The sequence below is a fragment of the Eublepharis macularius genome, chromosome 5, assembly GCF_028583425.1.
Source record: "Eublepharis macularius isolate TG4126 chromosome 5, MPM_Emac_v1.0, whole genome shotgun sequence".
Lineage (NCBI taxonomy): Eukaryota > Metazoa > Chordata > Lepidosauria > Squamata > Eublepharidae > Eublepharis > Eublepharis macularius.
Genome location: NC_072794.1, coordinates 106,204,272 through 106,348,450, shown reverse-complemented (window position 1 = coordinate 106,348,450; position 144,179 = coordinate 106,204,272). Strand labels below are relative to the sequence as shown.

The 144,179-nt window shown below is 42.9% G+C and overlaps 4 protein-coding genes across 6 annotated transcripts; 3 read left to right on the top strand and 1 right to left on the bottom strand.

Moving 5' to 3' along the window:
- Nucleotides 1-33,472: 33,472 nt before the first annotated feature.
- On the top strand, nt 33,473-45,042 carry TSPO2 (translocator protein 2). Its single transcript, XM_054980624.1, has 4 exons — nt 33,473-33,662; nt 36,736-36,950; nt 37,977-38,115; nt 41,166-45,042. Exons 2-4 carry the CDS (start codon nt 36,778-36,780, stop codon nt 41,343-41,345), a joined length of 492 nt encoding a protein of 163 aa, XP_054836599.1. The 5' UTR covers nt 33,473-33,662; nt 36,736-36,777; the 3' UTR covers nt 41,346-45,042.
- An 18,700-nt stretch (nt 45,043-63,742) lies between these two features.
- On the top strand, nt 63,743-88,711 carry APOBEC2 (apolipoprotein B mRNA editing enzyme catalytic subunit 2). The gene is made up of 3 exons (XM_054980620.1): nt 63,743-64,112; nt 85,533-86,080; nt 88,158-88,711. Exons 1-2 carry the CDS (start codon nt 63,985-63,987, stop codon nt 86,071-86,073), a joined length of 669 nt encoding a protein of 222 aa, XP_054836595.1. The 5' UTR covers nt 63,743-63,984; the 3' UTR covers nt 86,074-86,080; nt 88,158-88,711.
- Nucleotides 88,712-94,072: 5,361 nt separating this feature from the next.
- Nucleotides 94,073-103,035, bottom strand: OARD1 (O-acyl-ADP-ribose deacylase 1). Its single transcript, XM_054981856.1, has 7 exons — nt 102,875-103,035; nt 102,382-102,455; nt 100,787-100,931; nt 98,912-98,970; nt 96,911-97,023; nt 94,491-94,594; nt 94,073-94,376 (listed from the first exon to the last, which is right to left on the bottom strand). The coding sequence occupies exons 2-6, from the start codon at nt 102,412-102,414 to the stop codon at nt 94,492-94,494; spliced, it is 453 nt and encodes a 150-aa protein (XP_054837831.1). The 5' UTR covers nt 102,415-102,455; nt 102,875-103,035; the 3' UTR covers nt 94,073-94,376; nt 94,491.
- A 259-nt stretch (nt 103,036-103,294) lies between these two features.
- NFYA (nuclear transcription factor Y subunit alpha) lies at nt 103,295-141,309 on the top strand. 3 transcript variants are annotated; one of them, XM_054980997.1, is made up of 10 exons: nt 103,295-103,388; nt 114,950-115,070; nt 116,185-116,268; nt 118,928-119,074; nt 125,756-125,887; nt 126,789-126,894; nt 131,483-131,649; nt 132,079-132,252; nt 135,872-135,973; nt 138,205-141,309. In XM_054980997.1, the coding sequence occupies exons 2-10, from the start codon at nt 114,996-114,998 to the stop codon at nt 138,256-138,258; spliced, it is 1,041 nt and encodes a 346-aa protein (XP_054836972.1). In that variant the 5' UTR covers nt 103,295-103,388; nt 114,950-114,995; the 3' UTR covers nt 138,259-141,309. The 3 variants fall into 3 exon arrangements, with proteins under 3 accessions (XP_054836972.1, XP_054836974.1, XP_054836973.1); XM_054980999.1 differs by lacking the exon at nt 116,185-116,268 and having other exon boundaries at nt 131,501-131,649; XM_054980998.1 differs by lacking the exon at nt 116,185-116,268.
- The last annotated feature ends 2,870 nt before the right edge of the window (nt 141,310-144,179 follow it).

The following is a 144,179-nucleotide window of genomic DNA, read 5'->3' as shown; positions in this document are numbered from 1 at the left end:
GGAAATGTTCTTGATATTGACTGTACTAATCTCACACTCTGTAATCCACCTAGAGTTTCAGTGAGAAAGGTGGACTATAAATGACATAAACAAACAAACAAATCTGCTTCCGGTTGCTTATCTAATAGAAGGTAGAGTTGGGTGTCATCAGCATACTGGTGGCATCCAACCCTAACCCTAACAACATCCACTAGAAGGCATATATATATATATATATATATATATATATATATATATATATATATATATATTAAAAAGCACTGGGGACAGGATCAGTCCTTGCAGGACCCCACAGTGTAGTTCTTCATCCCCAATTACCACCCTCATTGAGCATCCTTGGAGGAAAGAGGCAAACCATTGTAAGGTAGCTCTTACCCCAGTGAGGCTGGGTGATCATCCAGGACCAAATGGTCAACTGTGTCAAATGCTGCTAACAGATCTAACAAAATCAGCAGCGCACAACTGCCCTTATCTAGCTGAAGCCAGATGTCATCATCAACCAGAGCTATTAAAGCAGTCTCGGTTCTAAAGTCTGGCCTGAAGCCAGACTGGAATGGATCGAGTTCGTTGTTGGGGATTTTAATTGTGCATTGTTTTCATTATCATTGTATCCCTCGAGCCCTGTTTCAAAGAAGGAAAGAATTTTGCAGCACTGCATGAAACCAGCATGAAACCACACGATGGATGTGCTGGTATGACACCAAGCACAAAGTTATATGCCAATTGTTCCTGATAATACAAGATACTCCCACACCTCACAGTTATGCAGGAACTTGCTCCACTCCAGGACCTCTCATAAATACGTTGTGCACCAAGAACCTGGAAAGGAATGGGCTATTGCATTGCTATTTCACATACAGATGTGAAGATCATCATGAATCTCCATTTGTGTATAAAAGGCACATGGCAGGCATATGCAGCTCCTGATCTGGATCAAGGCCACGCAGCGAGGGAAAGGGGAATTTGACCATTCAGCCTTCCTTCCTGAAAGTTCAATGTGATTTATATTAACTAATGCATGTTTGGGGCCTACCTTGGGAGTGAAAACATAGGACAGTCTGCTGTTAAAAGCAGCAGGCAACATTTAAACAGCCGTGGCTACTATGAAGAACACTCCCACATTCTTCCTCACCCTCCAGCTTTGGCCCCCACAATCCTCCTCCTTCCCTCTTCCAGATCCAACAAGGGCAATTTGTAGGTGGAAACAGCTCCTCTCTGCACACAGATGACCTTATACAGTGAATTCTTGATGAGCACAAAGATGATTCTTATGTGCAGCAGCATCTATCTGCATAGGAGGGTGTGAGGACCTCCACACGGTCAGTACTGACAGTGCCAGTCAGACTTGGGAGAGGCGGGGGACTAGGATTCTGGATGACCCACTCCCCAGTCACGTGGGCAGCGCAGTAAACTGACAGTATCTGCCATCCGTTGGGTGCTGCATGGTGTGGGGAGATTTAGCTGTGGATTAGGGCCAAAGTCTCAACCTGCTTGCTTTGTAACTAGCATCCCTCAGCCAAGAACAACTCGGCATATGAAGCTGATTTAGGCTGAGTTTGCATCCATGCACCTCCCTTAAAATAACTAACATTCTATTTCTTAACATATTATTCTCTGCTGTCCTCAGGCCTTGTGTTTTATAAGTTTTACCTTTACAGTATATGTGCTTACTGACCTATTTTTGTACTTTCTATGAAAAACATTCACATAACTACACATAAAAATATCAAGATGTCCTAGTCAGAAATGGATAAACATATGCCAGTTTAAAAGCTCTCTTTCCACATTCACACAAACATAACTTTTTATTTTTAACATTGTTGGGTATCTCCATTCTTAATTAACTGTTGACATATTACATTCCAGCTGTTGTAATCTTATATGTGCCATTTCTCTGTTTCAGTGGGGACCAACAAGAATGAAATAGGATCTAGCTGAATTTCATATCCTATTATTTTATTCACTTGTGATAAACTACTCCACCGTCCCTTGTTTGTTTAGAGTTTGCCTGCCATAAATGAATGAAAGATGCTTGCTTGAGAATGGCATTTCCAATATGCCTTTGTATAATTCCTATAAACTGTGTTAAATTTAATAGACACTGAATTACACTGTTCAGCTCAATAACAATTTTCCCTTACATTATGAAACTTGTTAATATTTCAGACCTATTCATTATAATATTTTCAAAGTCTGTTTCATTTCTTATTTCACCAACTGGATAGTATGTATTCAAGCCATAATGGTTTGACATCTGCCATCTGGTTACTATTTACCATTGAACATTCATATTTGTATCATAATGTCTTTTCCATTGTTCAAAATTGCTTATGTTCTTTGTAGATTAACCTCCATCTCATTAACTGTAAAAGGTATTGGTAGGGGGAGGGAGAGGAACTCAAAATGAATCCCTTATTGCCAAAATATTTTAAAGCAAAAATGTGTTCTTTTTTCCCTCTAGATGAGCTGCTTTTCTTACCTACTGTAATGAACTTGGCTCATTTCCTATAAAATCTCAACATTTTGAAATACATACTGAACTACTTATAACAGAAACTTAAAGTAGGTATTCCCAGACTTTCTATCATCATTAAACATAATATTCTTAGTTCTATGTTCCCTTTTATTCTAATAAATTATGGGCATAGCTTTACCAACAACAAAGTGGTTTTTCCTTTAATCTTATTGTGATAGATTGAGACAATTATTAAACAGTGGCAAAAATCAATACCATAACCATGGCAGTACTTTCAAAAGAAAGTTTGTTCCATTTTTGCAATTAAATTTTTAACTTTCATTGCAATGATTCAAAATGAAATTTAATCTTTTCATGTTTTGATAATATCCTAACATAAGAGACCTTTCGTTCTATTTATATGGACACAATTGCTTAATTATGTTTTCAATTGGCACTGAAACTCCTAAATTTATTATATCTGTTTTGTTTTTCTTCAGATAATATCTTGGTAAAGAACCAATTTAAAATCTAAAAGATTAAAACCTAGCTCTGAGGAACCTGGGAAGCAGTGATTCCCCAGAAATGGTATGAGCCTGGGCAACATCAACTGGATGGTATTAGCAGAGTTGCATCATTTCTAGGGGGGGAAGTGGTGATATAGGAGCTTTGCGTGGCTGGTGAGAGAGAGAAAGAATAATAAACTTACATTCAGAGCCTTATTTAAGATTTAGAATAGAAATGAGAATTCTTTATTGTAGGAACTCCATACTCAATAGGAAAGAAGACAGACAGATCTCTATCTATTTATCCAATCTAAGGATGGCACTGGATAGCACGACAAGTAAGTACTAGATCCATGGTACAAGATGGTGAGCAGAGAAGGAGATTGTGACAAAGAGAGGAAGATGAGGTGTCACAAGGAGGAAGTCCTGAGAATAGCAATCCACACATCAAAGGATAGTGACTGGGGAAGTAAAGAGTAAAGTAAACAGATTCCTGACCTCTCTGTAATTCTAACTTTCTGGTTTGTCCCCCTCTGAAACCCGAGTGATGGACAGCATAAGTCTTCTTTTTCTAACAGATGACTGAACACACACACCAAGCTATGACAGATTGAAGGAAGTATTGAGAGATATTACATGTATTAATGGACTTCTAAGCACGTGGTATCTATTTTATTTTTACATTTTGATATTCAGTATCAGTACATACAACTCTGTTAGCTGCCCTGTAGTAGAAGAGCAAGATTTGGACTCAGTAGCACCTTAGAGACCAACTAGATGGTTTCTAAGGTGCTGCTGGACCCAAATCTTGTTTTATGAAGTACATGTATTTTACATGTTTGACTATAGCACAATCATTATGCAGTTCACATTTTCTACAGAGTGAATTTTACTTCTTGTTTTTCTCACATGTGATGTGTGAGAGAGAGGAAGACAGTGAATATGAACAATCATCCATAAAATCAAAGGGGACTTTTTAAGAGAGCTCAGAATACTTTCTGAATGGATTAAGGCCCATTAATGGTTGGTGGTCTGTTTTATATTGCAAAATATGACTTTCTGGTCTCTGGCTCACAGTTTTCAGCCCAGCTCTGTATATAAGCAATATGCATGTATGCAATTTATTTTCACTTGTAAATATGGTGCTCTGAGGAGTGTCACAAGAACTGAGGCAGGGGCAGAAAACAAAAAGGTCACCCAAATCAGAGTTCATGAGGGAAGTTCTTGTGGCCACCACAGGACTTTCAATCAGACACATGTTGGAAATGTTGCTGACTTATGAATTTAATTCCCAGCCATGGGCAGGCCCTATTCAGATCAAGGCTACAACATACAGAGAAAAGGTGCTTAATTCCCCCCGCCACGCCATTTTCCTGACCTGAAGTGACCCCAGGAGCGCTGTTGAGGAAACTGAAGTCAATGGTGCAGTGCCTGCTTAAAGTAGTTGACAACTAATTCAACCATCTCAGAAACATAGATGCACCAACAAAACCAGACATCTCTGCTGCCAAACAGACAAGCATAAGGACAGTACAGATTCTACTTGCCAAAGCAAATGACAAATGATTGCTGCTACAAAACTCATCCCAAGGAGGTTTCAAATTTGAGTAAAACCAGGATGCCCTAAATCAACAAGCCAAACCTCTAAGCAGGTATTTCACACAGTTTTTAATAGTTTGTTTTTAGTACTGACAAATTATGTTGTTGTTTTTATGGTATTGTTTTTACTTGAAAGCCACCTTAAGCAGTTCTCTGGAGAGGCAGCCTACAAACTCCCTAAAACAAACAAACAGTTACAAAAGGTTGTTATTAAAGGTCAGGCCAGACCATTTTTTCCCCTGGTCAGTTAGTAACCCCATGCTTCATAAAGATTCAAATCCCTTTGCTTCAAAGAAATGGACAGGGGTAGGGGGGTATTTATGTAACAATGATATTAACACCATTGTAACATCATCAACAGATATCAAAGTTCCTTTCAACTGGATGTCAGGTGGATATATTCTAGCCTAGCGCACTCCTTTCACACTAACTTTCTAGGTACAGGGAGGTTTTTTTAAACAGAGGAACATTGTCGTGCAAATCTCTACCTGCAGTCTGAACTGGGCCCAAACACAGGTTTACCCATTCACTGAGAGCTAAACTATATGAGACGCCCGGCATGTGTCAGGTTCCTGCAAGTTTACCTGTAATCGGGCCCCACCCCTGAGCTCCCGGAGGAAAACCCAAGCGGAGTGGATTTTTGCAAGAGCTCGGGAGCAGGGCCCAACTGCACTTCCCAGGTAAACTTATGGGAACACGACACGTCAGGCGTCTCATGCAGTTTAGCTCTGAGAACTAGAACTCAGTTGTCTGTATATCATCTTACCAGATAGCAAGGAAACTTTTCCCCATGCAGCAGGTTCAAATACGCAAATGGTAAAAAGGTCATCAGTTTTAAACACCCATACACTCATGATAGTGTACGTTTCTTAAGAACTACAAGAAAAAAATATTGCTAATGAAATACTAAATCAGCAAATCTGGTCTTCGCCCTTTACATCAATTTCGTATAGAGTAGTAATGTTTTTAAATGATATGGCTGGCTTGTACAAAACTTTTGCTGCAACAGACATTGGAACAGGCATCCAGATGCTTATTCATGGATTAATGCACTCATTTTCATTTGCCACTTCAGTGTGACAGCTGCATGAAGAAAGTTGACAGCACTTACAGGAAGCTTATTGGAATTACACCAGCTGGGCATATGCTCTTTAAAACAAATCACTTTCACAAAATAATTTTCTTCAGCACCATCACAATGCAATAAAACAACACTAATTCTGTGCTATGACAATAGCATTAAGTCCCATCCAGATGCATAGGCCCTATTTTGACCCATAAAAATTAGCTATCTATAGGCATCTCAAATAGCCCAGCTTAGTCCAGGCATACCAGGACTTGGAGGGGAGACCACCAAGGAAGACTCTAGAAATGCAGAGGAAGGCAATGGCAAACCACCTCTGCTCGTCTCATGCCTGGCTGGAATGCCCTGTGTTTGGGGTTGCGATGAGTTGGTTGAAACTCAACAGTACATTATTCCATTAGCAAAGTGAATGAGTCTTTAATACCTAGCACATTGCAGGTGAACCCCTAGTGAAATGTGTCTAACTTTTAGTTGCATTTAACATGCATCTGAAATGTTATTATTTCTTCAAGTCTCTTATACTAATGTATTGTCGAAGGCTTTCACGGCTGGAGAACGATGGTTGTTGTGGGTTTTCCGGGCTGTATTGCCGTGGTCTTGGCATTGTAGTTCCTGACGTTTCGCCAGCAGCTGTGGCTGGCATCTTCAGAGGTGTAGCACCAAAAGACAGAGATCTTTTGACACTGAGAGATCTCTGTCTTTTGGTGCTACACCTCTGAAGATGCCAGCCACAGCTGCTGGCGAAACATCAGGAACTACAATGCCAAGACCATGGCAATACAGCCCGGAAAACCCGCAACAACCATCTCTTATACTAACTTTGGTTGAAAGGTGCCCCCCACGTGCATATGGTTAACAAGTTTGCGGCAAAAAACATCAGTAATTAAAACTGTAAAGGCAGCTTTTCAGATGCATCAGCAGCCAGAGTTTTATACATAAAGCCTGTTTCAAATATATGTGCCAGGAGGGTGAGCAAGGCTGTCCTGAACTATACCTACGAGGTAGAGATGCCAACTCCAGGATGAGAAATTCCTGGAGATTGTGGGATCCTTGTGAGAGCAGGGTTTGGGGAGGGACCTCAGTGGAGTATAATGTTGCAGAGTCAACCGTCCAAAGCACCTATTTTCTCCTGGGAAACTGTTGCCTAGAGATGAAGTTGTAATTCTGAGAAATAGCCAGCCAACACCTGGAGGTTGGCAATCCGTATGATCATAGGCCTTATTTCTTAAGAATCAGCATCTGGAGAGTAAATCCCATGGCAACGCTTCTCCCAGTAGGCAAGAGAGATGGATGGAGAAAGAGGCCCTGGGCGGCGAGAGAGACGCTTGTAGTGCTAGGATTTTCAAAAGTGAAGTGACTCAGGAGGACAGGGTAAAAGACGGAATGAGACGGAACAGGCAGGAACGGGCACTAAAGAAATGCCAGTGCCACAAAAAAGAGGGGGATGTGTTAGAGACACTCCAGAAAAATATTTCAGCCGCGACCCCCGGGGGCCCCTGGCCTGCCGGAGGCGGGGCGGGGGGCGTCGGGGGGAGCGGCGCAGCCGCGACCCCCGGGGGCCTAGCTGTCTTTGTCTCTGTCTCTGTCTCTGTCTCTGTCTTGGGATGGGGATGGGGAATTTTATTTTTGGCAACCTCTTCTACATGCAAAACTTTTTTGGTACAAAGTTGTAATGTTATAAAATGGTAAAAATTTCATAAAATTGTAATTTTACTAACAATCCAACTCAAATAAGTTTATAGATAATTCAAACAGTCTTGCTTCTATAATCATATTCGGCATAAATATTAAACATAACTTTTAAACATTAAGTAAAAAGTATTAAATACTCGGTAGAGATGGGTTGAAGGTTTTATCTTAAATCCTGAGCAGCTTGAAACCTTCAAGTGAGAACTGAAAACACGTTTCTCTGTTTTAGAGAAACTGCTTTTCAGTACAAAATAAACAGGATGTATGTTTTTGTTGCACTCTCTCAACCAGGAGACAGACTCCTCCTAAGAGTTTAATGGCTTCTTTCATTAACAAACGCTAGTCGTTTTCATTACGTGAGGTATCAAAATATAAATGTTTATTTAAATAAAACATAGAAAAATAGAACAGATGAACACAACAAGAATTAAGTTCCCTAACATTTCTTAATGAAATCTAACTCAGTCAGATTAACGATGAAATGCATTCAAGTTACCGTAGCACATATTACAAGGGTAAGTTTCCTGCCTAGATCTTCATGAGATTTCTTTTGGCCAAAACCCTGATCTGCTATTTGGATTACCATTTTTATATATTATCTTATGCAGAAATCTAAGATCTTTTCATATGATAACAAAGATAAATATCAAACCAATCGTAATTTAATTCTTTTTTACTATTTCCAATCATGTGACATTCTACCTAGCCAAAAGTACCACTATGCCCAGCTGCAAGATAAGAGATATGGATAGTAAAAATGACAAGAAAAGTTACATGACCAGATCATCCTTGGTCTCTGCTAACAATTACAGAACATGTATCTGATACTGTTCACTATTTTTAATTGGCTGTCAAAGATAAAGCACCAGTTATACACCATACTAGGAAAAGAACTACAGTGATGTTCATACAGCGTTATTTAGAATGCATATGTTTCACGAAGTATGTGTTCTAAACCATAATCAGCAGTCTACTGGTTTGAATCCCACTACTGACATGAGCTCAGTAGGTGGCCTTGGGTCAGCCACTCCTCTCAGCCCCAGCTCCATTGTGGGGATAAGAATAACACTAACTTGTTTACTGCTCTGGGTGAGGCACTAATATGTGTAGAAGAGCGGTGTATAAGCACAGTTATTATTGTCATTTATATTTCCATGACACCATCCCTTGACCTGTGAAATTAAGTATTTTGATAAATATGAAAGTGATACAAAATATAAATGCATTGCATAATGTGTGAGTGTACATATACAAACTTTAAAAATTGTATTGGATAATACCGCAAAGCATGATTACTGAGAAAGCTGCTTTCACTGCTTTCAGTGTGGAGAGCTGCTTGTAGATCAAAACAACCTGACGAGCTGTCTTCATGCAGAGTACACTTGATTCTCTTGGCTTTCAATTCTGCTTTTGTTCAGCATGGGTAAATCAATGTGTCAGCAGTCAACATTTGTATCACTCCTCTCTGAATGACCTTTTAAATTTTACTGCCTATCGTGTCAAAGCAATTAAAATTAACAATACAGTTACTAAGCTGCTAAGATCAATTAATGGCTCTTAGGCTTTATCTATTGATCTAGTGACATCTTCAAAACCCACTGGTAACAGACTATACATACTTCTCTTCTATCCACAATATATACACAAGGATTGATTACATATTCTTATCTTCTAAATTACGTATTTAAATGACATATTCTTATCTCCTAAATTAATTAGTCAAACTCTTACATCAAGGATTGGTGACAAGTTGTGGACAGACTATGCTTGGACAGAATGTACACTGAGAATAAATGACATCAAACAAATTGGAAACTAAATAAATCACTTTTATTTAACAAATAAATTTCTTCTGAAGTCTCTTTAGAAATTAAACAATAGAAACAAACTATGTGGCATTCCTCAAATCCACGTGTAGGATGCTATGGAAGTGGTACTTAGAGGGAAATTAATCTCCGTTGCCTCCTGTCATGAAGAGCAAAAAGAAAACATTAGAAATGAAATGATATCTAGAATAAGAAAACTAGAAGATGAACACAAAAAAGGCCACCCAATCTATAAACTTGCTTGCATGAAAATTAGAGGAAAAAACCTCCTCACATTCTATACAAGCTATTAAAGGCACCCAGGAAAAACTCAAACTAATTCTGTAAAATTAGCCGATGTATTTGCTGAATACTACCAAACCATTTGTACATCAGACAATCCTGACACTAATCATATTTTAAATTATTTATCATCACAGGAAATTTGGAAAAAAAACCTCACAAGAACATAAACAATATCTGGACCAACCAGTCACAACAGAAGATGTTACACTCACTATCAAATCCTTGAAAAAAATAACAAAGCTTCAGACAGGGATGGATTCCCTGCCAAATTTTTACAAAAAAATACATTCACCTACTTTCAACTCCACTAACTGCCACATGCAACTCTGTTATGTTAGGAGGTAGCATCCCTCTATCTTGGTCAGAGGCTGAAATAGTAGTTACTCCAAAAAAGGACAACCATATTACAAATACTAAATCTTCTCAACCAATACCCTTACTGAATCAAGACCAAAAGATCTTTACAAGCATATTTGCCAAAACATTGTCTAAATTTAAATAACCAACTACATTCACCTTGACCAGACAATACACGTAACACTTTAACTATAATTAATTTCTGTGAAGCATACAAAACCCCTGCATTACTTCTGGCCTTTGATATAGAGAAGGCATTTGATTAAGTGGAAATACCATATCTAAAACTTTTACTTCAAAAAATGGGTTTTGGCGACCAATTCTAAAATGCCATTAATGCTCTTTATCTTTCTCCAAAAGCTACAGTTAGGACTAACAATGTACATTCAATAGATATCCATATAGCAAGGGGAACAAGACAAGGCTGTCCCCTTTCCCCATTTCTGTTTGCCATAACTATAGACAGGGCCAATGCTACCATTAGACCAACTAGGCAGCCGCCTTGGGCACAGACCTCAAGAGGGGCATAGTTTTAAACAGATTACTTTCTTGAAAAAAATGCAACTGAGAAAACCTATTGAGCACCCCCTAAATGGTCCTGTCCACAGACATCAAGCAGCTCAAAAGCTCACCGTAACTTTTTTATTTATTTATTTATTTATTTGATGTATACCCTGCCCTCCTCACAGATGGGCTAAGGGTGGCTAACAACATTAAAAAATACATTAAAATCACAGAAACATAAAATCAATCATATTTTTTAAAAAATAATTAAAATAGTCCAGGAGCAGGCTATTTAAACAAACATTGGGAGTCCGTATACAGGCATGGCAGATGGCTGAGGGCAGCTCCGGAAGAAATGGTGGTCTTAGATGGAAGAAGAAGGACACTCGCTGGCACTCAGCCAAAGGCCCAGCAGAACATCTCCGTTTTACAAGCCCTGCAAAACTGTAACAGGTCCCACAGGGCCCAGATCTCCAGCGGGAGAGCATTCCACCAGGCCAGGGCCAGGGCAGAAAAAGCCCTCGCCCTGGTTGAGGCCAGATGGACGTCCTTTGGGCCAGGGACCACCAGGAGTTGCTTGTCTGCAGAGCGCAACACCCTGCAGGGGATGTAATGGAAGAGGCGGTCCCGCAGGTATGGAGGTCCCAGTCCATGAAGGGCTTTAGATACCAAGGTTAACACCTTGAACCAGATCTGGAACTCCACTGGAAGCCAGTGCAGCTGGCACAGCACATGATGAATGTGCGCTTGTATGGGCGTTCCGGTAAGGATGCGTGCCGCTGCATTCTGGATCAGCTGTAACTTCCGGGTCAGACCCAAGGGCAGTCCAGGATAGAGTGAGTTGCAGTAGTCTAGCCTGGAGGTGACCGTTGCATGGATTACTGTGGCCAGGTCCTGTGGTGAAAGATAGGGCGCCAGTTGCCTGCCCTGTCGAAGATGAAAAAAGGCAGACCTGGCAACAGTCATGACCTGGGCCTCCATTGAAAGTGAAGCATCCAAGGTCACACCCAGACTCCTCACCATCAGGGAAGGTTTCAATTGTACCCCATCAACAGCTGGGAGCCGGTTCCCAGCTCGATTGCCCCATGATCCAGACACAGAACCTCTGTCTTCAGGGGATTCAATTTCAGGCGACTCTGATGTAACCATACCATCACAGCCTCAAGACCCTTGACCAAGGAATCCAAAGCAAGATCGGACTGGCCATCTGTAATGATTCCAAGTAAATGTGTGCATGTATCTTTAAATGCTTGATGGGATAGGTGAAGAGTGGGGGGTGAAGGAGATGGATGAGTGAGTGATATGTGTCAGGCTATGGCATTCCAGACTTGATAGTCTGTTTCACTCCCTTCTGCAAGAAGACGAGGTCTTTTGATTTCAAAAGGTTTATTGTGAAAGACAGCATTCAAGCCCAGATGTGCATATTCCAGGATTAGAGATCCTGGCCGAGCAAAGCGTTGCTAGGAATGAATCATAGAGCAAAGGTTGTTACATTTCACACTCCCGGAGCCCAGCCTCCCCCCCGAGTTCATACAGCAAAACTTCTCAGAGGTGCGCTGAGCTGGCCAAGGTCGAAACAGCAGATAAGACAGGATCCTTTCCCATGGAATCGGCTCCTTGCAGGTGTTGCCTGGAGGGAAAGAAGTCTAAACACTACACGATTAAATATGGCGTTACTTAGGTTAAAACAGTTTCTGACAATATGATTGGTTGAGGACTGAGAGGGTGGGTGGAGTGAATGCAGTTTGAGACTGAGAGTAGAGAGAAATTTTTTAGTCAGAAGAAAGCAGGCTAGCTGTGTGCTGCCTGAATATGCTGAAGTGTTTATGAGAGAAATATAACCTGTGTGGAACCTGAACTGAGCATGTTTGTTAAAGGACACTCAGTCAGGGAAAGAGAGGCCAGCTGTGTGAATGAGAGTAAATGAAGTCACTTTCAGAACCGAGAACTACGTTTATGAAACCGATACGCTTCTCGAATAAATAAAAGTTTATTTTTGTTTTGCTATATCCCAGTGTAGCTGTCATTGCTATATCCCATTCCTATCTTCAGGGCCACATAGAACCACGAAGGAGCCTGACGCTTAGGAACGTTACCAAAGGGAAAATTTAAATAAAATGTCTTGGAATAAAATATTCCGGGTGGCAGCAGACTACCCAGAGGGTTAAGGGATAGATTAAAAGAAAAATCTACCCTAAAGAAAGTAAAGGTCATAACACCATCCATCAGCAGATAGAGCTGAGTGTCATCCGCATACCAGTGACAACCTAGCCCAAAGCTGCGGGCTAACGGGGCAAGGGGGCACATATAGATGTTAAATAGCATCGGGGAAAGAATCGCCCCCTGAGGGATGCCACATACCAAAGAATGGTAAGCAGACATCTGTTCCCTGAGTGCCACCCTCTGTCCTAGATTGTGAAGGAAGGAGTTCAGCCATTGCAGGGCTGTTCCACGAATCCCCACATCGGCAAGGCAATGGGTCAGAAGATTATGACTGACCATGTCAAATGCTGCTGTAAGATCTAAAAGTATCAGCAGTGCCGACCCACTCCGGTCCAGGTGTCGCCGCAGATCATCTGTGAGGGCAACCAGAGCCGTCTCTGTACCATGGCCAGGCCTGAAGCTGGACTGGAATGGATCCAGGATAGAGGCATCACCCAGGTATACCTGCAGCTGTTCTGCTACCGCCCTCTCAATTACTCAAAGTTATCTCAGAAGTCTCAGTCAACTTGAGAGGAACAATCCTTAGTGAAACTACTCCTTTTTAGCTCTCCAGAGAGCCAGCTAAAAAGAAGAAAGCAAACAAATTAAGTAACTGCAGACAAAAGTATCTCCTTTTCAAGTACAACACAATTCTCTTTCTCATTGTCTCACAGCAAACATGAGAAGGGGGTGGGAGTAGAAGACACTCTGTTGTGCCAGCCAGGAAAAAGGTGGGGAAATAGCTTCCAATGCTAGAAAAAGAAACTTTTCAGCAACTTGAGGAAGCCAAGCAAGAAGTGAGAAGGAAAACAAAAGGGAAAAGGTGGGAAACTGCCTCCAGAGCTAAGAAAAAAACCCACTTCTTAGAGCAAACTGTATCCCAGCAACACCAAGAGAAGAGGCAGAGTGGAAAACACTAAAATCTTCACAGCTATTCTGCTGTGTCTGGAAAGAAATGGGCAGAAAGTCAGCTTCATGGCTGCAATAAAAGGGAGGAAAGTAGGGAAATTCTGCTGTAGCAATGCGCATAGCATACTTGCTGCAGAGGAACAAGTGCAGGGAAAAATACCTCTGCACTAGAACCTACAACTATATAGCCGAGCTTTTAAGGTTTCCTCAAAATCTGAAAATCCTTTAAAGAGTTATGATGACCTCGTCCAGTCCTTAAGGCCACTTTTGGTAGGTGCTCGAGAGGGAAAACTGGTCAAGACCAATTTGTCATCTAAACCTTGGTTTGATCAAAGCTGTATTTGTGCTAAAAATGCTTTAATCTATGCCTATAAGCTAGCACTGAGAGCTGATGAAAAGACCAGACAAGATGCATATCGTTCTCTTTCATTTTTAAAAAAGAAGTATAAATCACTGGTTGCCCGCTGTAAGAAAGAACATACCAGAAAACTGTGGGCCAATATAACTGAAGCAGCTACGAGCAAAAACTCAGTGGTGTTCTGGAAACTAGTGTCAAACCGCGCCTCCACCGCCGCCTCCCCCTTGGCTTCCGCTATCCCCCCAGATAAATGGACTTCTTTTTTCCAAAAAATGTATGATGATCCTATTCAACCCCCTCCTGCCCTAACAATAGAAAATCTGGCCAAATGCCCCCCAGTTCATGCCGAAGAGGTAAAAGCTTATATTAGCCAGTTAAAGAATGCAAAAGCCCCTGGGCTTGATGGAATATCTCCAGAATTACTAAAAACAAATAAGGACTGGTGGGAAACTTTCCTAGCCTCCCTATTTACTTATATTGATGAAACCGGCTACATCCCCAATGACTGGGGAATGGCTATAGTAGTCCCCTTCCATAAGAAGGGAAAGAAGGAGGATCCATCCAATTATAGACCAATCAGCTTACTAAGCATTGTAAGCAAGTTGTCTACAAAACATCTGCTGAAGAAATTTTTAGACTGGCTAGAACAGGAGGATATAATTGCTGATGAGCAAGCTGGGTTTAGAGCTGGCAGGTCAACAATAGATCACTGCCTAGTAATCCAACACCTTGTAGAGAAATACGCTACAGGAGACCAAGCATCACTTTACCGGGCATTTGTTGATTTAAAAGCAGCTTTGGACACAGTCTCTAGAAATAGACTTTGGAGGAAACGGCAGGCCTCCTCTATTGACAGGCGACTGCTGTCCCTTTTGGGGGCCATGCACAAGCAAACTGCCCTGAGTAAGGTGCAGCCGAATTGGGCATTTGACTGACCCCATTCAAACTTACAGGCAGGTGTGCCTTCTAGCCCCCTTTCTGTTTATCTTCTACATCAACAATTTGGTAAACCTTTTGAATGACCCTGGATTGCACCCTCCCAAATTAGCAAATAGGCACATTCACGTACTGCTCTATGCAGATGATGCTGTATTACTTTCTAGGACCCCCATAGGGCTGAAACGAGCCCTAAAAAAATTCTCCCAATTCTGTGATACTGAACACCTTCTAACTAATTACCAAAAAACTAAGATCCTGGCTTTCAGTAAAAATCCAAAGATCAGACGATGGGAGCTTCAGGGGCACCAGTTAGAACAACTTACCAGCGTCAAATATTTGGGTGTAGTTTTGCAAGCCTCAGGTACCAAAACAACACATAGCAGCTTCATTGCTGATGTGGGAGAAAAAACAGCACACGGTATACTGAAATTCTATCGATCACAAGGGGAGCAGTATGTACCGGCTGCACTCAGTTTGTTTAAAGCCAAACCATTGGCCCAATTAGTATACGGATCATTCTTGGGGCTGCCATCCTCCTCTTTCTCTCAACTTGAGAGAGTGCACTCCAAATTCCTTAGAGCTCTATTACAAGTGCCCAAATGCATGCCTAACTCATGGGTTAGACTGGAAACAGGAATGTTAAGGGTAGAGGCCAGAATCACCATCCTTTCAATTTTCAAATGGCTGTCAGGACGTGTCATGGGCTGGGCCAGCCCAAGCAGGGTGGTTCAAGTCCAAACCTTAAGGCCAAAGTCAAAGGGGAGTTTCAAGAGCAAAAGCCAAGTCAAACCGGTGGTCAGAGCACGAGATAAAGCCAGGAGTGAGTCCAGAGTCCAAAAGCAAGGTCAGGCACAGTCCAAGGTCAGTCACCGATAGCGTCAGGTCCAAAAGCAGGCACGGGCAAGGTTCACAAAACACGGAGTGGTTGCAGGCAGTAGACACGTTGCTTCCACGCCCGGCAGTTCCTCCAGACTGGCTCTTATAGCCAGGTGTGGTTTTCAGCCAGCTGCTGGGGCTCCATCCTGACACTACTCATCGTCACTCTCCAGCAGCTGGCGTTGGCTCAAGAGGCGAGCACTGCGCCGTCTCTCCTGCAGTTCCAGTCTCTGGCGCTGCCTGAGGCGTTCCTTGGCCGTGGGTGAACCTGGGGGGGTGGAGGCTCTTGGCTGCGCTGCACCTGTAGAAGTCCCTGGCTGAGCTTCCCCTGTGGTGTAGGAGCTAGAGGGTGCTGGTGTCTCAGCTGCTGGCTGCAAGCTCTGATCAGCCAGCAGCTGTTGCTCCTGATTGCTGGCTTCTGCTGAATCAGGGCTAGGGCTGGCTACACAGGGCTCCTCTTCTCCTGAGGAGTCCTGGCTGGCTACACAAGGCTCCTCTCCTCCAGAGGAGACCTCACTCTCAGACCGGGCCATGACAGGACGTCTAAACCTGCAAGGTCTGCTCCCTCTGTTATTCCAAGACAATCTAATTGGCAAAAGGCGACTCTTGAAATCCCTGGGAAAATTGGGTCTTTCCCCTCAAAGTTTGCTAGTCATGGGGTTAGACTGAGCAAAATCACTCATTAAGCAGAGAGTGACAGACATTGAAAGACAAACATTTTCTTAGAGCACCAGGTTTTATTTCTTCAGATACTACTAAATATATTGCCGCTCCTGCAGCCTATTTTTACTTTCTTGAATCCAGTAACTCCAGAAGGGCATTTGCTTTAGCTAGAAGTTCAACTCTACCCTCTGCCGTTCTGGAAGGAAAGTTTAAAGCTGTCCATTACTCTCTTAGGCTTTGCTCCTATCCCCTAAGAGAAATTGACTCAATGGAGCACATCTTCTTCAACTGCCCAAGTCATAGTAAAATTAGAGCGGAAACCATCAGTCCATTAGTAGAAAGATTCCCTGGAAGTTCAAATAAAATCAAACTTGATTATCTTTTGTCTGATCGGAATCACCAGACACCATGTCAAGTAGCAAGATTCTGTGCCCAGGTCTACAAGCAACGTAAATCACATAAGGCAGCTTAAACAACTAATTTATGATGATCTTATTTTTTTACTCTTATATTTATCCATCGTTCTTCCCCGGTATCCAGTCTCAACTGCTTTTAAACTGATTTGCAAATGGTTTTATATGTACTGGTCGCAGACTGTAATAATAAACTTGACTTGACTACCTCTGCACTAAGAACAGCAGAAATACCTGAACCTACTTCATGGGGTGAATTATCCTAGCTACCACCAGAAGAAGCTGAGAAATGGAGAAAAGCGGAGGGTGTGGTGTCGGTGTTGAAGAGAATGATAGCACTTTGAAAGAGCTCCGTCTCTCCCATGCCTGAAATTTAAAATTTATGTTGAAAAGGTAAAGTAAAAATATTTACCCTTCCAACGTAAAGATACGCTAAGAGATCCGAAAGGCAGATTCATATTTATTAAAGGCACTATAGAAAACCAAACTTACACATTTGGCTCAATTTATGCCCCAAACCAAGACAGCCTAATGAAATCCTAAAACAAAGTTCATTAGAATACACATGTATCACTTAGTATAATTTGCTCTAAACCATATTTTCATGACAAACCCACAGAAACAGCAGCAACATAATCTAAGAGTATAATGGAGAGCAACAAATAGAAACAGAAGGATTAAAAGTATCCTGCTCACTAGGTTGGAGGCAAGTTCTGACGACAACAGGGCCAACAACAAAGATTCTCAGGTCAAACTCCATGGTCAAGTAACAGATTCCAAAATCAAAGACTGTGACCCACCAAGGCTCAGGCAGCCAGAACCAAAGAGCTCACCAACAGCCAAGTCCAGAATACCACAATTGTGACTAGCTAATCCCATGCTAGCTGCGGCCTTATAAAGGGAGTTTCTCCTACAGGTGAGGCTGGGTTCATTAAGCTTCTTTCTCCAAGCTGGCTCATCTCTGCTACTCAGGAGGAGTAGATCAGATCCTGTACTGGCTCTCCTGACATTTCCTCAGCAGGGGGAAGGCCGTGGGCTGCCAGGCATGCGCTCCTGTGCTTGGTCCATGCCTCTGCCCTTACCCTCAGCCTTCGCTGCTCCTGAGGTTCTTTGGGAGACAGTGGCAGTTCTGGCAGCAGGCAGGTCCATGCTAAGGCCGCCTGGCTAGATGACACTGTGGTTGTCAACCCTCCTTATAAAGGGAGAAAGGCCTGTTGGCTCTGTTGTCGTCAGAACTTGCCTCCAACCTAGTGAGCAGGATACTTTTAATCCTTCTGTTTCTATTTGTTGCTCTCCATTATACTCTTAGATTATGTTGCTGCTGTTTCTGTGGGTTTGTCATGAAAATATGGTTTAGAGCAAATTATACTAAGTGATACATGTGTATTCTAATGAACTTTGTTTTAGAATTTCATTAGGCTGTCTTGGTTTGGGGCATAAATTGAGCCAAATGTGTAAGTTTGGTTTTCTATAGTGCCTTTAATAAATATGAATCTGCCTTTCGGATCTCTTAGCGTATCTTTACGTTGGAAGGGTAAATATTTTTACTTTACCTTTTCAACATAAATTTTAAATTTCAGGCATGGGAGAGACGGAGCTCTTTCAAAGTGCTATCATTCTCTTCAACACCGACACCACACCCTCCGCTTTTCTCCATTTCTCAGCTTCTTCTGGTGGTAGCTAGGATAATTCACCCCATGAAGTAGGTTCAGGTATTTCTGCTGTTCTTAGTGCAGAGGTAGTCAAGTCAAGTTTATTATTACAGTCTGCGACCAGTACATATAAAACCATTTGCAAATCAGTTTAAAAGCAGTTGAGACTGGATACCGGGGAAGAACGATGGATAAATATAAGAGTAAAAAAATAAGATCATCATAAATTAGTTGTTTAAGCTGCCTTATGTGATTTACGTTGCTTGTAGACCTGGGCACAGAATCTTGCTACTTGACATGGTGTCTGGTGATTCCGATCAGACAAAAGATAATCAAGTTTGATTTTATTTGAACTTCCAGGGAATCTTTCTACTAATGGACTGATGGTTTCCGCTCTAATTTTACTATGACTTGGGCAGTTGAAGAAGATGTGCTCCATTGAGTCAATTTCTCTTAGGGGATAGGAGCAAAGCCTAAGAGAGTAATGGACAGCTTTAAACTTTCCTTCCAGAACGGCAGAGGGTAGAGTTGAACTTCTAGCTAAAGCAAATGCCCTTCTGGAGTTACTGGATTCAAGAAAGTAAAAATAGGCTGCAGGAGCGGCAATATATTTAGTAGTATCTGAAGAAATAAAACCTGGTGCTCTAAGAAAATGTTTGTCTTTCAATGTCTGTCACTCTCTGCTTAATGAGTGATTTTGCTCAGTCTAACCCCATGACTAGCAAACTTTGAGGGGAAAGACCCAATTTTCCCAGGGATTTCAAGAGTCGCCTTTTGCCAATTAGATTGTCTTGGAATAACAGAGGGAGCAGACCTTGCAGGTTTAGACGTCCTGTCATGGCCCGGTCTGAGAGTGAGGTCTCCTCTGGAGGAGAGGAGCCTTGTGTAGCCAGCCAGGACTCCTCAGGAGAAGAGGAGCCCTGTGTAGCCAGCCCTAGCCCTGATTCAGCAGAAGCCAGCAATCAGGAGCAACAGCTGCTGGCTGATCAGAGCTTGCAGCCAGCAGCTGAGACACCAGCACCCTCTAGCTCCTACACCACAGGGGAAGCTCAGCCAGGGACTTCTACAGGTGCAGCGCAGCCAAGAGCCTCCACCCCCCCAGGTTCACCCACGGCCAAGGAACGCCTCAGGCAGCGCCAGAGACTGGAACTGCAGGAGAGACGGCGCAGTGCTCGCCTCTTGAGCCAACGCCAGCTGCTGGAGAGTGACGATGAGTAGTGTCAGGATGGAGCCCCAGCAGCTGGCTGAAAACCACACCTGGCTATAAGAGCCAGTCTGGAGGAACTGCCGGGCGTGGAAGCAACGTGTCTACTGCCTGCAACCACTCCGTGTTTTGTGAACCTTGCCCGTGCCTGCTTTTGGACCTGACGCTATCGGTGACTGACCTTGGACTGTGCCTGACCTTGCTTTTGGACTCTGGACTCACTCCTGGCTTTATCTCGTGCTCTGACCACCGGTTTGACTTGGCTTTTGCTCTTGAAACTCCCCTTTGACTTTGGCCTTAAGGTTTGGACTTGAACCACCCTGCTTGGGCTGGCCCAGCCCATGACACGTCCTGACAGCCATTTGAAAATTGAAAGGATGGTGATTCTGGCCTCTACCCTTAACATTCCTGTTTCCAGTCTAACCCATGAGTTAGGCATGCATTTGGGCACTTGTAATAGAGCTCTAAGGAATTTGGAGTGCACTCTCTCAAGTTGAGAGAAAGAGGAGGATGGCAGCCCCAAGAATGATCCGTATACTAATTGGGCCAATGGTTTGGCTTTAAACAAACTGAGTGCAGCCGGTACATACTGCTCCCCTTGTGATCGATAGAATTTCAGTATACCGTGTGCTGTTTTTTCTCCCACATCAGCAATGAAGCTGCTATGTGTTGTTTTGGTACCTGAGGCTTGCAAAACTACACCCAAATATTTGACGCTGGTAAGTTGTTCTAACTGGTGCCCCTGAAGCTCCCATCGTCTGATCTTTGGATTTTTACTGAAAGCCAGGATCTTAGTTTTTTGGTAATTAGTTAGAAGGTGTTCAGTATCACAGAATTGGGAGAATTTTTTTAGGGCTCGTTTCAGCCCTATGGGGGTCCTAGAAAGTAATACAGCATCATCTGCATAGAGCAGTACGTGAATGTGCCTATTTGCTAATTTGGGAGGGTGCAATCCAGGGTCATTCAAAAGGTTTACCAAATTGTTGATGCAGAAGATAAACAGAAAGGGGGCTAGAAGGCACACCTGCCTGTAAGTTTGAATGGGGTCAGTCAAATGCCCAATTCGGCTGCACCTTACTCAGGGCAGTTTGCTTGTGCATGGCCCCCAAAAGGGACAGCAGTCGCCTGCCAATAGAGGAGGCCTGCCGTTTCCTCCAAAGTCTATTTCTAGAGACTGTGTCCAAAGCTGCTTTTAAATCAACAAATGCCCGGTAAAGTGATGCTTGGTCTCCTGTAGCGTATTTCTCTACAAGGTGTTGGATTACTAGGCAGTGATCTATTGTTGACCTGCCAGCTCTAAACCCAGCTTGCTCATCAGCAATTATATCCTCCTGTTCTAGCCAGTCTAAAAATTTCTTCAGCAGATGTTTTGTAGACAACTTGCTTACAATGCTTAGTAAGCTGATTGGTCTATAATTGGATGGATCCTCCTTCTTTCCCTTCTTATGGAAGGGGACTACTATAGCCATTCCCCAGTCATTGGGGATGTAGCCGGTTTCATCAATATAAGTAAATAGGGAGGCTAGGAAAGTTTCCCACCAGTCCTTATTTGTTTTTAGTAATTCTGGAGATATTCCATCAAGCCCAGGGGCTTTTGCATTCTTTAACTGGCTAATATAAGCTTTTACCTCTTCGGCATGAACTGGGGGGCATTTGGCCAGATTTTCTATTGTTAGGGCAGGAGGGGGTTGAATAGGATCATCATACATTTTTTGGAAAAAAGAAGTCCATTTATCTGGGGGGATAGCGGAAGCCAAGGGGGAGGCGGCGGTGGAGGCGCGGTTTGACACTAGTTTCCAGAACACCACTGAGTTTTTGCTCGTAGCTGCTTCAGTTATATTGGCCCACAGTTTTCTGGTATGTTCTTTCTTACAGCGGGCAACCAGTGATTTATACTTCTTTTTTAAAAATGAAAGAGAACGATATGCATCTTGTCTGGTCTTTTCATCAGCTCTCAGTGCTAGCTTATAGGCATAGATTAAAGCATTTTTAGCACAAATACAGCTTTGATCAAACCAAGGTTTAGATGACAAATTGGTCTTGACCAGTTTTCCCTCTCGAGCACCTACCAAAAGTGGCCTTAAGGACTGGACGAGGTCATCATAACTCTTTAAAGGATTTTCAGATTTTGAGGAAACCTTAAAAGCTCGGCTATATAGTTGTAGGTTCTAGTGCAGAGGTATTTTTCCCTGCACTTGTTCCTCTGCAGCAAGTATGCTATGCGCATTGCTACAGCAGAATTTCCCTACTTTCCTCCCTTTTATTGCAGCCATGAAGCTGACTTTCTGCCCATTTCTTTCCAGACACAGCAGAATAGCTGTGAAGATTTTAGTGTTTTCCACTCTGCCTCTTCTCTTGGTGTTGCTGGGATACAGTTTGCTCTAAGAAGTGGGTTTTTTTCTTAGCTCTGGAGGCAGTTTCCCACCTTTTCCCTTTTGTTTTCCTTCTCACTTCTTGCTTGGCTTCCTCAAGTTGCTGAAAAGTTTCTTTTTCTAGCATTGGAAGCTATTTCCCCACCTTTTTCCTGGCTGGCACAACAGAGTGTCTTCTACTCCCACCCCCTTCTCATGTTTGCTGTGAGACAATGAGAAAGAGAATTGTGTTGTACTTGAAAAGGAGATACTTTTGTCTGCAGTTACTTAATTTGTTTGCTTTCTTCTTTTTAGCTGGCTCTCTGGAGAGCTAAAAAGGAGTAGTTTCACTAAGGATTGTTCCTCTCAAGTTGACTGAGACTTCTGAGATAACTTTGAGTAATTGAGAGGGCGGGTAGCAGAACAGCTGCAGGTATACCTGGGTGATGCCTCTATCCTGGATCCATTCCAGTCCAGCTTCAGGCCTGGCCATGGTACAGAGACGGCTCTGGTTGCCCTCACAGATGATCTGCGGCGACACCTGGACCGGAGTGGGTCGGCACTGCTGATACTTTTAGATCTTACAGCAGCATTTGACATGGTCAGTCATAATCTTCTGACCCATTGCCTTGCCGATGTGGGGATTCGTGGAACAGCCCTGCAATGGCTGAACTCCTTCCTTCACAATCTAGGACAGAGGGTGGCACTCAGGGAACAGATGTCTGCTTACCATTCTTTGGTATGTGGCATCCCTCAGGGGGCGATTCTTTCCCCGATGCTATTTAACATCTATATGTGCCCCCTTGCCCCGTTAGCCCGCAGCTTTGGGCTAGGTTGTCACTGGTATGCGGATGACACTCAGCTCTATCTGCTGATGGATGGTGTTATGACCTTTACTTTCTTTAGGGTAGATTTTTCTTTTAATCTATCCCTTAACCCTCTGGGTAGTCTGCTGCCACCCGGAATATTTTATTCCAAGACATTTTATTTAAATTTTCCCTTTGGTAACGTTCCTAAGCGTCAGGCTCCTTCGTGGTTCTATGTGGCCCTGAAGATAGGAATGGGATATAGCAATGACAGCTACACTGGGATATAGCAAAACAAAAATAAACTTTTATTTATTCGAGAAGCGTATCGGTTTCATAAACGTAGTTCTCGGTTCTGAAAGTGACTTCATTTACTCTCATTCACACAGCTGGCCTCTCTTTCCCTGACTGAGTGTCCTTTCACAAACATGCTCAGTTCAGGTTCCACACAGGTTATATTTCTCTCATAAACACTTCAGCATATTCAGGCAGCACACAGCTAGCCTGCTTTCTTCTGACTAAAAAATTTCTCTCTACTCTCAGTCTCAAACTGCATTCACTCCACCCACCCTCTCAGTCCTCAACCAATCATATTGTCAGAAACTGTTTTAACCTAAGTAACGCCATATTTAATCGTGTAGTGTTTAGACTTCTTTCCCTCCAGGCAACACCTGCAAGGAGCCGATTCCATGGGAAAGGATCCTGTCTTATCTGCTGTTTCGACCTTGGCCAGCTCAGCGCACCTCTGAGAAGTTTTGCTGTATGAACTCGGGGGGGAGGCTGGGCTCCGGGAGTGTGAAATGTAACAACCTTTGCTCTATGATTCATTCCTAGCAACGCTTTGCTCGGCCAGGATCTCTAATCCTGGAATATGCACATCTGGGCTTGAATGCTGTCTTTCACAATAAACCTTTTGAAATCAAAAGACCTCGTCTTCTTGCAGAAGGGAGTGAAACAGACTATCAAGTCTGGAATGCCATAGCCTGACACATATCACTCACTCATCCATCTCCTTCACCCCCCACTCTTCACCTATCCCATCAAGCATTTAAAGATACATGCACACATTTACTTGGAATCATTACAGATGGCCAGTCCGATCTTGCTTTGGATTCCTTGGTCAAGGGTCTTGAGGCTGTGACGGTATGGTTACATCAGAGTCGCCTGAAATTGAATCCCCTGAAGACAGAGGTTCTGTGTCTGGATCATGGGGCAATCGAGCTGGGAACCGGCTCCCAGCTGTTGATGGGGTACAATTGAAACCTTCCCTGATGGTGAGGAGTCTGGGTGTGACCTTGGATGCTTCACTTTCAATGGAGGCCCAGGTCATGACTGTTGCCAGGTCTGCCTTTTTTCATCTTCGACAGGGCAGGCAACTGGCGCCCTATCTTTCACCACAGGACCTGGCCACAGTAATCCATGCAACGGTCACCTCCAGGCTAGACTACTGCAACTCACTCTATCCTGGACTGCCCTTGGGTCTGACCCGGAAGTTACAGCTGATCCAGAATGCAGCGGCACGCATCCTTACCGGAACGCCCATACAAGCGCACATTCATCATGTGCTGTGCCAGCTGCACTGGCTTCCAGTGGAGTTCCAGATCTGGTTCAAGGTGTTAACCTTGGTATCTAAAGCCCTTCATGGACTGGGACCTCCATACCTGCGGGACCGCCTCTTCCATTACGTCCCCTGCAGGGTGTTGCGCTCTGCAGACAAGCAACTCCTGGTGGTCCCTGGCCCAAAGGACGTCCATCTGGCCTCAACCAGGGCGAGGGCTTTTTCTGCCCTGGCCCTGGCCTGGTGGAATGCTCTCCTGCTGGAGATCTGGGCCCTGTGGGACCTGTTACAGTTTTGCAGGGCTTGTAAAACGGAGATGTTCTGCTGGGCCTTTGGCTGAGTGCCAGCGAGTGTCCTTCTTCTTCCATCTAAGACCACCATTTCTTCCGGAGCTGCCCTCAGCCATCTGCCATGCCTGTATACGGACTCCCAATGTTTGTTTAAATAGCCTGCTCCTGGACTATTTTAATTATTTTTTAAAAAATATGATTGATTTTATGTTTCTGTGATTTTAATGTATTTTTTAATGTTGTTAGCCACCCTTAGCCCATCTGTGAGGAGGGCAGGGTATACATCAAATAAATAAATAAATAAATAAATAAAAAAGTTACGGTGAGCTTTTGAGCTGCTTGATGTCTGTGGACAGGACCATTTAGGGGGTGCTCAATAGGTTTTCTCAGTTGCATTTTTTTCAAGAAAGTAATCTGTTTAAAACTATGCCCCTCTTGAGGTCTGTGCCCAAGGCGGCTGCCTAGTTGGTCTAATGGTAGCATTGGCCCTGTCTATAGTTATGGCAAACAGAAATGGGGAAAGGGGACAGCCTTGTCTTGTTCCCCTTGCTATATGGATATCTATTGAATGTACATTGTTAGTCCTAACTGTAGCTTTTGGAGAAAGATAAAGAGCATTAATGGCATTTTAGAATTGGTCGCCAAAACCCATTTTTTGAAGTAAAAGTTTTAGATATGGTATTTCCACTTACCATATCAAATGCCTTCTCTATATCAAAGGCCAGAAGTAATGCAGGGGTTTTGTATGCTTCACAGAAATTAATTATAGTTAAAGTGTTACGTGTATTGTCTGGTCAAGGTGAATGTAGTTGGTTATTTAAATTTAGACAATGTTTTGGCAAATATGCTTGTAAAGATCTTTTGGTCTTGATTCAGTAAGGGTATTGGTTGAGAAGATTTAGTATTTGTAATATGGTTGTCCTTTTTTGGAGTAACTACTATTTCAGCCTCTGACCAAGATAGAGGGATGCTACCTCCTAACATAACAGAGTTGCATGTGGCAGTTAGTGGAGTTGAAAGTAGGTGAATGTATTTTTTTGTAAAAATTTGGCAGGGAATCCATCCCTGTCTGAAGCTTTGTTATTTTTTTCAAGGATTTGATAGTGAGTGTAACATCTTCTGTTGTGACTGGTTGGTCCAGATATTGTTTATGTTCTTGTGAGGTTTTTTTTCCAAATTTCCTGTGATGATAAATAATTTAAAATATGATTAGTGTCAGGATTGTCTGATGTACAAATGGTTTGGTAGTATTCAGCAAATACATCGGCTAATTTTACAGAATTAGTTTGAGTTTTTCCTGGGTGCCTTTAATAGCTTGTATAGAATGTGAGGAGGTTTTTCCTCTAATTTTCATGCAAGCAAGTTTATAGATTGGGTGGCCTTTTTTGTGTTCATCTTCTAGTTTTCTTATTCTAGATATCATTTCATTTCTAATGTTTTCTTTTTGCTCTTCATGACAGGAGGCAACGGAGATTAATTTCCCTCTAAGTACCACTTCCATAGCATCCTACACGTGGATTTGAGGAATGCCACATAGTTTGTTTCTATTGTTTAATTTCTAAAGAGACTTCAGAAGAAATTTATTTGTTAAATAAAAGTGATTTATTTAGTTTCCAATTTGTTTGATGTCATTTATTCTCAGTGTACATTCTGTCCAAGCATAGTCTGTCCACAACTTGTCACCAATCCTTGATGTAAGAGTTTGACTAATTAATTTAGGAGATAAGAATATGTCATTTAAATACGTAATTTAGAAGATAAGAATATGTAATCAATCCTTGTGTATATATTGTGGATAGAAGAGAAGTATGTATAGTCTGTTACCAGTGGGTTTTGAAGATGTCACTAGATCAATAGATAAAGCCTAAGAGCCATTAATTGATCTTAGCAGCTTAGTAACTGTATTGTTAATTTTAATTGCTTTGACACGATAGGCAGTAAAATTTAAAAGGTCATTCAGAGAGGAGTGATACAAATGTTGACTGCTGACACATTGATTTACCCATGCTGAACAAAAGCAGAATTGAAAGCCAAGAGAATCAAGTGTACTCTGCATGAAGACAGCTCGTCAGGTTGTTTTGATCTACAAGCAGCTCTCCACACTGAAAGCAGTGAAAGCAGCTTTCTCAGTAATCATGCTTTGCGGTATTATCCAATACAATTTTTAAAGTTTGTATATGTACACTCACACATTATGCAATGCATTTATATTTTGTATCACTTTCATATTTATCAAAATACTTAATTTCACAGGTCAAGGGATGGTGTCATGGAAATATAAATGACAATAATAACTGTGCTTATACACCGCTCTTCTACACATATTAGTGCCTCACCCAGAGCAGTAAACAAGTTAGTGTTATTCTTATCCCCACAATGGAGCTGGGGCTGAGAGGAGTGGCTGACCCAAGGCCACCTACTGAGCTCATGTCAGTAGTGGGATTCAAACCAGTAGACTGCTGATTATGGTTTAGAACACATACTTCGTGAAACATATGCATTCTAAATAACGCTGTATGAACATCACTGTAGTTCTTTTCCTAGTATGGTGTATAACTGGTGCTTTATCTTTGACAGCCAATTAAAAATAGTGAACAGTATCAGATACATGTTCTGTAATTGTTAGCAGAGACCAAGGATGATCTGGTCATGTAACTTTTCTTGTCATTTTTACTATCCATATCTCTTATCTTGCAGCTGGGCATAGTGGTACTTTTGGCTAGGTAGAATGTCACATGATTGGAAATAGTAAAAAAGAATTAAATTACGATTGGTTTGATATTTATCTTTGTTATCATATGAAAAGATCTTAGATTTCTGCATAAGATAATATATAAAAATGGTAATCCAAATAGCAGATCAGGGTTTTGGCCAAAAGAAATCTCATGAAGATCTAGGCAGGAAACTTACCCTTGTAATATGTGCTACGGTAACTTGAATGCATTTCATCGTTAATCTGACTGAGTTAGATTTCATTAAGAAATGTTAGGGAACTTAATTCTTGTTGTGTTCATCTGTTCTATTTTTCTATGTTTTATTTAAATAAACATTTATATTTTGATACCTCACGTAATGAAAACGACTAGCGTTTGTTAATGAAAGAAGCCATTAAACTCTTAGGAGGAGTCTGTCTCCTGGTTGAGAGAGTGCAACAAAAACATACATCCTGTTTATTTTGTACTGAAAAGCAGTTTCTCTAAAACAGAGAAACGTGTTTTCAGTTCTCACTTGAAGGTTTCAAGCTGCTCAGGATTTAAGATAAAACCTTCAACCCATCTCTACCGAGTATTTAATACTTTTTACTTAATGTTTAAAAGTTATGTTTAATATTTATGCCGAATATGATTATAGAAGCAAGACTGTTTGAATTATCTATAAACTTATTTGAGTTGGATTGTTAGTAAAATTACAATTTTATGAAATTTTTACCATTTTATAACATTACAACTTTGTACCAAAAAAGTTTTGCATGTAGAAGAGGTTGCCAAAAATAAAATTCCCCATCCCCATCCCAAGACAGAGACAGAGACAGAGACAGAGACAGAGACAAAGACAGCTAGGCCCCCGGGGGTCGCGGCTGCGCCGCTCCCCCCGACGCCCCCCGCCCCGCCTCCGGCAGGCCAGGGGCCCCCGGGGGTCGCGGCTGAAATATTTTTCTGGAGTGTCTCTAACACATCCCCCTCTTTTTTGTGGCACTGGCATTTCTTTAGTGCCCGTTCCTGCCTGTTCCGTCTCATTCCGTCTTTTACCCTGTCCTCCTGAGTCACTTCACTTTTGAAAATCCTAGCACTACAAGCGTCTCTCTCGCCGCCCAGGGCCTCTTTCTCCATCCATCTCTCTTGCCTACTGGGAGAAGCATTGCCATGGGATTTACTCTCCAGATGCTGATTCTTAAGAAATAAGGCCTATGATCATACGGATTGCCAACCTCCAGGTGTTGGCTGGCTATTTCTCAGAATTACAACTTCATCTCTAGGCAACAGTTTCCCAGGAGAAAATAGGTGCTTTGGACGGTTGACTCTGCAACATTATACTCCACTGAGGTCCCTCCCCAAACCCTGCTCTCACAAGGATCCCACAATCTCCAGGAATTTCTCATCCTGGAGTTGGCATCTCTACCTCGTAGGTATAGTTCAGGACAGCCTTGCTCACCCTCCTGGCACATATATTTGAAACAGGCTTTATGTATAAAACTCTGGCTGCTGATGCATCTGAAAAGCTGCCTTTACAGTTTTAATTACTGATGTTTTTTGCCGCAAACTTGTTAACCATATGCACGTGGGGGGCACCTTTCAACCAAAGTTAGTATAAGAGATGGTTGTTGCGGGTTTTCCGGGCTGTATTGCCATGGTCTTGGCATTGTAGTTCCTGATGTTTCGCCAGCAGCTGTGGCTGGCATCTTCAGAGGTGTAGCACCAAAAGACAGAGATCTCTCAGTGTCAAAAGATCTCTGTCTTTTGGTGCTACACCTCTGAAGATGCCAGCCACAGCTGCTGGCGAAACGTCAGGAACTACAATGCCAAGACCACGGCAATACAGCCCGGAAAACCCACAACAACCATCGTTCTCCAGCCGTGAAAGCCTTCGACAATACATTAGTATAAGAGACTTGAAGAAATAATAACATTTCAGATGCATGTTAAATGCAACTAAAAGTTAGACACATTTCACTAGGGGTTCACCTGCAATGTGCTAGGTATTAAAGACTCATTCACTTTGCTAATGGAATAATGTACTGTTGAGTTTCAACCAACTCATCGCAACCCCAAACACAGGGCATTCCAGCCAGGCATGAGACGAGCAGAGGATGGTGTGTTTTAGGAAGGAAAGGAACCTCGGTGGCATATAATGTCATAGAGTCCTCCCTCCAAAGCAGCTATTCCAGGGGAGTTGATCTCTCTTATCTGGAGATCAGCTGTAATTCCAGGAGAACTCCAGGCTCTATCTGGAGGTTGCATCCTTACCCAGTCTCCTTCTCTTCAAATCAGCTCTGCTGTTCCCTCTTGTATGCTTGAACCGTCTCTCCAAGCACCTGCTGACACTTTAGTCAAAACCCTCTTCAGATACCAATACTTCATGCAGCTTTCCAACCAAGCTGTCATGAATTTTTGCATCACTGATTTTGTTCACATTAATCCACTGTTCACTGTACAAACACACACACCCTTTGCATCATTTTTACACTCACCTTCATTTTGACCCTCTAACTGAATTGGTCTATGGGAAGCAATCCTTAAAGTGGATTCCTTTTTTTGGTTTATTATATATATTAATCGGACATCTCTTAATTTTTTTTCAAATAAATAAACAAATAAATAACTGAAAAAATAGGACATATTTTTTGATTGTTACTTGGAGCATCCAGCCAGGTAACTCCTCTTCGCCTGAGGCTAAGTCCCAGGCTACCAACAGATAATTGTTGGGGTGGAGGGAGGTGAAAAACATGGTCTGGGTGTGCTTTCAGTCCCGAGTCTGCAGAAAACTGCAGTCTGTTTTGTGCTGTTCCGTGAGCATATTGGCATAGAAAGGGTTAATTGAAGGGTGCCAGTCCAGAGTTTTCATTTCTAAAATATTGTTCTGGAGTGTCTCTAACACATCCCACTGTTTTTTGTAGCACTGGCCCTTCTTTAGTGCCCGTTCCAGGCTGTTTTGTGCTGTTCCGGGAGCTTTTTGGCATGGAACGGGTTAATAAAAGTGGGGCAGTCCAGAGTTTTCATTTCTGAAATATTGTTCTGGAGTGTCTCTAACACATCCCACTGTTTTTTGTGGCACTGGCATTTCTTTAGTGCCCGTTCTGGGCTGTTTTGTGCTGTTCCGGGAGCTTTTTGGCATGGAACGGGTTAATAAAAGCGGGGCAGTCCAGAGTTTTCATTTCTGAAATATTGTTCTGGAGTGTCTCTAACACACCCCACTGTTTTTTGTGGCACTGGCATTTCTTTAGTGCCCGTTCTGGGCTGTTTTGTGCTGTTCCGGGAGCTTTTTGGCATGGAACGGGTTAATAAAAGCGGGGCAGTCCAGAGTTTTCATTTCTGAAATATTGTTCTGGAGTGTCTCTAACACACCCCACTGTTTTTTGTGGCACTGGCATTTCTTTAGTGCCCGTTCCGGGCTGTTTTGTGCTGTTCCGGGAGCTTTTTGGCATGGAATGGGTTAATAAAAGCAGGGCAGTCCAGAGTTTTCATTTCTAAAATATTGTTCTGGAGTGTCTCTAACACATCCCACTGTTTTTTGTGGCACTGGCCTTTCTTTAGTGCCCGTTCCGGGCTGTTTTGTGCTGTTCCGCGAGCTTTTTGGCATGGAACGGGTTAATAAAAGTGGGGCAGTCCAGAGTTTTCATTTCTAAAATATTGTTCTGGAGTGTGTCTAACACATCCCACTGTTTTTTGTGGCACTGGCCTTTCTTTAGTGCCCGTTCCGGGCTGTTTTGTGCTGTTCCGGGAGCTTTTTGGCATGGAACGGGTTAATAAAAGTGGGGCAGTCCAGAGTTTTCATTTCTAAAATATTGTTCTGGAGTGTCTCTAACACATCCCACTGTTTTTTGTGGCACTGGCCTTTCTTTAGTGCCCGTTCCGGGCTGTTTTGTGCTGTTCCGGGAGCTTTTTGGCATGGAACGGGTTAATAAAAGCGGGGCAGTCCAGAGTTTTCATTTCTGAAATATTGTTCTGGAGTGTCTCTAACACACCCCACTGTTTTTTGTGGCACTGGCATTTCTTTAGTGCCCGTTCCGGGCTGTTTTGTGCTGTTCCGGGAGCTTTTTGGCATGGAATGGGTTAATAAAAGCAGGGCAGTCCAGAGTTTTCATTTCTAAAATATTGTTCTGGAGTGTCTCTAACACATCCCACTGTTTTTTGTGGCACTGGCCTTTCTTTAGTGCCCGTTCCGGGCTGTTTTGTGCTGTTCCGCGAGCTTTTTGGCATGGAACGGGTTAATAAAAGTGGGGCAGTCCAGAGTTTTCATTTCTAAAATATTGTTCTGGAGTGTGTCTAACACATCCCACTGTTTTTTGTGGCACTGGCCTTTCTTTAGTGCCCGTTCCGGGCTGTTTTGTGCTGTTCCGGGAGCTTTTTGGCATGGAACGGGTTAATAAAAGCGGGGCAGTCCAGAGTTTTCATTTCTGAAATATTGTTCTGGAGTGTCTCTAACACACCCCACTGTTTTTTGTGGCACTGGCATTTCTTTAGTGCCCGTTCCGGGCTGTTTTGTGCTGTTCCGGGAGCTTTTTGGCATGGAATGGGTTAATAAAAGCAGGGCAGTCCAGAGTTTTCATTTCTAAAATATTGTTCTGGAGTGTCTCTAACACATCCCACTGTTTTTTGTGGCACTGGCCTTTCTTTAGTGCCCGTTCCGGGCTGTTTTGTGCTGTTCCGGGAGCTTTTTGGCATGGAACGGGTTAATAAAAGTGGGGCAGTCCAGAGTTTTCATTTCTAAAATATTGTTCTGGAGTGTGTCTAACACATCCCACTGTTTTTTGTGGCACTGGCCTTTCTTTAGTGCCCGTTCCGGGCTGTTTTGTGCTGTTCCGGGAGCTTTTTGGCATGGAACGGGTTAATAAAAGTGGGGCAGTCCAGAGTTTTCATTTCTAAAATATTGTTCTGGAGTGTCTCTAACACATCCCACTGTTTTTTGTGGCACTGGCCTTTCTTTAGTGCCCGTTCCGGGCTGTTTTGTGCTGTTCCGGGAGCTTTTTGGCATGGAACGGGTTAATAAAAGCGGGGCAGTCCAGAGTTTTCATTTCTGAAATATTGTTCTGGAGTGTCTCTAACACACCCCACTGTTTTTTGTGGCACTGGCATTTCTTTAGTGCCCGTTCCGGGCTGTTTTGTGCTGTTCCGGGAGCTTTTTGGCATGGAATGGGTTAATAAAAGCAGGGCAGTCCAGAGTTTTCATTTCTAAAATATTGTTCTGGAGTGTCTCTAACACATCCCACTGTTTTTTGTGGCACTGGCCTTTCTTTAGTGCCCGTTCCGGGCTGTTTTGTGCTGTTCCGCGAGCTTTTTGGCATGGAACGGGTTAATAAAAGTGGGGCAGTCCAGAGTTTTCATTTCTAAAATATTGTTCTGGAGTGTGTCTAACACATCCCACTGTTTTTTGTGGCACTGGCCTTTCTTTAGTGCCCGTTCCGGGCTGTTTTGTGCTGTTCCGGGAGCTTTTTGGCATGGAACGGGTTAATAAAAGTGGGGCAGTCCAGAGTTTTCATTTCTAAAATATTGTTCTGGAGTGTCTCTAACACATCCCACTGTTTTTTGTGGCACTGGCCTTTCTTTAGTGCCCGTTCCGGGCTGTTTTGTGCTGTTCCGGGAGCTTTTTGGCATGGAACGGGTTAATAAAAGCGGGGCAGTCCAGAGTTTTCATTTCTAAAATATTGTTCTAGAGTGTCTCTAACACATCCCACTTTTTTTTGTGGCACTGGCCTTTCTTTAGTGCCCGTTCCGGGCTGTTTTGTGCTGTTCCGGGAGCTTTTTGGCATGGAACGGGTTAATAAAAGCGGGGCAGTCCAGAGTTTTCATTTCTAAAATATTGTTCTGGAGTGTCTCTAACACACCCCACTGTTTTTTGTGGCACTGGCATTTCTTTAGTGCCCGTTCCAGGCTGTTTTGTGCTGTTCCAGGAGCTTTTTGGCATGGAACTGGTTAATAAAAGCAGGGCAATCCAGAGTTTTCATTTCTAAAATATTGTTCTGGAGTGTCTCTAACACATCCCACTGTTTTTTGTGGCACTGGCATTTCTTTAGCGCCCGTTCTCCCTGTTCCGTCTCGTTCCGGCTTTTACCCTGTCCCTGACTCAGGAACTAGCCTCGCGTCAAGTTGTACAACACTGTAAAATGGGCTGGCGCTACCACCCCATACGGAACTGTGGAGGAAACAAACGGCTTCCCCCTCTGCAGGCTTACAGCGCCAGGAGGAAGGGTGGGGCCGGGAAGCGCCTGACTGAACGAATCAAATCGGCCTTTGCCCGTCCTCTGCGAACTGCCACACAAACAGAGGCGATATGACCGAGGCGCACAGGAGGACTCCGCCCCTGCATGAGCGCAGCAACTCGGTTGGCGATTTATGCAGAAACAGCAGAAGGGGCCTGGAAATCCATTTGCTCGCTTGCTGGGTTTGCCTGTAAAGCGGGGGAGTTCAGCCTGCAGAAGGTAAGAAAACCCAGCGCGGCCAGCCCGCCCGCCCACCCGCCCGCGTTCCAGAGCAAGATGTTCGGACATTCGACGGGCTTCCACCAACAATACCTGCTTTGGAAAAAAAAAAATAAAAGCATTTATTTATGCAGAGCCCCAGCCATCGCAGCTCACTTCGCTTTACGGAGAAGGAGAAAATTAACACTGTCCGGAGTTTCGAGAGCTATAAAGTAACATCGACCCACCCCTTACTGTGTGCACAGTTCCCCTTTCTTCTTGACAGGATCTCTGTGCCTTTAAATAGCTGTAAGATGGGCAAAAAGTCAACAGGGTTGCAGTCTTCCTAGGGTGATAGCTTCAGCTGTACCGAAAATTCCTTATTTCTCCCCTTTCCAGGTGTTTTGGATTAAAAACTGTACAGGCTACAGTGTGTGTGAAAAACACTTTTCTAATTTCCGTAACAATGAACAATGCCAGCATTTGCCATTGGAGAAGCAATCTACCTTGTTTCTATACTGAATTCTGATAGGGATCTTGTGGTGGATCTGTACATCTTTGTCCACAGTCCTCAGGGTGCATTTCCATTGAGCTGATAGTGTCTTAACTCCAAGTTTCCTTTCATCCCATTTGAGAAATTAAAAAGGCCTCTATGCCAAATTCTCCAGTAGAGTAACTATATACAATATTATTGTATTATAAAGTCCATTCATTGTTACTGCTTAATTTCTCAAAAGATATATGAATCGTCTTCATTCAAAAGAGCCTAAAATATTTATCCCAACACAGGCTGAGTATTTCCAAATAAATTACTTACTATAGAAACACAAATGCAAGTGACCTCATGTTGAAGAGGCCAAGCAACTAAATGGATCTCAGTTCAGCGTTTTATGACACATATAACTCTACTTTCCATGCTGCTTATTACAGTAACGGGGGGGCTGCTGAGAAGCATTCATATGGCATCAATTCAGACAAACCCAGGATTTAATTAAACAAACTACAGCTAGTGTGATTGTCTGAATGTAGGGAACTGCACTAATTATAGTTATTTAGGGTCCATCAAGCCAAGCTTTCAAGTTGAGCTGTTTACTGCAGTGAGTCTTAACCATGATTTCCCAGGGTGTATGAACCTTGGCCGAATCCTGGTTTGTTCCTTGGCCATGCCCTCCTAGACTACAGAGTGACAGCAATGAAACAAGCATTTGTCAGGACAAACCAGGATTGTCTGTGAAATGCGTCCTGCTTTCACCAATTAACCATACTTAAAATAAACCATGGTTTCATACGATTTCTGAACTGAGCCACAGTCAGAGTCTACAGGGCAATACTACTGCAACTAATAAAGAGCCTGAGTATGAAAGCTGACATTGCACCCAAAGGGTGAAATACTAAACACAAAGGTTCCATAATCAAGAAAGACTGCTGCTATAAACTTCAGTTAGGAAAATTTAAATCTTATTGTGTTGATAACTACAGTTCTGGAAATACAACTGCTGATCCACCATTATGTCCCCCAAGGAAAATTCTAAATGATTGAATTTCATATTGTACTGACTGGGGATTATAACTGGCACATCATGTAAAACATTAAAATGGTTGTAGTGTCAAGAATTATATATAACATTTAGTTTACCCCATAAAGACGAATTTTTAATATCTGCTGTCACAATCTCCACTGTACCTAAATATTTTACCTGTAATTTGTTAATTTGAAATGTCCACTGACTGAAATGTACTCACTGGCATATCCTCAAGTAAATTACCTGTTTTCTTCCAATTTAGAAGCTTCATGAAAGAGAAAATTAACAACACAAAGTTAATACATTGGCTGTAGATGCAGCTTTGTTCTGATAACATTAACAAAAAATCCACATGTAATGGTTGTTTACTGTTAAATCATCGGTTATTGTGGAAAGTGCACGGTCAAGTATGATTATAGAGAAGTAGTTACTCGAGAGATTGCAGTATTGATTTCTCCTCCCTGCTGCTATAAAATATAATGCCATTTATATTGGAACAACTTTGTTGAGACCACAAGACAGGTAAATGCTGAAGCTCACAGCCCTCCTTTTCCATCACAGGAGGTCAAAAGGCATTACCTAAATTATTTAAGATCTGCTTTGTCATGAAATACGTTGGAAGCAGGAAAACTCCTTATAAGGGAGAAAGGAAAATATCCTGCAAGATCTCATAGGCTGCAATTCACAATCAAATTAATCTGTAGGTTTGGATTCAAGGGAGATTAAACTGGTTTCAATCAAGTTCAGCTCTGTAATGTTTTTTCATGTAAATATTTTTGTGTGTTTTATTTCAGCTAATTAATGTGTGGTTTTGAATGGGGCTGGTTGAGTGAATGAATCATGCTGTGATTGGTTGGTAGCTGTATTTGAGGGGACAGAGTGAACTGCTGTTTAGTCAGAGTTGTGGGAGAGTTCAGTGTATTGTTCTAGTGTTGATGAGAGCTGCTGTGGGGAAAGATGGAGTGAAGTGTTGTAATCTGAGGGAAGGCTGTGTTCTTTTCTTTATGGATATTTCTAGCCTTAGTGGCAACTGGAAGGATTGTGACTGAGATTGTTTAGAAACATTTTAAGATCTGTACCTATCTTGAAATCATTACATGTATGAACTACTCTGAAACCATTATGCATATGTACTTGTAAATAAACTCTGTTTCTGTGTAAGTAAAATGTGTGTTTTATCTAAAATAAAATCCTCTTTTACCCCATGCACTGACCATTCTGTCAATCTTCCAAATATAACACAAGTTTTCCAATACTGCAGGTCAAACTGAGAAAGTACTTAAGACAGGTGGCAGCAAAAACCTAAGGGAACACTAAAGGGAGCAAAATGCCACAGGCTCTGTTTAAACTGGGTCTAGTTGTTAAGAAACAAAAGGAACAGGAATCCTGTTCCATTCTAGGTTACAATTAAAGTAAAGGTACAAAATCTGCTTCAGAATTACACATCGTCTGATTACACTGTTGGTTACCCAGTTCTTTAATATTTGGTGTAAACTGTAAAATGAAACGTCTTATGCAAGTAAATACCTTTCAATATGGAAATAACTGTGTTTATTTTTTCCGTTTCAAAGGCACAGGAGTGATCCAGATTTGATTGAATTGTCTGGTTAAGGATGTGGGCTCATGCGCTTGGCTTCACAGCCTTGCCACATCTTGGTGGATTCATTGGTTGGTTCTTTACTCGAAAGGAAGTGCCCATTTGGTATGAAAGTCTGAAGAAACCATCATGGCGGCCACCTAATAAAATATTCCCAGTTGCTTGGACTACACTGTACACGAGCATGGGGTAAGGCTTCCTGGAATCTCCCGTCTTTATCTAAGCCTGGAATCCAACTCACTTTATGGCTTGTTTCATCCAGATGTTAATTTTGCTTAGGGATGCCACTCAGTTTCTTCAAAAACATAGCTGAATAATTATTTTAGGTATAATAAATTAATCAAATTTGCATATATTTGCATGGGGATCAAATAATAGTCCAGAAGAAAAAGTGTTCTCTATTCAGATGATGCATGCTCATGTAACTGATGCCACCATCTCAGAAGAGGCATTCCCCTCCTGTGTGATAGATGAGGAATGCCTCATCTTAGATGATCCTTGCCACGTACGTGGTATGTTGAAAATTTAGGTGGAACTGTCTGGGATCTACTGTTGGTTTAACCTAGATCAGCCGCCTTAATTTGTCTAGACTCCAGGTCTACGGTCCCTGAGCTGCCCTAACAATAGGGAAAGAAAGCTGGTCACAGCTGTTGAGGGTGGTGATAAAGTGACCTTGTCTTCCTGCCTCTTGCTTTCTTCTGTCAGTGGATTAGGAAAAAACCTCTATTGTAATGCTGAGATGACGTTTGTCTTTTTTTTTTTTTAGTTGTGAGGTCTGCGTAGGCACAGACCTCCCTTCTCTTTGTTAAAAAAAATTATAAACTTTTCATATTGTTCTGCAAACCTAAGGATTCTGCTGGATTTGCAGAAAAATTCTTCCTGTCTGAACATGGCTCCATTGTGCTGATGTTTTCATCTGAACTCTGTGGCCATTGTTCAGAATTGCATATATGATATTTATGCTACCTTTCAAACACTTTGGATTTGCTGGTTTCAAGATGTTCTATGTTCCTCTTATGATTTAGTTGATATTGTTAGAACTGATTTGAATTTTATATTTTTAAAGTTTATCTTGGTTATTGCGGTGGTACTAATTTTTGTGTAAGCTACCTTAAAAGCAAGTATTATACCTTAAGATCTAAATGCCTATATTAATAAAGGCAGGTGTTGTGACATCTAAAAGCAAAATACTTATTGTAGTTCCCCTTTCTGCAGCTATGCTTCATACTTGGTGTGGAGGGACCTTGATGGCTTCAACAGCAAAGCAGTTGTCCCACTGGGCCTTTATGGAGCTCAGCTTGCCCTGAACTGGGCATGGACTCCTGTATTCTTTGGTGCTCATAACCTAAGACTGGTAATGGTCCCTTTCAATTTATAGTACTCTTATTTTGCCTGTATCTCAGTTCCTTTGCGGGGGGACACTAGGTAGGTTGTCTAGGAATCTGTGGGGCCATGACTGGGCTGTGGAATGTGCAGTCTTCTGGAAATTTTTAAGCCTGTTAACTTCAGTAGATTTAGAAGGTTATGACTCTGTTTGGGATTGTGTTGCCAGAATATGCTGAGTTTCCTCCAAAAAGTTAAAAACCAGGAAGGGATTTCTAATTGTTAAGGACCGGAACTTCTTCATTCACCACTCTTCCCTCTGCTTTCAGCCCTTGTTTCTATGTGTTTATTGCTGAAGGACATATAGAGGCCAAAATTGTTTCACAGAACAAAGCAGGCAAATTACATGCATTTATGTGCTTACTATAGTCCAATGATGATATTCAAGTTTTGTGGCTGCAGAATATGAGTCTTTGAAGAAAAGTATTCCAGAACCACAGACAGTAGGAACAACCAGAGTTAGGAGCTGTTCAGCCAAACTGTGGCAAAGGCTTGCATTGTTGGTCTATGCTTTGCAGCTGGTTCCCACTAATGATATCAGTTACCACCAGTTGCGTTCCCTGGATTTTGGGTTTAACTGGCTGCCTTAAGAAGGATGAGAATTAGCAGTCTAATATGTTGGGTGTTGTACTTTTTCAGTTAGGAATGGTGTTTGAGATAATGAGCTTTGAATGCCACACCTTCACGTAATCAGTAAGCAAATTCCAGCATTTCAGTGTGAGCTCATCATTCATTTATGGCTTATTAAACTGGAAAATGCCAAAAAACTAATAGGAGAATTGGGGAAAAGTTTATTAGATTTATGTTGTTAGTGCTGCATCTAGGAGAAGGAGCTCTCAGAGTGCTCAATGGCTGAAGTTTAAGGCTCTCTAGAGAACTATGGAAGGATCCTAAATTCTCTAACACATGAGTGGTCAGTACACATGGAAACCACATTGTAATTCGGTTGACATGCTTATACAGGATTCAGAAATTATAGCTTTTCTACGTGTGTTGCATTTTGCAACTACAGACTAACATGGCTAAGTCCTCTGAATCTAAAGCTATTGTGTAATCCATCTTGGCTGCTCTACTTGAGATTCTGAGGTCCAGCTATAGCTTTGAATAAGGTCTGCCTCTTATATTAAATTTTCATGGCATAGGAACATTGCTGGAAGCCACCTTTCTGTCAGAAAACAGCACATGGGAAAAACTAATACACTAACAGTGCCATCCTAAGCAGTCTTATGTCCTTCTAAGTCTATTGAAGTCCATTAGGAGGGTGTAACTCTCCTAGGATGGCACTGTGAGATTTCCTTCATGAATCTGCTAAGAAGGGGCATATATGCATTAAAAAAAACAACCACTTGTGCCATAGGAATTTTTCTTACTTGCAGTAGTAATTTTTGTTTGTCAGAGAGGAAAGTTGCTATTAAAGTTTAAAAGTGGTCTGTGTCTGAAAGTTCAACTGGATGCCACAAAAATAGCAAGCAGAGTTTTGACAGTGTGTGCAGTTTTCTCCTGTTGTCCTTTCCTTAGATATGACCACTAGAAGAGCTAAAAGGAACTACTTGGCAATATTTGTTCAGGGAAATTGTGGTTCGTGTGATGATCATTCAGGGTCTAAGGATTCACATGATTTTTCTACATATCTTTAGTGTAAAGTTGGGAGCAAGAATTGTCTAGGTTGAGGTGAATTCTGGGATTCAGGTAGTACTAAAGTTCAAGGGTACTGGGAGATCTCTGTGTAGATCATGAAATGCTAAATCTGGATCAGGAGTTTTGCCTCTCAATAGGAATCCTGTACTCCTGGGGAGAATACCTCCAGAGGCCTCTGAATACTAGTGTTAGGAGGACAGATGGGGGGAGGCCTTGTGCCCTTTTTGTTAGCCCTCCAGGCTGGCAGCTGTGTGAGACAGGATACTGGACTAGATGGACCACTGGTCTGATTCAGCAGGACACTTCTTAAGTTCACCCCATGTACTGAGCCAGCTTCCACCTCTGCCACTAAGATTAGCAACATCACTAAGTTCGTATGCTGTACAAGATCACTGTGCAAAATACACCAAGTGGGGAAGGAGAGGGAAATGAGGCAGCCAACTTTGTGTGCCTAACAACCACTTAAGCATTCCCCAAGAGCCAGCATGGTATAGTACTTAAAATGTCAGACTAGGGTCTAGGAGAGCTTGCTGGGTGAGTGTGGGTCAATTGCACATTCTCAGCCTAACCTACCTTGCAGGGATGTTGTGAGAGTACAGTGGAAGAGGAGTGAATGATGTAAGCTGCTTTGGATCCCCATTGGCGAGAAAGATGGGAGTACCAATGAAGTTATTATTATTTTTATTTATTTATTCCAAATTTCTATTCTGCCCTCCCCGCAAGCAGGCTCAGGGCAGATAACATATTAAAATACAAAATACAATAAAAACAACATATTAAAACACAATAAAAATCCATACACATTTAAAACAGGATGGTGGACAGCCTTCACAGGGTGGGTTAAGATTTTATACACCCCTCTTTTTTTTTTTCCTTCAGGCCGGCGGAGGCCCAGCCTCAGCCATATGCCTGGCGGAACAACTCTGTCTTGCAGGCCCGGCAGAAGGATAGTAGGTCCTGCCGGGCCCCGATTTCAGCAGACAGAGCATTCCACCAGGTGGGAGCCAGGACCAAAAAGGCCCTGGCTGTAGTCGAGGCTAGGCGGGCCTCCTTGGGGCCAGGGACCACCAACAGCTGTTTGTCCCCTGATCGGAGTGTCCTCCGGGGGAATATATGGGGAGAGACGGTCCCGTAGATATGCTGGTCCCAGTCCGCACAGGGCCTTATAGGTCAATACCAGAACCTTAATTAAGTATATAGTGCAAACTGTAACCTGGAAGGTTTAAGAAGTATGTAGAAGGGATTAGGGAGGTCCTGAACAGATCTGTTGTTATTGCTCTTGCAATACACACTTCTGCTGCAGCAGCTAAAATGATGGGAGCATGCTTTGAGCATTCCTTCCAGTGTATAAATTCTTTATCCCTTTCTATTTCTCTCCTTCAGGCTCTGCTGGATATTGTGGGTCTCTATGGGTTAGTGCTGGGCACCATGTATTCCTGGTATCCTGTTAACAAGATCGCAACCATGCTGATGTTGCCTTACCTTGCCTGGCTGACCTTGGCTTCCTGTCTCACTTACTGCATATGGAGAGACAATCCAGAAAAGGGAAAGAAGAACAAATAAGAAATCATTTGGCAAAAGGGAAGTCATTTGGAGCTGTTTGATCCTGAGAGCTAGTGTTACAGAAGGGAGTCTGCTATACCTTTTTAATCTGAAAAATTCCAACTCCTCACATGAAATCTTAGTGGTTTGTTGTGTGGGTGAATTCACATTTAGACTCAAAGTATATGAGACAACAGAGTTCTGTGATGGGAACTCCCAATATATCTTTTGGTCCTAAAAGATAGTTGTCAGATGGTATGAAGAGGGCTACAGCATTGGGAAAAAGGGCATTTAAAATATAGGCACTTTTTCTGTAGTTGTGGTTAAAGGTTACCCAGAGTAACCATACACATCCACAATATTGGAGTCTTTATCCATTTTGGGCCCCACAACTGGTTTTAGGACCAAAAGACACATCAGAAGTTCTAAAGATGGAACTTAATGTCACAACTAGTTTGAGCTTAAAACTTGACCTTGCTGTCATCTCTCATATTTTAAAAAATTACATCAGTGAAATCTTGGGGATTATTGTGGAATTCCTCTCTGATAACAGCATATGTGAAAAATATCCATGTACTATATTAATGAGATGGTTTTTTTCACATTACTCCATCTCTTCCTTTTCTTCCCTGCTGTCATAATTTAGATTGCAAATCCCGTGAAAGAAGGACCTGTGTCTTTTGCTTATTTCATTTGAAAGACCAGGTATGTTGGTGCTGTATAAATAAATAGTAAAAACAGCTTAGTTCCAAAATAGTTGTGCAAATTGAAGGGCACTTCCAATTATACAAGATGAGCTAATTTTGTCAGTTCCCCTTTTCTTCTATCTAGTTCCTCATGCCAACTTTCATGTTACTTCACCTACAAGTCTTGGCTGAGGGGCATGGGGTTGGAGATACTTACTCTATGAGCTGATTTGCCAGTTTTTTATGTCTATGCTTATAAACGATGGATGTGATGGGCATATGTTTGTCAGTACATTGTGTAAGCAGTTGGCCTGGCCTCCACCATCTTTAATAGCCATTTAACATGGCTCCCTGTGATATAAAGGCCCCTGGATTTAAAATGGCAGTTTAGATTGCAGCCAGGGGAGTTTCAGCTAACATTGCTGACGGAGACCCCGGGAGACCCAGGCATGAATGGAATGCCACATGTAAATGCGGAGAGACTCATGGTGATTAGTTTTACAGTCTCCCCAGCCCCTAAGGAATCCAGAGCAACAAAGGTCTCGCAGAGTCATCCCACTTAACGCATTCCTCTCCCTCCTTCCGTGATGAGATCTCCTGTCCATGATTGAGGAGAAAATCAACTAGCATTCATAAGTATTTATATAATTCATTCCTGGGAAGGTACATTCCCCACCTAAATTCATCAAGTTAGCACTGGTGGACTTCATTAACAAACTGCCCCTTTGTGCAGTACCAGAACAAATTTTGCATTCTCTTTCTCATGCCCCGGCAGCTACCAATAAAAGTAATCAAAACTTTTGTTACTCCCAGGAACTGACCGTTGGAGCCTTTGTTCTAACAGCTAGGTGGGCTATCCCAACTCAGGGCACATTTTACCCTATAAAATAGGGACCCTGGCCCCATTTAAAGTGTGCACACTTACTGGATCTTAAGTGCTGCTCCCTTGAGGTTGCTCCAAGCCTCTTGCTCTCCTGGCTGAGAATGCTGGCATTTGAAGCTGCCCTCTTCCCCTGTGGACTGGGCTACTCTTCAGGATAGGTAGATATACTTTTCCCTCCCTCACTCTATTCCAACTTATTACTAGCTTCCTAGAACTCTGTGTGCATGCAACCATTTTATTAATTACTCCTGTGTGTGCGTGTGTTTTTCTTCAATAAAAGTTTGCTCTTTGAATTTAAAGCACTAGCCTCGTCTGCTATCTGGGAAGGGACTCCGTAGAAATTGGTGGAAAAGATCCCATAGTTACCGCCTCTTGCATAGCTGTCTTCCTTGCTGCTAATTTCCTCCACAATTCTCTTATTTGCAAGGAGACCAATTCAGGTAACAATTGATCACGCACAGCTGTATACTTTGAGGAGCTGGGATTTACTTGATCTATTTGAGAAGTGGACACTCAGTAACAAAGATGGATTTGCCATGCACATCTCAATACTATGCATGAAAAGGCTGAGATTTCTGGAATTATTTCCCATTAACTGGAGATTTTTCTCTTTATTTCTATAAGGTACATGAGTAGTTTTTTATTGTACTGTTCATCTATTATTTGATTGTGGTCAAATATTCCAAGTAGTCAACAATGCTTTTAAGTGGTAGCCTATTTTTCTTACTTCATAGAATCATAAAGGACCTTATAGACCATCTAGTCCAACCCCCTGCCCAATGCAGTAACAGCCTAAAGCATCCCCAACAGGTATTCAACCAGCTGCTCTTGAAGGCTGCCAATGCCTTTCCATGCTCACTGTTACCCTGAACAAACATGGGTCTATGGGGAAGCTATTTGGCCTTCTGCAATGGGCCTAAAAATTCCTTCCCTGGACTGTTTCTGTTTGAGGCAATATCTGGAGAGGGGACAGCACCCAAAGTTCCTTCTGACCACGTGCTTTGTTCTAATACAGGAGTGGCAGCCGCATGCACAGAAAGAGAAAACATACAAATCACTTATGATTTGGCTGGAGTTGCCACCCTGAAAACTCTGTCTCTAGAAAGCTACCCTTAAATTCAATCTTATACTCTATAAGTGGTTCATCAGAATATGAAGGTAGCTTCCAACCAGTTCTGGATGATGGCACAGCCCAGTAGTTAAAAGAATGAGCTATAAGGCAGGAATTTCCTGGTTTTAATCTTGCCTCTGCCATGAATCAATAGGTGATCTTAATCCTTCCCCCATGAAATGGGAATAATAGTCATCTACATTATAGGGATGCGCTAAGAATTACAGGATATGTGCTATATAAATACTGCTGTGCTATACAAGTAGCATTTTTTTTTCTGGATGGATTGTGTTTCCCCTTAAAGATCAGATTTGTAGCTTCAGGGGGATTCTGGATCCCACTCTTGAAATGGATACTCAGCATCCATTCCATTAAGCATTTTTCTCCAACTTCGACTGGTGCCTCAGCTGTGTTCCTTTGTGGAAACAGATCAACTGACTTTTGTTATCCATGCTTTAGTCTCTTAGTACAGTGCAGTGATATGGGGGTAACTTTGAGAGTTCAGCTGAGCTAGAATAAGGCAACAAGATTGATCAGTGATGTACAAGACAATGATCATATCATTCCAATATTGTAAGATTTTTCTTGGTCTTCATTTTTTCTGGGCATAATTAAAGATGCTGGGACCAGGATATCTAAAGGAATGTCTTCTCGCATACAAACTTACTTAAGAACTAAGATCTGCCTCTGAGGCCCGTCTCCAAATACTGCCCAGCTTCAGAGGCTTTCTTCTTCAGCAGCTTTAGAACTCTACATAGAGATTTGCATTGTGCCATTATTACTGTTTTTTAGGTGCCTGTCTACTGTCTATCCAGTTCATGCAGATTTTTAATAGCGAGTAAAAACTTGTAATTTTGTAAAGTAATAACATTGCTTCTGCTATTTTTTTGTATTCAGTATTTTTATTTGTTGAAAGATTTTATTTTTAGTGTTTTTAACAGTCTTACTTTGAATGTTTTGTTAGTCCTTTTAAGATTTAACATGACCTTGTTTTGAATGAAGTTGATTTTTTTAATGTAATAAAATCATTTAAAGGGACAGGTTTTGGCTGGTATATTCAAAATGGACAATATTATTTTGGACCCTCTAATCTGTAGGTACTGTGGTTTGTGTATTATTAGAACGAAGATTTTCTGAAATAAACCAGAAGGATTGCACTGTGTGGTTAAGGTTCTAGACTCCCCTAAGGAAACAAACAGTATGATTCAAAAGCCTGTGCCAGGCACCTAGTTGACCTTGAGGGGTAAATTTTGAAATGGAAATAGCTTTGTTAAAACTGCAATCAGGAAAAACTAATTGCAGTTCTGTGGATACTTCTTATCTCTGGTCCTTTATAACTTCTTCCCCCTGCCACTACACAACAAACAGAAGGATGGAATTATAACTGGCAGTCTCTGTTCAGCAATGATGTGCTAGGAGAAGGCTTTGCAGGATCCAAAAAAAGACATTCCCTGCTGGAGGATTTAGCATTAGATGTGGGGGGGGGGAGTCAATAACTGATGGTGAAGAGTAAGAATAGAAGCATCAAAAGGGAGTGGAGAGGCTGGGAAGAGAGGGCAGCATACAGCACCTCATATTGGAGCCCCAAAGGTCACATAATAACCTTTTCCCTTTTGTATATGTAGCATTAATAAGGCAGCAAGGAGGACTAGCAGCAATCTGGCTGCAGTGGAATAATTCTTGGCTTCTTTTCCCAACAAAAGGGAGGTGGAGCATTCCATCTTTATGATTGGTATGGCAGGCAACTGTAGCCCTTCCTTTAAGGGAGCTGAACAGAGTCCAAATTAGGAGTGCCAACAATGGGGGGAAATGCCCTGCCCCTTTAACAGAGGCTTAATTGGATGCTATTTATATCCATGCCATCAAATGTTTCAGCTGCCCATTTTCACACATTAAGCCTCTATTAAAGGGGCAGGACTTTTTTCCTCCAAGCTCTTGGCAATCCTAGTACGAAGTTGCAGCAACTTTTCAACCATTCCAACTGCAAGCATATCTACTATTATCTACCTCTTGACCCTTAAGCTCACACCTCAAGAGTTCACACTGTAGGCTCATTGGTGGTGGTGGTGGTGGGGAGATAGGAACGCAGCAGGCAGTGGACTTGCCAGTAATTGGCCTCTTAAAAGCAGCAGGCAGTTGCATGCAACAACCTATTCTATGAAATGTGTTTTGCATCTTGTCTTTCCCCATCTGACGAAGAGAAATGTGGCTGTGGCTCTCGAAACTTATGCTACAATAAAGTTGCTTAGTCTTAAAGGTGCTACTGGACTCTTTACTATTTTGCTACTACAGACTAACATGGCTAACTCCTCTGGATCTTTTCCCATTGTAAATCAACATAAGACCAGCGGCATTTATGCATAAGTAGCCCCCCAAACCAATAGTGGTTGTTTGAAAGCTGCAGGTTCTCCCTAGCAGACATCTGTCCTAAGAAAGGCATAATTTTCCATACACTGTGCCTCTGGGACTCACAGCAACAGAAATTCCTGCTATGGAAATGCCTGAGATAAGTCCATCCAGCCATGCATTCCACTTACAGCAACAACCAACCAGGAGCCTCTGGGAAACTCTTAAGCAGGGCTCATCAAAGAAAGCCATCTCCTGTAAGCTGTTCACAGTGTCTTAATTATCAGAGCAATACCACCTCTCCACACAGAATTTCTTTTCTGTCATGACTAATAATGAATCAGCAGAAGATTACACTACTCATGGCAACATCTCATTTTAAAAGATTATTTTATTCAGTTATGAGAAAGTTGTGGGTTCTTCAGCCCTTGGCGTTGATTTCTTTTTATAACGAAACAGAAATGCTACTTCATTCCCATTACCTGTTATCCTGGTGCAAGCCATGACTTAACTTTCCTTCAGGATTAGGTTTGCTTTTACAATCTGTGCTTGCTCTTGTAAATTCAATGTACACTGTGAGGAATCTAAGATGGAACAATCTTGCAATATTTGCTCTTTATGTAGTCAAATTGCTTATTAAAGGGGGAAGATGCTTGGACACTTTAGTGCCCTAGACACCTCAATAACTGGCCTATCAACCTGAACTGTCTGTAGGCTTTGCCAAAACTGTATTGCCCTACAGAACAATTATCACCCAAATACTTTTGAATGTGCCAACATTCCTGTGTGTGACTGAATATACAGTTCATACGTACTACTCTCTGTAGCATGCATCAGATGCATGGAACACATGTATTTCACTTGAGGAAGGGGGAAGTAATATAAGAAATGGAGGATAATGTTACATTGAGACTGCCATTTAAAAGATCAACATACACTTCATATCATCTGGCTTTCCTGGTTGCAAAATGCAAAACTAGATTTTAGAGACTTACAGCTCCATCTAGCGATCAACAAATAGTACTTTCTGATTAAAAGTAATCTAAAAAAATGGCATGTTAAGGTTGAAGTTTTGCAAGAATTTATAAAACAAGCTGAATGAACAAAGTTAGCACTCAAGTAATTTCTAGTAGATAAGTGTTCTGCTTGTTAATGAGAGGGACTAGATAATGACCACACACCCAGAACTCAGACTTATATGAAATAAAACAGTATTTGCTATTAAACTAATGTGCGTTAGGTGGAAGTTTAACATCCTGTTTGTTCTGTTGTTGGGGAGTCCAAATGACGGCATGATTCCAAAACCTTTACATTCCACTAACCCAACCAGCCATTGCTTGCCTGTTTCCCCTGCCTCAGGGAGATGGTATACTAAGTATTCATTTAATCCTCAGCTTGGCTTTATTCAAAAGATTACATCCATTTGCTAGTTACCAAGCTACTACTACATGTAAACAGAGACTTTTAAGTATCAGTTTCTTCTCCCCCTCCATAATATTTCAGAAGCCCCTGTGATTTTTACTCCTGACTCAAGTTACCTGAAAAGCTGGCCCATATACTGAGCAATCTCACAGACTCTGTCTCAAAGTTAAAGAGCCTTCATGCCTCCTGAGTGCTTTTTAATTCTCTGTTTGGATTCCAGTAGGGTCTCTGCTTACTTCCAAAATTAGTGGAAGAATTGTTTTTGAATCAGGGATGAGCATACTTGCTAAGATTAAAACAGCAAATGCATGTCTAGATCTATATCCAATCCCAATCCACTTGAGCACATACCTACATGTTGCACACAGTAGAAGCAATATGGTTGTCAAATACATTGTTTTATGTATGCAAATTAAAAATTAATATTTGAAACAGCCCTTTGATATACAAAAACTTAACTGGACTTCCTTTGTCCATTATACAAACAAGTCTAGAATATGGTATATCTTTTTCTACAGCAAAACTGGCTGAGAAAGGGAGCGTGATAACTGCCAGAGTTAAACAATCTGATATTTCTCATTCTTCAAAGTCACAGATCCAAAGGGCTCAACTCAAATTATCCAGAGATCAAGTGCTGATAATTGTTATGTAGATACAGTTTACAGTTATGTAGATACAGTTATGTAGATTCAGCCCAGGAACTACTAAGGATTGCATCTGTAAACAAAGGAGAAACTTGTTTTAAAAATATGTCCCTTTCTTCTCCAATTGTGTTGCTTTGGGCAGTTCACAATATGAGTAAGAAATATAAAAAAGAATACAAACAGTAAAACAACAGTTTGGTGTAGTGGTTAAGAGCGCGGGACTCTAATCTGAAGAGCTGGGTTGGGCTAGTCACGGCTCTCTGGAGCTCTCTTATCCCCACCCACCTCACAGGGTGTTTTGTTGTGGGGATAATAATGGCATAGTTTGTAAATCGCTCTGAGTGGGCATTAAGTTGTCCTAAAGGGCGGCATATAAATCGAATGTTATTGTTATTATTATTATTATTATTATTATTATTATTATTATTATTATTATTAGTAGTAGTAGTAGTAGTAGTAGTAGTAGTAGTAGTAGTTGTAGTAGTAAGAACTTTTCCCAAGGAGGTAAAAGGACACAGATCCAGTACTGCCACACTTGTATGTAATAATACAATAATTAATAACGATCCTCTTAGTACTGGAGAAGCTCTTCTAGACAGCAAACAGGTTGTTTATGATTTTCAAGCCATCCAGTTGTTTCAAGTGTATACACAGGGATAGCTTACAATAGATTAGCACATTTGTCTGCCTTTTCAGAATCTTAACAAGGATGCCAATTAAGTGACTCTGATGAATTAAGTCTGCAACAAGAGGAAAAGGTACTAGCACCCCTCTCTTTATAGCTTCTCTGTATTACTGCATTATTGGGTTATGGCTCTATATTATAGAATAAATCTGTACAGAAGTATGAGATGATCTTGTGGAAAAACTCCCAGGGCCTGGGGGTGAAGGAGATTAGTTGGTGGGCAGAGGAAAGGAAGACTTGTCCTACACATCGCTACTAAATAGGTTTGTTTATTGTTTGTTTGCCTTGCAGTAGTTACAACTAAAGAGAGGAGGAAGCACAGGACTCACTACCAGACAACGTATCCAGGGATATGTTTTGTTTTGATAACCAGCTGTCCTTTAGAATAAGAAAAGCACATCCCATCTCTGCTGCAGGCAGACAGTGTCTTATTTCACCATTGCTGCTAGCCAACTAAACATTTCCGAGCCTGCTACTGCAAGTCTCTGTTCCCTGTAAATTTCTTTACATTACAGCCTGAGAATATCCTGCAGACGTATATTCTCTGTTCACCGGGCTATAAACACATATGGTGATTAAAAATGGATTTTCAAAACATGTTAGACAATTCTCAAAAATGGATTCTCAAAGTATGTTAGACAATAAAGTAACAGAAATTGTACGTAGTCAGCTATCAAGACTGCATATACAAACATTTCTAAATGACAAAATTACAAAACTGGAGGACCAAAGAAACATTAATCATTAATTTCAAATACAACTATGCCTATCCAGAGCATTCATCATGTCTGACAATATAATCCAGCCTTATAGCATATTTTTCAGCTCCAATGAAAAGTATGTTCATTGACCTATTTCAAACTCAATTCTTCCTCATGGAGATTCTACTTCATATAAAAGGAGACTGAATATATAAACCTGAGGCTCCACTGGAGTTCAATTTTAAAAAATTACACATTCAAATTTGTTGTTTGTAAGGTATAGCAAACTGTACTGTCTTAATACAAAATCTATTCCTTAACAACAACACATTTCACAGGCAAGCTGAAAATACCAACTCAAGGTATATTGTGGTCAGTAGGAAGAGAACCTACTATACTGTTAGGGACGCTTAATGACAGGTATTAAGTCTCCTCAGGTAAAGAAAAATCTTTATGAGGAACAATCCAGTTTAAAATAAATTGATAGACTGGACTTTGATTGGAACAGGAAAAGCCATCACATAAAAATTGACTGTTTCTTCATTAAATGACTAAGGTTCTAGATAAACATGCTTGTTTCCTTGTTCTTTTGTCATATAAAAGACAACACATTGTGTTTTAATCAGCACATGGTGTTTCGATTTTACTGTATGTAATCTCTGTATGTATGTATGTATGTATATGTAGACTAGAAGTGGACATGAACAGCAATACGAACGAAAAAAACACACAAACAGCCCGATCGGCTGTTCGCGAACAAGCCATTCGTGAGGTGCCATTGTAAATGAACAAGTGGTCATCGCAAGCCTCGTTCGTTGCGTTTGTCCGCTGTTCGTGAAGCCAGACAGTCAGGCGCCTTAAATCAATTCCCTTGGCAACGGAGGCAGGGACTGCCTGAAATCTGTCTGCACTCCTTCTGTTGTCCTGAAAAACCCAATCTAAAACCAGCTTAGCTTGATGGGCAGGTCTTCCTTCCAAGTGTGGAGCTCCAAATTGGTTACATGGGAGCAGAGACCTGGGGGGAGGGAGGGGGGAGGGGGTGTTCTGTAGCCATGGGAATTCCAATCTCATCCCTGCAAACCCTGTTAGGCAGTTCTGACTGCCAACCACAAACCTCCTGCTTTGCTCTATGGGACCTCTGGTTATAAAAGGAAGCATGCTCCAAGCTCTAGCTTTCAGTTTCAGCAAGCAGTGGAGTGGGAGAGAGCTGTTGCTAGCATTTTAGGAGAGGGACAGGGAGAGTGCATTGGAGCTTGATTTTTTGTATGTGTGGTGGGATAGGGACCTATCTCCTCTGGTTCCAGGGCTGCTGCCTGGCTCTGGGGCCAAGCTCAGTGGGCAACTCGGCTGAGGGCTCACACTGATTACTATCAGTGCCTGATCTAGTCAGGTTTCTGTGCTGGGCTAAGGCTCTAGCCCCTCCCTCTGGTTCCAGGACTGCTGCCAGGCCCTGGGGCCAAGCTCAGTGGGCACCTCGGTTGAGGGCTCACAGTGTGCTGTCCTTCTCATTCCTCCTTAATTCTTGTTTGCTGGCACAATGAGGCTTTCGGCGGGGGCCAAGGGTGGTCATGGAGGGAAGTGCAAAGATTGTCCCGGTTGCCACGCAGGAAGCAGTACTGGGCAGGGCTTGGGGGCAGCAGAAACTCCTGCTCCCCAAGATTCAGTTGTGGGGACTGTGGAGGAGGCCAAAGAGGTCTTGCCACTGGGGGAAGAGGATCTCTTTAAATTTTTTGAGGAGGACCACCAGGGGTCCGTGGAGGAATGGTAGGGGTTCAATGAAATATCCATCCCGTCCCCATCCCAAACTCTTAGTACTGTCCCTGCCTGCAGTCCACTCCTCATTCCGGCTTCCAGAGCCAGCTCTGCACCATGGCCTGTAACCCTTCATCCTCCTTCCCCTGGAACAGTTAGTGGGCCATGTTTCAAGCTCTTCATATGGAGGCACTTTCGGGCCCTTCCGAATGACCCCCATGTCTGTGGTCTCCGTCCTCGCCCAATGAAACATCTGGTGGGGGGAGAAAGAGGGCTACCAGCTCTTCTGACCAGGGATCAGTGGGAGGGTCACTGGAATCCACCCCAAGCAAAAAGCCTTGCCCCGAGACTGCTGGTGGTGGGAGTGGAATGGTCAGGTAGGCCACCCTTGAGGAGATTGTTCCCTCAGGGTCAGGGACAGTGCCGCTGAAAAGGGTGAGGTCGAGGGCTCAGGAGGCGGGCATTCATGTCATGGCAGAGACGATTGCCCTACAAGGATTCCCCCTATCCATCGTAGAGGGCGTAGGCTTCCGCAGGCTGCTTCAGCATTTCGCCCCATGGTTCTCCATGCTGTCATGGCGCACCATTGGCCGTCGAGTCTTGCCTACCCTCTACCAGTCTGTGCGAGACATGGTGCTCAGGGAGCTGTCGGCTGCCAAAGGCCGTACCGTACACTTCATGGCAGACCTCTGGAGCAGCTGCCATCACGACTACCTTGGCATCACCACCCACTGGTGGCAACCAGAGAACCTCCACCACCCTAGGCTAAGAACTGGCACCTGAAAACAGGTGCCATGCTTGACACTGAGTTACAGGATAGTTCTTCTCCAGGCCCAGGGGATGGATGATGTTCATACTGGGAAGAACATCGCCACCACGATAAAGGCGGCTCTGAGGGAGTGGATAGCCAGGGGGGAAGGGTTTGTTCGTGGCTTCATGGTGACGGACATGGGAAGCAACATGTTGGCAGCCCTGAAAGAGGCATCCCTCCCAGGCATGGTGTGCATGGTGCACAAGCTGCACCTGGTCATGAGGGATGTTCTCGGGCTAGGGAGCAAGCTGAGGGACACCTGGGATGAGGGAACTCATGGATGCACAACCTGCTGGACAGCTGCCGGTGCACCGTTTCCCACTTCTCCCACAGCATCGACTCTTCCCACGAGCTGCTCCAAAGGCAGGGGGAGGGGAGACCCTGAGCACAACCTCTATCAGGACCCGCCCACCCGCTGGAACTCCACCTACGACGTGATAAGTTGTCTGGTGGAACAGAAGGGCCCATTGCAGGACATCCTGTCATCGCTGGACGTTCAGAGGAAGGGAGAGGAGCTCAGCCTCCATGGAATGGAGAGTCCTTGAAAAGATGTCCCGGTTGTTGAAACCCTTTAAGGAGGCCACCGAGCTCTTGTGCTCATATGAGGCCAGCCTGGGTCAAGTCATCCCCCTCATCCATGGACTCGACCAGTTCCTGGCCAAGGAGCTTGAGCAAGAGCTGCTCCCCAGGGTCAGGGACTTTGTGAGGAGGATGCAGGCAGGCAGGCATGGCCGAGCGCTTGCATCCTCTGTGCCACAAGGTGCCGTACCAAATGGCCTCCCTCTGTGACCTCCGTATCAAGGGCAATATTGCCATGTGGGGAGGCGGGATGCAGCGCTGGAAAAAGGAGCTCCACAGAGCAGTGCTCCATTTCCAGGCAGAGAACGCAGGACGTAGGGAACCGGGCAGGGGCGAGGGGCAGGCAGAGGAGGAGGGAGGAGAAGGGGGAAGAGAGCCACGCCAGGAGAGACCCACCGAAACGGGACCACTTGATCTCTGGTCCTCGTCTGTGGGCTGTGTGGTTGGCCGCAGCACAGTGGGCGCGTCTCTCGCAGTGGACGACTCGGTGGGGGCCATGATGCGAGAGTACCTTGTGGAGCCCCCCGAGCCCCCCCCCCGTCTAACCCGTTGGAGTATTGGGCGAGTATATCTGCCGTATGGCTGGACCTGTCCATCGTGGCAACCAACATCCTGTCCTGCCCTCCCTCCAGTGTGCAGAGCGAGCAGGTGTTATCCCACCTAGGAGACCTCCTCCATCCCCACTGCGCACGTCTGCACCTGGACCTGGTGGACATGTTGATCTTCATTAAGGTCAACCTCAACCTGCTTGAATATCCTCCATGGACCTTGACCTGCCTGGGCTCTGAGCCACCCAGTCTACTGTGGTTTTAGGCAAAGCTCCTCTGCAGCGGCCTCAAGATCTCTGGCCTGCTGACTGGCTCTGGGGCAAAGCAACTTAATGCTATTACCTGTCCTGTAGCTTCTCAGGTCAGGTATCTGGGAGTGGTGGTGTCGTGCTCTAGCCCCCCTCAGTTCCCAGGACTGCTTCCAAGGTTGGGGGCCAAGCTCAGTGGCCATCTCTGCTGAAGGCCCACATTGAATATTGTCTGTGCCTGATCTGGTCAGGTATCTGGGAGTGGTGGTGTCGTGCTCTAGCCTCTGTAAGTTCCCGGGGCTGCTCCATGGTCTGGAGCCAAACTCAGTGGGTTTCTCGGCTGACGGTTCATAAATGTTTGGGTTTTCCCAGTCCCGCTCCACAATGCGGCTGGTAACCCTTTGTCCTCCTCTTCCTGACAAGTTCCCAATCCCTCTTTCAACCTCTCCCTCTGTGGAACCACTATGACCCTTTCCAATGACTTGTCCTGCCCATCCCGTCCTCTCCCAGACAAGTTCCCGGTCCCTCTTTCAACCTCGCCCTCTCTGGATGGAAGCACAATGACCCTTCCCAATGACTTGTCCTGCCCATCCCGCGCAAAGTAAAGCACTTACACTGCATCTGTGGGATAAGTACACAAGACTTAACAATGGAATCAAACTGGTCAAGCATACTTTTTTCAATCAAGGATAGATACCTAAAATGACTCAAGTATAGCAAATGATATGGACATCAGAGAATGGCCCCTTGGATACTCACCGTGAAGGGTCCTTCTCCTCTGAGGATAGGAGGACATCTTGGGTGATTCCCACCGTCCAATTGGGGAGGCAGGAAGTTAACAATCTTGCTTCCTCTTCCTCTAGTAGGTGGGATCACCCTCTGATCTCCAGTTCGGGTGAATCCCCTCAGCAGTATCATTCACTCCCTCACTGAAGAAACATACTAAACTAGAAGATAGAACTTGAAACAGGTAAGTAACATTCAACGTGTAAGGAAAAACTCGTAGAAAACAGCATAAGGCAGTTACGAGAAACACTCATACACAGGAAAGAACAGTACGCTTCCCACTGTAGGCAGTCAGACTTGTGGGAGCAATACAATACAAATAGAAACAGAAAAACATGGGCTGTCAGCGTGGGACGAAGAGCAATGGGAGGGCAAGATGTCCTCCTGTCCTCAGAGGAGAAGGACCCTTCACGGTGAGTATCCAAGGGGCCGTTCTCCCTCTGAGGCGGAGGACATCTTGGGTGCTCCCAAAGCAGTGCGTCAGGCATCGGGGGGGAATGCCTCTTCGTCTGTTAGCACATGTTGAAGCACTCTCCGCCCAAACGCTGTGTCAGCCGATGCGCTAGAATGTAAGCGATAGTGACGGATGAAGGAAGAGAGAGAGGACCACGTGGCGGCCTTGCATATCTCCTCCACTGACGCGTTCTTTCTCAGAGCCGCGTTGGTAGCCGCACTTCTGGTGGAATGTGCTGTAATGCATCCAGGCCAAGGGTCCTGTAGGCTTCCTTTATGCACGACTTGATACTGTAGGCTATGGCCGCAGGAGACATGCGCTGTCCCTTCTTGGGACGGGAGACATTAATGAATAGAGAATCTGACCATCTGAATTCCTCCGTCCGGACTAGATAGGCCTTGAGTGCTCTTCGCACATCCAAAGTGTGCCATTCCCGTTCCTTTGGGTGCCCGGGATTAGGTGCAAAGGATGGCAGGCTGATCTCCTGCGAGCGATGGAAGACGGAATACGCTTTAGGCAGAAAAGTTGGATCCATGCGTAATACCACCTTGTCTTTATGAAAGATGCACAGATCAGGGCGAGTAGACAGGGCGCCGAGCTCCGAGATCCTGCGCGCTGACGTAATTGCTACCAGGAAGATTGTCTTGAGCTTCAGCCATCTAATAGGAATGTCTCTGAGAGGCTCGAAGGGAGCCTTAGTCAAGGCCGAAAGGACCACATTAAACCTCCATGTGGGAAAACGATGAACCGTCGGGGGCTGTAGTAGCGTAGCTCCTCTGAGGAATCTGTGAATTAACGGGTGAGAGGATAGGGAAGTGCCCTTCTCGTCCATCCAGATCGAGCCAATAGCCGCAACCTGTCTCTTTAGCGTTGCCGAGCTCAAGCCTCTATCTAGACCTTCTTGAAGGAACCCTAGTACAGATTGTAAGGACAATTCTGCTCCTTGTTTCTTCTTCCGTTGGCACCATCTGTGGAACGCCTTCCACGTACAGTTGTAGATCCGCTTGGTAGAGTCCTTTCTAGACGCCATCAGGGTGTCCACTACCTGAAGAGGAAGGTCTAGGCCTAGGAAGTGGCTCCGTTCAGCTTCCATCCGGTTAGGGCCCACCACTCTGGTCGAGGATGCCAGATCGGGCCTTGCTGTAGTAGATCCAGCAGGATTGGCAGACGTAATGGAGGGGCGACTGACAATTGTTGAAGAGTGGAGAACCACGGTCTTCTCGGCCACCAGGGTGCTACCACAATGACTCTGGCACCCAGGTCCATGATTCTCCGAAGCAGTTGCTGAAGTACTGGTAGAGGGGGAAAAGCGTACAGGAGAGCCTCCGGCCAGGGAGCTGTGAGGGCATCTGTGTCCTCCGCCAGGGGATGGAAATATCTGGAGAAGAATCTCTGAACACGTCTGTTCATTGGAGTCGCGAACAGGTCCACCTCTGGACGGCCAAAACTCTCTATTAGGGTCTCGAAGACTTCCTTCTTGATGGACCACTCCCCTGGGTGCAGTGTTTCCCTGCTCAACCAGTCTGCATGAACATTCTGTACACCTCTGATATGTTCCGCTTGAATGGATGCCAGGTGACGTTCCGCCCAAGTCATGATCTTGATGGTTTCTTTCTGAAGACGTGACGATCTGGTTCCCCCTTGCTTGTTCAGATACGTCTTGGTCGCCACGTTGTCTGTCCGCACCAGAACGTGGGACTGGGCAATCCGGTCCTTGAAGTAGACTAGTGCCAGGTAGACAGCGCGCATCTCCAGGACATTGATCGGAATGTCTTTCTCCGATGGTGACCATATCCCTTGCGCGGGTCTGCCCTCCAGAGATGCCCCCCAGCCCTTGAGGCTGGCGTCCGTAAATAACTGAATGTGTTGGTGGGATAGGAAGCTCTTGCCCTGGGCCAAGTTGACATCTCGGGTCCACCATCTCAGGCCCAGTCGGATCTCCAATGGAACGTGAACCCTGCAGTTCCTTTTCTGGGTGATTTGCCACTGAAAGGGGCGGAGGAAGATCTGTAATGGCTTGGCATGGAACTTTCCCCAGTAAATTGCTTCTGAGTTGGCCACTAGAAGTCCCATCAGCTTGGATAGCTCCATCAACGGAGATGCTCTCTGCTTGATCACCTGTTGTGTCAGCTGTTTGGTCTTCAATCTCTTGGCTTTGGGTAGGAAGAAGCTCCCTTTGATGGTGTCTATGGTCAAGCCCAGGGGCTCCAACCGCTGCGATGGAATCAGGGAGCACTTCTGGCGGTTTATCATGAACCCATGGCTCTCGAGGAAGCGCAGGGCAAATCCCAGGTCCTTGATAGCGTCCTGCCTGGAGGCGGACCTCAGCAGGATATCGTCAAGGTATGGATGTACATGAATACCCCTCTCTCGCAACTTGACTATGGGAACCACCAGGAGTTTTGTGAACACTCGGGGTGCCGTGGCCAGACCAAAGGGAAGCGCTCTGAACTGGAAGTGTTCTCCCTGGAAGTAAAACCTGAGGAACTTCCGATGAGAAGAAGATATTGGCACGTGGAGATAAGCCTCCGTCAAGTCTATAGAAGTCAGAAATTCTCCCTCTCGCAGTGCCTCCGCAATTGATCTGAGAGTCTCCATCCTGAAGTGGCGCAGGAGAATATGCCTGTTGATGTACTTGAGATCGAGAATGGCCCGCCAATCTCCGTTCCGTTTGGGCACGGTGAAGAATATTGAATATACACCGTGACCTCTCTCTGGTGGTGGTACTGGCTCGATGGCCCGTATATCTAGGAGGTGCTGCACGGCTTGTAGTGTTATGGTGTTCTTGTGCGGGTCCTTCTTCGAGGGTGAGGGAACGAAGCGCTCCGGAGGAATGGAGGCGAATTCTATGGAGTAGCCATTGGAAACGATCTCTAAGGCCCAGGCATCCGCCTCTGAGTCCACCCAGGCCTGTCGAAAGAGGAGCAGCCTGCCCCCCACTGAGGTCCCTTGATAGTCAGGGCTTCTGCCCCTTATCCTCCGACTCGTGCCTGTTTCCACGAGAGCCTTGGGGACGGCTGAATTTGGAAGCGAAGTTGGAGCACCTGCCCTGGTTCCTGGGTGGGTTCCAAGGCCGTTTGTAATCTTGTCTGCTTCTAGGTAGAGTGTGTTGAGAGCGGAAAGGTTGATTGCTGTAAGGTCTCTTTGGGGCAAATTTTAGAGACTTCGGGAGTGCCTTCTTCTTGTCCCTAGTCTCCACTAAGATCTTGTCCAGCTGATACCCAAACAACTTGTTCCCCTGAAAGGGATAGGAGGCGACTATCAGCTTAGCCTGGACGTCGGCCTGCCACGCTCTCAGCCATAGTAGGCGTCTGGCCACAGTCGTTGATGCCATAGCTCTGGAAGACAGAGAAAGGGTGTCCAGTGTAGCAATTGCCACAAAGGTGCACGCCTTGAGATTTCTATCTGCTCCGTCCCGCAGGCGTTTATCGTTGTCAGGAAGAAGTTGAATCAGTCTCCTGACCCACACCACCGAGGCTCTGGAGACCATGGAAGCAACAGCTGAGGCTTTGATAGCTGTTGCCGTGGCCTCGTGGGCCCTCTTCAGGACCGCTTCACCCTTTTTGTCAAGACCATCTCGAATGGTGCTATGGCCATCCTCAGATAGGAGTCCCTGGGATTGAAGTGCCGCCACCGGAGCGTCGATGATGGGTACCTGTAGGAACTCATCTACAAAGGTAGGCAACACATACAATTTTTTTATAAGGCTAGGCATTTGCTTTGGCGTCGCAGGCATAGCCCATTCTGCTCGAAGTAGACGCTCAAAGTAGTCTGGGAAAGGGAATACTTTGGCTTGGATATCTGATCTGGGAAAGAATTCCCTATTTCCCTTAGGTCTGGACTTACTACTAGACACCTTAGAGGCCTCTTCCCCCTCCTCTTCCCCTTCGGCTGTCCCATTCAGGTCAAGGGCAGACAGGGTTTTGGTTAGCAAGTAATTATAGTCTTCAAACAGGAAAAGCCTGTTAGACTGCTGGGAAAGGTTGGAGTCAGACTCACGTTCTTCTTCGGACAGGAATGCTCCCTCCTCCGATACGTCGCTCACCGTGCCCTCCTCATCCAGCCATGGAGAGGTGTTAGTGACTGTCTGACCAAGAGACTGCTTTCTGGCCGCCTTGGTGGGCCATGAAGCTCTCTGTGATGCAGGATCGTGGTAAGCAGGCTGTATTGGGGTGGCTGCTGGGGAATAAGAGCCCGAAGCCTGCCCCTGGCTAATTGACCATATCTCTTCCCTGAGGGCCGCCCTGACGGCTGCCCGGATCTGAGAAGAAAGGGTCTCCGCATCCCCACTTACTTGGGCTCCTGGAGTGCCTTCTGAGTGACTCTGGGAGTTAGAAGCGATGTTTTGCTCAAATTCTCCCGCCGGGAGGTTGGCAACCACGGAGATGCGTTTTGGCGGGAAATCGCGTCTGGCCGTTTTTCCCGCCGAATCCGAGCCGCGATTTCTGCTGCCGCCTCCAGACGACCTGGCTCTTCTTGCTGCCCCCTCTGACGTCTTGCTCGGCAGACGGGGGCGCTTGTTGGAAGGCTGTTCTTCTCCTCTGGAAGGGCCTTCTCCCGGGGACCGATCGAGCCTCCGTGGCGCGTCTGGTCCGTCAGAGCCTTCTCCCGTCGCTGGAAGAACAGCTCCGGCGTTGCAGTTCTCCGTTCTGTCCATAAAGGACTCTTCGGAGTCGGATGACTCCCTGCAGGCCATTTCTTACCCTTGAGGAGACTAGGGCTCCTCGCAGAAAGGACAGGGAGTAGGGTAGAAGTTCAAGGTAAGAGAGAAATGAGGAAGGGAACAAGAAAGGAAAGGTTAAGGGAAGAATAGAGTCGAAAGGAAAAAATCTTGGTAGACAGGGTAGCTAAGCTAACCTAAGCACTACTGCTCTCCCCTGAGGCAGGAAAAGAACTAGAGATCAGAGGGTGATCCCACCTACTAGAGGAAGAGGAAGCAAGATTGTTAACTTCCTGCCTCCCCGATTGGACGGTGGGAATCACCCAAGATGTCCTCTGCCTCAGAGGGAGAACAACAACAGTTACTTGAATTGGTCTTCTTGCGAGTAATAGAGAGTGGGGAAATTAGCAGCAAGGAAGACAGCTATGCAAGAGGTGGTAACTACGGGGTCTTTTCCACCAATTTTTACGGAGTCCCTTCCCAGATAGCAGACAAGACTGGTGCTTTAAGTTCAAAGAGCAATATTTTACTAAAGAAGAAACACACACACACACACACACACACACACACACACAGAGGATTAAATAATAAAACAGAAGCTAGCCAGAAGGTGAATTAGTGAGGGAGAGGAAGTATATCTACCTATCCTGAAGAGTAGTCTAAGTCCACGAGGAAGAGAGTAGCTTCAAATGTCCCGTGTTCTCAGCCAGTAGAGCAAGAGGCTTAGGTCAACCTCAAGAGAACAGTGCTTCGGATCCAAAAAGTGTGCTCAATTTGAATGGAGCAAGGGCACTATTCTTATAGGGTGGAAGAATCCTCCCAGCCGTCGGAACAAAGACGCCAACGATCAGTTCCTAGGAATAACAAAGGTTTGATTACCTTGATTACTTGCTGTCGGGGTGTGTAAAGGAGAATGCAGTCTCTCCTGGAACTGCACAAAAGGGGAAGTTCGCTAATGGAGTCCACCAGAGTTAAGTTGATGAATTTAGCTGTGGAATGGATCATTCCCAGGAATGAATTATAAGAGCTTATGAATGCTAATTGATTTCTCCTCAATCATGGGTTGGGGATCTGGAAGGAATGTGCAAAGTGGGAAGACACTACGAGACCTTTGTTGCTCTGGGTTCCATTCAGAGCTGAGAACTGTAAACTAATCACCGCTGGCTGCTCTGCATTTACATGTGGCATTCCATTCATGCCTGGGTCTCCTGGTTGGGACTCAGCTACTGCTAGTTGGAATTTTCCTGTTTGCAAGCCAAACTGCTTTTAATCCAGGGGCCTTATGATTTTATATCACAGGTAAAGGTAGTCCCCTGTGCAAGCACTGAGTCATTACTGACCCATGGGGGTACATTGCATCACAACATTTTCTTGGCAGACTTTTTACGGGGTGGTTTGCCATTGCCTTCCCCAGTCATCTACACTTTACCCCCAGGAAACTGGGTACTCATTTTACCGACCTTAGAAGGATGGAAGGCTGAGTCAACCTTGAGCCGGCTACCTGAACCCAGCTTCCGCCGGGATCAAACTCAGGTCGTGAGCAGAGATTGGACTGCAGTACTGCAGGTTACCACTCTGTGCCACGGGGCTCCATATATCACAGGTAGCTATATTAAATAGCTATTAAAGGTGGCGGAGGCCGGGCCAACTGCTTACAATACTACTACAACAAAAAACCCTGGTAGTAGAGGCTCAAACTTTTTTCCACAGAAAGCCTAGTGGCACCCTCTTTTTCAGGGGGAGGGAGGAGGTAAAATCAATCACATGGCTTGGAGAAAGACAATTCTCTGCCCATTCAGGTCTCAGAAAAATAGAGCCCTTGCATTTTTGGATGGGGGCAAGCAAGAAAAATAAATGTAAAAGACTGTGCTGTACCAATTTGCAGAGCATAGCCTATGATCTACACACTATACATCTACTGTTCCCTCCCTTAAACCTGGTCCACACACAGTCTATAGTGATCTGTCTATATGTGAACATAGTACTCCCCAAGAAGGAGTTCAGTAGCAGCTGGGAAAGAGAAAGAACCATCCCAGCATCACATTCCAGAGATTAGATTAAAGCTTAGCATTGATCTGTACAGCTTGGCTGGCTCCACCAAAAGCTAAAGCAGCAAGAATGATGGGACCCTGATTAATCCGACAGTCAAGAGCTTCCAAAAATAAAGTAGGTCAGAGGGACATGAGAAGGTGTAGGAAAGAGCAATCACTCAGCAGCTTAGGATTCCCATCCCCACAATTCTTCCTTAAAATGTCAAAGTTGACACCAATTTGTCTGGGATGCTGGAATTCAAACATAGTTTGGGGGGGGGGGGGCTTTCTGAGGAATGTATTCCATCCATACCATTAAAAAATTTCCTCATTGTGTGGGGCTGCTTCAGAATTTTGTTGTTCCATGTGTACAGTGTACAGTGAAACCCATCTTAGCAGAAGCAGTTTGTCAAATGCACAGAAACCAGTGCTGGTAGCAACATGCACAGAAACAGCTATGTGCAGCAAATAGCTGAATGACCTTTAAACCTGAGTATAAGTAGTCTATTTTTAAAACAGTAACCAGAGAAATTCTCTAATAAAAAGAAATTGGATAAAGGAGGGGGAAGAAGCAATATATGCATGGAGAAGAAGTGGTGGTTATCTCCATAATGGCTCTTATAGAGAAAAGATATTTACCAAAAGTCAGAAAGTTCAGAGAGATTTTGCAATTAAGCTACACCAAATGCCAAATGATAATGAATAAGAGGAGAGGGACGTGCATTGTAACATGCACTGTAACATGCAGGAAGACTAAAATGTAGTTATAATCATCCTGCCTAATGATTATCAATTAATGCATAAACCTAGAGTACATGGTATATACAGGCTAACAATGAAACAAATGAAATTGTACAGCTATTAAACAAACAACACATAAACCTTTGTATATTGCCTTGCAGTTTACATAAAGAACTAAACATCTGATTAATTTTTTTTAAAAAAATTGATCTACATCTTACATGAAAGCCACTCCAGGGAATCCCCAGGAAGTTTTGCTTAGCTCAGTGCAAAGCAATGCAGTCATCCTAAACCCACGCTTGTAAAAATATGAAGCCTATCTGTACTCCGTATTTTTTCAGAATGAATGCATGCCTCTATAAATTCCTGGAGGCAAAATGCCCCACATTCACCTTTCATCCTGATCCACATGCAAATCCACTTCCTTGCATAAATCAGCTAGTTAGCAGCACAGTTTCCATCTTCCGATTTTCTTTAGCACGTTAATTTTTTTATCTTTATTCATCAATCTGTATCAGATCCCTAACTGTAATTTTCATCTCAGCAAAACATTTACGGTCAGACTATACAGAAGCAAACCAAAATTTTAAAAAGCCACCCAAAAGACAAAAACAGGACTCTACTGGCACAAAATTTATTCCAGCGCAAGTTTGTTATTATTTAAGATGCCACTGAATTCCTGTTTGTTTTTACTGCTGTAGACTAACACAGGTACCCTCCTGGGATTATCATCCTCAAAACAGAAGCCCTTTATTATAACATTTCTTATTAACTGATATTACATTGCAATGCGTTTCCTAAATCTTCCACTAAACCAGTGCAACAGGTTTACTGTCAGATATAAAGACACGAGAATGCTGAAATTAATGGAGGTTGGTATTGTTTTATACTAGCTGAATGTCTTATATCACCCAAAGTATTTTCAGTGTGTGATGATAATACAAATTTGATTTTAAATAGTTTCTCAGGTATCAGTTTCTTCAGTATATTCCCACTGGAAACAGATATCAAAAGAGCTGCAATTTTCATGATAGGTTTTACTGAAAGACACCATTAACCTTTGGCTCAACTCCACCCAATAACAAAAAATGAAAGGTGGATTTATACCTGCCTCTTCTTGTTCTCTCTGGAAAGCTGGTCTCTCAAGGGCAGGAGGAGGGCACACCGCTAAGTCCAGGAACATAGGACAATGGTGTGCCCTGCTTGGAGCCAGACTTCTGTCACAGCCATGGATAAATAGGCCACTTCTGCATTCAGCATTTTCCATCCATTACCTAATCCGCCCACATTGAACTCGTCACTTCATATTTAAAATAAAAGGGGCAAGACAGAGGCTAGGGCCAGAGTGAAAGTGAGGGTGAGGTGACATCCGAGAGCTCTAGGGACACCTTAGCCTGCTCCCATCTCTGCCGCTGGTGGTGTTCCATATATAGTTCTTGACAACTGTGTCTACGGCTGGAACTTCCATCTCTTTGCCTCTCCTGTCACATTTCTACTTCTGCAGCCGACGCACAGCCTGCGGGCTAGTGCTTACTGTCCTCTACAGTGATCCTTGGACCCCCATTCCTGCAGAATGGCTGAAAAACAGGAGGAACCCCAACCTGCCCAGAATGGTGAAAAGACTGAAACCACTGAAAATGCAGAAGAGGCAGAGAAGCCAAAGGAGCTAGAGGAGCTGCCGCCTTTTGAAATTGTAACAGGGTAAGAGAACTATGTTATCTCATATTACATGACAGCAGATGCATGAAAGACAAAAGATTGTTACTCAGAGTCATGCAATATTTGGCCAGCACAATAACTGGACTATAAATAAAATTAAGAGTTTTATTTCACATGTAAGGCTTTTCTGATTAAAGATGGAACTAGATTTTACTGAGAATTATAGTAAACCTCTGACATAAGAGTCTTCGATTTTATTAAGCAGGGCAAGCTCCAACACTTCAGTGGCAAATCTGTTTGAGATCTCTGATTTATGATCTCTGGGAGAAATCTTCACCTGTTGGAAGATGCTGCCTGCTGTGACACTTCACATGAGCATGGAAAAATATTGTGCATTAGTTTTATCTTTTCCACTTCAGAGGCCCTATTAAAAGAAAAAAAATCACTGTGTAAATCTGGAAGAGCTTATGATCTAATCCTACTCCTTAATTAAGGGGTTAAGCTGCATTTTTAAAGTTCGTATCTGGGTACCTGAATCAAAATCATGGGAAAAGACCAATCACAGTGGGGAAAAATAATCCCAACTGAAAACTCTATAAGGGTTATTACAAAAGAAATACAGCATTAAAAATGTTATATTTACTGGTTAACTGAAGTTCATTGAATGGTTAACTCTACAGTGACTCATTGGATTCTGTGGCAGGCCTGTGCAGGAGCAGCAGTATCCCATGTGAGATTGCACAGTGACCACAGCAATGAACAAGCATATAACACAATCAACAACTTTCAGTCACATATGGAGGAAGGGAAAGATAAAAGAAAACCTTCTAATCTGCTCTCTTTAACCATAACAAGCATTGATCATATTAGCATGAATGCAATGTTTTGTGTCAAGTTTAGGTTGTAGGCAGTAATAGACTGCTGATAAATATTTATACATTTCTATCCTCATTCTTAAGCCAACATTTTCCATTCATGAGACAAGTCATCTTGAGCCAAGAAGAAAGGAATAGAATAAGACATCACCGGATTCAATACTGTAATGAGTAGAGCTAGCTGCTTACTATATTCTACTGCCATCTAAAACTTTTGGTCTGGTAGCATCTCATTCTGTTTTAGGGACTTAAGCCATGTAAAGATGAAGTAATGGTTTAAAGATGACATTTTATTCATTCTTTGTGCTTTCAACCAAAAACAGCTGCAAGGGAATTTATAGTAACTGTAAATTTCAACTTTAATAGCAGGCTAAACTATTTGTAATAGGAGCCTAAATCTTTCATATAAACCGCATTACCATACTTACATTTCATATTTCCCCTCTAATAATTACTGTTTATCAGTTCTAATTCAGAACATATGAGAATTCAGAAGGGAAAGCTTTTGTTCAGCTTTTTTGACAGCTATACACTGCAAAGGGGTGATAAGTGATCTCTTGAGGAACTAGAATTAGGGAAATATTGAAAGTAAGATTTCTCAGTAAGGCAATTAAGACCGGAATAACAGGATGTATCAGATTGTTCTGTTTCAGATACAGCTATCATTTTCATGATTTACTTCAACAGCACAAATTGACATAAGGTGTCTTAAAGGTATCTTAAATTCTATAACAGTAAGTGATAAAACTAAGAATTTTAACTTTTACTCTTAAGACTAAGATCATTTCCAAATAGAGGTTGTTGTTTTTTAAGGAGCGCTGATTCTGCATACCTTTCTCTTATCTTGTTGCATTTGTTCTCCCAAGGATGAATATTTTCACAAATATTTTCTGAAGTATATTAGGTTGAGAGAGATTAAGTGGTTAAGAATCACCCAGTGATCTGTATGACTGAACAGAAATTTGAACTCAGTTCCCAGTCCTAGTTTGACACACTATCTATTATCCCACACTGAATCTCAAACCATTACAGGAACTATGCAAGTCCCACACAAAATAATGCTAGAACACCAAAACAAGTGATAAAGTCCTAAATGAACTAAGCTATAATCCAGCCTAAATTTAACTATCATGACAAGAAAATCTTCAAAACAAGATGACTATGGTATTTTTAAAAATTAAAAGCAAAACCAAACTCTCAGATTTGTTTTTAAAGGCCTCACAGTCTGCACACATATGTGTATACAATTTTTCTTTCAAATGCAGACCGGGGTGTAAGAAATTCTAATTTGTTAAAGGCCAACCAGTGAGCCTTTCATTGATAAAATTCTTACTGAGCACAAGAAACCACACAAATTCACTTCAGCAGTATTTGTTCAGGATTCAATCAAGACCAAGGTTTTCTCTCTGTTATTACAGAGCAGAGCTACAAAGTCAGTATTATTGCCAATCATTACTATTATAAATTATTACTGTGCTAGTCTTGTATACATCTGTGCTTGGCATAGAACAAGAGAGTGTATGCCCTTCACATTTCAGAACATTTGTGTTCACTGTTTATAATGTTCTCTTGCAAGTGCACGCAGATGTATGTAAATATATAAAATCTGCCAGTTAAGAATAGCAGTTCATGCACCTAATAAAGTGAGCTCTAGACCACAGTAGCTTTGCAAATACCAGGTGTTTGCTGAAACAAACAGTGCAGACCTAAGCAGTGTTATACTCTTACAACCCCATTGCCTTAAATGGATTTAGGAGGATTTAAGTCTGTGTAGGATGCCACTGTAACACAGCTATCCCTCTGGAATTTTTCAAAACTCTGTAGTAAGGTAAGCAGGCTCTCCCCCTCCCACATTCTATTTTTAATGACAATTTATCCATGGAAAGGAATTCTCACAAGACTTCAGCCATAAAGCAGAACACCAATTCAGATTTCCTATTTTGTCATTGGTCTTCTGTGCAGTCCCACATTGGGGACTGCACAGGGGCAGGCCAGCCATGGAGAAAGATTTTCAATCTCTCAAACACTAGGGGACATTCCGGACTTCCTGTTTGGGATCCATGGAGGTCTAACGCAGCTCTAACTGTGGAGCTGACCGGGCTGCCGTTTAAGTGGCCGGCAGGGCAAAACAAAGCCCGCGGCCAACTGTTCTCAGGTGGAGAACAGGCATAGAACGCTAAAGTACCTCAGGGCGCGTTGATCTCAGGCGAGGGGGGGTCCTACGCAACGGATCCTCTCCTGACCCTTGAGGTCCCACCCTAAGACAGGTCGGCTATAATCTCTGCGGCAGTCCTGGTGCCAATGCGGTTGGCATAAGACCCCCATGCCCAAGCTTCAACAGGGGAAAGAAGAGCGGATGGGAATCTAAGATTGAAACAGCGATTACAACCCACGGAAAGTGAATGAGAAGGTAAAGATCACTATCTCTTGAAACGGGACAGATTACTTAAAGTAAAGAAGAATTAAAGTAGACTTTTAAACTGCAACAGACTCAGTATAAGGAGGGGAGGACCCGGCAAGAATTATATTAGAAAAAGGACTAAGTTAAACGAAACTTTTAAAGAAATTGGACTATTGTTTTGAATACCTGTGGCTAGAAGGAGATATCAGGCTGTGAGAAAGTTTTACCATCGCGAGAGCTGCTGTGGGAAGTCGGGAAACAGGAAGTACGTAACAACGATAGAGTTGCTGGAGAGAAGCGGCCCTTGCCGGAGGGCAGGAAGAAGGGAATCGCCATCTTTGAAAGGGGAAGAGCCGCGGCTTCAGCGAAAGAGGAAGTAAGCCATATTGGATTACAAAAATCATAGAGGAACCATAGAGAAAAGACGCCCGACATTTTGGACTATTTAAAAGGGTTTTTTTGGAAAGACTGGGACATTTAAACTAAAAGGATATTAAATCAAACACCACGGAGCTAAGGAAGAGAGCGGACTCGTGGGAGCGAGCCAAAGCAAGCCCCATGATGTCGAAAAAAGAGTGGCAATCGGCGATAGAGAATTTGGATAAAAAACTTTTAGAAGTGATTAAGGAGCTCAAGGACATGAAACCGGAGTTGGTGAAAGAGGTTAAAGAGGTTAAAGAGACAGTAAAAAATGAGCTGGCAGAAGTGAAGAAAGGTATGGAAACAACGCAAAACGATTTGCAGGGAACACAGCAAAGAGTCAAGGTAGTGGAAAGTGCGGTGGAGAATTTAGCAGACACGCAACGAACAGAGATGAAGGCGATGAGGGGGAGAATGGTGGTTGCGGAGAGTAAACATATGGAGAAGCAGCTGAGGTTTCGCGGTTTGCCGGAAGTGGAAGGAAAGACAGCTCAAGAACAGATTGCTGAGGTGTTAGCTGAATACCTGGGGAAGGAGGAGGAGGAAGTGATGGCTATCCTAGATGTGGTATACCGTGTAAATTCAAGATTTGCGACCCAGAGGAAACTACCAAGAGATGTGATTGTGCAATTCATAACCAGAAACATAAAAGAGAAGATCGTGACTAAACAATTTCAAGATCCATTGGAGATTGATGGCAAGACGATTATTATCATGAAGGAACTACCCAGATCGGTGTTGTTAGATCGGAAAAAATATAAAGCTCTAGTTCAGATTCTGAAGGTCATGAAAATAAGGTACAGATGGGAATTACCAGAAGGAGTGTCCTTTGAATTTGGAGGAGTGAAAAAGCGCGTTAGATCTGAATCAGAGATGGAACAGTTTATAAGGGACAATGAAAAGGACTTACCAGCAACAAGATTATGAATATGGAGTGCAAAGTTTTATCTTGGAATGTAAATGGACTTAATTCACCGAATAAGAGAAAAAGTATTTTCCACTGGCTATTAAAACAAAAATGTGATATTGTGTGTCTGTAAGAGACTCATATCAGAAAGCAGGATGTAAAGTATTTAAAATTGAATAAATTGGGTAGTGACTTTGTAGCGGCCTCCAATAAAAAAAAAGGGGGAGTGGTATTGTATATAAAAGAGGAGCAACAGCCAAAGTTAGTGATGAGAGATGCGGAAGCCAGATTTATAGCAGTGGAATGTATATGGAATTTAAAGAGAGTATTGGTGATTGGAATTTATGCACCTAATGGAGCAAAAGAAAGCTTCTTTGAGGACTTGAGGAAGCAATTAGATGAACTTTCCTATGACCAGATAATTCTTGCAGGAGACTTCAATGGAGTGACAAACTTGGAATTAGATAAAAAGTCAGCAACTGCACAAAAGAAAAGAGGACTATTACCAAAGACGTTTTTCGTATTGACGCAACAGGAAACTTTAGAAGATGTATGGAGAAGACAAAATCCCAAAGGCAGACAATGCACGTTTTTCTCTGCGAGACATTCTACGTTATCAAGAATTGATATGATCTGGGCCTCAAAAGACTTAGCGCTTTGGACTAAGGATGTGGAAATAATGCCTATGGTAGGCTCAGATCATAATCCAATTATGTGGAAGCTGGGGAAAAGGAGTAAGAGGAGAGGATAGAGAATAAATGAGGATTTGCTGCAAGAGGGAGAAAATATGGAGATGTTGAGAAGAGAAACAAAGTTTTTCATACAATATAACATGAACAGAGAAGTACCAACCAATAAGGTATGGGATACCTACAAGGCAGTAATTAGAGGTATATTAATGGACTTAAATGGAAGAGCCAGGGGAAAAAAAGAGAAGAGACAGGAGATCATGGAGAAAATAAAAGCCAAAGAAATACAGTTAAAGAAAAGACCAGGGAAAAAGAAAATTTACCAGGATATTAAAATTCTTCAAGAACAGTTGACAGCAATGAATAACAAAGATTTGGAATGGTACCTTAAGAGAATGAATCAAAAGGCGTTTGAAGGCGCGAATAAACCTGGGAAATATTTGGCATGGCAATTGAAGAAGAGAAAGGAGAAGAAGATAATAAATAAAATCTGTGAGGACAATAAAGTGTACCTGGAGCAGACAGCTATCAGCAGAGCCTTTTATAAATTTTATGCCAAATTGTATAATAAAAAAGAGGTGAACAAAGACTCAATAGCGACATATTTGGGGAAAATGAAGCTCCCAGTAATTTCGGAAGCTTGGAGAGACAAACTGAATAATGAAGTAACGGAGGAAGAAATAAGAAAGGCAATACAGTCAACAAATTTGGGAAAGGCGCCAGGACCGGATGGACTTACAGCCAAATTTTATACGGTAATGGCTAATGAACTGGCACCATTCCTAAAAGAAGTGATCAATGGTGTTTTAAAGGATCAGCGGATCCCAGATACTTGGAATGAAGCTAATATATCATTGATCCCCAAAGAAGGGCAAGATTTGACCAATGTGAAAAATTACAGACCTATATCGTTACTTAATAATGATTACAAAATTTTTGCGAAAATACTGGCGGAAAGAGTGAAGGGATGGCTTTCTGAAGTTATTGAGGAGGAGCAAGCTGGTTTTTTACCAAACAGACAAATTAAAGACAATTTAAGGACAGTTATAAATGCTATTGAATACTATGACAAATGTTGTGACAAGGAGGTCGGTTTCTTCTTTGTGGATGCTGAAAAAGCGTTTGACAATTTGAACTGGGATTTTATGTTTGCCACCATGGAAAAGCTTCAAATGGGAGAAAGATTCATAAGAGCAGTAAAGGAAATTTACAGAGACCAGAGTGCAGCAATTGTGGTGAATGATGAGGTAACCAAGAAATTGACTATAGGTAAAGGTACAAGACAAGGTTGCCCCTTGTCGCCATTGTTGTTTATTTTGGTTTTGGAAATATTGATGATACAGATACGAGAAGATAATGCAATCCGTGGAATAAAAATAAAGGACTTTTCCTATAAGGTCAGAGCTTTTGCAGACGATATAATGTTAATTGTGGAAGATCCAATGGAAAATATGCCAAAGGTAATAGAGAAAATAAAGGAATTTGGAGATTTGGCAGGATTTTATGTAAACAAAAAGAAGTCAAAGATACTATGTAAGAACATGACTAAACAAAAACAACAACTATTAACGGAAATAACAGACTGTGAAGTAACAAGCAAGGTGAAATATCTGGGAATTGAATTGACTGCAAAGAATATAGATTTATTTAAAAACAACTATGAGAAATTGTGGACTCAGATAGAGCAAGACTTGATTAAATGGAACAGATTGAACTTGTCATGGTTGGGAAGAATTGCAGTAATTAAGATGAATGTGTTGCCAAGAGTGATGTTTCTGTTACAGACAATACCAATTATTCGAGATTCTAAGCAGTTTGAAAAATGGCAGAAGAAAATATCAGACTTTGTTTGGGCAGGCAAAAAACCTCGAGTGAAAATGAAAGTGTTACAAGATGCAAAAGAAAGAGGCGGAATGCAACTGCCCAACCTAAGACTTTATTATGATGCAATTTGTTTAGTGTGGTTGAAAGATTGGATGATGTTGAAAAACCGGAAATTACTGGCCTTAGAAGGATATAAAAATTTTTTCGGATGGCATGCATACTTATGGTATGAGAAAGTAAAAGCGGACTCTATGTTTTTACATCATTATGTTCGGAGAAGCCTATTCAAAATATGGAAGAAGTACAGAAATTACCTACAAGATGGAATCCCCTCATGGGTGGTTCCATATGAAGTAATAGATCCGAGAACTGTCAATAATGAACAACAGTGTTTAACATACAAGGAGATAACCCGAATGGAATTTTCTAAACCTAAAATAAAGACGCAAGATGAGTTATCTCCAAGCTACAATTGGTTTCAGTATAGACAGATCAGAGATCTTTATAACTCGGACTGTGTGAAGGGAGGGATAAGAATGGAGAATTCGGAACTAGAACAGGCACTCCTACAAGAGGACAAAAAGGAAATTTCTAAGGTATATAAAGTGCTGCTGAAATGGTATACTGAAGATGAGACAGTTAAAGTGCAAATGGTGAAGTGGGCTATTAATTTTAACAAAGAAATAACAATGGAGGCGTGGGAATACTTGTGGAAAAACACGCTGAAAATTACGACATGTACCAATATTAAAGAGAATGTTCATAAAATGATTTACCGTTGGTACTTGACACCAAAGAAAATTGCGCTAGGGAATTTGAATATGTCTAATAAATGCTGGAAATGCAAGAAACATGAAGGATCTTTGTATCACATGTGGTGGACTTGTGAGGTAGCTAGGAAGTACTGGGGGGAAATAATAAAAGAGATAAGCGAGATTTTACAATTTCAAATAAATAAGAACCCAGAACTCCTGCTGCTGAACTTGGGAATGGAGAGCATTCCAGCACAATATAGGACATTGTTATTTTATATGACAGCAGCGGCTAGACTTTTGTATGCGCAAAAATGGAAAGTGCAAGAAGTGCCAACTATTGAGGACTGGATTTACAAATTGCTGTACATGGCGGAAATGGACAAAATGACAAGGAAACTGAGAGACCTTGATCCAGGACAGTTTAACACGGATTGGGAGAAGCTGAAACAATATTTGGTGAAAAAATGGGAGGTGGGAGGAGAACTGTGGCAGTTTGAAAATTACTGAAATACAATAAAAGTAGAGGGAGATGACTTTACCGGGGGGTGGAGAGTTAAATGAGAATTTCTAATCAACTATTTTATTAGACTATTATATATAGTATTAAGTATCATAGGTGTTATTATAAGAATTATAATGATAGAAATTAACTAATTATAAGGATAGAAACTAATTAATTTCATTTTTGGCAATAATTGTATAATGGAGATATTTTATAATTGCAATGAAGAAACCTAAGCAAGGGGGGGAAATACATAGTAATAGACTATATGTATAGTATAGACTACATGTTAAATTGACTGACTGAGGTATATATGGGTCAAATTGGTTGACTACTTTTGGTGGATAGCTGCATAATGGAGGAATTATATAATTAAAATAGTACGAAGACAAGATGTGCAGAAAAAGTAATATATAGAATATAAGTTAAATTGGTTGACTTATATTGAATGTATTGTTTATAGAAGTACCTAAAATTATGCTAAATGAGGGATAAATTGTTTGTCCCATATTGAAGATGAGATTATAAGATAGAGAATAGAGTACCAAAATTAGTTAAATGACTATTATTAAAAGAATATATGCCAAGAAAGTATTATTTAGTTATGCATTATTTAGTTGTTAAAGTAAGTAAGAAGACAGAGGATACACTGTGTTATATAGATAAGCTTAGAAGAAAGTGAAAGTTAATGTTTGACAGATATAATAAATTTGAAATGAGTAAGGGATAAGGGACAAGGGGTTGGAAAACTGTTGGAAGTCAACAAAAGGGGGGGGAAAGGGAGGGGGTTAGAACTGGGGAAATTAAAGGAAATTGACTGTAATGTACAATTCAATGATTTCTAATCCAATAAAAATTAAAAAAAAAAAAAACTAGGGGACATTCCGCCCACTCAACGCACAAGCATGCAAGTCTTCCCTGCCGAAACGCAGCACTGTTGGGTGGAGCGACCTGGCTTCCCTCAGTTCCCTTTTTGCTACTGCTGCTGAGAAAGGTTCTTTTCTTGATCACTCTCCTCCTAACTTTGCTTGTGCTTCATCACCAAATTCATCTGTCCTGATTTGTTGTCCAACAAAAGTGAGACCCTATAGAGACAATCATGTCTCAGAAGGCTCGCTTTAAAAAATGAACAATATATGACAAGATGCTACATACCGATGAGCACAAGCTCTGCCTTCTCTATCTGGGGAAATCACACAATGTATCTGCCTGTTGGCACTGCCAGTATTTCACCCCAAAGGCCAGAAGTGATCAAGCCTAAGGTCTGAAGGCAGCAATGTGGGAAATGGTGTTGTCAAGTTCTGACCTGCTAGCAGCAAAGTCATCTGCCAAGCATGGACCCAACTCCCGATCTGAATAACCTACCTTGGTTCTGAAGGCTCACACACTGGATCTGATGCAAAACCGTTCACCAGTTCTGAACATACCATCTGTGGAATCCTTCCCGTGCCAGGCTTCTACACCTGCCAGCTGGCTGAAGCGGTGGAAACTGTTAAGCACTGATCGCCAGATAGAGCCAATCACACTTCATTGGAACCACCTGCACAGAGGGTCAAAACAAAGACCAAACATCCTAAAAGACCAGCTTCAACTTCCTTGCATCATCACCATCATTCTCCATCCTCAGCACCCTCACTGATTGTTGAGGAAGAGATCATTACTGCTCTGCCTACTCCTTCACCTCCACCTACTCCAACCATACATCATGAGGAAGATAATGTGAGCCCAACAGAAGAATTATACTCCATCATCACTATGGATCCGACTCAATTCCATCAACATCAGTTCCAACCTTCCCAATTCCGACAATTTCCACCCTGATGACAAGTGCTTCCATCCAACCACCATCTCAAGAGGCAATTCACTAACAGCCTCCTCAATGAAACCTACCATTGATTCCACCAAGTGCACCTCCTCCTTCTCCTGTGCCCTGGCCACTGGGCTCCTTAATCTGCCTCGAATGTTGAACTGGCAAGAATTCCTGTCCTGGCTGCAGGCTGCAAACTTTGCTTGCTTCCACACCCAATTCCTTGATTCCAATTTTGTCGGTTCCAGCAGAAACATCAGTTCCATTGTGCAGACTTTGTTCTTGATTCCCAACCCCCTCAGATTCTGAGGAAAGGGAAGAAATAGCCTCCCATTCAGATGTCACATCTGATCTTGCATCGGACTCCTCTCCTGAGGATGTGATCAGAGAAACTGCTTCATCATCTCTCAATGACGACTTCTGCCACTTCTCCGAATAGATACTGATGTCAAGAGCTCTAGAATTTGATGTCTCTACAGCAACACCCAAACCAAAAAGTAAGGACCTCCAGACTCCTTACACGGACTCTCCAGAATCCGTGGCCTTCCCTGCTGTTGAGGACCTTTTAGATATTGCACATGGCATCTGGGAAAAACCAGCATCCATACCTGCCTTACTGTGTAGTAAGGCAAGCAGGATTCCACCCCTCTCCCCAATTCTATTTTTAAATACATTTTCCACATAGAAAGGAATTCTCACAAGACTTCAGCCATAAAGAGGAACACCAATTCAAATTTTCTATTTATTCAAGCTTCAGTCTGATTAGACTAGTTATTTCAATTATTAGGGGAATTAAAAACACCAAACACAGCAACATTTTTTCCTAGTTGTCCCATGAAGTTCAAGCATTTCCATTGGCAACCTTGAATTAGGAAACTTTCATGTTGTCTTGCCAAGGTTTCTTTTTTAATGCTGCCCAAACAGGTGCAGTTGTGGAAACTGTGCTGGGAATCTGATTAATCTTTACAGTTATGAGTACCCTGTGTCCTTTTTTTCATTTAAGACTATGCAACTATGAATGTAAATTTGAGATATATGGATGCATTCATTTACACTGCATTTTTCTGCAATTAAAATTAAATTACCAAGAAATAACTACAAAGGAGAACAAGCACAAATCCTGCTCCATTCTCCTTAGTAGTGGTCAACTGCTATCACATCATGTAGATGCCTATTAACGTTTTTCAAACATCAGTCACGATCCACACCTCAAAATGACTTGAACTGATCTTCTCACTGGATGATCAGTCAGATCTATTCAGATTATTTTTCAGAGATTATGAGGAAGTTAAGACAGACTCACACAGCACATCATGCGAAGTGTTATGATGTTTTTCTCTTTCTTTACACTGTATCAGCAGCTTCCACATATTATCAAACAACTGGCCAAAATAGTCAGCACATTTACTTGGAAGAAATGGTTATTATAATTGGAAACATTTATTTCCATGAACTAGGACTGCAATGTTATATTTTGTGCTGATTTCTCTTTAAATAGCTTTATAACTCAATACGATACTGTATACTTCCAAGCACTATATCTTCTACTTTCAAAATAGTTTTATAAGTTGCTCTGTTATCACCTAATGGGTATGATAATTCTTGTATATATTTACAAAGTAATACATGAATTGCATTTTTAAAATCAGTTCTTTGATACATTTTACAGAGACTCATAGATATTTTATTAATTTTTGCAGTAAAGGTATTTTATATTTAAAAGGAATCATTTAGTGTTGTCACAACCATGTTCTATTTCCCATATAGTTTTTCACATTTGGAAATGGATTATTTCACATTTTAACCTTCTCCAGTCCAGAAGTATCTGGACTTTGCACTTGTATGAAAAACAGGAAGTTGTTTGTACTGGGTTTCAGCTTTCCCACAGCTTTCCCAATGCACATGTGATTTTGGTCCAGCAGCAACTGCAATGGAGATTCTTCCTCCCTCTATATGGTTGGCAGATGATCAGCACACTTGTAAACTGCAAACCAATTTGTGTGGAAGTGCCTTTATATAGTGAACTTAAGCTCCCTGTGGCTGGCAGCCACTGGTTTGTGTTGTAATATTCACTATACAATGGCTGTACCTCATGTGGGAAGAGCCTGCAAATGTTACATCTTTAATGCAAGAAGTGATTGATATATCACTCACCCCAGGCAAACTGCTGATGGCACATCCAAGTAATATGTTGCAGTTCACAGGCATGCTCAGAAGTGAACAGATGCTCAAAAAGGATTCTTTAAATGAAGGGGGCAAAACAATTTGAATGTTTAACACTTTGAATGTTTAACACTAAGACCTGGGAAAACACTACATATTCTAACCGCTATTTTAAATAGATAACTGAATTTCTACCATGTGATTTTTTGGGCACATAATTTTGCTCATATAGCAAAAGGCTAGTATATTTGCTGACCATCCACCTTTTAGATTATTTGCAAGCTCTGAAAACATTTACACACATTTAGTTGACTACAACTGTTTCTACTTTTCACATCAATCGTTCAAACTGATTTTTAAAATATGCTTTAAGTAGGGACTAACACTAATTGGAAATTCAAATTCCCATAACAGATCAGAATGTACTATGACAGAACTTATCTTTATACAAACTTGGGAAATTTATTTAAGGGATTATTCAACACATTTTTTCTTTTGAAGTCTTGAATTCAGTCCCACTGAAAACCAACTTTTACATCTGAAGAACTCTATTAAACACCACAAGAGCCGCGTATAATGTGCTTGATAAGCTTAATGTTCCTAGAGCATCACTTCTCCAGAGTATATACTGTAGTGCATAATACCCTTTCAAATGGCAAATGCAGACCACTGAAATAAGTGACATTACGTTTCCAATCTTAATGTCAATCAAGTTAAAGGAGAAGTTAATATGGAAACTCGCTATGTTTTGAGCTATAAAAACTTATTCATTCTAAAAAGACCCTTGGTATTATCAGTTCACAGAACAGCAAGTGTTAGCTACCGTTAACATAATAAAAAACATTATGTTCTTATAAATACAGATCATCCATGTATGAACAAATCAGACAAGAAAGGAAAAAGCTCTAACAGTCCCCCTGAGTTATACACAGAGAAAAACTTCGTCACAGACACAAAAAAGACGGACAGATTACTTTGAATTTCTGCATGTGCCATATTGAAAAGCTGAGTTGCAATGCCAGCTGCTTAAATAGGCTTGGAACAAGAGACCATCAGGCACGGTTAACATCGTAGTATTCCAAACAGGTTAATTTCAGGAGGCATTCCTGCATTTACAATCTTTCTGCATAAATGAGTGATGAAAAATGCTTTGCTCTCAGTGTTTTAAGGTGGGGGGAGGGGTGCAGAGTGGCACAAGCCTAAAGCAATACAGTTTTTCCATGATCCATGCCACAAAATCTAAATGGCAACTATAAATTGAGCAAATGATCTATGGATATACTTATCACTTATTATTTCATCACAGGATAAGCCTGCGAACATAAATATCCCAAGAAACATTCTCTCAGTTCCATGGCTGTTTATAATGTGCATGTGTGTGGGAGAGCATTTACTGAAGAGAACTAGCAGGCAGAAAGGGGAAGTGTTTACCGTAGACATGGGCACAAATCAAAATACAAAGCAAATTTCATCACAAGACGGGCCGTTTCGTGTGTTGCAAAACAGCGTTTTGTGGGGCCGCAGTTATCACGAAATTCACGACTTTTTGGCCTGTTTCATTAGCTTTGTGAATGATTCATAACTTCAGACAGGCTGGCGCCAATCCATTGATTCCCTAGGCAAAAATGGGCTCAGACCTTTTGTTGCCATTGGAAACCTCAATCATAGCCCACTTACCCTTGATCAGCAGCTCTCCTAGCCATCTGGAGAGCTTCCATTCTGCCCTATACAGCCAGGAGCTGGGGGTCAATCCCCTAGGCAACCAAGGAGGTGGACCTTCTGTAGCCATGGGCACACCAATCTCACCCCTCCAAACCCTGATAGGCAGGTCTGTCGGCCAACCACAGACCTCCTGTTCTGCTCTATGTCAGCATTTTTAATAAAAGGCACCTCTCTCTGCCTCATGTTTCAGTCCCAGTAGACAGGGGCAGAGGGAGGAGGACCTGTTGCTGGGACTGGAGTGGGAGAGTGTATGTAAGGATTTGGGATTGTGCTTTTGGCTGCTGCTGCTGCTGCTTTAAAAAGACTGAAAGAAGCCTCTTATTTCCAGCTCATGGCCTTGCTGTGGGAAGGTCTTTGGGTGAGGGTGCCTTTTTTCCTCCACCTCACCCCAGCCTAGTCTCAGGCCTTAGCCTGGCTCTAGGGCCTAAGCTAGGCTTCCCCTTTTTTATTTGCTTGTCTTTGTCTCTTCTCAGTTTTCTCTGCTCTTTTGAGGGCTCACTGTTGCTGTTTCCTTTGGTTTTGGTTTAGGGCCTCTCCCCCAAGCCCAGTCCCAGGGCCACTGCTAGGGTTGCCAGGCCCCCTCAATCTCCCACGTGGATCGGGCCCGTTGTAGGCCCCTGCGGAGCGTAGGAACACTCCCGTGCTCCGCAGGGGCTCCAATCCAGGCCAAAACAGGCATCCTGGCGGCAGCTGTGCACGGGGGCGTGCAGCACTGCAGGGGGCGTGCATGGAAGGTGCGCGCCCCCCCCACTGGCCAGGTAAGTAGGGGTGGGGGTGGGAGGGTGGGGGTGGGGGATCCCCCACCCCCACCCCCACCCCCACCGGGGGTCTGGGGCCCAGCTTTGTGTGGGTTCCTCCTGAAGTCCCAACTCTCTTGCTTTCTCTCTTGCTTGCTGAGCATACCTCTTAGTTGCAGCTCACTCTTGTTTTTGGGCACCCACTGTGTGCATCTCATTTTTATTTTGAGCACCTCTGCTGCCTGGGCAGGTGTCTCTCTCTGTGTGTTGTTTAGGGGCTCTCCCCCAAGCCCAGTCCCAGGGCCACTGCCTTGCTCAGGGGAACAGCTTTGTGTGGCTTCATCTCCTGAGGGCAGAAAGTCCTCAAAGTTACCTTGTTTCTTTTGCTTCAAACTTATTTTTGTGTGCAGCACTAAGAGGTGTGGAATGAAGAACAAGGGTGGTCGTGGGGGGAGGAAGTGCACAGCTTCTCTTGGTTCCCCACTGGAGCCCAGCAATACTGGGGGGGAGGTCTCGGAGGCACTAGAGACTCCCCCGGATAAAGGGCAGCATCGTCATGTGGGAAGGCCAGCTGCAGGACTGAAAGAAGGTCCTGCGCAGAACGGTGCACAGGTATCAGCCACACAAAGCGGGATGGAGGGTTGAGGGTATGGCGGGGTGGTGGTGGTGGCTGTAAACGAGCCAGCCCTCCCAGCCATGAGAGCCCTCCCAACAGGGACCTTTGGTCATATGTGGTGGGCTGTGCGGTTGACACCAGCAGGGTTGGTACATCTGACAGGTGGAGGACTCGGTGAGGGCCATGGTGCAAGAGTACCTTGCTGAGCCCGCTGAGACCCCCCACAATAACCCCCTGGAGTACTGGGCATGAAAATCTGCCATGTGGCCGGACCTCTCTATCGTGGCCACTAATATCCACTCCTGCCCTCCCACAAGTGTCCAGAGCGAGCGGGTATTCTCCCATCTGGGAGACCTTCTCCATCCCTGCACGTTGGCACCTGGACCTGGTGGATATGTTGTCCTTTATTAAGGTTAACCTCCCCCTGCTTGGGTACCCCTCCCTGGACCTGGACTTGTCTGACCCCATAGCCACCCTGGATCGATGTGTGTCCGCCCACCTACCACCAGGCTCCAGGGAAAAGCTTCCTCCTGTGCTCCTGTTGCGAGGTCTCAGTCACTTACTCCTCTTTTTGTTTTATTTACTCCTTCACTCCTGTTTTCTGCCATTTTCCTGCATGGGAAGATGTCTGAGTGCTACTGCTGATTTCTTGGGGGGGCTCTGGGTCAAAGCTGAGTGGGCACTTCCACGGGGGGGGGGGATCATAGGACAACCATTGTGCTTGTGTTCCTCCTTACTCTTGCTTTGAGCACCTGTCTCTGTGCGCTGTTTGGGCACTAGTCTCGGGGCCACCGTCTGGCTCTGGGGCCAAGATGAGTGTGGGCACCTCCCCTGGAGGATCACACAGAACCACCTTTTGTTTGTGTTCCTCCTTACTCTGTCTTAGAGCACCTGTCTCGAATGGCAAGTTTTGCTGCCCTGCTCTACTGTCTCCATCTCTCTCCTTCACCGGGCTGGGGCAGGGGTCCCATCGGTGATGACATGTCCGGCAGGTGGTTTCTCTCTGTGACCGTTCCATTATGTTCACATCTCTGGGCGGGGGGGATAGCCCCCCTAGGAGCAGGATTCAGTTCAGGGTCCCCCAAAGAGGGGGGGTCATCTGTGACTACCCTTGGCACATGGAGAGCCAGTTTGGTGTAATGATTAAGAGTGTGGGACTCTAATCTGGAGAGCCAGGTTTGATTCCCCACTCCTCCACTTGAAGCCAGCTGGGTGACCTTGGGCTAGTCACAGTTCTCTGGAGCTCTCTCAGCCCCACCCACCTCACAGGGTGTTTTGTTGTGGGGATAATAATGACATACTTTGTAAACCGCTCTGAGTGGGCATTAAGTTGTCCTGGAGGGCGGTATATAAATCAAATGTTATTATTATGTTATTATAGATACATAATGGTTCTGATCCAGGCATGGCTGATGGATGAGGATCACATGCGGAATAACAGGTACAAACTGAAGAGGGTGAGGCATCCACCCATCAGTCAGTCTGTCCGTTCTGTTCTGCCACGTCCGGCAGATGGGTTCTCATCAGCCACCACCAGTCCTCCTTAGAACGAGGGCCGAGTATCTTTCTATCCTCGATGCTTCTCCTCCAACAAATGTATATCCATGTGTACCCCAACAAATGGTATCCATAGTTGCCGCCATGTCCGAAAGATGGGTTCTGCGGACAAGCAGCAAGCAAGAGTCCGTCCGTCTGTTGCATCAAGTACCATCCTCCCAACCTCTGTCCATTCAGTGCTGTCATATCCGGCTAGTGGGTTTCGTCAGCAGCCACCCCAAGAGTGGGACTTATAAAGCCCACGTGAGACGTAGTGTGCGCCCCTTAGGGCCCAAGGGGGCATTGTGGGCCACCCCCCAGGTCCATGGGTGAGAGAGAAGGCCCCCTGTAAGAGTGGGTCTTAGAGTAACTTCCCCCCCCAAAAAGGGAGCCATCCGTCCATCCCCTGCCGCCACGTATGGTGAATACAGACTAACACAGCTAACTCTTCTGGATCTCCTCCCAAAGAGGGGGAGACATCTGTCACTGCCACCATATCTAGCAGGCATGATATGGTGGGCGCCCTGAGGGCACAAGGGAGGTGCAGGCCATCCCCATCCCGAGCCTGTTGCCCACAGGGGGCAGAAGGGAGGCAGTCAGCTCTGCTGACCACCTCCTGGGCCCATGAGGAGGGGCAGCCACTGAGAGAACCCACACACCATATTTAGAGGCTGCCCCTTAAGATACAAGGGGGTGCGGGCCACCCCCACCCCTGAGCCCATTGGCCACGGGAGGGTGCAAAAGGGAGGCTGATCGCCTCCTGGGTCCATGAGGAGGGGTGGCCACTGAGAGAACCCACATGCCATCTTTGGTGGGCGCCCCTTAAGACACATCTCGGGATGAATGGTGGGGTTTTGGAGAAACATCCAGCTCGTTCCCCACATCCCAAACTCTTAGTACTGTCCCTGCCTGCTGTCCACTCCTCACTCCATCTTCCTTGCCCAGCTCCACACCACAGCCGGTCCTTCATCCTCCTCTGATCCAGCAACTCCCGGTCCCCGTTTCAGTCATGCACTCTGGCAGCACTTCCCTTCCCACCCTTCCTGTTGACCTTCCTAACCAACATATTGCAAACTGGGAGGGTGGGTGGAGGAGAGCCTGCTGAAGTTTCCCTGAGAGTTTGGCATCTCCAGGTATGAAGGGGGCCATTGAAATGTCCTGGGTTAATCATTTTGGCAAACATCAATTTTGTGAAGTTTCATGATTTGTGGATCATGACAAAACACAAAACTCTTGTTTCGGTTTTTTTCCATTTCGTGCCCATGTCTAGTTTACTGCTATGTTCCCCTCTGCAACCCCTTCCCCTGTATTTTCAGTCTTAGAACTCATTTGGGAGAAAAGGCAAAATGGTTAGCAGTAGAAATAAATATCCCCTTCTTTGTTGATTCTCTCTTAAGAGCCCCTCTTCCCCATCCCTGAATTCCTTTTATTGATAAACACAGGAACTTACGTCTGGCGCTGTGGGCAAACCTTCCAACTTCCATCTAGTTAAATAAAACCTTATGGAGAGAAATAAGAATATTGTTATCTATGCCCTTATGAGAGAGGATTTGTGCCTTAGATAAGAAAGGATCGAGATTTATACCCATCAGTCCTCAACTTTTATTTAAGAAATAGTCTACGGAACTCCCTCCTCCTCAAGGTGAAGTTGGTTCCATCTCTGCAGGCCTTTCAAAACAAACTGAAGACACCTCTTTTCCAGAAGGTCTTCAAGCTGGATTGAAATTGCAATGGTACTTGTTAAATTGTTTATTCCCCTAATTTTATATTAAATACACTTTGATTTTATAAGGAAATTGTGCTTTAATCTGCTATGAAGTGCTTTGAGGATCCTCAGGCAGCGTTAAAAAACCCCACTAAGACTTCTCTTCCCCTCTCCCTGGCTGAGAGGGGCCACCTGCTGTAAACTCTAATGGGTAAATGAAAGAAACTACACAGACCCCATGTCCTAACAATTTAACACTGAGTAACATTAGCATTATTTTTTCACAGATCCTGGCTCCGTTTCCTTTTAAGCCAATCTGTTGACACATACCCATTCTTAGTAAATAGGCAATTTTATTGCATCATGTATTCCCCAATGCTCATTTATATTTAGTTTCAATCCTCTTTTATAAACAGGAATGTACATAGAGAAGGTAGTTGATTTGATCAACATCACAAAGAACACTGGGAGTATAGGGGTGAAACACTCAAGTGAGCCGCATTTCACATGTTCCCCCTCCAACTTTGCATGCACTCGCACAGTCACACTTCCATTTGCTCTGTGTGAATACATTCATGTGTTTGATATCAGTTCCTCCTCAACTGCTAAAAGTATCCCCCACATCCATTAATTGAAATGCAGATCTTGACACTTTCTCACACCTTAAAGAAATGCAACTAGACAAGGCAAAGGAGCCTACAATACTTGTTTTTGCAGTGAAAACAGAGCTGAATTGGTGCTTTGCCCTCTGGAATCACATGCAGATGTCTGTGTGTGTTATGTGCCATCAAGTCACCTCCAACCCATGGCGACCCTATGAATGAAAGACCTCCAGAACGTCCTATCATTAACAGACTTGCTCAGACCCTGCGAACTGGAGGATGTGGCTTCTTTTATTGAGTCAAGCCATCTCGTTTTAGGTCTTCCTCTTTTCCTGATGCTGTCCACTTTTCCTAGCATTATTGACTTTTCCAGAGAATCTTGTCTTCTCATCATGTGACCAAAGTACGATAGCCTCAGTTTTGTCATTTTTGCTTCTAGGGAGAATTCAGGCTTGATTTGATCTAGTACCCACTAATTTGTCTTTTTGGCTGTCCATGGTATCCGTAAAACTCTCCTCCCGCACCATATTTCAAATGAATCAATTTTCTTCCTGTCAGCTTTCTTCACTCTCCAACTTTCACATCCGTACACAGTAATGGGGATAGTTTGGATTATTTTGATCTTGGTTCCCAGGGAGACATCTTTATCTTTAAGGATCTTTTCTAGCTCCCTCACAGCTGCTCTTCTGATTCTCAATCTTCTGATTTCTTCATTGCAGTCTCTCTTTTGGTTGATGATTGAGCCAAAGAATAGAAAATTTTGAACAATTTCAATTTCCTCATTGTCAGCTTTAAAACTGTGTAATTCCTCAGTGGTCATTACATGCAGATGCAGTCACACAAATGGCACTTCCGTGAAAGCGGAATTCACATGTGTTGAGCAAGAACAGCCTGCATGTGAACTAAGGACTACACATACAATCCTGCGCTTGAGTGTCCCTAGGTACTTAGTAACGTGTATTTCCACCCTGGGTTTGCCAGCTAATATGTGCCGTTTTGAGCTATAAGGTTTAATTTGCTTGTGGTGTCTTCTGAGAATGAACAATTGTTAAGAAAGAAATTCAAAGACATGAGATAGTTTGAAAGCCATGTGTGCCAGAGACGTGTGCATTTGTACTGATTTATGTGTGGTTTCTTTTTCCCTTGCCCTTTCAATGATGAATAACTAAGCATTTCAGAACAGTAGGGTGCAGGAGCCAACTGGTACAATTTATGATGGCTAAGGTCAGGGACTTCAAAGCCTTGGAGTAAGATCCACTTAATGTCTACTCAGCACAGTATTTTAGAATCCACCCATACATTGATGTGCACACACAATATTTATCTGAATTAAGCAGAACATAAAAATTGGTGGTTATGCTTCTTACACAATATACACTGGCTTTATTGGTTTGCACAATAAAAACAAGTTTCTCAGTGAGTCAAAACTACCACAAAATTCTACAATTATTTAATTCTAAATGCTTTGGTATACACTAAAGTCATTAGAAAATAAATTTTATTGGTAAAGTAGAATTTCTGAAAGACTCCAGAAAAGCTGTGAACTATAAATGACATAAATAAATAAATAAAATTAAATAAATAAAGGCCAACTGCTTTTTACAGCTCCAGAGGGGTAGCCATGTTAGTCTGTTGCAGCAAAAATAAACAGGAGTCTTGTAGCATCTTAAAGGCTAAGTGCTGAAATAAAACTTAATTAGTTTTAAGGTGCTACAGAAACCTTTTTAATTTTTGCTTTTTATAGCATGAACATCTTCAGGCCTTGATTCTAACCTTCTGAAGAGCCATGTACACAAAGATGCAATGAGGACATAGTCACTTAGCTAATGGTATGTGGAGGAAAGCCTATAGTGTTACAAAATAGACTTGTAGATACCTACAAAGACACATCCTGACTGGCTCATATACTGTGCACTGAAGTCAAGGGACTTAGAAGGATATAATGCTGCTTAGGATGGCACTATTAAACTTTGATCAAGTCTTTCTCTGCATTTCATGTACTGCAATGCAACTGTTATCAAATGATCTTAAACACACAATCGTCATTAAAATAATTACTTGAAAGGCACTACTATTATAAAGCTATATCATTAAAATTATTGCTTGAAATTATTAGCTATATAAGAACTGTTTGACAGCTATATAACAACTGTATAAACGGAACTGCAAAACTGAAACCTAACTTTCCGTACCTTATACAGAGAACGGCTACCAGCCTTCTTTTTCAAATTCCAGTTCAAGAATGTAGAATACAGTTCAGGAAGGAACAAGACCTTCCTGTGTTATATCGTAGAGATTCAAGGCAAGGAATCGAAGGCTTTACGGGGTTACCTGGAGGATGAACATGCAGCAGCCCATGCAGAAGATGCCTTCTTTAATAACATCCTGCCCACATGTGAGTCTGGTCTGCGCTACCATGTCACCTGGTACGTCTCTTCTAGCCCCTGCGTAGGCTGTGCTGATCGGATAACTAAGGCACTGCAGAAAAATAAGAACCTGCATCTCTCCATTTTGGTTGGCCGTCTCTTCATGTGGGAGGAGCCTGAGATCCAGGCTGCCCTGAAGAAAATGAAGGTAGCGGGCTGTAAAATGAGGATAATGAAGCCTCAAGACTTTGAGTATGTCTGGCAAAATTTTGTAGAGCAGGAGGAGGGTGATGAGGGAAAGGCATTTGTGCCCTGGGACGACATCCAAGAGAACTTCCAGTTTTATGAAGAAAAGCTTGCTGAAGTTTTGCAGTGAGGTTCGAGTAAGTATATGACTTTTAACAATTGTATTCCTACTCTTTATGGCACAGTTTGTCATAATCTAATCTGACAAATGAAAATTGAGTCTGAAATGTAAGACAAAGCACAAACGGTTAGGCTGGCAGTTACAATCCTTCCAAGTTTCCGAATAGCCAGATTGACAGTGCAATCCTATGCAGAGTTACTCCAGTCTAAGCCCATTGAAGTCAATAGCCTTAGACTGGAGTAACTCTTCATAGGATTGTACTGTAAATCCTTCATTGTAAGTTACATGGGAGATATAGCTGCCACTGAAAGCCCTTTCCATATGGCAGACCCTACGTAGCTCCTCCAAAACACAAGGCCAATCTGCTTGATTTGGCCCCACTGCCCAGAAGCAGTTTTCCTAAGTTGCACCAGCATGTATAGCACCTGGCTAGGTGTGCAGCTCTATCCAAACTGGTAATTTCAGTACATTATATAACTGGCAGACTGAATTTAGCTGGAGGTTTCAAATAGTAGTGCTTTCTCTGCAGAACAAATACAGTGATGTGGATCTCATAAATTTAAACTAGGCAACAAACTAGCATTTGTCTTTCACATTTTAAAATTACAGAAGCAGGCATATAGCACCATTCAGCTGAAACTTCAGCAATATAAAACAAAAATCCTCTAGACTGATACCAGCTGTCGCATACACTGCCAATAAGCATGCCTAGAGATGTCACTAAGACAAGACTTAAAGTAATTTTCTCTAGCTAGAGAAAATGTGTCACATGGGCAAGAATCGAAATACGAATCAAATTTCGTGACAAATTGGGCCAGTTCTTGTTTCGCGAAATGCATTTTGTGGGGTGGCAGTTTTTATGAAATTCATGACTTTTTGACCTGATTTGTGAACGATTTGTGATGCCAGACAGGCTGATGCCGATCCACTGATTCCCTGGGCAATATAGGCTCAGAATGTCTGCAGACCTTTGGTTGCCATTGGAAACCTCAATCTTAGCCCACATAACCTTAATAGGCAGCTCTCCTTGCTAACTGGAGAGCTTCCATTCTGCCCTATACAGCGAGGAGCAGGAGGGTTAATCCTCTAGGCAACTGAGGAGATGGGTCTTCTGTAGCCATAGGAACACTAATCTCATCCCTCCAAACCCTGTTAGGAAGGTCTGTTTGCCAACCAGACCTCCTGTTCTACTCTATGTGAGCATTTGTTATACAAGGCACCTCTCTCTGCTTCGTGCTTTTAGTTCCAGTAGACAAAGAGAGAGCGAGGATCTGTTGCTGGGATTTGGAGTGAGAGAGTAGAATTGAGAGCTTTTGGCTGGATTTGCTGCTGCTTCAAAAGAGACTGGAAAGCCTCTTTCTTATTTTCCTCACTTGTCCTTGCTGGGAAGGTCTTTGGGTGAGGGTCCCTTTTTTCCTCCACCCTACCCCACCCTAGTCTTAGGCCTTTGCCTGGCTCTGGAACCTAGCTTGACTGAGGCCTCTCATATTTTTTCTTTGCTTGTCTTTCTTCTTAATTCTTTCTCTGCTCTTTTGAGGGCTCACACTCTTGTTGTTTTCTTTGGCTTTATTCTGTGCACCTGTCCCATCTGGGCAGGTGCCTGAGTGGTGGTTTTGGGGCCCTCCCTCCAAACCTAGTCTCAGGGCCACTGCCTGACTCTGGGGCCCAGCTTTGTGGGTTCCAGTCAACGTTTTGCAATCTTGGCCAAACCAGGAGAATGGGTGGAAGAGAGCCTGCTGAAGTCTCCCTGTGAGTTTGGCATCTTTGGGTATGAAGGGGGCTGTTGAAGTGCCCCAGGTTCTGACAAATCACAAAACTAATGAATCATATCGCAAAACGGGACAATTTTGTGGAAGTTCATGTTTTGTGATTTGTGGAATGTGACGAAACACGAAACTCTCATTTCATTTTTTCCCCATTTTGTGCCAATCTCTACTTGGAAGGGGTAAAGGAAAAAAAATTCAACTAACTCCCACCCCCATTAGAGGAAAGAATTTCATATAATCCATTTTGCAAGATATATTGCTTATTTAAATAGTAAAATACCAAAACATTTTTAAAAAAGTAACTCAAGTCTCCATTTCTCTCTCCAGGGCCTGCTTTATAAAAGATCTACTAGTTCTATGGAGAGACAGCCATGATATACTTTGACATCCAGGACTCCCCTTTCAGTCCTCCAGAGCCTCTCTCAAACAGAAAACACTACCACACGTCTCTACTTAACATGCCATCATGCTGTCTAAAATATATATTTACCATGCTGTATCTAGGCATTTGGTTGTCTAAAACACATAAGCCTGCTCTGCTGGGAAAGCAAAAATATTGTGTTGTGGAATGAAATTCAAGGTCTGCAGTGCAAAGTTGATAATTAAAAATTTCAGTGGAAAAATTACACCAAAAACTTCTCTTTAAACAAGTTTAGGAAATGTGTATTCTTAATAGTACAGATCTTCTTGTAACAGCAATAAGTATATAAAACGTGTTGTTCTTCTACCACCATGTATAACTAAAAAATCCATGGCTTAATACTCTGGTTAACTGCTCTGTAACAAATGTAAGAAGTAAAACTCAGCATCTTCTATTACAAGTATCATACTGTAAAACAGGTAAAAAAGAAAATAAAACAAATAGCCTTTGCTGTAACAAATCTGAATGAATACCTTTCATAAGACTGTTGACCCTTGAGAGTTAAAGAAGCCTCCTCCTCCTCCATCTTGCCCCCTGAAAACAAGAATGCTGATAGGGTGGGAAACGTGTTACAATGTATTTCTCATTCTAGACCTGTGTGTCAAAATTCGGCCAAAGCTTTCCAAAAAGTGAACATAACCACTCCAGGGCAGGGCCGCTGATACTAAAAAGTTACTTGGAAAACAAAACAAATGCTTGCGTGTGAACTGTCATCAAGTCTCAGCTGACTTACAGAGACCATACAGGACAGATACAAGGGCTAAAATAATAGCGTAAAATTATACATGTGTCGAAGCAATGCAGCTATTCACTGTCAGCAGCTTGACTAACAGAAAAACTATCCAGACCTTTAACTCAAGCCTGATTAAATCCTTCAAATATAGATTGACAATCACTACAAACATTAACGTTGGCTATCACTTAGTCCCTTTCCAGCTACCCCATAAGACCCAGGTCAAGAGTACAGTTAAGGTACTATTATTCAGGAACATATTATGAAAGGTCAACTTCAAAAGAGAGTCCCTGCCTGAAAAAGTACTGTCAGAGTTCTACAAAATACTGTTTTTATTTTGTTTTTTACACCAACAGGAAATCAACAATTAAGTAAAGCCAACTTTAATATTAACTATGTATTCAGGCTTCCTGTGCACAGTCAAGCATTACATTAATGTTAGCATGGAACAAAACAAAAAATACCTGAAAAAATAAATAAAATAGAGTATGATAGTAAATTCAAAAACTATAAAGGAAAACAAAGCAAATAAAAATCCATTAGGTATCTAGAAAATCTGAGCAGAGAAAAAAATTACATCTCAACCTCAAAAAGTCAACTGTGAAACAAAGCCATCTTTTAAGAATCTAAAATTCTGGAAACACTAAAGTGATAAACCTATAGCTCCAAACCAAAAAGGCATATGATGATTTGAGTCCTTTCATTCCAGTATGACTCTCCCCTCACTGTACAATCCCTGGCCTCATGGAACTTTCAGAAGCAGTTTGTAAAGTAGATGGAGGAACAATTTGGGGGAAAGAGGAGGATGTAAGAAACTCTGGAATGGAAGATTTGTATTCACTTACCGTGAAGCTTCCTTTCTCGATGGTATGGGAGTGGGTCAGTCTTGACTGATGGGAAGTAGCTCCTCCTCCATTGCAGGGTTGGTCGAATCCAACGATCCCTTCCCTGGCACGCCAGTTCTTTCCCAAGCCCTCTCAACTCTGCTGTCTTCGTGCTGTCCATATACACTTGTCTTGCTCTGTTAACAAAGCTTAAACACTAACGCAACATTCAAACCCAAACCCAACAACTCTAAACTTTTCAAACCTGGGTGGGTTAGACTGACCCACTCCCATACCACCGAGAAAGGAAGCTTCATGGTAAGTGAATACAAATCTTCCATTCTCCTGTAGTATGGGAATGGGTCAGTCTTGACTGATGGGATATACCCTTAGCAGAATTCCTACGGGTGGGCAAACTCGTTCAGAGCATTCTGGAGCACCCTCCTTCTGAACGCTGCCTCTGACGAAGCTATCTTGTCCACCTTGTAATGCTTTGTGAAAGTATGCACCGACGTCCACGTAGCAGCCCTACAAATCTTATCTAGACGGGAAAGCTCTATATGCTGCAGAAGTGGCCGCTCCTCTCAGAGAATGAGCCATTATTCCCTCTGGAGGTGTCAACTGTCTAGTCCTATAAGCTAATGAAATGCAGTCCCTGATCCATCTACTCAAAGTAGTGGTGGATACCTTATCCCCTAGCAAGCCCTTCCTGAAGGAGATGAACATGTTCTCCACCTTGCGAATGGACCTAGTTCTATGTAATAGCTTAGTGCCCGTTTAACATCTAACTTGTGCCGTTCCTTCTCCTTTTCATGTGTGGGGTTGGAACAGAAGGATGGCAGAACAATGTCCTCCCCCCTATGGAAGGCCGAATTTACCTTAGGAATGAATGTGGGGTCAGGCCTGAGTACTACTCTGTCATCAGGAAGTTCCCCTTCTTCGCTCTCAGAATGCTGATTTGAGGCCTCTGATTCTGACTGGAGGTCCTCAGACAGGCTAGAGTCTCCATCTATATACCTATCCTGTCGCCTACTCCTCTTAGCTTTGGGCGGGGGGAGGATTGTTGGGGCCTAGTTCTCTTGCTTGGCCCTGGGGTTGGCCTACTCTTTCTAGATATCTCCTGGTGTTTGAGTGTGTCCATCGCTTCCTTAAACCCCTTTTTAAATTCTGTTTTAATCCAGGCCAACAGGTTGTCCTTGGCCTCTGGGCCTGAAAGGTCCAGCTGGCTACCCTCCTGGCCTTGTCCACTGTGGCCTTGCGAAGTGTGGAGGCAGAACTGGATAGGTCTAGGCCTTCATCCATCCCCTTAGTCGTTAGGCCCCTCCTCGCCTGCCTTGGCCACCATTCCTGCCAAAATGCTTTCCCGCCTAAAGGGAAAGGGGAGGGGGGCGGGGAGGATAGGACAAAGAAAAGATCATGAGCCTAATCAGACCACCTGGTGCTCCCATAACAGGCTCCCCTGGATGCTCCTACTCTTGAGCAGGCCCCTTCCTTTCCCAATGCCCCAAGGGGCCACTTACTGGGCTCTCAAAGGGGCACAAGGTCTCTCCCTACCGCTGCTGCAGTAAGCGTACTTCGGCTGGGCTCAGTCTCTGTGCCGCCGCGCACTGTTTCATCGCCTGCGTTTCTCTTCTGCTTGACGCGCTGGCATTTCGGCGTGGTTCCTGCCATGCTGCTCAGTTGGCGTTCTCTCTGCACCAGGAGTGCAATTACCGCCAAAGAGTACCAGCGTTGGCCTCACTTCCCGGCACACTCTCCTGCTGCAGCACACAGCCAGCAGCCTCTATTGCCGACTGTGCTTTTGTCACCACCGGCACCACTGCTGGTTTTGGCAGAGCCGCTTCTGTACCCTGAGCCTTCGTGAATTCGAGGGAGCGGGGGGGGGGTGAGGTGGAGGGACAAGCCCTTCCTTTTCCCGTCTCTTTCATCTTCTGTTCTTCTTCGCCGTCTTCTTCTTTTTGTCTTTTGGATCGGTGCTCTCAGGAGCACGACGATTTGACTCCCTGCTAGAGCAGGGCTGGCAAAAACTGGTGCGCCAGGGAAGAGCCCTCCCATAAGGGATCGTCTGATTCGACCGACCCTGTAATGGAGGAGGAGCTACTTCCCGTCAGTCAAGACTGACCCACTCCTATACCACAGGAGAATGCACACATAAGCCCTTGTTCCTGTCCAAAAAGGCTCTTGTGACTACGAGAAGGAATGTACTTTTAATGAATTTAGAATATGGGAATACGTAACTGCTCAGATCCTTTAATAAATAAACTGATACTGAATTGCAAGCTATCTCTGAAGTACACTCAGTTACAAGCTACTTTGTAAAACAAGAACTTGAAGACAGCCCAATATATCTGGCAATTTCAACTAATGAATTAATAGTAGTAGTAGAATATCCTGAAAAATGCATCACCATCTGTACAGGGACGTGCTGTAACTCAGTGGTAGGGCAAATGCATTTCATGCAGAAGCCCCAGGTCCAATCCCTGGCATCTCAAAGAATCTCAGATAGTAGTTGTTGGGAAAGATTGCATTGCCCAAGATCCTGAAGAGAATATTGAGTTTGATGGACCAATGGTCTGATTCAGTATAAAGAAGTTTCATTTATGAAAATGGAAGATTCAATCAAAGTTTTCCTTCCTGTGGTAACTAGTTCCTCTTTAGACAGTTTAAGCAGATAGCTGTGTCGATCTGCAGTAGAACAGCAGAGTCCAGAGACCAACAAGATTTCCAGACTGTAAACTTTTGAGAGTCTGTTTCCTGGTCTCTAAGGTGCCACTGGACTCAAATCCTGCAGTTCCTTTGCAGTACAACAACCAGGGTCACAAAAAATCAAGCACTCAATGTAAATATATTGTTAGTGTATTTTTCCAAAAAGTGCAAAAGTGCAAAGATATTATTACATAACACAATATAACAACAATTTAAAGTGCATATTTCATCAAAACAGGGGTAGTCTATCGGATAATTAATCAGTAGATAAATTCATACAATCCAAAAAGTTCATCACTGGTGGTGAGGAAGTGCAAAGAGTGCATGGAAACTGTCCATATGTCCAAAGCTGGAATGAGAACGTGTCCAAAGACACCTAGCCGACGGGCTTTAGCTTGCTGTTACCAATTCCCTTTTCGGTGTTTCTTCTTCTTGGGCTAGACTCTATGGACTGGAAAAAGAACTTACCCCATCAATATTATGAAATATTATATTATACAAAAATTAAAACATTACAAGCAATCATTTCCTTACTGTCCAAGCTTTTGGACAGTAAGGAAATGATTGCTTGTAATGTTTTAATTTTTGTATAATATAATATTTCATAATATTGATGGGGTAAGTTCTTTTTCCAGTCCATAGAGTCTAGCCCAAGAAGAAGAAACACCGAAACGGGAATTGGTAACAGCAAGCTAAAGCCCGTCGGCTAGGTGTCTTTGGACACGTTCTCATTCCAGCTTTGGACATATGGACAGTTTCCATGCACTCTTTGCACTTCCTCACCACCAGTGATGAACTTTTTGGATTGTATGAATTTATCTACTGATTAATTATCCGATAGACTACCCCTGCTTTGATGAAATATGCACTTTAAATTGTTGTTATATTGTGTTATGTAATAATATCTTTGCACTTTTGCACTTTTTGGAAAAATACACTAACAATATATTTACATTGAGTGCTTGATTTTTTGTGACCCTGGTTGTTGCATTGTAGTTTTGTCTGTGTCTCCAGGGGGTTCCCTGTGTTCTTGTTCCTTTGCAGTATACAGCTATGCAAATAAATATGCTAGCTGTATACTACATTGCTTATATATATATATCATCAGATCTAAGGGAAAATATTTAAGTGAATGTTTATTTTCGCACACTGAGAAGGAACATTTATTTTCTGTGCACCTATGCAAACGGATTCAGAAGTTGACCTTGAAAGCACTGAAGTTGTACTACAAGATCAAATGCTGCAGAAAGAGATAAGGCTACATTCTGGCAAGACCTGAAAAACTTTCATGTTAAATATAGCGGCTACTTTAAGGAAGGTTATTAATAGCTGTTCAATTAAATAATGTAGCACCTATTTTTGTTGCTAATAATCAGTACCTGCTATGTGAAACAAATGGTGTGAACACAGTGGCCATAAGCAAGAGTTTTACCTATGTACAAATATACACAAGGAGCTCCAGCATATGGAGGATATCTCATGAACCTCAGAAGAACTGCAAGTGCATAACAGACCTCATATGTGCAAAACAAGATATTGGAGCCCTCCTACCAAGTAATTGGTTCATATCTGGAAACAAATTTTTATTTATTTACATAAAATAAAAAACAGCAAATACATTTTCAATATTTTACCTCCAAAGTGTCATATTTTTCCATCTTATTTTGAAACATGAAATTGTAGTAAAAGAACTAACCAAACAAAGCAAAATGCTTTTTTAAATAATTGGTTCATTTACCAAGAGACAGACAGAGACACCTAGTGGTTGGCTGTAATATTAAAACAGAGTATCCTTGAAAGATATAACTGTTTTTTGTACATAACACTATATATGACTGGACATCAGCAATGATAAGAAATGTCTAGAAAAAAAGGAAAACATAGTTAATGATAAGCCTACCATCTTACCCCAAGTCAGTTACAAACACAAAATTACAACAAACGTAAAAAGAAGTCATTTGTCCCAAGAATGCTACCTTAAAGTGTATAAACTGTAATTTTAACATTTGTATCCTCAAATACTTCTTCAAGCATTAATGAAACTTTACTCCAATCCAGGCGATCAAGTCCACACCCAATTCTGAAAGATAAAAAAATTCAAAGCATCAAAAACATTTTTCTTGAGATTACTGTCGGTCAACGGACTGGTACTGACATATCTGCAGGACCCAGTACAGTCCCCCGAAGAACCTTGCACTCAGCTGATAAACAACTGCTGATGGTTCCCAGCCCAAGGGACATTTGCCTGGCCTGAACCAGGGCCAGGGCTTTTTTGGCCCTGCTACCAGCCTGATGGAATGCGCTCCCACTGGAGATCTGGGCCCTGCAGGATCTATTGCAGTTCCACAGGGCCAAGATGGAGATGTTCCGCCAAGCCTATGGCTGAGGCCTGGCGATGTCCCTCCCGGATTGCTGCACTCCTGCCACGCTGCTCTGAAAGTGACTATTCCATCTATACTATCTTCATTTTATACATTTAGTACAGCCTCTTATATGAGTATTGATGCTTTTTGTAATGTATTGATTTATGCGTTTTAGTACGGTTTTAAGTGTTTATTTTAAATTTGTATTTAAAGGTTCTCGTGAGCTGCCCTGAGCCTTCATGTGGGGAAGGTGGAAGATAAATGTAATAAACTAAACTACAGTACATAGGCAAGGGTCAAAAGCAGGAAAAATTCTATTTTCTCTCACAAATTCTGATTCATCCTAAAAAATATCCTGAAACCTGCATCATGATTCTATCCCTGCCTACTCCAGTGTCCTAAAGTTTACTTGCAGGTGAACCTAGCATAGAACTGTAATCTCACATAAGAAACTGTGCAAATGCCACATATAGTAGATAATAATCAATCATGGAATATAATGTCTATGTTTATATAGTTATTATGTAAAGGTATACTTTGCCTTTCTATTATAAATAATACTCATGATGACTTCCATCAACAAAGAATAAAAACTTTTAAAAATGTAAACTTATCTAAAAACAGCAATAATCTGAAACAGCAGACAACTATGATCTAAAACAACTAAAATGGGGATAAGCAGCAATAAAAAGTTAAAAATGGATAGTAAATTCAGAGCCAATAAAGCTAGTCAATAAATAATAAGTCTGCATGCTGATTATCAAACTGACATAAAAAAGACACGACCTGCAGTCCTCAGTAAAATTATAAAATATGTTCAGTTACTAGGGAAGACCGCAAGCTAGCATTGACATCACTGACATGTTAGAAACATGAAAATCTAGATTTCTCAGTACAATTTTCCAGGCTTTGGGTGCAACAAGCTAACAATATAATTGATTAACTTTCTTTTCTATAGCATGTTTTGGACCACAAAGATGGTCAGAAAGCTGTTCTCTGAAAAAATGTTCTATGTGGATCTCACAACAGCATCTTTTCCATTGTATGAATAACAGGAGCGACATGAGGGAAACACGCCTTGGAAATCCTCGGGCTTGCGCGTTCCAACCCATTGTATACAGCTGGAATATTGGTTTGCCATATCTGTCTGTCTGTCTATCGCCTTTAGCAGAAATTAAAATGGGAAAACCCTTACTTAATATTACTTCTCTGGTATTTAATTATTGCCCCTATATATTTTGCCATGGAAAGAGTAATGGAATTACTTATATCCCATAATAAACTTGTCACCTGGGTTCTCATATTAGGTAGGTCCATATTTTTAAGTAGAGCGGCAATTAAGCTAGCCCTCAACTCATTAAATATGGGACAGTCTATAATCATGTGTTCAATGGTTTCAGCTTCATCATATGGCATCTGCATATTCTGTTGGTATATAGTACTTTCTTTTATCTACCTCCAAAACTGCCAAGGGAAGAGCGTTTATTCTTGCCACAGTAAAAGCTCTTCTAAGCTTTGAGCCATTTCATCCTATGATTTGTTCTCTTGTTTCCAAACAAGGATTAAACTGTGGTTTGAAAGGAAGAAAAAACTCCATAGTTTATAAATGGGAGAAAATTTAACATTGTGGTTTATCATGAAGAAATTATTAATTTCTGAATTGTGTGGAAGGGAATAAGGAAACTCACACACCCAAGGGTTTCAAAGGTTCATTCTCATGATGAAAAATCTTGGCTTGTTATATATGAATCATGCCAACAATTTCCACAAAGTAAAATGAAGTAAGAAGCAAAGGCCCTTCACTCTATGCATAAAAAAATTGTCAATATATACTGATTACTGAATTCTAGTAACCCTGTTAAAGCTACTGCCTGTAGATTTTTCAAGCAGCTACCTTTTACACTGCACTAACTTCTTATCCAGATCAAAGAAGAGTGAACAACTGGACCTGCCTGTCACTATGGAACTCAGACAAAGGACATTAAGATGATTATTTGAAGACTTCCAGTTAATAATAAGCCATTTTTGCTTACTTGGGCATAGAAATGCAAGTTACACCATTCTTCAGGCAATGGATTTTCATAGCTTCTAAACTGCCCCGAAGATTGTCATATGTAGGCTTGTGAAAGTATTTGTTCTTTGTAATCTGAATAAAAGCATAAAGTCAAACATGGATTAGATAGTTTTTACACAGAATTCCTTTACAGCAAGGGTTCCTCAACCTTTCTGAGCCTGTGGGCACATTTGGAATTTGGAGGGGGAAGGTGAGCACCACCCCGAAATGGCTTCCATAGAAAGCAGAGCTAAACCAAACGCTTCTGTAAGAGGCGCAGCCAAATAGGATGTGTCTTCCTCACACTCCTAGAAGAATTAAAGCCTAAAGGGGGAATGGAACCACACACTGACTAAGGAAGATACAGGTGCTTAGCAGTCTCCTGATCCATTTTATTTGAATGAGGGTCCCTACTAACAAGCCCTGCCTTACAATGGCTCCACCCGCTTTCCAAAAAGATCAGCAGGTGCCAACACCCATAGGTACTATGTAAGGAAACCTTGCTTTACAATATGATCATATTATAATGTATGCTTAAAAGAAATTCCCACTGAACACAACTGTATTTACTCTATTAAAAGAACTTATAATAGCAACACAGTCCTTTGTTAGAGTCATATAAATATTTTTATCCAGTGCTCTTATAACAACAAATCAAGGAAAGATCACACAAATAATGTATTCTGTGTGATTACATTTAGCTATTATTTGGAATAAATTATTAAAATGAAATATGCTAGGATTTGCTATAATTTGGATTCATAGACTGCAACCCTGAAGCTATGTATTTGTAAACTGTGTCAGTCGCTGACTGTGTAAATAGCACCATTATCAGTACTTACACACACTTCTAAGCCCATCAATTTCTATGGACTTAGAAGGGTGTAACTTTACTAAGGGTAGCACTGTATGGCTGCCGTATCTACACTAAAGCCTGTGCTTTACCAAGCAAGAAAAAAACTGAAATTCTATAGCTAAATATTCTGGACTGTGATTTCTGGTAAGATTTCAAGTGCTAACTGTAATAGGATAAAGAACAACAGACCTGCAAGGCCGTGAAAAAGGGCAACTCATTTTTCCCTCCCCCGCTATTACCTTTTTTCCTTCCCTGAAATCCCAATAGCTTGTCCCCTTTTCCTGCATTTTCTCCTTCCTACACATCAACCAACCTTTTATATCTGCCACCCTGTTTTCAGCTCTACCTTCCTTCCCTCCCCTTTCGCAGCATATTCCCTGGGGAAATTCTGTGATTCCAGCACTGCACAATGTCAGCCACTGTTTCAGTTGCCTGGTGCCAGCCACCAGGCCAGGACCAGTTGCCTGGCAGGAACTCAACAAGGATTTGTGGTGGCACCTCACCTTCCCCTATATCCCTCTTCCCACATTATTTCCTCTTTTCCTCCACCTGGCAACCTCTATAGAACTCCCTCAAAGGCCAAAACAGTCTAGGAAAGGGCTTGCCCCCTCCCCCTGACTTTCACTTACAGAAACCAAGGCTGGAAGACAGGGAATATTGTTGTGGTTGCCCAGAAATGGCCACTGAAGACATTTGTTAAACCTACAAGCACTGCTTGTATTATTTTGGGATGGTTTAACTCACTCAATGCATTTATTTAGATTACAGATATTTTTGCAAACCTGGAGTTTTTCTCAGCTTTGTAGAAAGATCTACCTTGAATTTCCATTGTTCCAGTCTCTGGATTTAAGTATCCACTGGTGCAGCCATGTTGGGAATTAAATATACTGATACCTGGTGATGCAGCCTCCAGTGAAACTTTCTAGGTAACACATAGGTCACCTGGGGAACACTCAAACTGCAACATCATCCAATGACAGTTCTAAGTAAGTGCAACCTAATTAGCAAATATGACGGGTGCACAGATTCACCGCTCATAATGATGCAGCACTGCTATGTGTACAGATATATCCCTGCTATAACCAATTCATGTGCCTAAACTCCTGCCTTATGTTTTACACTTACCAGATAGTACACGTATCGGTCCTCCCTCTTCAGAACAGCAACCTCCCCAGTTGCTTTTCCTAAGGCAGGAATAAAAACAAAGCTTAAAATGTCACAATTAATTGCTGACTCTCTAAAGAATTACAAAAATGGATGTTATTTTTCAACAGCTAAGCTATTTTACAGTTGTGCTGTGGAAAAATTAACATAATTGGCCAAAAAGTTCTCTGATTCAATATACAAATCTTTGCAACCATATATATGTATATATATCATAGAATGTATATAGTTATATACATGTGTGTGAGAGAGAAAGAAATAACTGCCCTGTGACTTTCTTTGAGATGGAAGATCTTAAGAAGAGATTTATCTGGAAATAAATATGAAAAAATTATATCAGAAATTAACTCTTTTATGCACAGTCTTGCGTTTATACAAATGAATACAGCTACTGAAGCAACTGCAGGATAAAATCTAAACAAGTGCTTACAGAGTTCATTCTGAAAAATGTATCATGATGAGACAGTCATTAACAGCCAGCATGCCACATCTTCTTAACATAATGGCAAGACAATGCATAAAAGGTAGCTCAAGCACACATGCATTCCATAAAACACAAACTCAAATATCAAATCTGAAACTCATTGGATTGTGATGAGACTCTTGTTCCATCAGTACACTACTTTGAAATCACAAACACAGAGAAAATATTAGTTATTTCAGAAGGTTAGTATTCAGTTAGTACTCATTTACCATGGAAAGATTAATGCATCACTTTTTAGATATATTTTTTCCAAATCAATCAGACTCTGACCAGCCATACTTTGGCTTCCTACAATTAACTGTGGAGGTATGTAAGGCCACTGGCAGGCTTGCAAAATAAATCAGGAACATGTAGAGATTCTGTACACCACTATCTCCATATATTGTTAGGTGTACAACATCTGCAATTTGCACAGCCATAACCAGGGCTTTTTTTCACGTGGAACGAGGTGGAACGGAGTTCCGGCACCTCTTGAAAATGGTCACATAGCTGGTGGCCCTGCCCCCTGATCTCCAAATAGAGGGTAGTTTAGATTGCCCTCCGCGCTGCTGGCAGATCAGGGGGCAGGGCCACCAGCTGCTGGCAGATCCGGGCGCAGGGCCACCAGCCATGTGATGATTTTCGCAGAAGGTGATTTAAACTTTTAAAAACTCCCCCCTTGTTCCAGCTGACCCAAAGTGACATCATTGTGCGGTCCTGGGAACATGCGTGCACTTTGCATATGCACAGGTGGTACCAGGGGCACCACTTCGTGGTGGGTTGCCCTGTGCTGGCAACCCACTAAGTTCCACCACCTCTTTCCCCAGAAAAACAGCCCTGGCCATAACTGCACAAATAACAGCAGCGCATCCACTCCTTACATGAAGGCATCCACCTAGATCACAGCACTCTTCATAAGCAATCACATTTGTCTAAGAAACATTTGATCTAGGTTCCAGTCTTGAAACGATATACTAGTACTTCATTGTTTAAGATGAGTGAAAGCACTGACCCACATGCATGCGAAGAGAACTTGTTAATGCTGTAAAATCAATAGGACTGTCCATGTATTTATTCACATGCACACACATCTGTAGCATCACAAACCTTGCCTTTGCTACTGAACTCATTACAACTTCCAAGAGTTCAAGATCAGAGATTTCAATATTTTAATACCACCCTAAAAATGACACAATCCAGAATAACTATTCAGGAGAGTTTACTTTTGATATCAGGACAATAAATAAGATTTAATTTTAGTAAGTTTCTATTTGGCTATACTTAATTCATTCCAATAGCATCAGAAGGCTGTAAAAGAACCAATTTTTTATATTATATAAATGACTCTTAGTTTGCACTGGTTCATCACTTACGTTGGTTCAAGAGTTCCTGAACACCACCAAACTTTTTCTTAAAAATGGCAGCTATGCCAGCACTCATATGGCAATCTTCACTGATGCAGTGAGCCAAGGAATCTGTTCCAGGACAGGTAAAAAGGTCTCCTTTCACATACCTGATCTGATTTACAAAACAGAAAACATAATGAGAGAACAAGCATATGGTTTAGAAAATTTAACCAAAGGCTACATCACAAAGACTGCCATAGCTTAAGAGTAAGACTGCTATCCAAACAACATAGGACTGTGGAAGTCACTGACCGCATTTAACAGGGAACCAACAGCATGATACTATAACTTACTTACTCAGAAATAAGTCAAGTCATATTGCATTAAATGGAAATTACTCTCAGTAAATACAGAAGATTTCAGCCTTAGGCAGTTTTATCTTTATGTAAACCAGTTAAGCAATTTTGCTACTTTGTTGCTTTATAAATCATACAGATGGCATTTGCTAACACCCTGGGAAAAGAGCAGGTTACTATGCTTACTAGTTCATAGGTCACTGTGTGCTATGTTCAAACCTACAACATACATGAATATGAGTTAATACACTGGTTTTTGTAGAAAAGTAGGCCTTCCTGCTCACCAGTTAAAGCAGATATATAAGACATGGCATGGAAAGAGATTTTTTAAAATATGAAACTTCAGTCAGTGTTAATAGCAAGAGTTCAGTAGCTCTTATAAGACTAACAACATTTGTGGTAGGATATGAACTTTCATGAGTCACAGCTCACTTGTATCTGAAGAAGTGAGCTGTGACTAACAATAACTCATGCCCTACCACAAATTTTGTTAGTCTTATAGGTGCTACTGGACTCGTGCTCTTTTCTACTGCTACAGACAGACTAACACGGCTACCCATCTTGATCTATTTTCAGTCAGTGTTGGAGACATAAATCTCAAATGCAGTTACTTTCAGTAATACTGGGAAAACTGTCAGGGGTATGTGGACATTTCATGAACAGCACTGTAGGTAGTAATCACAAAGTCTACTACTTGCACCAGTGAAAGATGAAATTCATCTTGAGAACTGAAGGATGTTCTTAGTGCTTTTCAAACAATTCTGCTAAGTAGCCTTTGGAACAGGAAGAGAGTAAAGACTTATTGAAAACAAGAAACCGAAGGAGAGCTCAAAGATATTAAGCATTATGTGTGGTGTAACAAGATGAAAGAGCCCTTAATTGCTGCCTCTGTTTATTGCACAAAACCACATTCCCAAAATTGAAGTCCCCCTATATCACTACACAGACCTGGATGGCCCAGGCTAGCCCAGTATCATCAGATCCTAGAAGCTAAACAAGGTTAGCCCTGGTTAATACATGGCTAGGAGACCACCAAGGGCATCCAGGGGTGCTACGCAGAAGCAGGCAATAGCAAAGCACCTCTGTGCATCTCCTGCCTTGAAAACCCTATATGGTTGCTATAAGTCTGCTGCGACTTGATGGCACTTAACATCACAACTACATAATACCAGATGTTTATAAGACTACAGGTACTTTCTTCTAAAAAATCCAACTACAATCCATAAAGCTACTTTATAAATATATAAAAAATACTCCAGTACACACTCTTTCTTCTTTTCCAGACCACATGCTAGCCATGACAACGAAGAGACCTTGCAAGTTTTCTTGTGATGCAAAAACTGGGGGGAAATACAAAACGAACATACATATTACAGGGAAAGTTTAACAATAAAAGTAATTAGTGTAGAAAGGAAGGATTTGGAATGGTCTTCGAACGGACAAACGAACTTCTACTCCCACGCCAAACTTATAAACACGGAGAACGGGAAATGTATTCTTGAGAAGTAGGGTGTTGGGGAGGAAGAGATTGTTCCTCCGAGATGTTCTGCCTTTCAGTTTCTGAGCCTTTTTAATACCAAAGTCTTCAACACAATGTCTGTGATTACAAACGTTCTCAAATAACGCCTAGTAATCCTGTTCCTTCATTCCGGGGTAAGGCTGCTGTACGTGACAACTCACAAGACTTCCCTTATTTAAAGCAATGGCCCCAGAAACCTTAGTAGCCGTATACGAAGACATGGAGGACAAGATACACTACCTCCCAACCAGAATATAACAAAGGGCAAAACTTTCCCTCGGCCTCCACTTTCGCCTTAACTTTCTCTAGGTTTCCAGGCTGAGTACCTGCCCTTTTTTATCCCAAATGAAAACAACAAAATGGAAACCACCACATATGACCTTCTAGGCAAACAGCTCTATGGTATCAGCACAGAGAATTCGCGGATGATACATGGGGCGATGAATTACCATAGGAAAAAAGGGTTTAAAAATCGGCTGCACATGCGTAGAGCGAAAAAGGTGTAAAAATTGTACAGAGCGTACGAGAGTGCGAAGAACGCCAGCGCATGCGCGTGGAGTTTCAAACAAGCGCAAGCTTCGGCGGGAGGAGCTCCTCTACAGCGCCTGCGCTGTAGAGTTCTCGTCTTCTCTTTGTTGGGCGTCGGGGGTTGGGCGCCATTTTGCGCGGTGGCTGAGTAGAGGCGCTGATTGGGTTTCGGGGACCGGTGGCGGAGCCAATCAGAGCGGGACCCGAACCGGGGGAGCAAGGCACGGTGAGTGCGAGCAGCCAATATGGAGCCCCCGAGCGCCGGCCCAAGAGCCGGGATTGGCGGGGCCGAGTGGCCAGTCAGAAGGCCGCGCGCGGGGCTAGGGCTGGGCGAGCGCTGGGGCAGCGAGCGGCTGCGGCCGGTTGAGCTCCGGCTTAACGTGGAGATGGGAGGGCTGGCTGGCGCGTGGGGGAACCGGGCGGGTCGCCCCGAGGGGAGACATGAGCCAGGCTGCCTAATCGGATGGCCCTGTCTCCGCCCTGAGAAGCTTCCGAGGGTGTGAAAGATGCCCTTTGTAGACCCCATTGAGTGGAGGGGGCGAAGCTGCCGAAAAGAAAAATGAGGGAGACCTTCGGTCCGCTCCCCGTAGAAAAGTTCCCTCGCGGGGATGGCTTTTCGGGGAGGGAGGAGTGGCCGGCCTCTTCCAGACTGAAGCATTCGTCGCCTTGCCTAAGGCTACTGCTGCCCAGTGAGGTCAGTTCTGCGCGAACTGACCGTGGACAGTAACCGAATATCATAGAGCTCAGCGCCCTTTGTGAGGTTCTCCACCACATTCTTTTCTTTTTAATGCAGTCTTTCTCTCATAAATGTTTCTTCCATGACAAAGTGAAAAAAAACCCTGCGCCTGACAAAGTGGGATCTGGCTTGTGGAGGCTTGTGCCTCAATAAATTCATTGTCTTTAAGGGCCTGCAAGAGTCTGATCATGTTTTAATAGCAAGCAGTATATCCCTGGGAAATAGGAAACAGCTGGCTGTAGGGCCTTTCCTGGGTGCTTCTCCCTCTCAAGATACAAAGGCAAGCTTTTCCCCTTAACTCATGTTAGACGGTATTCTTTTGTGTGTAGGAATAATTGTAAACAGACTTACATCTGTTCCTCTTTGGGTTCATATTTTACAAAATTGTACTAGCAGTATGTTCTACAATATAAGAATGAGACTGAGTACAGTTTGTAATAATAGACGCTTTTTTCTCATGGTAGATATAGTAAATGCAGTTTACCTCTCAATTTTGTAACCTCAAGTGACACGTCTGTTGCATTGGATGTTGAGAATATTAATCAAATTTGTTATCATGAAAAAGAAGATCGTGGAATAATACCTTTTATTTTTATGTTGGATTTCCTAGTGCAATTTTTTTCTCTGAAGGATGTGAGCTAAAAGAACAGTTAAAATGAATGGTGGTGTCCTCATATGGATCAATTGATATTGTATTGAATATTAAGTCTTAGAATGTACTTGCTGTGTGTATTTTCAGCAACTTGAAGAAAAGGAGTGCAGTACAGTAGACTTTTCTTTCAAAACCAGATTTAATTACAAAGAGACTGTGTATTTTCTGTTACATAAGTAATTCTGGAGTTAATTTAGAAAAAAATCCTTTCAAAAATTGCTTCTTTTGTGGAAAGATTCACCATAAATGCTTATAAACTCAAAGATTTTACCAGTCTGAGACATGAGTGATCTATATTTCCTCTTTATTTTCTTAGCCTACAGGATACACTATAGTAATGTTATCAAGTATTTCTCTACAGCTACATTTGTTTAGCGATCTGTGCTGATCTCGGAGAATGTGAGAGGTGACACTTAATATATAGTCTACTGGGCTGTGGCAGTGGGCTAGCTAGTAACTGCCTGTCTCCAGCATTTTTCTGAATACAGCCTGCAACTTAATGGAAAGACTCCAATTTCTCATCTAACTAAATACCTTTAGCTTCTCTCAAGTTTAATCATAAAGTTGTGTGAGTTCAGAGCGCATCCCTAAGAACAATTTTCTGGATGTAAGCCCCACTGAATGCACCTGCATAGGCTTCTAAACAGACCTGCTTAGGATTGCTCTGTACATTGCAGAGATGTCAGTACCATCTAATACTGTACCCTTCTAGTGTTGCTGCTGTTCTCCCACATCATCTGCTTGCGGAGGTACTTGTCCCACGAGGAGAGGGTGTAAATATAAAGTAAGGAACAGAAAGAGGTTGATTGATATAAAGTAGTGAAACACAGGTATTGGAAAAGGTCTTCTTGGTCTCCTAGGAGCAAGAACAGAGACCGGGAGAAGGAGAAGTTCTCAAATTGAAATCTCACAATTGTCTTGGGTTTCTATAAATTCTTAGGCTTGCCACTATGGACTTTTAAAAGTAGGTATGTTGCTAAACAACCTGTTTGTAATAAACATTTGGGTTGTTTGCTGGCTGTTCAGAAACTGCGTTGAAATCTCCTGGAAATCCTAAAGGAAGGAAAATTCAGCAGTAAGGTTTATGGCTAAACCGGAAAAAAACCTGATGCCTGGAGATTATAAACATCATTTTTCTGTCAAAAATGTGACATGTATTGACTCTGGAAGCCTCATTTTAAGTTCTCATGTTGTTGATTAGTGTCATTATGTCTTTATTGTTGTGTCTAAGGGTTGCAATCATGTCCATTGAACTTATTAAGTTAATGTTTGAATACACTTGCATACGAATGAGCTACACAAATACAGCTGCGGATTGAAGAAAAAGACACACTACCCTTTCTACCATATTTTCCTGTATTTAAGATAATTTTATGTTGCTGAGTTAATGTCTTAATTTGTTGTCAAAGAAATAATTTCTTAACTAGTAATAGACTCTGCTAAATTATAGTGATTGTTCTAACATATTTTAAGCATTTAGGCACATTGCAATTCAGAAGAAGCAGGTACAAAATAAAACTTTTCCTAAAACATTAGAGATAAGACTCAATTTATCATCTGAAACCTTCTTATTTTAATTGGTTAAAAGATGGCCACAAAAAGCCAGCTCAAAAGACTTGCATTTCCTCCAGAAGATGCTCAGGCCTGGGCATGTCTTGAATGGGGGAGGGGACTCCACAGATGTGAAACCGCTACTCTGAATTTCTTTGTTTCATTTAGACTTAAGGGGAGAGTTATTTAATCCATCTTGGAAATTATGGCAGAAAGGGAGTGGTGGCATAGGCAGTCTTGTATCAACTATTTGGAATGCTGTCTTATTGGTTCCGGTATTCACTGCTTCTGCTCCATTTCTTTTGTCTCATTCACAAACTCCAAGCATTAAAAGTTACTAACCACTTGCTTTCACTTATGCTGAAAGAAATCCTTTCCCCAGAAACTTCTGTCCCACCTTGCATTGTAACAGCCCCCCTGGGACTACGTTGGATTTGTAAGTGACCTTAACCTGCTTTCTGGGAAATAGACTATTAAGAAGATTGTTTTCTGCTTTAGACTTTTTTGGGTCCCTGTTAACCACAGCAGTAGATGCAGAGAAGTTGCACAGTAGAGTTTATTCTTTAAAAGTAAACATCTCCCTGTTGTCATGAAGCAGATTTCTCCTGTCTCCAGTCTCATTTTACCATCATAGCTTTATTACCTGACTTAAATATACAGTTTCCCCTTAGCGCTGCTTGATTTCCACATAGCAGCTGTGGAGAGAGGTAGAAAGATTGGCATGTACAAGTTTGGTTAGAATGCCATGATTGTTTGGGAGGAGGTAATACAGGAGAACCAAATTTAGCACAGAAGCAATAAGTGCTCAATCTGACATTACCTGTGCAGCATTGGAGATACTGTAGTGCAGCTCCTTCACATGCTCCCTGATGGTATCTGAAGACAGAAACTGAATAGAGTCCATGATGTGGCTTCTTCCTACACCAGCACAGTCTCAGTTTAGGGAGGAGCAGTGGTGTGTCTGAGGAAACTGCTTTGTGGTCTTCTGCCATGACCCAAGTAACATAGGACAGAGCCATACTGCAGCAGTTTCCACAGTTAATGTCATTCAGATGACATCAAATAGGCCTAAATTAGCATATAAGATTTATTTTGCATATGTTCAAATTGTATTGCTTCCCTGCTGCTTGAAGTGTCTTGATTTTTGGGAAGGAGAAGGAGAGGAGGAAGAACTCAGGTTAACTAGCAGGCAAGGAAAAACAAGCATAGGGGCTATTTGCTAATTCCTCTCGTAACTAGAATTGCTTTAGTGACAGTAGTATGGAGTACTTCTATGCAAGGCTTTTTTCTGGGAAAATGTGGAGCTCACTGGATACCATACACGTGCACACTTTGCACGTGCATGCTCCTGGGACCGCGGGATGACATCACTTCTGGGAAATGAAGTCATTACGCAGGCCGTGGCCACCCTGGGAGCGATGCCGGCTCCACGGGGGGCCTGATTTGGGCCCAAATTGGACTGGAACAGGATGTTGCCACGCGGGAGAATAGTGAGGAGGAGGCACCCAGCATGGGCCAGCACACTGTTCTCCCCCCCCCTTCCACAGGCTTACCAGGATCCAAAAACATTCTGTAACCCCCCCCCCAGCCTTTTCCTCCAGGGGAAGTTATCTCTGTTTGGAGATCAGGGGGCGGAGCCACCAGTCACATAGGCATTTTTAAGAGGTGCCGGAATGCCGTTCCACCGCGTTCTGGCTGAAAAAAAGCCTTGCTTCTATGTTTTGTCTTATATAGGTTGGTTTTGTGCTATGGTCTTCAAATGTTAACTAGATATATTGCTGGTCTTTGATGTTCCATCTTCATGAGAAATCCTTACTGCAACTTCTCTGTTTAATTGTCTTTTGGAGGCAATTTATCTGTGCTGAAAACACTATACATTATTCTTTGTAGTGTTTGTAAAATGTGGTATATATTTTCTTGTAGTTCTGTTGCTGACCGCTGTAGATAGCAACGTTTGAATTCCCCAAATGGGAGAGTGATGATGAGAGCTTACAAATAAGATTTATTCCAAGGCAGCGAGACAGTCCCAATACATTATCTACTAATTTTTGGTGTTTATTAAAAAAATAGATTGTGAATGCTGGTGTCAGGGTTTTTTTTAGAAATTGCTTTTGAAAGTAATGGTAATCTCTGAAAAAAATAGTTGCCAGAGGGCAACAAGCAGTTGTATAAAATTAACACACAAGAATAGCTGACCTCTGGCTTTCAAAGCAGAAGCAAGCTTATGATTGCTGTATATTACTTTGTATGTTTTGAAGGCATTGTGTGAGGAAAAAAGTGGAAGAACTTTAGCTCTTCTAAGGTAGCTCTTAGGATTAAGACATTGGAAACAATGTTTTGTAGCATACAGAGCAGACAAAATATGTGGACTAATCTCCAGGCAGTTTTTGCATAGCTGAAAGCCTTGGATAAGATCTCTTATTCCTGAGGCTCTCTGAAATCTCAAGTGGTCAGTAGAACCAAGCTCTTATCTGTAAAGAAACAATGTGAATAACACCATTTTAAGAAATATGGTTGCACTTCCAGAATACATTTCCACAGTTGTGGCAATATAAATATTGAATGTTCATCTTCGTTCTTCTGTGCCTCCACACATGGGGACTGCGCAGGCGCAGGCCAGCCGCCGGAGAATTTTCTAGAGCTTCCATGGCTCCGAAGGGGCCGTTTGTCGCGCGCCTCAGCGACCGTTTTCCCGCCCAAACGGTCACGTGATCCTCCAGCGACCAACGGCCCCTTCCCTCAGTTCTCTTCTTGCCGCCGCTTGGAGAGAACGTGAGCTTCGTTGCTCTGTGCTTTTTTGTGCTTCGTGCTTTATTCTGACTGATTGCTTGGCTTTTGACTTCGGACTTCGTGACCTCGGCTATTCTTCGGATCTCGTTTGGACTTTGTTGTGGACTCGGTAATTTGACTCGGACTGTTTTTGACCTTCCTTTCGCGTGCCCCTGAAGATGGCCTCAAAGGCTCTCTTCAAGCATTGCCTCCAATGCCACACTAAAATGGCCAAGACCGATGGCCATGAACTGTGCTTGTTCTGTTTGGGGGAGACCCATAATGTAACGGCCTGTAAAATTTGCCAGGGCTTCACCAACAAGGCCCGACAGGAGCGCAAGGCCCGACTTAACTCCTCCCTGTGGCAGAAGGTCATGTCCGGAGGCGCCCCGTTGCCCTCCTCCAAGGCCGGCCCTAGCCCCTCTGCCGAACGGCATTCCAGAGCTGGCTCAGTGGCCTCCGCGAGGTCGGGGTCGAAACCGCGTCCCCCGAGTGCCTCGGCGTCGAGAGCGGCCTCTCCAGCGCAGGGACCGGTGCGGCCGCCCCGTAGCGCATCTTCCACCAGGTCGGATCCGAGACCGACATCGGAACCGAGGATCCGTCTACCGAGTCCCCGATCGGAACCGACGACCGGGTCGATTCCGGTAAAACCTAAGAGATCGAGGCCGAGGTCCCCTTCGAAGGCGAGGAGCGCGTCGGTTCCGAGGTCTTCTTCGGAACCGGCGAAGAAGAAGAAGAAGACCAAACATCACCGGTCGCCGCATCCCGCTCCCCAGGAAGAGGTCATCGTGCTTCCTCACACGCCTTCCCCTCATCTGGATTCCCCGGAGCCAGAGGACATCTCCGTGCCGGTGCCGGATCCGATGGCCTTCGAGACGGTGCCCGCAGAATTCTCTTCGGGACCGGAGCCGAGCCCGCGCCGTCGGATCCGAACATCGCCTGCTCTTCGGTCGCCGAGGCTGGAACCGAGCCCGTCTCCTCGTCGGAGCCGTCCGTCGCCTGCCCGTCCGTCTCCACCAGCTGCCGGTCGTGAGCGACGTCGGTCTGGGGACAGTGTCCGATCGGTCCGGTCCACTGCGTCCCGACATCGACAGGCCTCCTACCTCCCCTCGCCATACCATTGCCAGTGGGAAGGGGCACCTGCAGGTTTCTCCGTGTCGGAACCGAGGCCTTCGACATCGAGGTCGACGTGGGCTCCCCCTCCGCACCAGGTTCCGGAATCCCAGCTCGGTTCCGATGAGGAGGATGTGGAGAGCTTTGGCGGCTACCAGTCGGAGTCCTGGTCCGAACCATCGCCAGCTGAAGAGCTTGTACCATCTGCGGACTCGCCATTCGAGGACCTCCGCATCTACGCCGACCAGATGGCAAGGATGGCCAAGGCTCTCGAGATGGACATCTCCTCGGCAGTTCCCCAGACCAAGGACAAGCTCCTCAAACGCATTTACGGAGACAACCCGGCATACGTTGGCTTCCCCATGCTCGAGGGTCTTGAGGAAATCGTGGAGAAGGTGTGGCAGGTGCCCTGCGATCAACCTCCAACATCCAAGAGGATTGAGCAGCTCTACAAGATCAAGCAGGGTACCTGGCCGGCGCTGGTGAAACACCCTCCACCTTCCTCCTTGGTCACAGAGGAGTTCAACCCCAGGCGATCGGGTCACTCCTCGGTACCTGCCGATAAGGAGGGCAAGAAACTGGATGCCATGGGCAGGCGCCAATACATTGTTTCTTCCCTAGGTCTGAGGATTGCCAACTATCAGACCATCATGGCAGGGTACCAGCTGTACCTCTGGGAGAAGTTGGCATCCTATACACGAGACCTCCCTCCTGAGCAGAAGGCTGTGGTGTCCCTGCTGCAGACAGAGGCTGTGAGGCTGTCTAAGCAGCAGATGAACGCTGGAAGCCACGCTGCTGACACTGCTGCTAGAGGGATGGCTTCGGCGGTGGTCCTCAGGCGCCACTCCTGGTTGCGGTCTACGGCCCTGTCCCAAGAGGTGCGTTCCAGGGTGGAGAGCATGCCATTTGAGGGGGATTCGCTCTTTTCCAAAGCGACCGACGAGACCCTGAAGAAAAAGAAAGAGGACCGGCAGACGGCGCGGTCTTTGGGTCTGGCTCCAGCGGACAAGCCCTCCTCCAGGTCACGGTACGCTCCCCGATCTGGCCCTTACCATTACCAGGGCAGATACCATCAACAGCGGCCAGGCTACCAGCAGTATCCTGCCTACCAACAGCGGCCTTACCCTCCCGCACAACAGCAGAGGAGGCGTCGGCCCTTCAAGCCTCGTCCGGCACAACAACCGGCCCAGCAGAAGGATCAGCAGGGCACCGGGAGGCAGTACTGACGGGTCACGCCAGCCGTATCCCCGAACTTTTCGGACAGACTTAGTCCACTCCTCTCTGAGTGGGAGTCAATAACATCTGACTCATGGGTCTTAACTATTGTTGAACTGGGATACGGGCTGGAGTTCGTTGAGCTGCCTAGATGCAGTTCACCCCTGACAGCTGTCAATAACACTATGGCCGAGCTGGATGCGGAGATCGTGTCGCTCTTGGCCAAGGGTGCTGTGGAAGAATTGCCCTATGAGGACTCTGTGAAGGGATTCTTCTCTAGGTTCTTCCTGGTCCCTAAGAAGGATGGGGGCTTACGTCCCATCTTAGATCTGAGGGGCCTTAATGCCTTCCTCAAGGTGACCAAATTCAAAATGGTAACGTTGGCGGCTGTGATCGCCTTGCTGAAACAGGGGGATTGGTTTGCGGTTCTTGACTTAAAAGACGCATACTTTCACGTGGGCATACGGAAGGAGCACAGGAAGTACCTGAGCTTTGTTTACCGGCAAAGGGTTTTCCGGTATAAGGTGCTCCCCTTTGGCCTGTCCACTGCCCCACGAGTGTTCACTAAATGTGTGGCCCCTGTGGTTTCCTTCCTACGGGAAGAAGGCTGTACCATCTTTCCGTACCTCGATGACTGGCTCATCGTGGCTGAATCAGAGTCTAGGCTGGTGCAGGACATTGGCTTGGTACTTAGCACTTGCCAACGCCTGGGGCTCCTGGTGAACTTGGAGAAATCCAAACTGGTGCCCAACTGCAAGGTGTCCTACATTGGTGCACTGTTAGACTCTGTGGAGGGTAAGGCCCTGCTCCCCTTGGAGAGGGCTCGGTCCCTAAGGGGTCTAGTGTCCATGTTTAAAAGGAACCGGTTCCAGTCTGTGCGCACTATCCAGTGCTTACTAGGGCATATGGCAGCGGCCACCTCTGTGGTGCCTTTCGCTAGGCTGCGTATGCGCCCTCTACAGAACTGGTTTGTGCGGAGGTATGATGCTCTACTGCACCCTCCGTCCCTCAAATTCTCTATCCTGAGGGTCATCCTCTCCTCCTTGGACTGGTGGCTGTCTGATGACAACTTGTTTAGAGGGACCCCTTTCGGGTATCAACACCATGACATCACGGTTACCACTGATGCCTCTCTGTTGGGATGGGGGGCTTACTGTGGTGATGTGTCGGTGCAAGATGTCTGGTCTGACAGGGAAAAGACCCTCCATATCAATGTGCTTGAACTAAGGGCCATTCGTTTCGCACTTGTGTCTCTTACAGCACTGCTGAGAAATCGTCAGGTCTTGGTACAGACGGACAACACGACTGCCATGTACTACGTGAATCAGCAGGGGGGCACAGTGTCCATGGCCCTGTGCCGGGAAGCCACACTCACTTGGCAGTGGGCTATCGAGAACGGCGTGTCGCTTCGTGCTATACACGTGGCTGGGTCGGACAATGCCCGGGCAGATGCCCTCAGCAGGGTCCCTTTACTGGAACACGAGTGGGAACTGAACGGAGAGTGCGTTGGGCCGATCTTCCAGATGTGGGGTCATCCAGTGATAGATGTGTTCGCCACTGCGGCGACCACCAAGGCCCACACGTTCTGTTCCAGGGCAGGGAGCGACCCCCTCTCTATTGGGGATGCCTTCCAGTTTACGTGGACGCAGGGCTTGCACTACATGTTTCCTCCATTCCCCTTGATTCCCAGGGTCTTGTGCAAGATAGAGGAGGACGGGACGGACTGCATTCTAGTGGCCCCCTTCTGGCCACGGCAGGTTTGGTTCCCGAAGCTCCTGCGGATGTCCCAACGGACGTATGTGAGTCTGCCCCCTCGGCAAGACCTTCTCCTAAACGGGAGCCTGGTCCACCACGATCCAAGGAAGCTGCATCTAACGGCTTGGCGGATCGTTCCTCCCCGATAGGCTTTACTGACGAGGTACAGAGGGTCCTCCTGAATGCTCGTCGGCCATCCACTAGGCGCGCTTATGCGGCCAAGTGGCGCAGGTTTGAGCTCTGGGCACTTGCCAGAGGAGTGGTGCCTGACAACAGTCCCTTGGGGGTGGTGTTCGAGTATTTGTGCCACTTGCGTGGCCTGGGCTTGAAGGCTTCCTCCCTCAAGGTCCACCTGGCAGCGATATCAGCTGCTCACACCCGAGTTGAGGGTGCTACGGTGTTTTCTCACCCACAATCCCGCCAGTTCCTTAAGGGCATGTACAATCTTTACCCACCTGTGTCAGCGCCAGTGCCTCAGTGGTCGCTGTCCTTGGTGCTCTCACGTCTCATGTTGCCTCCATTTGAACCGATGGCTACATGCCCCTTGGATATGCTATCCTACAAGGTGGCATTCTTGGTGGCCGTCACATCGGCCAGAAGGGTCAGTGAGCTGTCTGCACTGCGGTCTGACCCTCCCTTTCTTGTATTTCATCCCAACAAGGTGGTCCTGCGTCCCTGCCTTGGGTTCCTGCCCAAGGTGGTGTCCGCCTTCCACCTCTCGCAGGATATCTCACTGCCTGCTTTCTTTCCTCAACCTTCCTCTAAGGGGGAAAAGGCCCTTCATTCCCTAGACTTGAAGAGGGCCCTAGCCTATTACCTGGATAGGACGAAGGGATTCCGCTCCAGTCCTCACCTGTTTGTATGTTTTGGGGCCAAGGACAAGGGTAGCAGGGCTTCCTCACAGACCCTGTCTAGGTGGATTGTGTCGGCCATTAGCAAGGCCTATTCCCTAGCAGGGGTGGCTTGCCCGCTTCATGTCAGAGCCCACTCCACGCGGTCCCAAGCATCCTCTTCGGCACTCCTCAGGGGGGTGCCCCTGGTTAACATTTGTAAAGCAGCCACATGGTCCTCTGCAGACACCTTTGTCAGGCATTACGCCGTTGATGTCAATGCGGAGCAGGATGCATCTGTGGCCAAGGCTGTCTTACACTCCCTCTTTTCCTGAGGGAGTTTTGGTTTGACTTCCTTGACGTACCTGTTGGGTACCCTTGAGTGGAAGTGTGTATATATGTACCTTGGGGGTGTGTATATATGTAAATATTGAGTATTTATGTGTCCTTACACAGTATTTTTACATAGATGTATATATGCATGTCTATTTATTGTTGATCTTGTTTGCTTAATAAAATTGTGTTGGACTTCACCCCCGCCTTCCTTATTGTGTGAAGCTTGGTACACTCCCATGTGTGGAGGCACAGAAGAACGAAGATGAAAACAGGGTTAACATACCTGTAACTTATGTTCATCGAGTTCTTCTGTGCTGACACACAACCCTCCCTCCTACCCCGCTGTGAACTCCAATGCACAATACTGTGATGGCTGTAACGGATATTGGTGTTTTTAAGGTGTTACGGCTGAAGTGTGTTGGTCAAGCGGCGGCAAGGGAGAACTGAGGGAAGGGGCCGTTGGTCGCTGGAGGATCACGTGACCGTTTGGGCGGGAAAACGGTCGCTGAGGCGCGCGACAAACGGCCCCTTCGGAGCCATGGAAGCTCTAGAAAATTCTCCGGCGGCTGGCCTGCGCCTGCGCAGTCCCCATGTGTGTCAGCACAGAAGAACTCGATGAACATAAGTTACAGGTATGTTAACCCTGTTTTACAAAAGATTTGTCAAGTTTATTGTGATTAAAGACTTAAATATTCTTTTAATAATGAGATTATTGGAAGGCTTGATGGCTTTGTTGTTAAAGTATCATAAATAGAAGAGATTACTATTTTTACATATTAAATTGCAGTTTTGATCTCTCTTAAGAGTAATCTCTTTTTTCCCCCTCCTAGGATTGCAGTTGAAGCTCGTTGCATAGTTGATTGGCAGTGAAAAAATATGGAGCAGTACACAGCAAACAGCAATAGCTCGACGGAACAAATAGTTGTACAAGCTGGACAGATTCAGCAACAGGTGTGGTGAATTACTTGCAAGGGTGAACTGAAGGCTGTGGTTATTTTCTTCTCTTTTAGAGGCCAATGATAATACATACTGCTTTACCGATTGTCATCTTATCCAGAGCTTAATTTTGCCTGAATGTTTTAGAAATTCCCAGGTTGTCTCAATAGTCTTAAGCATGTGCCATAATACCTAGTTACTAAATATTTTTTTGACTTTGAAATTTGTTTTTCACTATATTGATTCTGTCTTATCTGTATTTCTGCAGTGGTTTTTGTTTTCTTCAATACTGCATAAGCGGATATATTATTTTTATGAGGCTGTAGGATAGTTTGAAAAAAGAAATCCTGGAATGCCTAGGAACTGAAAGGATTGATTAGCTCACTTATGCAGATAGGTGAAATTCACACCATTTCATCAAGTCTGATTTTCTCAATAGCGCAGTCTTTGGAGCAGGTGGTTGTGGTGCAGATGAGGCATGATATCAACCATGCTTCATTTAGCATAGGCTGCTGTGTTACTTCCTGTGTCATAGTACAAAGTCTCCCTTAGGTCTGATTTCTTGAACTAGGAAGAAAGTTTTGTCTATTCAGATAGGAGGAAAATGGTCAGTTCAGTGAGCCTGTATTCAGCATGAAACAAATGTAGCAGAATAGCTATTAATAATGCAGATTCAAATTAGTGGTTGTGAGCTCATAGGTGTTCATTTGTTTTCCTTTCTATCTTATCCTACTTCTGTTTTCTTAGATTTGTATGTTTCTTTCTGAGGGAAGTCCTAACAGCACATTGTTAAGGCTGTACTGATTTAGTTATCATCATATTAAGAGGATGTTCAGATTTGTTCTTTAGAATTCATTGGCCTCTAATTGGCTATTTATTTATTTATACTCTTAGAAAAACAAGTGTAAGTTCCCAAATTTTAGTATGGGACCATCACCAGTATCTATTGTTCTCTCTTTAGTCAGTAAATGTAACTCAGGCCAAGCACTAGTGATCATTCCATCAAGAAGGGACAGATAGAGTCCCCCATAGGGCCTGTTGTTCCTCTGCCAGCAATAAGGATGTTTCTTATTTTGAGCTTTTCCTGCCCTCCTGCAAAGTTTCAAGATCTTCCTGTTCCTGTTCCCAGCAGCAGGGTGGTGTCACTGCTGTCCAGTTGCAGACTGAGGCTCAGGTGGCATCTGCCTCAGGCCAGCAAGTCCAGACCCTCCAGGTAGTGGTGATCTATCTGTTGTATATCTGTGAGCATTGCATGAATCACTCCATCACTTCACGTCTGATGCTGTGTTTGCACTGGGGCTTGAAATAAGAACAGTGGAGTAGTGGCTTTTTTAATCCTCTATAACTGCTATGGCTTATGCTAACTGTAGATGGATAACAGCACAATTAACAGAAGGGTTGGAGTTGAACTGCATGTAGTGATACATGAACTGCATGCCATTCCATGAAATTTCTGTTGTTGCAAATAGGAAGATCCTTATTTTGGATAGGAACCAAGTGAAGAGGGAAAACATTGTAGACCAGTACAGCCTCACTTTGTGATGGAAATCTTAAACAATGACATGAGGTACATGCTCGTTTCTCTTCCCCCATGAGATTTTATTTAAAGAAGTCAAGGGCTTTTAAACATCTTGCTGAAGTAATTTAGATGGTGTTATTTTAGGGATCCTATTCCCCGGTGGGGGCGAGGGATTCCCCCACTTCCACCTTCCCTCCCCACCACCACTCACCTGGCCAGTGGGGGAGAATGGCACAGGAATGGGCCTCAGGGGTGATGCGATGACATCACTCCCAGGAGTGACGTCATTGCGCTCCCCTGAGAGCATACATGTGCTTTGCAGCGGGCCAAGTTAGGCCCCAAATGTGCTGAATTGGGCCCGTTTGAGGCCCAGATCAGCCTGTTGCGAAGTGCACACAATGCACACCCACACAATGATGTCCCCCAGAAGTGATGTCATCGTGCAGGCACAGGGCTGTGCACTCGAGTGAAGTACACCGGAGCAAGATGAACGGTAAGCACCAGGTTCCCAGCCTCCTGCCAGGACGGTAGGGGGACTTGGCAACCCTATGTTATTTATATGACAGTTGTCAGGAAAATACTAGATTTTTAAAAAAAGAATTGAAGTCCATTGGGAAGTGATATTTCAAACCCTTATTTGTGCCCTTGTGAAATGATTAATGTCATTATGAACATCATCTCATTTTTTAACCTGTGCCAGGACTGTCCAAGGCATTTTTACTTTTTTTAGTGATGAATGCAGTTTATTATTAACCTTCATCTCTTCAGATTACTGAGGGCTTTATGATTTTTTATTTTGCCTCAGGTTTTTTTTTGTTTGCTTGCTACACTGGCATCAGTTTCTCAAGTAAAGGTCAATAATTCTGCACATAATGAATTAATGCTCAGTGAATTAATACCAAAAAAAAGACTATTATATTGGCCTAGCTTAGAGTTAATATTGAAGTCCTCTTCATGGAAAATATGAATGTCTACTGCCCCCCCTTCAGACTTTAAGAAAAAAGCTAGACATTGTAGAAGTACATATGACACCTATCTGTCATATTTCATTTTTTAAAGATTCTCTTTTTCTGCTTTGAATTTCTTATACGTTTTCTAAATGAAATCAACCTTGCCATGAGAAGTGCACGATCCATTTATTCATGAGAATAATTCTTGTGTCAGGGCAATTGGCCATATCTTTTTTTGCACAGCAGGCATGTATTGGTGAGCAATATATCTTGAAAACTGCATGGTCCCACCCCTCTCTTGTTAAAATTTTGAATCTCTAAGCTTTATTTTTAAAATACGTAGCTGTTATGCTGGTCTAAGTACACTTGGGGAGAAAAAATGACAGAGATATTTTTCAGTGTTTGAAAGATGAAATCACCATATGTTCAGATATCATTTCAAGGCTCTAGTCTGAATTACTATTATATGAACAGCTTGGAAACATCAGCTGGTTACCTGTGGCTTATCTACAATCAGTGCTCTGAAATGAGTCATATTGTGAAGTGACTTCTATACAGATAAGCAAATTGAGGCTCCAAGTGTATTGCCTACCTTCTCCAGTTTAAATACTTCTTTCTCTCCAATGTCTAGTTGCACAAGCTTCTTAGTTGAAAGGGGGTACATGGAAGTTTGGAAGATTTTATTTATTTATTTATGTGTTTGTTTGTTTGTGTCGTTTATAGTTCGCCTTTCTCACTGAGACTCAAGGCAGATTACACAGTGTGAGATTAGTACAGTCAATATCAAGGACATTTCCATAAACAATGCCATAGGGTAAATAAATACAAGTTTACCAAGACATAGCGTTAACAAGAATCCAATACAGAGTAGAAGAAATGCTGAAACAGAGCGTAAACAACTTTGTATCTTACTGTTTCTCACTGTTAGAGGGCTGATGTTGGTTAGTAGTTTGAATGCCAGTCCAGGAATGGGATGATCTTGGTTCCAAGGATGGCAACTTTTACTCCTTGATTTATTAGTCTTTGAGGTGCTCTATATAGTTTAATGACATATGAAGTTATAACTTTATATCAACTGTGAATTACTGTCAGGGTTTTAGGACTCTGGTTGTACATAACTTTTGCTCCATATTTTATCTGTATAAAAACCAGTGGTGGGTTTCTTTTTCTTATATCAGGGATTCTATGTAGTTGGTAGGACAAATGGAAGTTCTGAGATGTGAACATTTTTAAGTCATAAGTGTTGGATATGTGAGTTCAGGCTGATGCATGACCTTCTGATTTTCATTTCTATTGTATTTTGGTCCATCTATATAATGTCTGGTAGTGTAGTTGATATCTGATGCACAGGAAGCTTATTGGATTTCCATTTCATTGTGATGTTTTTCTTTCCTATTATTTAGGTGCAGGGTCAACCATTAATGGTACAAGTGAGTGGAGGTCAGCTGATCACATCAACTGGTCAGCCAATCATGGTACAGGCTGTACCGGGGAGTCAAGGTCAGACCATTATGCAGGTTCCAGTTTCAGGATCACAGGGACTGCAACAGGTCAGTATGCCCAACTCCATGAAGTATAGAGTAGGACAGATAAGCCAGCATGACATAATGGTTGGTGTTTGCTTCCAGCACCTTATGTTACAGCAATCTGGTGCAGTTAATGTAGAAATTCTGTTCTTAACTATTTTAGTTAATAATTGTTGTTAGACCAGTACTTGATTAATTTTTCTAGTCCCTTTTAAGAGTCTTCTGTGTGCTGTTGGAGATTTCCATAAGATAGTTACATACAGTGTGGTAAACTGCTTCCTATATAAATTTTGCATAGCATAGAAGTGTTTTAAAAATAGCATACTGGCTTTAGAAAGTGGCCTTGGCATACTTTTTAACCAGATGCAGATATCTTAGAAGTTACATAATAGGACCTCTCAGACTTCATCTTAGGGTGTTCACACAGTGACATCTGATACTGTCAACTCATCACAGTGTAACATACCCATTTTTGCATTGTGAACATTGCTTTGAAAGCACCCATGCGGTAAAATTTGAAGTGTACTTTCCCCTGTAGAAATCGGTGGGTTCTCACTTTTTCAGCTTTTACCTATAGAAAGGCATTCAGGAGAAATTGAAGTCATGCAGAACTGATGAGTATAACTATGTTACAAATTTTCCCATGTTTAAAATGGAAGTGGAAACTTAATTACACTGAACATCGTTTTTAATATAAGGAGAAAAACAGCTATTCAAGTCTACCTCAACAGATTTCTCTTCTCTGAAAGTGGGGGACATGTTTTGATGCCTGGGCTACTACCAGTATTCCTAGAGAGGCAGGAAGTAAATTGGAGACTGCTGTCTCTGCCTTATGGCAAGTGCCCTCCAAGATTCTCAGTTTTATTTCCTGCCTCAATAATGAGTGAGGAAAAAACTCTGAATAAAAATTCTTTTCAGAGCCTTTGATTGCAAATACCTCTCTTTTTTCTAGCCTGCACTTCATTCTGATCATCTTCTCTCCTCTTCATAAAAAATCAAAAGCCCTTCCCTTTTTTTGTCACTGGTAATGATTTGCCTAGTGCCTGCCCAGCCAAGGCGATGTCAGCTTCAAACTCTGTTGCGATGGCCTCGGAGGCTACAATGTTGGCAAAGCAGAATGTGGAAGCTGTTCTCCCCAAATCACAAGGGAAACAGACCTTACCCACGGTAGCCAGCCAGATGAAGCCAGTGGAGGCTCTAGCTGTCATGGGAAGCCACAGCATGTATTCAGACAGCTCAGAAAATGGCGCCAAGGCCGATTTTGGTGCCAGAACAGCAGCAGTGTCCATATATCTGCATCAGAGGACAAAGAGGAGGACATTGCTGGTGGAAATGACAGCGGTGAGTCAAAAGGGCTTTCCAACCCCAATCCTTCCCTCTTCTGCTCCAAGGAAGACACTCCCCCTGAAATTAAATACTGTCTTGAAAACTGGGTAGACAAACCCATGGCAAAAAAAAGAACCAAGAAGCCAGGGGGAGGGAATACCTCAGGTAATCATCTCTGCTAGAGTCTCAAGAACAAAAGTCACCTGCAACTCCCAGAGGCCTTTGGTGCACCAAAGCAGACAGCAGATGCTTTTGGGCACCCAGATCTCCCCCTCAACATTATTGTATGTCAGAATCTGGTCAGGATTTAGATAAGGGAAACAGGGAGTTGTCTGAGGAAGAGCCTGCTCCCCCAGAGCAATTGAAACAGATGCCTCTTCAGCTAGGATGATCTTCCCCTGATTCTAATCAAGCCCATGAGATCTTTGAGCCTTCAATTCACACCAGGGAAAATTCCCATAAAGGGTCTAGTTGCAGGATCCCTAAATGCAATCTAAATTATTCCCTGGATTCAAAAATAGAGTATGTTTTTGCTTTTTCAGTCTTGGAAGAGGAAATTAATGGAGAGTGGCCTAATTCTACAGCTTACTGGCTGCACTCTGAGCAGCTAGAAGAATGTACATTTTCCTCAGAAAACAAACAAGATTCTTCAAAGCCCTCTAATTGATGCTCCCATGGCAGCTCTCATTTCAGATGCAGCAATCGCTAAGGATGGGAAAGGATCCATGAAGGATCCTACAGACCATAAGATGGAGATCAATGTTGGGAGGATCCATGAAGCAACTGCCTTCGGTATCAAAGCTGCAGCAGCCAACTCTCTGGTTGCCGGGGCTTCTCTGGAGTGGGTGAGAAATCTCATTAGTTTTTCTACCACCTTAAATGTCAATCAGGTGTGAATAGACTGGAACAGGCAGCAGCATTCCCAGCAAATTATAGCCTAGATATCATGAAATTTTCTTCATGGGCCGTTACCTCAGCTATAGTGGCCTGTAGACATTTACGGTTTACAACCTGGAGTGGCTGTGTCTTCCAAAGCAACCGTGGCATTTTTTGAGTTTACAGGAGGCCAAACCATTTGGGGATAACTTGGATGAGATTCTGGTTGAAAGCAAAGACTAAAGAAATGTATGCCTTACTTGACCAAGCATAAGGATGAACATTCTAAAAGTTCTTGTTCCTAGTCCTTTTGGATCCAGAGAGCTTTCCCCACATTTAGAGGCAATTAAAGTGTTCTTCCTGGTATCAGAACAAGAATTCTTGCAGGCCTGGATCCCAATCATTAGGCTCTGGTCAGTTCTTCAGTTCAAACAAGGCCCAACAACACAAACTGATGCAAGGGACAATCCAGTTGGAGACTGCATTGGAGTTTTTTGATCTGATGTAAGCTTATTTCTTTCCTATTCATGGGATGAGTGATACAGTAACCATGGGATATGCTACCAAGTTTATTTCTCTTCCACCAAACATGTTCCTTTAAGTTCTGGTTTCCCACCATCCCAACAAGTGATCTCAGACTCTAAATACCATACAAAATCTCCATACAGGTGACAGTAGAGCCTGTGCTACTGTTTCACAAACACTGAGGGATTTATTCCACAGTCCTCAGAAAAGAAGTGCAATCTACATCAAAAGATTTGTCAAGTATAAGAGGTTCAAAATGGAAACCCTGAAGAATATCATGTAGGTGCTCAGTCTCAAGACTTGCTGTTGTCATTAGATTTTACAAGGCCTCCTTACATGTATCTATCCTGTACACAAGCCTCAACCAGAGCCAGGGCCTTTTCGGTCCTGGCTTCAACCTGGTGGAACTCTCTTAGTGAGACCAGGGCCTGGAAGTATTTACTATCCTTCTGCCAGGCCTGTAAGACAGAGATGTTCTGCCAGGTGTACAGTTGAGGCTAGGCTAGGCCTCCACCAGCCTAAATAGAGGAGGAGAAGGGAAGATCAGATCCCTCCCTATTAGCAGCATCCACCTTCCAGTTTTTAAATGGCCGGTCTTAAGTGGCAAACAGATTGTCCCTGTCTAGTTGATTGCTGCTACCGGTATTATTTTAAACTGATACTTTTACTGCTATGTTTTATTGATTTTAAAATTGTTAAGGTATAAACTTTATTGTAAATGCTTTTATATTGATGTAATCCGCCCTGTAATCCGCCTGTGCGGGGAGGGTGGAATAAAAGTCGAAACAAATAATAAATAAATAAATTTCTATGTTTCAGTCATGGAAATAGTCATCAGTTCAAGGCCTTACCATTTGGCTTGGCCTTCATAGCAAGCCTCAGAATTTGGAGAAGACATCTTCATCTCTAACTAGATGATCTTTGATCAGAACCTTGTCCAAGAGCAAGGAATTTTAGGATATCCAGCATACATTTCAGAGACCAGAAGTTCTTGATCTATGTCAGGAAGAGAATCTCATCACCACTCAGGTCTTAATGCTCCTGGGAGCCGTCATGGAAATTTTTTTTGACCATCAATATTTGACCATCAGTTTAAATTTTTGACCATAAATATTACCTTCTTCATTATGCTCTTAGCTCAAACTACCAGGCCTAATGATCATAACAATAGACTTGGTTCCATGGACCAGAGAACATTCCAAGCAGCTTCCATTGGCTTGGCTTTCGAAACCTAATTTCTATGAAGGGGCATGCCAGGATGAAACTAACCAGAGATATCAAGTACCAAGTGGTCAAAGAAGTGTCATTTTTCGGTGGAGAAATTCTTTCGTTTCAAGAAAGAGATCATCGTCGGCACCAATGTATGTCTCTATGGTTGGAATGCTCACTGTACTCTGGGCTAGGGGCAGGGTATCTGGTCCTACTGAGAATCAACTCTCATAAATCTTCAGGAGTTGAAGGTGATCAGGTTGGTTGTTCACGTTCACAACTGAATCTAGAATCTCCATGATTATGTTCTAATGGATAACACCAATGCCAAGGCCTACATCAGTAGGCAGAGACGCACCCAATCTTGCATGCTGCACAAAGAAGGAGAGACCATGTTTGACTGTTCACCATGTTATGTCCCTGAAGGCAGAAGACATCAGTGGTATCCACAGTGTGCTGGCGAACTGGCTCATCAGGCAACAACCAGACCACAGTGGAAGTTGGATTCTTGGTTTTTTTAGATGCTCTGCAGATGTCTCAGGACCTCTCAGGTGGACCTGTTTGCATCATGTTAGAACTCACAGCTTCACCAGTTCTTTGCTTAGTGCTCAGGAACAGAACAGATCGATGCTGTCAAGACACCCAGCCTCCATGTCTACTGTATACTTTCACTCCTTTCCTCACTGTTCCAGGCTTGATAAAGAAACTCATGTGGGAGAGGATAAAACTGGTATCCATCACTCCATGCTGGCCCAGGAAGCCATGGTTTTCCAGTCTAGAAGATCCCAGTCTTTATGCCTCCTAACACAGGATATGTTTCTCTATTCAAATCCTGCATGGCTCCACCTGGTTGGTTGGCAATTGAGCAGTAAATGATTCTGAACCATGGTTTTTCAGAAAAGGTCACTGCAGTTGTAATGGCCTCACAGAAACTGTCTAACATCATGATAGACAAATGTACCTGGAAGGCCTTCTCCAGGTAGTGCCATTGGAAGAGGCTTCAGGCTGAGCAAGCTACAGTGCTTCATCCTTCTCTTTCTTCAAAATAGTCTGGCTCAGAGTTATGACCCAGCAAGTTACAAAGACAAGGAGCTGGACTGGCTTTTACTATTTCCCAAGTAGGTGAGTTTTTCATCTCCAGGCCTCCATGTGTGAAATATTTTCTTTGAGGCACAGCTCTATTGTATTCTACATCCCATCATTTTCTATTCTGGCAGCTTCACATAGTCCTTTAGTCTCTGACTAGACCTCCTTCTGATTCCTTATGTGAAATCTTGAAATTCCTTGCTCTTAAGATGCTATTCTTAGCACCTGTCACATCAGCAAGATGTATGTCAGAACTGGGAGCACTTCGCCCTAGGCCAGGTTTGTGTGCATTTCATAAGGATAAGGGGGTCCTTCGTTCACATGCTACTTTTGTCTCTTAAGTTGATTGTTGTTTCTTAAAACTCAGGAACTGACATTGCCATCTTTCTGTCCCAATCCATTTCATCCAGTGGAGAAGAATTAGCATACTCTAGACTTGCAAAGAGCTCTACTTTCTTTCATTTGGAGGATAACTCTGTTCAGGAAATATTTACTATTTACTTCATTTATACCTGTCCTTTCTCCCCAAATGTGGAGCCAAAGCAGCTTACATTATTTGCCTCCTTTTTAGCCTCACAACAACCCTGTGAGATCAGTTTCTGTTTCCTATTCTTTCATCCCATAACAAAGTACAAAAAAAAAATTGTAAGGCTGAGAAAATGCATTTGCATGGCCTGTGAGTTCATGATCCACATGCAGCAGAGGGCAACACTGCTCATTCTGTTAGACTTCTGCCACAAATGCTGCCTGCAACAAAAATGCTTTGGTGTTGGAAATGTATAAGGCAGCAATCTGGGCTTCAGTCACCACAGTTGTTTGGCACTACAGATTGAATACCATTGACTTGGATCATGAAGCATTTGGGAAAATAAGCTTCAGCAAATTATATAATAATGGAATAATTGGTATTGAACTACCCCACCCCCACCCCATCCTGTATGCGTTTGCATCATCCCAGTCATTAAAATCATGTCCTCTGGTTCCAAGTGTGAAGGATGTGTTGGAACTCAAAGTTCCTTCTGCCTGGGACTTAGAGGGCATCATTTTGTCTCATCCTGTACATGTATGGGCAGATATGACACAACAGGAGATGGATCACTGTTTTCTCATTTGTTGTCTCTATTTTGCTGTTTTTTGTATATTCTCTCTATTGTTTGCAAACTAAAATATATTAGTTACACTGCGGAAGTCTTTTGTCTCTTTGTCAACATGTGTGCGTCTTTACTGATGATTCAAAACATGGCTGCAGAAGTCTCTAAACTGAGGGACTTGATGGGCACCTCCCATAGGTAGAGACAGAAGTCTGCAACCAGTTTCCTTCCTCTGAAAATATAGGAAGTACCCCAGCATCAAAACTGATGTCTTCCATCACAAAAAAAACAAAAAAAAAACAAACCTGATGTCTTCCAAGTTCCAGGTAATGGAACTTTTACAGCCGTTCCAGGTTCCAGTCCTGCTCACTTAGAAACTAAATGGTCTTAGTTATGGCTTTCCTGAGCCATTGACTTGACCTTGCTTTAGTAATCAAACAGAGATAGTGTCTTTTGCCTTAGTTTTACAAAAGGAAAAAACAGATTTGGTTTATTGGCAGCCAAAGGTTGAGATTATCTGAGAACAATTTAGAAAATGCCAAGATTAAGTTTAGAGATTTAAATTGTAGTTGATTTATTTTTCTGCCCACAGATTCAGTTGGTCCAACCCAGTCAGATTCAGATTCAGGGTGGGCAAGCTGTGCAAGTTCAAGGTCAGCAGGGCCAGACACAGCAAATCATCATCCAGCAGCCCCAGACTGCAGTTACAGCTGGCCAGACACAGGTAACACCTGCAAGTGTGAAAAGGAGGAGAAAATTTGTAAAAACATTTGAATTACATATATATATATAGTTTTGAAAGGCTTGGGGAAATAATTAACTTACCTAATTGGTCCATATGTATATTGGGGAGAATGTTCAGTTTATCTACTTGGGTTGTATACCTTACACGTTGATTTGCACAATAATCATCCTGTTGCCAAAGTATAAAATTATCTCTGGTGTCATCCTATCCCTCCCCCCTGCCCCCCCCCCCACATTACAATTCCTTTGATTTTGAAATTTGGGTTCACTTTTTTTAGTTGTCAGATCCTTTCAATTTACTGAAGTTTGTTTAGAAATGCATTCAGATCACTAATTCTCTGTGTGATCTTCTACCAATAGTCATGTCATGTGAGGAAGTGGCACTGTAACACTGCATCATGTGGTCAGTTATGCTTCACTTGAAGAGAATTGTATATTATTTTGTATAATTGATCTAATTGATCAAATAAAGAATGAGCAGAGACAGTAACCTGTCACCCAGCTGCTACAGACCGCAATAAATGACCCTCTCTGACCAATGTGTTGTTGCTGTTGTGCACTCGCATACCATAAACATATACCAACCTCCGTCACCTTTCTGCTTGTCAAAGTATCTAATGCATGAACTGTGTATGAGTGCAAATATGCAAAATTACAACTTTTCAAGGAAACAAACAATTTCCTAGAGATGAAAAAACAGATTTTAATTGGGGCAGTGAGGGACTAAAATAAAATGAAATGCTCAGCAGTGCTGGTCTGAGCACAACTATTCAAGAAATGCAAATACTTTTTAGAGCTGTTCTCAGAATACTAGAAAATTGCAAGGTACACTTCTGTATAGCTTAGTGTTTTGTCTAACGGGATCTTTTTGTGCTCCTCAGACCCAGCCGCAAATTGCTGTTCAAGGGCAGCAAGTGGCACAAACAGCAGAGGGCCAGACAATTGTCTATCAACCAGTTAATGCTGATGGAACAATTCTTCAACAAGGTAGGAGTTCTACATGCCATAGAATAGGATGTCAAAATAGAACTGACCATTTTCAAAACAATGTGCACTGTTTGCTTTTTGCCTATAGACACAAAGGTAATTAAAATTGATAATGATGCACTGATACATTGATAGTGTCATTTGTATGGCACTGGAGGACTCTGTGTACGCATTGTGGGGTGTGTTGTGTTTATGTGGTTTCTCACAAGTGCCACTTTACTAAAATACTACAGCCTTTCTCTTTCTAAAACTGAGAAATCTTAAGTTTTCTGAAAAAAGCAAAGGTTGCATTAAATTGGATGTGTGTGTGCATTTCACCTGTCAGTCATATATTGCTTACTCCCTTATAAATTCCCGTTTCTATAACAACATAAAATCTTTTTCACAGGCCATGATGAGACAGGTGAATGGATTTCTGTTGGAACTTCTAGCTTAAAAAAAAACCCCACCTAGTTGCAAAATGTTATCGAGTAGAGATTGGGAAAAGGGCAACACATCAAGGGATAAATTTGCCTCTGTGACCTTTGCCCCTTTTTTAATTGGCAGCGGGGGTGGGGGGGTTGGTGGTTGACTGGATCCCAGGAAGACAACAGATGCCTCCTTGAGAAAGAGAATGGTTACCCCAGGCTTGACCCAGGCAGTGGTGCATTCTGAAAAAAATTTACTCTGGACCTAGGAGATTTGAATAACTATTGTCCAGTCTCACATTTACAGAGCAATCCTAAGAAGAGTGACTCCAGTCTAAGCCCATTGAAATCAATGAGCTTAGATTGGAGTAACTCTTCTTAGGATTGCTCTGTTAGTATTCTTCAGCAACGTGATTGAATGAGCAGCAGCTGATAACTTCAAAGATTCTTGGATTAAGTGAATTGTTTAGATCCTTTGCAATCTGGTTTCAAGCCGAGGGGACTGAAATGGCTTTGGTCATCCTAGTGGTCATCCTAGTGCTCTGGGAGATGGGACGAATTGAGTGCAACTGTGTTGGTCCTTCTGGGCCTCTCAGTGGCTGTCGGCACTATTAAATCATGGTATCTTTCTGGACCACCTTTCGGGGTGCAGTAGTTTGGGTCCTACCTCGAAGGTAGGTTTCAGCAGGTGGTGTTGGGAGCCCCTTGGCCACTGGCCTGTGGGGTGCCACAAGTTTCCATATTGTCCCCCATGCTTTTTAACATCTACATGAAACTGCTAGATGTGGTCAGCTGGAGATTTAGGCTGGGTTGTCACTAGTAGGCAAATGACACAGCTCAATCTTGCAGTTTCAGCACATCTCAAGGAGGCTGTGGAAACCTTGAATCAATGACTAGAGGCAGGTGTTGGATGGTTAAGGGCTAACAAGCTGATGCTTAATCCTGAAAGGGCAGAGGTGCTATTGGTGGCTGGAGGAACTAAGTCAGGAATTGAGATGTCTCCTGTTCTGGATGGGATTACACTCCCCCTAAAGGAACAGGTTCGTAGTCTAGTGGTGATGGTGGAGCCAGGCTTCCTGTTGGATAAGTAGGTGACAGTGGTGGCCTGGAGCACCTGCCATCAGCTTTAACTGGTGAGCCAGATGCAGCCATTTCTGGGAAGAAAAAATCTTGCCCTTGTGGTGAATACCCTGGTAACATCTAGATTAGGTTACTGCAGTGTTCCCTGTGTGGGACTGAGTTTTGAAAAGTGTCCAGAAACTACAGTTAGTACTGCAGCCAGGATGTTGACCAGAGGTGGTGGTAGGGACCGTATTACTCGAGTCTGACTTTCAGATTGCTTCTGGAACCCTTAAAGGTACTGGTATTGACCTTTAAATCCCTCTATAGCTTGGGACCAATATACCTTAAGGACCAGCATACCATTTGAACCTACCCAACCATTATGACCACCTTTTAGGCCCCGCTTTGGATGCCCCTGTCATCTAAGGCAAGACGGGCTTTTTCATTCATGGCACCAAAGCTGTGCAACACTAATTGGCCAGGAAGGTGGGATACAGATGTTTTAAATAAAATAAAATGTATTTAGTTACTTCATTTATACCCTGGCTTTCTCTTTAATGTTTTCATTATGCCTCTTTTTTGTCGGGGGTGGTGATTGGAGTTTTTGTGTAAGTACCGATCAGTGTGAGTTGGTTTCCTGTAGACGTCAGGAACTACGTCAAGAACGTCAGGAACTATGTCAGGAACGTCAGGAACTACAATGCCAAGACCACGGCAATACAGCCCGGAAAACCCACAACAACCATCGTTCTCCGGCCGTGAAAGGCTTTGACAATAAATCCAAATTCTACTTACTGTGCCAAAGAGTCACAGAAAGCACTGTAAACTCGGTCCTTGACCAATGAAGGGTATTGCTACCCCACCCGACTCTTTTCTATGATGACTTCTAAGGTTTCATCAGACACTGCTCGCTGGCTTTCCAATTTATCCACAGCCATACAGGGTAAAAAAAAGCTCTAAAAAACAAAAGCTGGGAATCACTAAGAGGTGATAGTTTCAAGATGCAAGGCAATTGTAGAATTTCAAGTTGCAGCCTGCAAATAAATGAAAGTATACATTTGGTCTTAGTTCCATTTTACTTTATTGAGACTAAATTATTCTAAGCAGTTTGTGGATTGTGCTGTCCACTAATCTTAATGATCTATGTCAGAAATTAACTTCTGGTAGCAGAGTGTGTATATCTTGCTTTATCCTGTGGCCAGTAGTGAGAACAAGCCAGGTGTAAATGCCAACAGCCTTCCCCCATAGTTTGTCCTTGTCCTGTCTAAATCGCGGGTCCTCATCACATCTTGTAGGTGTTCCATAAATTATGAATTGTGTGAATAAGGAATTTGTCATGAATCTACTGCTGATGAATTTACTTGCAAGATCTGAGGTCCAAGTGTTGTGAGAGAGGGAGAAAAAGTTTTCTGCTTCATTCACATGATTCATATCCTAATAACAATAACTGCATTTATATACCATTCTTCTGGACAGATCAGTGCCTGCTCAGAGTGGTGAACAATACAGTTGAGGAGATGGGGCTGAGAAGAGTGGCTTATCCAAGCCCCCCTACTGAGCTCCTTCATATTTTTCTGAATTGAAAAGCTCCAAATACTGTCATAGGGAAGGTGCTCCTATTCATCATCATTTTAACTTGGCCTTTTCTGCATGTTTCTGCCTTGAAATGGGGGCACCTAGTTCTGGTCACCTTAATGTATGTAGTCACATTATAGATGTATGATACTAGCAGTGTTATTTTCAGTTCCTTTCCTGATAATCCCTAAAATGATGTTTTGTCTTTTTCACTACTTCTGCACAGCTAATTGCAATTTTTGTTGAGCTATCCACCATGACCTCAAGATCTCTTGGAAAGTTACCACCAGTTCAGATCCCATTGATGTAAATGTAATGTTAGGAACATTTCCCTGTATATACTACTTTGCACTTATGTACACTGATTCTCACCTGCCATTACAGCAACTATGAAGAGGTGTTTTAGGACATTTTGACAGTCTAAATGGATTTTTACCGTTCTGAATAAGTTGGCATCATCCACAAATTAGCTGCCTTGCTCATCACCCTGGCTCCAAATCGTTTATAAATAAGTTAGGCAGTGCTGGCTCTTGGGGGAATTCCAGTGGTTACTTCCCCACATAAGGAGTGCAAATGTCCCTGACCTGGCCAAATGAAATCCATGAGCAAATGAAAAAACTTTCATCTTGATGAGTTGCCTTCCTTGGACTTTTAAGTTTTTGGGGGGGAAGATCTAAATACATTTATTCCATGATAGTTTAATATAACATCTTTGTGTCCATTCTGTGCGTGATCAGGCACTTTATATTAATTTGTCATACTTATGAAGTGCTTTATATGAAATATGCCACTGAAGAAGGCCCTTGGGCCAAAACGCCTTTGATTCTAGTTCTGTACATATAGAGAACAATATACAATAATACCTGTATATTTGAACATTGGCTATTTGAATATACAGTGGTAGGTTACTAATATGTTAGACTACTGTTACTGTTTTTAGTTATTTATTTTTTCACTTCTATTTGATTAAATTATATACTGGTCTTGTAACTGAAAGCAATACAAATCAATACATTTTAATTTATTATTTTGTTACAACCTCTTTGATTACCCTTCTTTTGTGGAGTTGTTTCCCCCCTTTTTTGTTTTCTTAGTGCCTACTTCCTTCTGCAATAAAAACTGCCTGTTGCTCTTGCCCATTTAATATATAAACACATGAAGCTAAACCACTGGCTTATGCAGCTAAGAACTACAGGCTCTCTAGAGTTTCATGAAGAAAAAGGTCTCTTTCCCATCATCTATTTCTTGGAGTTTTATTAATTGGAAATGCCAGGGATTGAACCTGGCCCTTCCAGATGCAAAGCACGTGCTCTTCTGCTAATATGTGGCCCCTCCCCTCCCAGTCTATAAGAGCACTGATGTTGTGTGGACATTGAAGAACAATTGGTTTTCACAACTTGGATGTGAATCTAATTATTTATATCTATTTCTAAAAAAAATCTTTTATCTCTGGATGTATTTCAGAGTTGAATGAATAAAATCTGAAGTGGGACTAATTGTGTTCCCTTCATCTTTTGTGTATTTTGTTTGTTTGTTTGTTAAAGTTACAGTCCCTGTTACAGGCATGATCACCATCCCAGCAGCCAGTTTGGCAGGAGCCCAGATAGTTCAGACTGGAGCCAACACCAACACGACCAGCAGTGGACAGGGGACAGTAACTGTGACGCTACCTGTTGCTGGAAATGTGGTCAATTCAGGTGGAATGGTGATGGTGCGTACTGAATTTTATCTTGTACCCCACCCTAGGTTTTATTTACAGAATAAATCATTACTTGTTCACTCTGGTAACTTGTGGGAAGAGTCCATTTTGTTCATAGATAGCAGTAGGTGTTGAGGAAATTTATTTACATAATTTATAAACTGCCTTTTTTCTACAACAGATCAAAGGCAGGTCGACTTTTCTGTCTTGTTGTAATTTGTATTTGGAATTGCATTAAATCTGGTACGATAAATGCTCAGATTGTGTGCTTTTCTGCCAAGCTTTTATTTTCGATGTTGAAGAAACTCATAACTGCAAGACTGTTTTTCAGTAGACATGCTTAGAGGTTTGATTTCTAGGAGCCACATGTGTTTAAAACTGCTTTCTGTTTTCAGCTTTAATACATTAATGTAACAGAACTGTTTCCATGCCTTGACACAGATGGTTCCAGGGACTGGATCTGTGCCAGCTATCCAGAGGATACCTTTACCTGGAGCAGAGATGCTTGAAGAGGAGCCCCTGTATGTAAATGCTAAGCAGTACCACCGGATTCTGAAGAGGCGGCAAGCAAGGGCCAAGCTGGAAGCTGAAGGGAAAATCCCTAAGGAGAGGAGGGTAAGATTATAATCTTATGTACATGAAAAGCAGAATAAGATGTACATGTGTCCTCACAACTACCATTTATAATTGTTGACTCATCCACTTGAAACTATAAAGGATAATGTTTGTTAATTGCAGGAAGTCTGTGGCCTGGTGTGGTGTGGTGTTGGACTAGGATCTGGGAGGCCCAGGTTCAAATCTCCACCTTTTTATGGAAGCTCACTGACTTGGCCAGTCACACAGCCTCAGCCTATCTACCTCATAGGGTTGTTGTGAGGATAAAATGGAGAATAGGAGAATGCAAGTCACTTTGGGTCCCCATTGGAGAGAAAGGCAGGGTATAAATTATAAATAAACAAAATAAAAAGGGAAGTACAGGTGTAAATAAAAAGCATATGGCATTTCAACAAGGATGAAAATCATTATATGAGGCATTAGATGGGTGGGAGTTGGATGCAACAGTTTGTCAGTGGAAGACATTTAGGGATGCCAATAATTTCTGTTGTTCTCTGCCCTCCTAGTCCTTTCCAGCCCCTGGAAAGTTGGTTCCTAGGGTCGCATAGAGGAAGAACCAGGAAAGGATTTTGTCGTCTCTTTTCTTCATTCCTTTACCGGCTCCCTGCTCTCTCAGTCAGTACATCTCTGCTTAAAATCTTGCATTCCCTCTCCTTTCATATCTTGTAGCACTCCTCTCTCCATTTGCTATTTTCAGAAAAGAGTAAGCCTTTGTGCACCCCACCTTTAGCCTCTCCCACCTCCTCATCTGAAAAGGTTAAGGACAGTGGTGCAGCAGAAGGAGGCCATTGGAGGGAGTCCACTGAATAGATTGTCCATATAGGTATAAATTCTGCAACCCGAGGCCTCATTTGCCTTTTAAACCTCTCACCTGGTCAATGTGGAGAAGCACATGTGGTAGAAATTATTATTTCTGCCTGTCCACTTGATGCATGGAAAGTGGGTGCATTGGCCACAGAAGAAAAAAATCACAAACTTCAGTGGCCATCTGTATTAAAACAAAGCTCAATGCTTCTGTTAATTTTATTTTTACATTTGAAACATTGGATTATAAATTTTAATGTGATCCTCTTAATCTGGGAGCTGGAAGATTCTCTCCCCTAAACTCTTTAAGTTTCTTTTTTGAAGCCCCTCCCATTGGGAACAGACTATGTAGGCAGTTGTGAAAGCCTCTGCTATGACTAGAGCTGAGACAAAAAACTTTACAAATAGTGGCATACAAGAGTATACTTCACATATATTGGTATACTCACAAAGACTTTCAGGGGGCATCACATTTTTCCCTCCATCAGTTTTTCCTATTTCCCTTCCCTGAAAGCTCCCATAACCTCACACATTTTCCAGCTTCCTTCTCTCCTTCCCACTCTTACAAGTCAACGTACTTTTATCTGCCCATGCTCATCTTCAGCTTCCTTCCTTCCCTCTCCCTGGCAGCCTCTACTGAGAAAAATGTAGCCCAGTTGTACAGGGTCCAGCTGCCGGGCTGGGCTATCTCCCTTTCTCCCATTTTCAGCTATATTTTCTATTTATTTACTTTATTTATGCCCAGCCTCTCTCCCCAATGGAAACCAAAGATAGCTTACCTCATTCTTACTCTTCTATATTATCCTCACAAAAACCCTGTGAGGTAAGTTAGGCTGAGACTGTGAGACTGGCCCAAGGTCACCCTTTGAAGTTCCACAGCAGAATAAGAGTTTGAATCTGGGTCTCCCAGATCCTATTGTGAAACTAATCAGTACACCACACTGGCTTTTGTGAGGTGGCTGTTGTTGAACAGTTGCAAGCAGTCAGACCTGGGTTAGATATGCAAGTTGCCTAGTGGTTGCTGCCAGGCCTAGCCACAAAACATCCTGCCTCAAAGGGAATCCACCATCAAAGGCCAGAACAGCCCTGGAAATGGCCCTGTCCTCCTCCCGCTTTCCTTGTACTGATAGAAACCAAGGCTTGAAGGCTGAGAATACTGTGTGGTTGCCCAGCAATGACCACTGATGGCATTCATGCAACAGGCTCTGCTTCTATTAATTTGGGTGGGTTTTAACCCCCAGTGTTTTTTAATATAGATTTCAGATTTTTGTGCTTACATGGGGCTTTTCCCTGGTTTGTAAACGATCTGTCTTACCTGTCCAGGGTTCTGCTCTCGGGATTTAAGTATCCACAAGTGAGATCATGTTGAAAATCAGATATATTGATAATTTACATGCCTCAGATTTGAAGGCTTCAAGATTATACAGGTGCAGCTCTCTCCTAATTGGTCAAATGAGGCACGCTAAGTAACTTACATGAAATAAATACTTTTAAAAACATTTGTTTACCCCCCAAAATACTCTCCTCCAAGAAGCTTCAACATTAAATGCAAATTAGATACATTTACTACTTGCTACAATGCCAGCCACTCAGATTGAGGAAGCTAATCAGGAACTACAGTGAAAGCTTCTGAGGATGGGGAATGGAGGAGATTGGGGGAAGGGAAAAGGTTTTTTTAAAAACTTCTACACATACCAACTTTCAAATATCACAATCAATAAAAAGTTTAAAAATAAATTTGCCATTTTCTATTTGTTTGGAAAGTTGCTTTTAAAAATGGCTAGAAGTAGGAGTGATACTGCCTTCCTCAGGAAACAAATTGTCAGCTGAGCTTATATTTGAAAACCCTTTCCGAATCTGTGCCTAGAAGTAAACTGCTCTTATATTATTGTGTTGAGAGGCAGAAGACTGCAGTTATTCAGTGACTAAGAGAATGCTCCAAGGTACTTTTTCTACCAACACGCAGCACAGGAATTGAAAACAGGCTTCTAGGTTAAACTATGGTGAGGTCTTAACACGTAGTATTACTTGTTAACATTATATAGTAAATTGCAGAGGATAGCTGTGTTACTCTGTTGTAACAAAAAAGATATCTTGGGCCATCTTAAAGACTAACATTTATTGTAGCACAGATTTTCCTGGTAGGCACAGGCTTCCCTGGCAAGAGCCAAATTTCATCAAATGCATGGAGTGACTGCTGTGTTCACAGATACAGCTATGCAAATAGATATGAAAATGGAAAACTTGTGAACAGGGGTTGAAATGCAAGAGGTACAGTTTGTGATATTTCTAATCAAAACTCAATAGTATGAAGTAAGCATAATGTAGCCGTAGCAATGTTCGTTTGGGTCCTGGTTAATACAGTTAAATCTGTTGTTAAATTCTAATTCAGCAAGTGTTTATACTAAAAAAAATATGTCAGTTGGTTTCACAAAACTTTTTGTTTATAATAAGGAGAACAGTTATAAATCCAGTAAAATGCATCCTGTGGGGAGTCCAGAGGCTAGCCCACAAAAAATAATCTCTCTTTACAGTCTGAAGGACAGAAGCACCGTGGACCATCTCCAGAGTCTGCTGCCCATTATTTTCAGCACCCACACTTCATCTGTACACTCCTGTCCTTTAAAACATAAAGAGATATTATTTTCTGTGGGTGATAGACCTAGCCTCCAAGCCTGCCCTTCTATTGTTCTTCATGTGGGACACTTACTTGTACCTGTCTGCTTGTGACACATGGTAAAATGGATAGCCTCTATTAACATGCCAAAATTAGAGGATCCCTTTCATTCCTTCAATTTTATTGTCCTGTATGCAGAAATACCTGCACGAGTCCCGCCATCGCCATGCCATGGCAAGGAAGCGGGGAGAAGGAGGACGTTTTTTCTCACCAAAAGAAAAGGATAGCCCTCATATGCAGGTAAGCCAAACTTTTTGACATTTTTGTTTAGTAAATGATTATATTCATATGCCTTACTTTTCAACATTCTGGCTAGTTTTCAGCAACAAACATGAAAGAGCTGTCATTTTTGCAGCACTTTTGCTAAGTTTGCACACTTACGAATGCTTGTGATCACTCTTGAATCACATTTTGAGGGAGGACTGGCCCATTAATGAAAAGTTACTTGCAACCATGGAGTGAGGAAGCTTCTTTCAGGAAATGGTATGATGATGGCAGTTGTCCACATTTTTCCAAAATACTTCCCATGAAGTGCTTAAGGGGTTAGGGAGATAGTTACACTTCAAATTATACTCTTAAATAGTATAAAGTACTTGCAGACATAAATACCCTGTGGCTTTTTGTTGTTCATGCAAAATAAATATTTAGTTACCCATTTTACTTGATGAACTCCCACCCTCATGATTTTCCATTTTGGTTCTCATCTATGAAAAAATAAAATTGAACATCTCCAGTCTCAATAATTTCAGTCACTTCAGCATGACATTGCAACACCCAGTTGCTGTCTATACTCAACAAAAGTTACTTTACCACCTCTTAATCATTTCCCTTCAGTTTCATGCTCATCTGCAAGTAAGACAGCCTCTCCTATTGGCCAGCTATGACAGGGTGGGGTTGGGGACATTGCAACTAACTGAACAGGGGAATTGTGGTAGGGCTTCGCCTCTGTATGTGACAGCATTATCCATATAAGGGCAAGGAACATGATTATGGGGACGGAGGGACAAAAAAGTGTAGGATGCAGCTTAGAATCATAGAGTCAGCAACCTTCTAATTATTCCTGGATGAGTTCATTGTTGAATTTATTACAGGTTTTTTTAGATGTTGAAGAATTTCTGCCTTGTCAAGGGAAAGAAATGTAGCCTGAAAATACGAGAAAGTTGTTGAAATTGTCTGAATGTTGAAAACATTAAGTATTTATATTTATTTAACCCTTGAAAAATTATTGGAAAGCCCTTCCTAATGGGACAGTTTACACGTCTTCTGAAATTGCAGTGATGCTTTCTACCTGTTAATAACAGCCACTTGAATATAGGTAATTCAAGATGGGGGCCTGAGCAGAATTTCTGGAGGTATCGCTTCTTGGCCTTTTGGCTAAGATCAAGTGTAGCAGAATTTCTGGAGGTGGTGGAGAGAGAATTATTGTTTCCCTCTGTAATGCAATAGCATGATACAGTTAAGCTCTGGAATTTAATGAGCAGTTTCCTGCTTGTCTACCCTTATCATCAGCAATCTAAAGCCAAGGCACAGTTCCCTCAACTGCTTGAGTCCGGGGCTGAGAAAGAAGTTGCACTTCTAGCCCTGAACCTGAGTAGTACCATGGGGGGGGGGGTGTCATATTTTTACTTTTCTGCATTGGAGAGTTCGAGACGGGGGATTAAGGTTTGAGAATGTGTGCTTTATGGCATGCGTTGCCTTACCCTAATTTTCATCTCTCCCTCTCCCCTTTCTAGATTACTATAAATGTTTAAGAACATTTGTGAACTAGGGTTTAAGGAAGCATTTTTTTGCAAACTAATCCCTGTGCTTTTTCACTTCAAAGTGGTTAGAGTGCTTAAAGCATCCTGGATTGGTTGGGGTGGTGGAGTTGGTATGATCTGTCTAGTCTGTAATGTGCCGCTTTGTGTTGTTGATCTGCCTGATAAGTACATTCCAAAGCTAATGCTATAGCACAAAATCCTCAATCTTGCTGATACTTTTCCCTTATGGTGCATTTTCCTCATCTGGGTCAATCCTACAGCACTAAATCAATTGTGGTGGAAACTGCTGCCAGGTCACTATTTTAAGTTATGTCTTCTGCATCCTTGAGCAAAAACATGGCACAATTACTGTGAACTATCATACCATCTTGTAAGTCCGTTTCTGTATCAACTCTGTTAAGCATTATGAGTAGGAGCATCCATTTTTATGCCGGAAACTGATCATAGACCCTTTATAGAACTCATCTATTCTGAACTTGAGTTTCTTTAGTGCAGAACTTGAGTGTTAGTTTACTACTTCACAAAGTTTGAACAGAGAACAGGGAAAAGACACTTACCCAAGACAATCTCCAATACTGTCTATAAATAGAAATTGCTGTTACTGAATAGTTGTGTGTTTACCTTAAAAGACAGGGATTTTTAGTTTGTGTTTAAATTAAATAATCCCAAGAAGAGACTGCAAGTTACAAAACTATGTTTTTCCCTGTACAGGATCCAACCCAGGCAAATGAAGAAGCAATGACACAGATGATTAGAGTATCCTAACGATCAACTAGAGAACAAAGCATCTGGACAAATACTATATCTCCTGTTTCCTGTCCTACCTATCAGACAAACTTCCAAATGGGAAAATTGCCATATGCACACCCTGTTCTCTTCTTCAGAACAAATTCCACAGTCTCAATAATGATTTGTTTTAGGATTTTAACTGCTGGGGCCTCAGCAGATGGAAACTCCTATGGACTTTGGGTATACTCCTTTCCAATTCAGACCAAGGAGCTGAAAATCTCACTCTCTAGGCCGTTAACATCCTTGACATTAACAGTGGCCCAGCTTGAAACTGCCACTGCCTCAGCAATAACTGGCATGTTGAAATAGGGCTAGCTTTTAAGCCATTTGGAAGCCACGGCTCTTCAATCACATGACTAATATTGGGAGCACCTATAGCTCAGAGGCCTACACTTTAATTTTGTTTCCTTCATGTAGTCATCCTGGTCTCACCTCACAGCCTTGGTCTTCATATTTGCTGACAGCTCACTGTAGCAGCATCTTCTCCAATTGAACTCTGGTGGAACTTAGATACGACACTAAAAGATTTCTTGAAGTATTATCATACATAAATCGTCATCAGTGATCTGTCTCAGACAAACTGTTCTCTGAAAGTACTGGGAAAGTAATAGACTTGAAATGATGTATGCATATTGGGCAGGGGGTGGGGTTGGGCGCTGCACTATGACCTGGAGAATCAAGAGTGGAGAAAATCTGGCTGATGAAGAAGCCAGCAATACGTGTGAGTTGAAATTCTGCTTCAGTGAGCCCGACTGCTTTCCCAAACTGCAGATAGTGATTAATCCCAGATACTTAAACTAGCTGTCCTGTTGACGCTTTTTCAAGATCAGATGAAACACCTGAACCATTGCCCTAACCAAACCATAACTTGTTATATTTTGCTTAATACAAGAGCTAATATGGGAAGACCCTTCAAGCTTTTTATATACTGTTCTTTGTACATTTGGTACTTAACAATTCTGCTGCCTTCATTTTCCATTATGATGAGTTTATCTCTTTTTTAAAAGGGAGCTGCTGCAGATAGGTTATGTTTGCCTTGTAGTTAGTTACGTTAAGGGGCAGGAGAATGCTGTTTGTTTTTGCAGTTAGTTTAGTTTTTGGAGATAGATTGAGATCTTGTCTGGTAAGCATCGTGAAACTGCTTCTCCATCCCCCCCCCCTGATTTCTTCCCTTATTATTATCTACTTAGGTAGTGTTTTATGGTTCATCTGATACTATGTTTTGTTCTGACATATTCACAGTTATATGTTAAGCCTGCATTTCTCATCAGGATTGACAGTGGGATAGAACTGGAGTCAGGCTATCACAGAAAGATGAGAGGTAAACTGTGAAGTGAAAGCAATTGCAAAGCAATTGAGATGCAGAGGGGAAGAAGGGGTCTGGTCATTGACTGCTGAATTTTATAGAAAGGCTATGATCGCATTGGAACAAGTGCCATTGTTTAAAGGTAAAGTGATTCAATGTAGACATTCATCTTCATTTAGAGGGAGGCAACCTTCATCGGCCCTCTTTTTCATTTATTAAAGTGTAAAACAGAATTCAGAAGTAAGGACTTGTGTTTGATACTGGTAAGCCAATAGAAATCACTGAATTAGGGTTTTTTAAGCCAGCTAACCATGATATCTAGCAATGAAAAATGCAGACAAGAATTGGCATTCCTTCAGCCTCAGCTGATTAATGCTTCCATTTCATTTCTTAACAGTGAACTTTTCCCTGCCAAGCCCTGGAACAACTGGCATTTGCCTTCTAACACATGAGAACCATGCCAGGTAAAGCTCTGTGTGTGAAGCAGAGTTTGGGCTGTGCACAGTCATGTGGCGACTTAATGCCCTAGCTTATGTTTTTTGGAAGCAAATAAAGATTTTTTTAAAAATCCTCTTATGTGCCTGTCCATTTTTAAACCGGTATTCCAGCTGCATGTTCCTGAATAGTTTTGTCTGTTTTAAATCTCAAGTCTTTCACTTACTCCGTTTTCATTATTGGTTTCCAGAGTGTCTTGGGCTTCCATTGTGGCAGTTTTAAGTTAGCTACTTCAGCCCTTCTCTACCATTTCTCCTTGTTGTTTTTCACAATAATATCCAGCTTGGAAATTAAGTTAACTGTCTTAGTGAAGGAACAACGAATGCTTTATTTCCTGAGATGGTTCTTCAGCATTGCTGTAAATATTAGAGCATTGGTACAGTCTGAGAAAGTGATGGACATGGAGGGGAGAATATAGTCTGGATTAAAGATGTTTCTCCATTTCTCCCTTTCTGCTATCAGATGGTCTCTGTGAATTGGGAAGTTAAGGGAATCAAGGTTCTCCTAATTCTTTATGTATTTGTAAAATATAACAAGATATTTGCAATTAGCCATCACACTTCCTTTTCCACATTTAAACAACAAAATTGGTCTTTGTGATATCTATGTGTAGATTATGCATAGACGCCTCTTTATTTTTTGGTCTATAGAAAATTTTCTTTAGTTAGGTTTCCTGTAATGGTGTACATATCCTGATAGGATCTATTATATCAGTGGTTTAGACTTCCATGTGTGTAGGTCAACCTTCAGAATAGTTGTTAATATTGAGAACCTCATACTGCAACATGTTGCGAAACCCTCTGTTCCAAGTAAAATACAAAGCAGAAGCAATGCCAAAAGCAAACTGATAGGAAGCGAAAAATCAGACCACCAAGTACTTAATTGGAAGTAGAATACAGCTGTTGTAAGTTTGAGGAGAATATAAATCCTTCTGACCTATAAAGCTTTGGAATACTGAGCGCACTTAAAGAGGTTTGACACTTGTGGGGTGGAGTTGCAACCCCCAAGTAATGCTAAACTTTTTCAAATGTTTTGCATGTAAAAAAATTTTGAGGGATGTGAATGGGGATGGAGGGCATTGATATTTGTGTAATGTAAGACAGTTTGTATATAGTTCAAAAGTTTATAATTTTTTATGCTGCATTTTGAAGTGTATTTTGTCTTTAATAGATACAACTGTAAGTACTGTGTACGCTATCCAACCAATTAAAAGTTTATAAAATGTGCTGTTTGTGTCTAATCTAATTGTTGTTCACATGGAATTGCAGGAATGCTCAGCCGTTTCAGACAATCTGGAAGAAAAACAGTGTAATATTTGTAGGTGGTTAATGCTTCTTTAGAACTACTCTGCAAGCCATGGTAATCTTTTTACCAAATTCAGAAAGGCCTTCTCTTTAGAAACGTGTGCTCTCAATCAGCTTGGCAATTCATACCTGAACTGGTATGCAAGTCAAAATCTCCCAATGTCAATATGCTATGGCAAAACAGAGGAATGTGTGGAGGTTTTTTTGTGTTTTGCTGGTCTAGGCTGTATGGGGTTGCAAAAATGTCCTTTCAGAGCAGCAGCAGCAGCAAGTGGAATGAGAATAGGCAGGACCAGCATCCACACATATCTGTTCTCATGCCAGAGTTGCTTGGGTCTTTATAAGCAACATTTAGGCTACATACGGACACACAAAAAGGCTCACAGCAGTGTGAAAACACTGAATTCAAGCAGGGTTATAAGTTACAGGCTGTCTTTTCAATTGTTGCTATGTCCTCCCTTCTATTGGGAAGCAAAACACCCCACAGTTGTCTGTCTGAGATGTGTAACTTCTGTGTAATTGGCTGCAGGTGGCTCTCATCCCCAGCAGCAGCAAGACGGGCAAATTAATGGGAAGTAAAAGAAATCATCCTGCACTGAGTGCTTTATTTCCCTACTTGCTTGACAAGCCTGCCCCCCCACCCCCAGTACTGCTTCCATCACCTCTTGCTAGGAGTGAAACTGCCCTGCAGCTGAGTACCTAAGATGGGGGCAGCACTACACATTCCTCAAGCACCTAGGTGTTGGATGCTTTGTTTCTCAATAGGGGAAGAAGGAGATGAAGGAGATAATCATGGTGTGTGGTCAGCCAGTGGCTGTAGCATGTTCTGACTTTCAATTCACTGACATGCTACCACCACACAGGCATTAAGAAGAACTCAAAAGTGCATTCATAACATTTGAAACTCTTGTTAACTAGCATCTATATGCAGCCATATAAAAACGAACTGGGTGTCTTGTTCTGTATCCTGAGCTCAGGTTTCTCACCTTTAAAACATGTCAAAAGGATTGCCAGAGGAGGTAAGTGCAAGGCTGTCTTTCTCCCTAGGCTTTCATTCATGCGAGTTGTGTGTACTAGCTGTTGGATGGATTAATGTGATACTGGCTGGATTTTCCATGATGTTTGAAATGCATGTTTGCTGTAAACTCTGTTGAATCTGTCTGGGGACAGGTAAAATATTTTAAATTTTAAAACAAACAGGCAATTGTCCTCCGTTTCCATGCCACATGGCAACATTTTCCACTCAAGCTATGTTGGTAGCTGTGTCTTACATAACTGAACTTCTCCAGACTGGATGGGGGCTTGCATGTCTACTCCCTAGATTTAAAAAAATCCTTATATAAGAGAAATGTCATATCAAAGAAAAGGATTCTGTGAGCAGGGAGATTTGAGGAAAGGTTTGAAATATGAAATTCCCACATGGAGTGTGGAGTGGTACAGTGCATCAAGACCTATACCACGAAATTCTCTGACAATGTCAATGTGACTAATCACTTTAGCTTTATTGTTCATTTTCTGAGCTGAGTAGCTGTTCTTATACTAGAAGGAAAGTTACATTAATCTATTAGACAGACCTATCAAAGCTTGGTATCGATTGAGAGTTGCCCATACTTGTTTGATATAGCACCTAATACTTATAGAAGGCTAGTAAATGACCTTGCCATTAATCATGTTCCTGACCAGTGAAGGGTCACAAATGTAGCCTGATAGATGAGGATAGAGCCATTTTATAGATCATGACCTTTTCATGCCCTTGTGATTTATTCCACAAACCATCATAAATTATAGATGGATTTTAAAGTGTGTAAAAAGTATTAGATTTCAAAGTTAGAATCATTTGGTCTTGAATGTACAGGCTTACCCAGCAGAGAGGCTGCAGGCGTGAGCACATGTTCTCTTCATGACAATGATTTTCAGGAAGACCAATTGCTCCACTCTCCAGGGAACAGATGTGAATGGTGTGAGTTTGGGGGAAAACGCACTCTGCATGCTTATTGGAGGGCACAGGAGGAGCCTCTGAACCATGAGAGAGATTTGGCCAGACGATCTCTTTCCTGGCCAAATCACCCAGCAGATTGGTGGTATGCAACTTGTAGGACGCAGATAGGTAGTACATCCTCATTGTGTACCAAACCTCAGCTTATGCACCTCACATTCCCCCTGGTGCCAACTGCCTCCCTGATGGCCTCCATCACCATGATCATATTGGGAGTAGTTGTGAGGGGACCCTTTCCAGAAGAGGTGATGGTGGGTTGGAGCAGCAAAGCTGGAGAAGGAAGAGGAAGGCACACCTTCCTCTTGTTGAGGCAGTGTGCTCCCTTGGCCTGCATACATTGTGCCTGTTGAGAGCTTGACTCTCCAGTGAATATGCTGGCTAGTATGCTGGACAAGGCTGCCTTTAATGTGCAAGTCATACATGGTTGCCAACATGTAGACTTCCTGCTTGGTGAAAAGTTGACTGCCAGAAGAATGTCTGCACATCCTGTGCCTGGCTCCAGAAAGTTGGCTACCTTCCTCTGAAGCATTTGAATCAAGGGAATGATGATACTCAGGCTTGTGTCAAATGAGAGTGCCTTGGTGAACTCCTTAAAGGGCTTAAGAGCCTCCACCATCTGGAAGAGGCAGCCACTCTTGTCTTCCTCTACAGTGTCTGCCTCTGACGTAAACGTGTTCAGGGTGCTGTTCTGCACCACCAGATGCTGAAGCATGGGGCATGTGGAATTCCAGAGAGTGCTGATGAGGCAGTGCTCCGGCAGGCCCATCAGCACCTGCTTCTGGAACAAGAGATGGGT

What these genes read in the sequence shown, in the direction of transcription:
- TSPO2 (XM_054980624.1), top strand. Translation starts at nt 36,778, where the DNA reads ATGTGGGCTCATGCGCTTGGCTTCACAGCCTTGCCACATCTTGGTGGA. An exon ending in ACACTGTACACGAGCATGGG is followed by an intron (nt 36,951 to 37,976) that starts GTAAGGCTTCCT and finishes CCCTTTCTGCAG; the next exon opens with CTATGCTTCATACTTGGTGT. An exon ending in GTGCTCATAACCTAAGACTG is followed by an intron (nt 38,116 to 41,165) that starts GTAATGGTCCCT and finishes TCTCTCCTTCAG; the next exon opens with GCTCTGCTGGATATTGTGGG.
- APOBEC2 (XM_054980620.1), top strand. Translation starts at nt 63,985, where the DNA reads ATGGCTGAAAAACAGGAGGAACCCCAACCTGCCCAGAATGGTGAAAAG. An exon ending in CCTTTTGAAATTGTAACAGG is followed by an intron (nt 64,113 to 85,532) that starts GTAAGAGAACTA and finishes TACCTTATACAG; the next exon opens with AGAACGGCTACCAGCCTTCT.
- OARD1 (XM_054981856.1), bottom strand. Translation starts at nt 102,414, where the DNA reads ATGGCTAGCATGTGGTCTGGAAAAGAAGAAAGA. An exon ending in GGTCTGGAAAAGAAGAAAGA is followed by an intron (nt 100,932 to 102,381) that starts GTGTGTACTGGA and finishes TTTGTAAATCAG; the next exon opens with ATCAGGTATGTGAAAGGAGA. An exon ending in ACCGATACGTGTACTATCTG is followed by an intron (nt 97,024 to 98,911) that starts GTAAGTGTAAAA and finishes GCTTTTATTCAG; the next exon opens with ATTACAAAGAACAAATACTT.
- NFYA (XM_054980997.1), top strand. Translation starts at nt 114,996, where the DNA reads ATGGAGCAGTACACAGCAAACAGCAATAGCTCGACGGAACAAATAGTT. An exon ending in AGCAAGTCCAGACCCTCCAG is followed by an intron (nt 116,269 to 118,927) that starts GTAGTGGTGATC and finishes CCTATTATTTAG; the next exon opens with GTGCAGGGTCAACCATTAAT. An exon ending in GATCACAGGGACTGCAACAG is followed by an intron (nt 119,075 to 125,755) that starts GTCAGTATGCCC and finishes TTCTGCCCACAG; the next exon opens with ATTCAGTTGGTCCAACCCAG.